General features: G+C 41.4%; 1 protein-coding gene across 4 annotated transcripts; it reads right to left on the minus strand.

The window, feature by feature from the left end:
• Positions 1-35,065: 35,065 nt before the first annotated feature.
• On the minus strand, positions 35,066-114,154 carry zeb1a (zinc finger E-box binding homeobox 1a). 4 transcript variants are annotated; one of them, XM_047589091.1, is made up of 8 exons: positions 114,005-114,154; positions 62,172-62,357; positions 46,140-46,295; positions 45,271-45,476; positions 44,379-44,511; positions 40,516-42,371; positions 39,964-40,144; positions 35,066-38,419 (listed from the first exon to the last, which is right to left on the minus strand). In XM_047589091.1, exons 1-8 carry the CDS (start codon positions 114,060-114,062, stop codon positions 37,794-37,796), a joined length of 3,402 nt encoding a protein of 1,133 aa, XP_047445047.1. In that variant the 5' UTR covers positions 114,063-114,154; the 3' UTR covers positions 35,066-37,793. The 4 variants fall into 4 exon arrangements, with proteins under 4 accessions (XP_047445047.1, XP_047445046.1, XP_047445045.1 ...); XM_047589090.1 differs by having other exon boundaries at positions 39,964-40,141; positions 44,379-44,526; XM_047589089.1 differs by having other exon boundaries at positions 44,379-44,526.
• Between the last annotated feature and the right edge of the window lie 30,025 nt (positions 114,155-144,179).

Below are 144,179 nucleotides of genomic sequence, written 5' to 3' on the forward strand. Positions count from 1 at the left end.
AAACATCACACAAAACCATTTGGTTCCTTATGTTAGAAAGGAGAGAGGTTGGGTGTCTCAGATGGTTAAAACAAATGAATGGAAATTGCTTACAATCCCCCCCCCCTTTTGATTATTGATTCATCACTAAATAGTAAAAAAAAAAAAAATAAAATACATAGTCGCAACTTAATTATCCAACACATTAATTCACATGGATTTTAAAATGTATCATCATGGCAGTTGTTTTAGAAGAGGAAGGAACAAAAGAATTTGAAAGGGGAAAAAAATGTAAAACTAAAAAGAACAAAAAGCAAACAAATAGCAAAAACAAGGCATTCTTAACATTATTTACATTAACCGTAAATTTGATTAACTGTCATCATCAGAGTCATAATCTGAGCTGGGAAAACGATGGGGATCAAAACTGTGAAATGAAGCTGGGTTTTGATTGTTATTAACATTTACATGAACATACGTAGGGGACTGGGTTATCCTTTTGGTGAGTACATCAGAGACATTTTAACACACACGGAATCAAGGTGCTGAGCAAAAAGAAAATGACTACGATTGGGATAATCATTCTTAAGAACCATGATGACCATCCTTGGCTCCAAGACTTTAGCCAAGAGAACCATGAGTCATCTGCTACTGGTGGGGGTTGAATGGCATCTTGCATGTGTTTGATGATGTCCGTGATGTTCTCGTATTCGTCAGGAACATAAAAACAACAAGATACATTAAGTATTTTGCAAATACCTCCTTTTTCAGCTAAAATATCGAGAACAAGTCTGTGTTGGATAACTGCTGTTCTAATTGCAGACATTTCAGTATTCATTAAGGTAAGAGCCATTTCAGTTTTCTTTGCTAATGAAAGAACAGACCAGGCTAGTCCATTAATTTTGTTCAGGGCAGCAGCTGTCCTACCTCCTAGAAACAGGGACCAGCCAATGTTGCCGCTTGGAGAGGTCCAGGGGTTAGCTAGCACATAACCATCATATTTGGAGGGAACACCAATTATGTCTCTGAACTCGAAAATGCGTGGTGGATTGAATATTGTTGTCATGAGCCTTCTTATGGAAGATTTTCGTATCAGTTGTAACAATTGATGGGTGACAACAACCGGACCACTGAAATTGAGGTGGCAAATTATGATAGGCCTTATTACCACAAGACCACATGATTCCTGGCTGGGATGAAAGTTGTTTAAATGGGCAGGCAAATCTTGTCAGAGTATTATTAGGCCATCTGTGAGAACAATTGGTTGCTGTTGTAACATTCACAAATATTCTAGTTTGACAACTTGATTGGCCTAGGTAAGGACCTGATGATGATATTGAACAAACACAAGTCTCTGCATGCTGTAGAGGAACTTCAAATGCCATGTTACTAAAGGTTGAATGGAAATCAATACAGGTAATATTGGGATGTGGAACAACTGAGGCATGGTTCCTGATTTGTTGGCCGGCAATTAGTAACATCATCATTCCCAAAGTTCCCACAGTGCATTTTCCATGATCTTCTCTGCCCCAGGATTCTTTCATATGACCCTGTAACACAATATTTGCCGTCAGGGGTTTTGCTTGCCATTTAGCTGCAAAGGCATGACAAACCCAACAGTCACCAGGAATCTTCAACTCTTGTGTAAAAGAGCTAGGGCACATGCACTGTTGTCGTTGCATTGTCTGAGTGCTTGTTGCACTGTGTCATCTTTGTGATCAGCGATGTGCAACTCGTCGAGGTGATAGTCTATCTCAGGGGTTTTGCTGTTTTTCTAGCTAAAGTAACATGCTCAGAGGCAGTTGATTGTTGCAATTTCCATTGATATTCGTACTGTAGGTCTGGGGTGTGGTGAACAAATGAGTGTGAAAAATTTGGCTCTAGATAGAATAGTCTGACCTTTTACACCTTCTGGGGTTGAGATCAGACAAAGGCCTAATTTGCACATTAAGTCTCTGCCCATCAGGTTAATGGGACAGACTTTTCAGAGCAAAAATCCATGTTTGAAGCTTGTATCTGGCTCATCCACACATTTGAGTGGGACAGTAATGTTTTCTCTAATTGTTTGACCTGATCAACAAACAGAGTACACATAATCTCCACTTATGTTGGGTTTTGGAGTGAGTTCTAGAGCTTTTATCACAGAATGTGTGGCTCCTGAGTCAACTAAGAATACAACATTTTGTTCTGCAATAGTCAATGTATGTTGTGGGAACTTCTTGAAATTATCAGATGTGTACTGAACATATGTTTGAAAATTCAGACAAGAGAGACACAATTGCTCTATGGATTGTGTGTTAATCTGCTCAGTATGTGTGTGAGTGTGGTGCAGTACCTTCTTTTGATCTCACATGTTGGTTATCAGCAGGAGTCCATCCCTCTCCGACAACCCTCATCCATTTTCAGTCCGACTTGTCCACTCTGGTTGATGGGTTATTTGTGGGACAATCGCGTTTCCAATGTCCACGTTGGCCACAGAGGAAGCAAGCATCATGAGGAGGTTTTCTTTCGAACCTGTGTCGCCCACGTCCTCCTCTTCCTCTGTATTCATGATCTGGTCATCCATGTTCTCGGACTGTGTTGTACATAGTAATTGCTGCCAGGTGAAGCTCTTTCTGTGTTGTTTTTTTCTTTTTCTTTGAGAGTATTCGGTCATGGGCATGTATGGCGTGTCTGCGAATTTCGGACATGCGTACGTCAGTCCAACCAATGCAAGAACTTTTAACGGCTGAGGCAATGTCTGGTTTTAGTCCGCTTAAGAAACAGTTACAGAGATGAATTTCCCACATCTCTGGAATGTTGTTTAATCCATCAGGTAGTTGAAAGCCACTGTAGGTGTTGAATACCTCTGTCAGGCGAGTGAGGTATTCGTCAGGGTCTTCATTATCCTTTTGTTTGCAGGCATTAACTTTCTCCATGTTAACTTTTATAGGAAAAGCTTGAGTGAATGCATCACAGAGACGACAGACAACATCTCTATAATGGACATTAGACTCATGTTCCCAGGTGATGTGTTTACAATGGATGTCAGCTTCTGGGAATTTTCCAGCTATTTTTTGCCAGTCTGTGGGTTTAATTTTGGTGATCAAGAGTCTTTTTAGTTCATTCATGGTGGGTTTGAATTCTTGGCAAAATGTGGAGAATTGCTCAGCAAACATTTTACCTGACGTTGCCGGGTTGGGTAGATGTTGTGAGGCTGCTGTGATGTCAGCAGAAGTCCATGGGCGGAAGACCAACATTGCACCTTCTGGTCCGGATACTTCAACCATAGGCATGTTGAAGGCTGCATCTTGATTTGGGTGACGCAGTCTATGTGCTATTGGAGAAGGGGTTGGTGGTAGTGTTCTGTGGTGGAACGGACACCTCAGGGGCACAATGAGTTACTTCTGAACTTGTTTTTTGTTGTGGCATGGTGGAGTCTATTTCCCTTCCTTTGCTGGATGTCACTGTGGTGGCGGAGCTGAAGGATGAGTTGGTGGGTTGCCGTCAAGGTCTGGATCCAGCTTCAAAGCCAACAACTATGAAAACAAAGAAGAATTCTGTGAGTCTGGTGTTCCTTGTGTATCTGAATTTTGTTTTTCAGTTGTTTCAACATTTTCACATGAAAAGGCTAGCTGTTTCTGCATCGATTTTCTATTTCGTGTCTCTGCTTCCTCTTTCCACCTCTGAAAACATTTATTTTGATCTTCCATATTTTCAAATTTTTTTTTTTACAGGAATTTTCTTTTTCCTTCTCATTTCTAGTTCCTTTCCCTTCAGTTTTTCATCTAATATCAATATGTTTTTTAAACTGAGAGACCCCTTTTGGGAATCCAAACTCAGCTGTCCAGACATTTAAGTATTTTATACTTTTATCCCCATATTTCCTTCTCATAACATCCACAATCGGCCCTACCGGAGGTCCAACCTCGACGGAATTTTTACTCCCCATTCCAAATGGAGGTCGTGCACGACTATTACAATACAGACGTCTCTGTAAGGATCACTTCGTTTAAGGAACTAGTAACAAAGACCTGATCGTTTTGTCTGTGCTACAAGTGAAGGAAAAAGCAAATCACTTCGTTTTATGGCTACAAGTGATTTAAAAAAACCTGGTTACTTCGTTTAAGGAACAAGTAACAAAGACCTGGTCGATTGTGAATATGTGAGAAATGGAAATGCTAAGCCAAATTTAAACCCAAATTTTAAAGAAAGGAAAACTTAAATGTCAATATTTCAGTGCTCACCCGATGAATTTCGCTGAATTATGTTCTTGGAAATCCCAGCGGCGACGATCTGGGGCGTTTGCGGTCAGTCCTCCCTTCTCAGAAGAGAATTTTGAGGTTTGAGGCTGAAAAGTTTTTCTTCCAGAATGGTCTGTCACTGTCTGTGTCCCGTCCCAGACGATCGCTCGAGGGATCCCACTTCTGACACCAAATTGTCATGGAAATTTCTTTGGAGGGATGTTGCTCGATCAAAAAATTGGAGGTTGTGACTTCTTGACCCGAGGGCGGGCCTTATATACAAATGTTGGATCCGATCGCATTGTGAGAACAAACAATAGGACCAAATGATCATGTTAATGTGGTTGAACCAAAATAAAAAATTTTGAGGTTTTTTCGGGATGACCAAATTGTTGTAATTCTGCAACACTGGGTCTACCACATCTTCACCAAGGTGGTTTTCCCATTTTAAAGAACTGTCACTACCGGTGTTCAACCTTCCACACTTGCATGGTAACTGAACTGATTCTCCCAAAGCTGCTTCAACACTAGTCTTCATATCGTTTTGGTTTAAGCCTTCTTCTAGCTGGCCTAACTTCTTTGTTCGACTGAGCCTCCCAATTGTCCTGATGCGGCATCACTGCCCTCTGCAATCTCTGGTGTTTTGCCTTCCCTTGTGTTAGGCTCCTCAGTCTCTGGGGCGTGTTGGAAGTCAATATCACTGAATCTTTCTCCTTGTTCATTAACTGAAGAGTCACCTGTGGCATCATCAAAATCATGAACAAGATCAACCTCATCTCTAACCTGAACAACTCCATCTTGCTCTTCTGAATCTTCCACATCTTGATTCTGTGGGGGTGACACTTCTTCTGGTGCTTTAACACAGTGTGATAAATGATACCAAGTTGGAGACCCTTTAACCTGAGCTGCAGTCCCAGTGCTACGAACAACTTCAAATGGTCCTTCACGACATTCGTTATACCATTTCCTTCTAAACACCTTATCTCCAGGTTGAACCGTCCCCCTTTATTGTCCATCAAGTCTCTCCCGTGCCTCTTGACTCTGCCTATCAGAAACATGTGGATATTTTTTTATGGAGAGTAGCCATGTATGTAACGTATGCTCTCATCTTCTAAGAGAGCTACACTTGGTCCCTTTCCACTTGTACACAAACAAGGTGTTGGCATCCGTCTGCCTGTAACCAACTCATGAGGAGTCGTGTGTAAATCACACAACTCACTGGAATGACATACCATCAATGCTAACGGAAGTGCTGCTATCCAATTTAGATGATTTTTCAGGACACCATTCATCTTTTCACAAATCCCCTAACTCTGTGGATGGTATACTGCCCCAAGACGCTGTTTAATGCCCAATTTCTGTAAAATCAATTTCAGTCTTATCCACAAACTCCTTCCTGTTATCCGAAGATATTCGATCAGGAAGTCCCCACCTGCTTATGACCTCCCTGCACAGAAACTTGACAACTGACTGAGCATCCTTTCGCTTAATTGGGCAAGCCTCAGGCCATCGTGAAAATCTATCCACAATGACCAACATGTACCTCTTACCTTCAACTGGTTTAATCATCAACGTCATCTAACATCAACAAAATCCACCACCAACTCAGGCATTGGACCCCTTGGCCTGCTCAAGCAAATATGGTGCCCAAAATCCATACTCCTTCATCATCTTCCTCCTAACTTCCCCCTTGCAACATGGGCCAACCCATGTGCTTCCTGAATCATCAATCTCAACAGGCCTGGAGGTGCCAACGCTGGAGCTTCCTGTAACCTCTGCTGAATCGTTTCAAAGGCTGATAGGATTTTGAGTTATCTTCAAAACATCTGCTTTCATTAATCCTTTAATCTGTGGTTCAATCCCTTGAACGGCCTCTGAAGTTTCCTCCTGTCACATTCACGAGCAAAGTGTCCACATTGTCCAGTTATAACACACTTCTGGGAACTGTTGGAAATTAAAGTTTCCTCTTCCAAAGGTTCCTCGACCTCTTCCTCTCCATATTTGCTGCTGGCCAAAAGTTGGTTGTGTGTTATAAACAACAGAAGCCACTGGGGACGGCTGAGGTGATTGAAACTGAACCTGGTTTGGCTGCAATTGTGGTGATGACTGATTTTGTTCAGGCTGGCTCTGTAAAACTAAAGCCTGCTTCTTCCCCTTCTTATTATCCAATTGTATTTAAGTTTCCAAAGAGTTTCTTGATCTTGCTCCTTCCAATACAGCTCCACTCGATGTGATGCATGATCTGTATATACACCCTTCACCATATTTCCAAGACCAAACACTTCTGCCAATTTGCTCCGCACTGGTAGAGGTAGCCCCTTCTGTATCGTGTCTCACAAAATTGATTGCTCCATTGGCTCTCCTCTGGATCATTTCCTGTGACATTTCTCCATACCTGATAGGCTCTTGACACATAGGCTCTCGGATTTTCTTCCTGTCCCAGTGGCTCAATGAGAATGTTGGTGTATATTTGTTGGACATGTATCTCTCAATGCTCTCCATACTCGACCTCTATTTGCTGCAAACAGCTCTGAATCATTTACAGCAGTTCCCACATAACAGCTCAATCCAGCTCTCTACAGAATCTTCCCATATCTCCTACTGCAGCTTGTGTCCCCACCATGATCTCTTCCAACTTAGAGATCCAAGGGTGTGCTCCATCTTGAATAGTGGGTAACTTCTCAAGCATATCCGACATGTCTGTATTCTGCCAAGGTTATACTCCAGATTCTGACCTCTAACAACTACTGGACACATCAGACTTATTCTGTCCTTGGACGCAGTGCATATTTGTTCAATTTTTGGGAACCTGTTTTCTGCAATTCTTGTAATTGGTCTTTTAATGCTTTCCATCTTTCTGGTGTAGTGCATTTGTCCAAACATAAGGCATCGACCTATGTTTTCTTGAGCTTCTCTTAAAATCTGTCGTCTTCTTCTCTAGGAGCAGATTTTATCTTGGCAAGCTTCAAAAGTGAAGGACTCTCACTTTCCAAATCTTCATCACTATCCTTTCACTTTCATCTCTTAGCTCCTTTCTTCTTCCTGTTTTATCTCTTCTTTCTTCTCTGGCCAGTAGTCATCTGACTGCAGGATCATAGCCTCCCATGGGTTCTTCTTGATCACTCTGACCATCCTCTTAATCCTCGGTGAACCTCTGGTCTCTAAACGTGTCATTTTCTTTACTTCTTATACATTCTTATAGTTGTCTCTGCTTTCCCCACTTCTATAACTTGGTCAGCCTCATTCTTATTGTGGTAATTCCCCTCTTGACTGATTACTGGGAGCTGAGGATAAACTTCCCTGAGCTCCATCTCCTTATACGGTGGAGTTCTCTGTACTGGAACCACATGCGAGAAGGTTGCCTCAATCTGTGATATTCATTAATGCACAGGACGAGATGTTACAATCGCTTGTGCCATGATCTAAGGCAAAACTCCTTTAGAAGCCCAGTCTTCTAAAGAAGTCTTCTAAACCTTTCCTTATCTTTGTGTACCTCCACCAAGTACTCAAGTTTTTGCTTTGGCACCATCAGGCTGCCATTCTTCTCTTTACTAAATAGTTACTTCAAATCTAAATGGATCCCTATAGATAACTAAGCTTTGTCAAAAAGGAAAGTCTTAAGCCTGACCTTAAACGTAGAGACTGTGTCTGCCGCTCGAACCCAAACTGGGAGCTGGTTCCATAGGAGAAGAGCCTGATAGCTGAAGGCTCTACCTCCCATTCTACTTTTAGAAACTGTAGGAACCACAAGTAGACCTGCAATCTGAGATCGTAGTGATCTGTGGGGACAATAGTGTCAAATGCAGCACTGAGATCTAGCAGGACAAGTATGGAGACAAGTCCATTGTCTGAAGCCATGAGGAGATCATTGGTAACTTTAACCAGAGCTGTTTCTGTACTATGATGAGCTCTAAAACCTGACTGAAACTCTTCAAACAAACCATTCCTGTTTAACTGATTGACACTGATTGGCCTGTTTACTGTTGGTTAAAACATCTGGGTCAAGAGTGGGTTTTTTAAGTAATGGTTTAATTACAGCAGTTTTAAAAGACTGGGGCACATATCCTGTTAATAAAGATGAGTTTATCTGATTTAATATGGAAGTATTAATTAATGGAAAAACATCCTTGAGCAATGTAGTCGGGATGGGATCTAGAATACAAGTTGATGGTTTAAATGCTGTAATAACTGAAGTGAGCTCAGGAAGATCAATTGGAGAGAAAGAAGCCAAATATTGACTAGGTCCTACAGAGGTTTCTAATGCCACTGTACTGACGTCTTTGACAGCTGGAAGGGTGCTAAGAATTTTATCTCTAATGCCAACAATTTTATCAGTGAAGAAGCTCATGAAGTCATTACTGCTGAGGGCTAAAGTAAGAGATGGCTCAGAGCTGAAAAGAAACTGGGGTTCTTGTTCTAATCTTACGGAAAGTTTTTTTTCCACAAGTTGTTAAACTATCTTCCCAAGCTATGTGAGCTTCTTCAGAAGTGGAATGCCAGATTCTTTCCAGCTTTCAAACTGCCTGCTTTGAACTACACAACTGACTTGTACCATGGAGCTACCCTCCTCTGATTTATCACTTTTTTCAGAGGAGCAACTAGATTTGGAGTTGCGCCAAGTGATGCTGTTGTGCTGTCAACAAAATAATCTATTTGTGATGGATTTTGATCACTGACATAAGACACTGAGGTAAATACTGAAGGAATTAATTCCTAATATCTAGTTATAGAAACAAGCTTCTCCATGTTGTAAGTAAACTTCAAATAACATATTGCTAGAAGTTGATTCAGGACCAGTACATGTGATGTTGGAAAGCGGGATAACTGCAGTATTTGTGGACACGCTTGTGAGAGTTCATCAACTCTGTTAACCATTCCATTCTGCAGCTCTAATGATGCTATTGTCAGTGGGATCGTCCAGTCTCAAGGTGTGAATGTTGTTGAAACGTCTTGGGGACAGAAGTCAAAACTGAATTGTAAATGGATGGTAATTTAAATCTGAGTCCACCTCCACTGTTTAGAGAAGGTTTTTCCTCTTTGAACCCATCTGTCCCATCTGCCCAGGACTTTGACGTTGGTGTCCTTCAGGTGGAGGTGGACCGCTGAGTCGTTCCCTGAAGAGCTAGCTCTCCTGTGTTGAGCCATGCATTTGTGTATGGGTTGTTTAGTTTCCCCAATATGCAAGTCTGTACATTCCTCACTGCACTGATCATCATACACTACATTACTGTTTTTGTCTGGGTGTTTTGTCTTTGGGGTGGACCAGTTTCTGTCTTAGTGTGTTTCCAGGTTTGAAATAAACTGGGATGCGGTGTTTACCAAAAATTCTCCTCAGTTTCTCCGATACACCAGCTATGTAAGGGATGTTGATGTTCTTCCTTCTGCTGTGCTCCTCTTCCCTGTCCTTTCTGGGATATCTTTTTTTGAGCCTCTAACAAAAGGCCCAGTTGGGACATCCACATGTTTTGAGGGTTTGTTCGATGTGTTGTCCCTCCTTGTCCTTTCCATCCTGTCTTGTGGGTACAGTCTGTGCTCAGTGCTGGAGTGTTCTGATGACTCCTAGTTTGTGTTCCAGAGGGTGGTGTGAATCAAATAACAAGTGTTGGTCTGTGTGCGTGGTTTTTCTGTATACTTCAGTGTTGAGGCGTCAGTCTTCTTCAACATGCACTAAACGGTCCAAAAAGGCCAGGGATGTCCCCACTGATGTCCACCCTGGTGAACTTGATGTTGCTGTTCACTGCATTGATGCATTGTGTGAAGGATTCCACTTCCTCTGTCTTGATTTTAACCCAGGTGTCGTCCACATACCTGTACCAGTGGGTGGGGGTGGAACCTGCAAAGGTGTCCAGGGCTCTGGCCTCCACTTTCTCCATGTAGAGATTGGCCATGATCGGTGACACTGGTGAACCCATCGCACGGCCATGTTTTTGCCTGTAGAAACCTCCATTGAACTGAAAATGGGTGGTGCTCAGGCACAGGTCGAGCTACACGCAGTCTTTCCTGTACTACATTTGTGGCTTCTCTGGTGGGAATGCAGGTGAACAGTGAGGTCACATCATAGGACACGATGGTTTCTTCTGGGTCCAGTGTGACATTCTTGACTTTGTTCACACCATCCCTGAAATTTTCAATGTGGTGTGGGGTGTTGCCTACCAAAGGCGATAGGATGGATGCCAAGTGCTTGGCGATGTTGTATGTGACCGAGTTTATACTGCTGACAATGGGTCTGTGGGGGCTCCTTCTTTGTGTATTTTGGGGAGTCCATAAATACATGGTGTGGCTTTCCCCAGGTACAGACGGTAGTAAAGGAGTCTGTCGATGGCCTTCTCTAGCTGTTGTAAGTAGTTTATTCTTCTGGTTTTGTACGTGTTGGTTGGGTCACATCTTGGCATCTCATGTGTCCTTGTTGTTGAGGAGGTTGCTCATTTTTGTGTAGCAGTCTGCTGTGTTCAACACCACTGCATATCCCCTTGAAAGCTGGAAGGATTGTGAGATGGTGGCATTTTTGCACTGTCAAGGGCTGGTGTAGTTTCCAGTCTAAGTTGTTCAGCTTCTGTATTGGTCAGTTTGTTGTTCTGTATGGCAGATACTGTGGCAGTGATTAGGTCTGCCACTGGAATCTGTTCAGGTGTTACAGCAAAGTTCAGTCCTTTGGCGAAGATCTTTTTTTTTCTGACCGATATGTTACTCCTCACTGGTAGAGGCAGCCCCTTCTATATCTTGGTTCCCAAGATTGATTTCTCCATTTGACTCTCTTCAAGATCATTTCCTGTGTCGTTGAAAATTTCTTCCTATAAGACAGACCACTCATAGAATCAGCCAACATTCATAAGTAGTGCCATGAACTGTAATTCGAAACATCGGAAGATCCTCAGACCTATAATGAAGTGAGACATAACAAATCTGCATCTTCAGAGTCACTTATTTTGAGGTTTCTCACATTCTTCCATCACAAATCCCATCTGGATTCAGAATTTGTGCAAGGAGTCATCTCTGCAGCTGCGTTGACAGCAGTTCCCACATATCGGTTCAATCCAGCTCTCTACAGAATCTTCCCATGGCTGGAACCCCATGGATATTTGCCAACAATCTCCTGATATCTCCTACAGCAGGCTGAGTCCCCACCATGATCTATTCCAACTTAGAGATCCAAGGGTGTGCTCCATCTTAATGTGCCATTAACTCATCTGTTGTCTTCACTTGCCAACTTCAAAGGATTCAAAAACAATCCTACACATATAAAAAGTAAACACTTGGTCCACACACAATCAAAAAATTCCAAACAAAAACTTTATTTGAACAGTCAGTCATTGCCAAGCCTCAAACTGTGACATGTTACATGCAAACAAACACAAATACATTCTTATCCCAAAACTAAAAATGATTGCCAATCACACTGGCCTTAATTGCTGGATTTGGATGCATGTGCTGTCGTCTGCAAGCCTCACGTGAGGTAGACCAGCTGTCCTCCTGTCTGCCTCTTGACACCCCTATCCTTCCTTTTTGAACTCACCCCGTAAGACAATTTAACATTTATAAAACCACTAAACTATTCAATACGTTTTGTATATTGATGTTCTGAAGAAAGTGATCACCGTTTACAAGTCTGATCTGGCATTTTAAAAAAGGTTTATTACAAGAAAGATCAGTGTCAAAAACTCTTGCAGCCAATTGGCAAATCCACTCTCGTTCAGCTCCCACAGTCACCTTTATATATGGTTCTCATCCCCAAGAACCCCCATCAAAGAAAACTTATCTCCTTACATCTAGTTAGTTTCACGAGCCAACATCTGGTAAATAACCTTGACCTTTAAACTTTGTACACACTTCACAAGCCTTCTCAGGCTCGTTTAGGATATCAAATGTCCTTTGAAGGCTCCTAATATTTAGCACGTACTGAATAATTTCCCAACTCTTATTCTCCAACCATTGTTTTATTCAACATAAAGTCTAACGTATTATTTCTTAAAACCAGTTGGCACATCCACACAACAAGGACCCACAGACAATACAAAACATACAAATTTAAAGTGATCACATTTCCAAATAACTTTTAACCAACTCTTTTCCATTTCTGTTGACTTTTATTCATATATTCTTTTCAGGCGATTCTTTCTAGCAGTCCTAGACCTGCCCTAGTAGCCTCAAACCATAGAATTCCTTCTTTATTCTACATCTACTCTATTCCTATAAATATACCTCTGACCAGTTTGAACAGGTATGTTTTGAGGCGTGATTTGAAGGTTGACAGTGATGTTAGAGTCTGGATGTGCTGTGGGAGTCTGTTCCAGAGCCGAGGGGCAGTGCAGCTAAAAGATCTCATTCCCATTGTGGGCAGAATGGGTGAAGAGGAGTGAAGCAGAGGAGGTCCTGAGTGTGCGGGAAGATGTGTAGGTATGGAGGACTTCATCAGAATCACTTTATTGATCCCAGGGGGAAATTACTTTTCGTTATAGCAGCTCCAACTCAAAGTGTAACAGTATTACAAAGAGCAATCAGAATAAGTAGGACACAATAAGGATAAATAAGCAAATGAAAAAAAAAGTATGCAGGCGGGCGATATAAGTGAAGTGAAACCAGTGTTCCTAAGAGATGAGGTGAACATGAGTTATTGCACATAAATAAATAATGGGTTGTACACCCTCAGAGTGAGGAGTTGTACAGGCTAATGGCCACCAGCAGAAATGTGAGGAGCAGGATCTTGAAGTCAATGCAGAGGTGGACCAGATGCCAATGAAGCTGTTTGAGGACAGGAGTGATGTGCTGTGTGGATGGGGTTCTGGAAATGAAACATGCAGCTGAATTTTGGACTAATTGTTGTTTGAGGTATTTCTGTAGCAGATTATTAATAAGTGCATTACAGTAATCAAGATGGGATATGACAAGGGCATTGACCAATGTGAAAGTGCCATTAGGTGCGGAGATGAAAGTATGCAGACCGGGTGATGTTGTTATGGGCAGTGAAGGAGAAGGTGCTATCCAGAATACATGTGTCTTACTAGTTACAGCGGTAAAGGGCCCATCCACTTAACTTTGCAACATTCTCTATCCCCCCCACTTGCCAACACTTTGTAATTTTCTTTAAACACAACCTCGACTATATAGCACCTGCAAGATCAATTCAAGCGTGTTATCCGTCATAATGGACATGTTTGATTACACTAATCAAGAATCTGAAATTCGTTTAGATCTGTATCACTGCTGTGTGCGACAGTGACAGACTTTCTCTCCTTAATTCTAGCTGCACAACATCCCTCTGTCTCATTTTTGTACAGAACACATCATGTTACAGTAAAACATTAGGAGATATTACATCTCTACATGTTACAGGCATTAGGAGAGGGGGAAATTTAAAAAAAAAGGTTGAATTTCAACATTAAAATGGCCCAAGGGCTGCAGGATTTTGTCCGTCACGCCTAAGTGTCCAGTGTTGTATTTAGGACAATCAGCATAGGCTTAATGGGGGGAGGTGAATGATCAGATGGGGAACTGGTAGAAACTCGCCTTATAGCTTCGGTCAAAGTATAATAGAAATAAAAACTTCCAAAACACACTGGAATAAATTCTAAAGGGACAGAGAGCATGAACTGTATGTGCGGTCATTCGTACAGCACCCCTCCCCAAAAACACTTCCTACGCAGGATTTTGCTTTTAATAAAAATAAACTGCCACTCAATCATCTGAGACCTATCTGAGGAGTCTGGTATCTCTGCATAGTCACTGCTCTGAGTGGTTTATGTCACAGTTTTTAGGGCAATTATAAGCAGTAATGTGGTACTGTTGCACAGAAGTTCTGAGCTACATAAAGCTTTTAAAAATCACAACATTTTGCAATTCAAGTAACTTTGCATTAAAGTCGGCACCAGATTCTTTCAAATCTATTCTTTTTTGTGTGTCACTGCTGTTTAGAGAGGACATGACACAATGTTTAAATGTTGGGTCACATTTATGTGAGACAGCAGTGAAAGTACATTAACTAAGCTGTAGACATAGACAGGGTAGGAACGTTTTCATTGACAGAATAAAACACTGAACAGCAAGATGGCTAACATCACTAAAGCTCACAAAACAGAGTGGAACAGGAAGGCTGGAAAGAGCTGGCCTTTTATTCTCTTGGGACTGATGAGGGGAGTGGGAACAGGTGAGCTGATTGGAAACTTGGAGCAGGTGGTGTGGTGGACCAGTGGCCCACAAAGACGCAAATTATCCAAAACCTCATGAAACCAGAAACAGATTTGACACTTTCTTCCATTTATCATCTCACAACCTCCTCAGATTATTTTTTTCAATGAAGGACTTTCAGTCATCCGTTTACTTAAATGTTCTCCGCCATGTTTTGATGTAAAATGTTGAAATAGATTGTGACATAGAGGGTCTGCGTTGGGGTGTCACAGCATTGCGCCACCTAGACGCCACCCACAAGTCCAGTCCTCATCAGATATTCAAACACTGGTACCTAAACATGACAATCGAAACTGAAATGATCAACAGACTCTGTTTTGATGTGGAAATACTCCACAGCTTTAGAAACCCAAAGGGAAAGTCAAGGGGGATAAAACAAAAACCCTCCTAAAAGTGACAACATTTTACTTTTTCTTATCCAAGATAGAAGAGTCACAAACCAGACAAAAGGAAGGCCTGACAGAAGGCACAGGGAAGACAGAAAAAAAAGGAGGGAGGTGAGAGGGCAGGGTGGAGGAGAGGAGGAGGAAGGCTTATGTGGCTTCAGAGACTCGGTTGGAAGTTCATTTATTCTGTCTGTCTGCAGATAGAAACATCACAGCTCTGTCTTCTCTGACTGAAGGCTGCTATCAGCTGTCTGCAGACCGTTGTTACGGGAGACAAAAAGGGATGGATAGTGAAAACCAGAGACGGGCTGAGAATGCCAAATAAAAAGAGTAATCTGTAATGAACTTTAAGCCTGCGAACCCAGAGTTCTCCTGTGTGCGAGTGTGTAATTCCTGAATGAGGAACAATCTGTGCATTGTTACGTACGTTGCATATGAAGTCCCATCAAACCTAGTTATGAGCATTATCACACAATGACTTTGTCTCAAATGGAAAAATATAAATACAAAACGTGCAGTTGGGGGGAAAAAAAACATTTTTGATTTAAAAAATAAATAAATAAAAAAAATGGGAAGACTGTCTTCCAAGACATGGCACATCAAAAATGTGCCATGTTCAGCTTATATCCAGCTGAACTCGTAAAGTGAATGTCAACAGACAAAATAAACAACATTTGTGTCATCTTTTCTTGAAATTGTATATGAGATGGACGTCGTTTGCTGTGGTTCACTGATGCTCTTTCAAATGGAACTCAGCCAGAAAGTTGCCATCGCCAACTTCTAATATTCTCACACGATCAGTGGGTGGAAATCTTTAATAAATATGCATTTTCTGTAAAGTTGCAAAATTGCTACAACATCTGAATGGAAACTTGACTTCAGGGTCACATAAATGGTAGCATACAGTTGGTTACGTGACCATAAATGAATTAAAATAAACTAAATCTATATTCTCTTCAAAGCATGGACCAGGGGTCTTTAATGTTTTTTCAGGCCAAGGACCGCGAACTGATGGAGAGATTAAGTAGGGACCCCCTACCTACCTACTATGTGTTCTATATTAAATCGACCTAGTGCTATTTATAAATATATATTATTACAATTTTGCATTCAATATTAAGTTATCCCATTTATTAAAATATATGGGATTCATGTTAATGTGTATTCAAAGAAATTTAAATTATAAAAATATAGAAAAACGTCTTATCAACCAAAGCTTTTGCCCCGCCCCTGCAGTACCACTTCAGACCCCCTAGGGGTCTCGGACCCCCTGTTGAGGACCTGTGGTGTAGACAATAATTTACGTGGAAATAAAAATGTCTAAGAAGGAAAAACACTTTAAACGCAATGAATGTTTGGCAAATAATAGCATGCATATTAAAATGGCTGCAAACAGAACAGTCCCGTTAAGATACAGACAGTAATTTTGTTTTTAAAAGTACAAAAATGTCAAAACAGGAAGCCTGAGAGAATAAAACAAGAATCGATGTAATACATTTAATTGCACTCGTGATGTTGTCAGGGCTAAGGTTACGGGAATATATGGAAGCAACAATTTGAGAGAAGTGGATGTGGAGATTAGCGGATGAAGGGCTAATGGTGAAAGAGGCACTCAAGGTGAAAAAATGTCACACTGTGTCGAAGCATCTCTGCAGCCATTTCTCTTTCCACATTTCTGATTCCAATTTCCAATTTGTGCAACTTTTGTTTTATGCCCAAGGACGTGCTCAGAAGTTTTGTACCTGCACTTAAGTTTTTTTTTTCTCCCACAACAATAACTCACCTTTCATCTATCCCCCCCTGGCTATTTTCTGTTCTTGTTTCTTCTCTCGTCGTGTCACTCACAGACGTACAGTGTAATCGGGGTAGTTTGCAGAAGCACGAGACATAACCTTAAGACACATAAAATCTCCCCCTCAATGTAAAAGTATGTGAAAGAAGTTTCTGGGATTCTTTCTATTATCAGATATTTTAAAATGCCAATCATAAGGAATTGAACTTAATTACTGTCGTTCCCAACAATAGTGATGGAATAGGATATGCAGCTTTTCTAGTCACAATGAACAGTGGCTATGTCTAATGGCTAAGAGGACTTGAAAGAGGAAATGGATTGCCACAGAGCTGAATGTCTCATCAGAGAACAATAAAACAGATCTCATGTGCGAATAAAATGCACACATGCTGCTAAAGGAAATTAACACTTCCACAAGTAATTTGTGTCGGGTCTCATCTCACTTTAGAGAAGCTCACACACAAACTCTGCTGCTAATTGTGATGTGGTTGTAATATCCATACTGGGATTTCATCGTGAAATTTACATCAGTAAATGCGCAAAAAAAAAAGTGAAGATGAACTGCATCTGAGATCCAAACGACCCTCCTGGAAGCACAAATCAGAAGGACAAACGAGATCTGATTTGGACTCTATGGAGAGACGAATGAATCACAAAGGGGAGGTATCCTGCAGTGACTCCTCTCTGCGTGACCTGCGCTGACACGGGTCAATGGACAAGATTGTTTTTATTTTCTTCTCTCTCTGACCACAAACCAGAGTTTGGAAACTTGAGGCAGACTCTCAGACACCAATTGGTTTTACTGCCTGAGGTTGAAAACAGAGGGACTGGTCTGTTGGGTCCATGGCTGCAGGTGATTGACGGGTAAGACATGGAGCTAAGGCTGAAGCAGGAGTCCGAGCGGAGATTCAGGAGGGTTTGTCTAATGGTCAGGAGGGTGCAGAGGTCTGAAACCGTGGGTACAGGTTGAGTTTGTGATGTGATCAAGGATGGATGATGAAGTGGGTAAACACACAGGAAATTGTCACAGTGGTATTTCTGGTTAAGAGTTCATTCTCTCAGTAAACTCCTCTGTCAGTGACTCAGTCACTGAAAGAATTTATTTAACTTTTTTTCTTGGATCATTTGGTAGAGGAAAAAAAAAACTAAATCCCTTCCATTCTAAAACCAAGAGTAAGGCATGAAGATTGATACCACACATGCTTGTACACAAAATATACAGCTACCATTAGCGGCTAGTTAGCTTAGCTTTAACTTCCTGCGACCTAAGATTTTGTTTGTTGTGCATTTTTAATTTCTCTTTATTTGGGATTAGTAGGACCTAGGCATCGTCTTTGAACAGGAGGTAGTTTTTGGCAAATATTATGTCCTCATGCGTGGACACCGGAATTATTTTTATATCACAAAAATGTTATATCACTATTAAAATAAAGTCCCCAATATTTAATAAAATATAAAACTGTTCATTTTCATGTCTAAACATGGCTGTGCAAGAGCAGAATTGCAAATAATTAAGACCCGATGTCCTCAGTCGAGTACTTGCTAATTAGCGAAGTTATGGCTTGTTACTATTGATGGAATTTGTGTCGTCATATTAAACTAGAGTAAGTAGAATTGAGACCTTGTACCTCGTCCACTTTTGTTACGTGACTGCTATTATGTTTTTACACCAACTAATATCTAGTTATGAGGATAAAAGTTTAAATGAAGCAGCCACAAACCCAAAAGTTAACGTCCCCATATGAGGACGCAGGAGGTTAAACAAACTGGATGATGCAGTTAGCCTGACGATTAAAATCTGTCTACATCAGACACTCTAAATGAAAATTTTGAGATTAAAGGTACTGGTAGTTGGTTTTAGGTACTAACAAGAACAAAGGTAGCTGATTGCAGGCTTTATGCTAAGCTAATGTGTCTGTGCGATTCTCAGATATGAGTAGACTTGGCCTATATCCACTCTTGGTAAGAAGACAAATGGGTGTGTTTCCCAAAATGTCCAACCGTTACAGTGACACCAACAGTGTGGTTTGTTTTTACTTTACTTTTTCCTCTCTCATGAACTTTGCTTCTGCTTTAGGCTGCACATATGTCTGTTTTCTCCAGATCAAAGCCCCATTTCTCATAGCTAGATTGCAGAGAAAATATTATCTCTGTCTCAACCTCTCATAAATCACATGGAAGAGCTCATGGGTGCAGTTTGAACACTCAGGACAAATACTAAGCTTCTCTCAAGAAAACCTGCAAGGAGACGACCAGATCACATTATTGGAGGCATTTTGCGCCGCATCAAATTTCTCTCAGTTTCAAGGCCATTTTATACCAGAGGCTGTCGACGTCCGTCCCTCAGAGGGGCGGCGGGCCCCATAAGTCATGTTCGGGTTGATGACACCGAAGAGTAGTTTCACTGACACTGAGTGAAGAGGGACTGGACAGAGGATTTAGCTGGAGGTGGCACAAAAAGGTCAGGAGACTAATGTGGCCCGAGGCAATTTGATGGAGTCTTAAGAAAACGACACAAAACTTTAAAATCCACTGCACTTGGAAAGACTTGCTAGTGGAACGACCTTCAGCTTGTATGAGGATGTATTTTTTTTTAGCATGTTTGAGCTACATGAAGACTTTGTCCTTCCCTGACTTAAACTAGTAAACTGCCAGTACTTTGTTTCTCCACTTTCTTCATTATTATACCTACTCAAGAAATGGTATTATCGGTTTCTGGGTTCTTATGATTTCTTAGCATGAATGTCAGTCATGATCCCTGATTTTGCCCCAATTTCCTCCATGATGCCAATTAATTTCTGTATTAGTCTTGTCATAATTACAAAAATGACAATTTCTGTTTTGTGAGCACTTCCTGTTTGACAGGACAAGACATTTGAATTGACAGTTTATTTACAAGCACGTGAAAAAATTAATATTGCCTTAATCCGACTTTAGCTGGACAACTTAAGTGCATGTAAACACGTTACTCCGATTAAAATCAGAGTTCTCATTGTCCGATTAAGTCACCCAGACAATGCGATGTGAAGTAGGGTTAGCGAATATTACCTATGAGATTAAAAAGCTGTTATTTGATTTTGTCCACTGAATGTAAACTGGGAGAAGGACTACATCCAGAAAGTCGAATTTTGAGCATAGCTCCATTAAACTGCTGTGGAGTGTTAGTAATTTTCACTTCCTCCTTGTGGTTGTGGCCCCTGATTGTTGGCCCCTCCCTGATGTTTCTCACCTGTGCCTCATTGTTCCACTCGTATTTAGCCTCTTCCAGTTTGTGTTTGTACTGTGTGTCAGAAACGTACCAGCCTGTCACTTAATTATTGTGATCTGTTCCCTGTGATTTTTGGACTTTTTTTTTCTAGAAAAGAATTTTAATCCACCACCTGTGCCTTTGGTTGTGGGGTTGAGTCCTCTTCAGTCACACTATAAATATGAAATAACTGACAATGGTGGCTCTGACCACATGTCATGACTTCATGCGTTTGCTCTCGTTATTATTACTGCAACTAATTGGCTTTGTCTATATATGAAACCAAACTTAAAATCAAGAACATTAAAAGTCTGCATTAAGAATTAAGGAATATATTTTTATATCATGTCTCTTAATGTAAAGAAGCTGATAATCAGGAGGTTTCTGTGGTAGAAAGGCTTCATCTTCTTCTTTTTATCCTGTTTTTATTTTGTTGTTCTTCTGTTTTGAAGATTTGCTGCATCCGCATTGTTTTGAATTGTTTACTGTTGAGTTATTGTGTTGCTTCATGTGCCTGTTTTTGACCATGACGGATGCCTTGCTTTTCAACTGCAAGTTTAACTATGGGTACAAATAAAGGAACCTGAACCTATAAAACCATTTAATTTCACTCGATATCAACTGTCTACTTGTGATCAGGCTGAATAAATTGTATCTATTCCTGTCACGAACAATAAGTCTGCCAAGAAAATGAAAATGACAACATTCCCTCGGAGTGCGATAAGTCAAACAAATTAAGTTAAATCATTGCCACCAACAATCTCCCCATCACTCATTACCTTGCCTCATTTTCAAACATATTTTCTTGTGCGACAAAGGGAAAATTTATAAGATATCTAATTTCACACCAAGCTACATTTGTTGAGTGGCTGTCTGACATTATTTCACCCTTTTAATAAATTTCATTATCACATCTGCTGACTAGAAAAGGAGGAATAACTTGTAGCCATTTATTTCTCTTGCTTGGTGTCAGGGCTCCTGCTCCTTTAGCTGAGCAAAGTTTTAGCATGTGTGAAATCAGATCTGAATTCTGTCTTGGGTCAAAAGGCAGAATAATAATCATCAGATGGTTTGCAACAGAGATGACTGAAATATTTCACTCAGCCTTCGATACGTTATTTTTCTTTAAAGGGACAAGAAATAACTGAGGCACTGGAATTTTATATTCCTCCTTCACCCGACTTCACTCCACTCACAAGCCGGATTGAGACGTCAACTGCTTATTTAACTACACACTCTACAACGTTCCCTCTGGTCATGGGACAAACTGTGACAGCAAACACCGGGAGCAGGGATTATACTGTGATACAGAACTGATGGCTGCAAAATGAAGCTAACTCATTATTATTCTGTAGGAGAAAATAAAAAGGTAAGCGGAAAAGACAGATGAAGAAGATGGAAGGTTATAGCAAAGAGATAGTGGTTTAAAGGAAAGGAGTGCGGATGAAGGACAGAGGAGACTAATGAGCTGGAGCGTCACAGCAGGAAACCAAGTGTCTTTAAAGGCAGACGCTTGAAAAAAGCTTTCTTTTACTGACTCACACTTATTTACTAATGACTTGTACAGAAAAACTGAATTTTACCAACCCTTTAAAATTATTTTGACAAAGTTTAAAGAAGAACAACTTGAGTTTGCTCCAGTTTCAGGGCTTTGGCGTCTTGTAGTCTTTCTTTCTTGGCAACACTTCTCCACAGTGGAAGCAGGAAGGAAGACGAAAAGCATAGACACAAACAGGATGGCAGGTGAGGCACTGTCAGGGAAATAAGTGGCATTTCTCATCATAGCATCTTGTACTTGGTGAGATGCCTTCTTTGAATAGGAACTACACCTGGGACTGATGACATTTCACAAGTCCAAATACCCAGATGTGTACTTTTGCCATCCATTTTTATCAAGGATGCTTTGGGAGCTGACGTGTTGTGGACAGAATGCATTTTGCTGGCATCATCGAGCACATTTGATGTAAAACTATGAATTTGAAAAAAAGTAAACAAAACGACTTCTTCCATAACACCACCTGAATTTGTGTCAAGACTTCTCATTTTGGGACACTTCCTGAAACGACTGATGATGATAACTAAATTTCAACAATACTACTCATTTTAAACGGAACAGAAACATCAGTCTCTTCTGAAATCCAGCATTTTATCAACCCATCCGTCGACCCATCCATCCAACCTCTGTTTTGTCCTGGTTGAGCTGCAGGAAATTCTCTGCCATCCATGACTTAATATCTAAAATGCAGTTTAAAAGGGAATCAATAGGCCCTGTGTCATCAGGAGACACATCGATATACAGCTGTGTATCGTCAGCATAACTATGGAAGCTGATGCCACGTCCCCCAGGGGAAGCATATATAAGTTAAAGACAGTTGGGCCTAAAATTGACCCCTGGGGAACCCCACACTCAATCCCGGACTACAAAGAAGCTTCTATCAGAGAGGTATGAGATGAACCAGTTAAGATCAGTACCATAGAAGGTGACCAGGTGTCTGTTTATTAAAATTCGATGGTCTACTGTATCAGAGGCAGCGGTTAGATCCAGCAGAACCACGACTGAGAGTTTATGGTTATCTAAGTTACACCTGATGCCATTTAAAATCTTTACAAGGGCTGTCTCCGTACTGTGGTTCATCCTGAAACAGACTGATGCAGACATTGTTTTTACTCAAGAAATCATTTACTTGAAGAAAAAACTATTTTCTTTTCTAAAATTTTGCTTAAAAATGGTAAGTTGGATTCTGGACGATTAAAATTGTTTGGATCCAAATTGCTGTTCTTCAGAGGGGGCCTCACCACGACGCCTGTCTGAAGGGAGCAGTTCACCATATGTAACAGCTGGGCTTTACTTGGGAGAAAACTCAATGATCCAGGTCCATCAACAGCGGAAATTTGTTGCGATATAAGACTTGACCTAATGTAATTCTACTGAAATAGATTTTACTTCTGAAGTGGTCTTACACATTTTGGAGGATTTATTAAAATCTGAGTTTAGTGCACGGTCTAATGTTGAGAAGAGGAATTTGAGGTCGTTTTTATTTTCTGTAATTAGTTTTTGAAAGTGTGAAATTCTTGCCTGAGTGTGTTATTGTAAGTTTTGAGGAGTTCCTGTAATATTTCATAATGAACCCTTAGCTTTGTTTTCCTCCATCTCCTCTTAGCACTCCTGCAGTTTCTTTGCAAATGTTTAATCTCTCCATTTCTCCACGGTGGTGTAGGTCTTGTGTTTAAAGTTTTTGTTACCAGCGGAGCCACAGAGTCCAGCGCTGGCTTCAGTTTTGCTGTTGAAATCATTTACAATAAAATCACAGGGCGCTGGTAAAAACTAGCGATGTTAAAAGAAACACACAAAAATGGTCAGACACAGCCATACGTTACGTTACATCGATAACGGCTGGAATTGTCTGGGTTATTTTTGTTTCCCAGTGGGAGACTGAGGGTGGGGTTTCTCATGGTTTTGCTTCTTGTACACTAAATTTATAAATAAATAATTAAAAATCTAAAACCTACAAAAGAACACCACAGGGTGTCAACATTATATGAAATTGATGCAGTCATATTCTCGCAGCTGAATATTTTATTGTTTCAGTGCATGTGAACAACAGCAGCCCTCCCTGGGAGCTAGTATGATGTTCTTTGAGTGGAGTGACCTTGTTTGGCAGGGAGGGCGATGCTACACCTCAGTGAATGGAGGGGGAGGACAAAGATGTGGGAAGATGGACAGAGGAAGGGAGGCAAGTGGTGCAGAAGGGAGTGCAAGGGTAGCAGTTCTCCATTGAGATATAGATATAGATATAGATATATAGATATAGATATAGATATATAGATATATATTTATTCATTCGTCAAGAAGGAGAGGCTGTTTATTCTTCCAGTTAACTGGGGTTGTTTTCTCAGAGATGGTCAGAGCTACAAGAACAGACTGGGACAGATGGTGAGGTAGACTGGTTGTTGTTGTGAGGGGTTAATGGGATTCTGCAGTCCACAGTGAAGGAGTTTTCTGTGTTACCAATGACCAGAAGTGCTGTGCCGGAGAACAGAGCCAGAGAGCGTGGAGATGGGAATCAAATTTGTTTTGAGTGCATCGCGTACATATATCGGATTGGGGAAAATCTCATTCTATGCACCTGGTATTGAGTTGTGTGTATGGAAGTGGGTGATTCCTGCTGAGATGAAGAGGGTTATTTACAAAGTCGGGGTTGTGCCAGATCGGGGAGAACCTACAGGGTTGCAGTTGAGAACCTTTTTTTCCAACAAGCAGAAAGGGTGGAGTCAATGTATTTTATTTTATTTATTTATTTTTAAGCAGCTATGGCACTTGAGGCTGTAATGAACGGGAGGCCAGAGATTCTTATGTTGTTCAAGTCACAAGCTGCAATCTTCCTCTGGGTTTATCCATTTAGTGACATATTGCAGCTGATTTAATTAATCTTCTCCAAAATACCAATTTGAGAGAAGCACAAATTAGTCTTTATTCCTCTTCTACCTTTTGTGTAAAACCGGAGCTGCTCCTGACCCTCTTTCACTGAAGCATTAGACAAAGACCATCATTAAAATCAAACGCTGTTTTCTTTTTGTGTATGTGCATAACAAGAATTCAAGTTTGTGTGCTTTGTTTCAGCCTGACCTGTTTGGTTCTGGTTCTCTTTAGCATCCTCCATCTCCTCTCTTTGCTCTTTTCTCCTGTCTATTTATTTATTTATTTATTTATTTTTAATTGAGTTGTACTGGATGCAGCCTAATCTGTATCTATCTGACATGACTGAAGTCATCAAGTGGTTCAGGATCAATAATTCTATTCTGATTACTGGCAGTCTGGACAAGTGTCTTTTTATTAGGTAGACAATGGACTTGAATTGGTACATCCCTTGCAAAGGACCCCACACTTCGAGTGTCATTTAGTAAATCACAGTAAATATCTACTAATATCAGGCCCTGTCTCTCCAGCATCAAACACCAGGGCTAATTTTTTGTCTCCTTGTTTCACATAATAATACGTTGAGTCGCCTTTAGCTTTGATTACAGCAGCATTCGCTCTGGTGTTGTTTCGATAAGAATTCATTTTTCATTTTTCATCAAGATCTTGTATTGATGATGGGGGAGTCTGACCACTATGTAAAGGCTTCTCCAGAGTCTAGAAGAAGGTTTGATCTTTGTTTTTTTGCATTTATACATACAAATAAATAAATAAATAAATAAAAACAAACAAAAAAAAAATCTGTCAATATGCACTGGAAACTTGAACTAGATGTTAATGATTAGTAGTTTTGAGCTTGTAGATTTGTACTTGTATAGGTTGTAGTTTTTTGTGTTGAAAGTCAACCTTATGTGATGTTAGACCATCTTTTCCTTTTAATTGTTCAAGTAGGTACCAGACAAATATGGTAGGTAGGTACGTACGTGCCCTCCTTAGCTCCTCCTTGTCTCCAGATCTGAAGGCTCCCATTTTCTCGTTCAGTCCTCGGGTCACTGATGATCCATGGTTTGCTGCCAATGTCTTTCACATGAGGCTGACAGAGGGCCTCCCAGACAGTGAACTCACAGCAGGGTCTTCTCGGCCTCCTGCGTCCACCTCCTTACAGTCCTATTGGACACAGGCTGATTGGACCTGCCTAGAGGAGGAGAGCAGTTGTACTGTATGCATTGCGGGCGTTTGCGGGTGTGATAAACCACATGCTAGGTGAAGTCTGAGAGAGTTCTGTCTAGGGTGACATGATTGAAGTCCCCATTGACCACTATAAACGAGTTTGGCTTCTGTGTCTGCAGACGAGAGATAGTGGTGTTGATGACGTCGTTAGCCACCCCAGCATCGGCTGATGGGGGGGATGTAGACGGTGATCACAATGGTGGACGTGAACTCCCTCATTAAATAATAGGGACGCAACTCTACAGCTAGCAGTTCCACGTTTGGGCTACAGAGAGGTTCTTTCACGCAGATGTGTCCAGGATTGCACCACCGCTCATTCATATGCAGCGCAATCCCTCCTCCTTCCTTCTTAGCCCTAGAAGTCTCATCTCTGTCCGCCCACACAGGTAGAAAACCCAGGTGTTGCGATGCTGCGGCCCGAGATGTGCGAGTGCAGCCATGTCTCAGACAATGATTTGACTCTTCACAAACAGACTTTTCCACAACCATGAGATGCGTCTTTGTTTAAGAAATGAGGAGCTACTCATTGCGTCAGTTGGCCAGGCAGTGTATTTAGCATGAACTGTACATTTTGCATGTTTTATTGCATTCCTAAAACTGATTGTTCGTCACTTTGTAAATGGTTAAAATTTCTATCATTCAGAAATGTTCACATAAACATCTGGTTAGGTATTCACAGTACATGCGAGGGGCAAAATGGATCCATTTTTAGTACGTTACCGCAAGTGAAAGTGAGAGCGCACACAGGGTCTGGGGCGAGCACAAAACGGGGGAAGTTTGACCCTGATTAAAGTTTGGCTTTTCATGTATTGGACCTGAGGATGCATGCACAACTTTATCAAGCTATGCACAAAATTCATGTTTCTGAATGTGGTCCTTGTCCTACTTTGATGAAGGCGTATACTTGGCAGAAAAAATCGATTTCCAATCGCATTATCTGTCTTCGTTGGATAAGAAGAACTCTGATATTAGTTTGAGTAACATGCACTTAAGTTGTCCAGTTAGAGTCGGATTAAGGCAATAGTTGTGTTTTTCCCGTGCATGTAAACGTACAGAGTATTTACAAAGAGATGCTAGTTAGTCATGAGCGACTGTGTAAATTCCACCATCATACTGAAACTTAAGCACCAACGTTTATAGCATACAGCATGTACTGTATATATTTATTGTTTAAAATATTTTTTCATATTATTTTTAACATAAAGAGAAATGCTAACTACAAAAGAAGCAGCACAGATGCCAAAGTGAGGGAATCGATCCCTCGCCCTGTAGCTGTCAGGTGGTCCATCGAGATGATGATGATGATGATGATGATAATATGAGCTCGGATCCTGACCTATTCGTAGACGTATATCACACGCTGACTCTGTCAGGTTCCCTTCAATTGGCCGAGAGCCTCTTCAGGCCCCAGAGGAAATCCCAGACACACGCTGCAATATTAGCAGAAGAGAAGCTAACAGTTCAGGGTATATAGGTTGTTTATGTTTGTGCCACCCTACTGTTGCACATGTTTGAAATAAAAAAAAAAAAAAAAAAAAGGAATATTTGGATAGCTAAATGATAATGTATATTTATAAATAGCACTAGGCTGAGTTTTATACAGAGCACATACAGTAGGTAGGGGATCCCTTCTTAATCTCTTTGGGGTCCTTGGACTGAAAAATGACCCCTGAGCTACATGAAAATGTTGTTGAGCTGAGTAATGGGAGTGAATCTTGTGCTATAGAACTAAACCATTGAGCTCAAATCATGTTAAATTAACTGTGAGTGAGGTAATCATGTATTTGTCTGCTAATACATTTGACTTTCACATCATTTGATCGTCTGCTACTAAACTAAACGTATTGATTCATTCATGGGGCTTTAAAAACACCACAGACCTGAATCTCGTGTTTGCAGCTCGAGGAATATTCAGAGAACCCGTCTGCAAATGAGTTTTAATATAGACTGAGTTGCCAGAGAATGATGCATGTAGACTTTAAATGTCTTGAAGGGCTGGGTATAGATATACACTCGCTGACGCATGAGCTTTATTTTCCCAGGCTGAGGTGTGACGATGCAGCTTTTCCACCACCTTCTGCTTTTAATAATGTCTCCACTGAGGACACATGTAGATACAGTAAAAAGCAAAGCTGATATAGAGTCCGTCTGCATTTTTTTTCTCTGCCGTCCTGCTGTTTAATTTTTTCCATTTAAAGTATCGACCATAAAATTCAGCATCACATTATCTCCAGAAACCTTTTTATATTTATGTTTTCATTTTAATATGCTGCACTGCACCCAAATCCACCCAAGAATTTTCTTTTTATTATCCACGTACAGCTTGAGGCAAAGAGGGTATCAGATATGTGCGCCTTATTGAAGGGTTGTCAGATCAGTTGAGAGATTTTCCTAGAATATTTTTATGATCAAGTGCCTGAACAGCTCCTGTGTCTCCTCAGTTTGTCTATAAATGTGTTTTTCCTGCAAAAACTCAGACTTGAATACACTGAAAACGATGCAAACGTCCTATTTGAGACACTGAGTGAGGGGAACAAGCGTTTCTTCTGTCCATGCAGACGATTAATACGGCCCCTGTTGACGTGTTACGTCACATAATAAACAAGAGTTGTTCATGCAGCAGACCGGCATTTCAAACAACAACCAGATGTATGCATGCACTTAAGTTGTCTAGTTAAAGTCGGATTAGGGCAATAATTTTTTATTTTTTTTTTTTTTGTTCAGGTGCATATAAATGTACTATGTGTTAACTCTGTTTACCCTACCTGTAGCCCTATGACACCTGGAATAAGCCCCAGCCTTCTCTGACCCTCCAGACAACAAACACTTAAATGACAAATTAATGAATATTGTTGGAGGAGGCAATAAGTAGAAACAAATGCTCATGAACACTATATTTTGCTCTCGCTACAACATTGCTTCCTGCTTGGAGGTTTACTCAAGACCTTTTGTTTTACTGAGTGGGTCGCTGTGCTTTACATAAGAGCATCGATTAGACACCTGGAGTTAAAAGTAGCGCTGGCGTCTGCAGCAAAGAGCGAGATGAAGTCAAACACAGCCGCAGAGGGACCGGTGACCGACAGTTTGTCCCTGTGCTCGGCTACCTCGGTCAGCAGGACAAACAAATGACAGGGACCGACCTCAGTGGGCGTCCATCATCACACACTAACGCTGCTCCCTGCTAGAAAACCCATAAGCCTGCTGGGGAATGGGAATAAAAGTGCATACGCACAAAAATGGAGGGATTCTTATTTATTTATATATATATATATGTGTGTGTGTATAGGAGGTATCCACTAAGGGAATATAAATCTAAGCTGGATGTCCACGTCTTGTTTTTCCCATCCAATGTCCGGACCTTTTTCTCACTCGGGGGTGAAATTCATCTTTTATGGTTTTATTGGACTGCACGGAGCCTCGAAACTGACAAATCAAAACGGAGTTAGACAGCAGGGATGATGCCACCGTCACTGACAGAGTCTTTCTCTCTCTACCAACTCACAGTGGTGCATTCTTCCTTTTAAAACATAGAAAACACTGAAAAATCTTTCAATTACTGACATGTTGCTCAAACATCCCAGCTGATAAAGAAGTGTGTTAGAAAGGTGAGGGGCAGCAGGTTTAAAGAGATCAATGACAAACTCCTGGTATTTATTTATTTATTTATTTATTTTTAAAGCCGACGCGTGTTTGCTAAAGAAGACCTTGAGATGTGATTGACAGTGCATGAACAGGGGCTGGGAGCAGATACATATTCTCCCTGTGTCTTCTCCAGGTCCTGCCACAGCCAATTTTATATTGGCTGCTGATGTGCATGTTACTGTGAATGGTTTGTCTCTCTGGGCTAGTCCTGTGGTGGTGACCTATCCAGGCTGCACTCCATCTCTTCAGTTCCAGCTCAGGTAGATCCTGAGACTGATTACTTCTGTCTTCACCTGCACGGTGTGAAGTCGATTCATGTGTTTTACCTCTCACTACAGTCTACAGTCAACTACCAATTCCTTTTGTGCTTATTTCTCCCAGGCTGCAAACTCCTGGTCCGAACAATGAAGCCCATGTGGAAGTGCAAAAAACTGCAGTTCATCTAGTGGCCACTTGAGGCTCCAAAATGGAGCAGATCCCCATAGACCCCCATGTTAAAAAGCCCAACTTTACAGCATTATTAAACATGTTTACAGCCTGGTGCAAAAAATTATTTTGGCCTTAATCAGGGACTGGGGTGGTGGTGACGTCACCCAATGGATTCTGAACCCTGAAAATTAAGCCCCAAGTGGGTGGAGCCTGTGGTCGCTATATTGGATGAGCTTTACTCCGCCCACATAATCCAAATATTGAAGTCGGACCTTAATGTCCCCATATGAGGACGCCACGTCTCAGGAGGTTTAAATACTGAATTCACTCGAAACATGACGAAGGTGGAACCACGTTTTCTTTTTACACTTTTTACCTCCATGTTTCTGTCCCTCCTGGAAACTCATCAGCTGATGTTTATCCCACATGCCTGAATGAGGTGGTTAAATAAATCACTTTTATCCTGATATGTGGAATATTAATGCCCAACTCAACACATCAGCTGTTGAGCCGTAAATAATGGCCTCAAATGGTGCAAAATTTAAAAAACAGATATAGAACAACTTAAAACAGAGTCTCAAAGTATGCGAGTAGAGGCTCTAAAGTGCCCACAAGGAGTCTCAAAACTAAAAATGACAGATTTCTGAAGTGAAAATACATAAAACTGATGCAAAACTGCCACATAGAGATATATTTTCACCACTAACTCCACTTCAACACATAAATCTTCCTGTTAGTGGAATCTAAACTTTGCCAGTGGCTGAAATAAATCATTTAAGCTGTTGAGCTTTGAGAGGAGTTCATGTTGTTGCTGTCAGGATTCTGGAAATATAGCGGTCATTAATCCTTCCAACACACTTTGCATCGATTTTTCTTCTTTAATCAGTCGGCCGTTACTTTTTTTTTTGTGGTGTTATTAAATAGAAAAACACGTCCAGCAGCTCCAGCGTCGACGTGGCCGGAGAGGTTACACGACGACTGACAGGTGTGACGTGCTCCTAAGGTTTCCAACTAATTTTGACAAACGGCTCGGTGTGCACAGCATCACGAACCACAGCGGCGTGAAATGAGCTTTAATTACTGCCAGTTATTACAGACACTGACGCAGTCTGTGCTCCGTTGCGCTCCAGCAGATACCGAAACTTGTTTGGTTTGTAGATGAGCTCAATGTGTTGTCGCCAAACATCTGTGAGGGAATAGATGCAGCACCTGGAGCGTGGAGGAACACTCCAAGACACGTCGGACCGGCTCAGATTAGAGCTAAAGTAGTGTCCACTTGTATTTCTAGTGCTGAGTAACACATGGCTCTCCAGGTTCATAGTCATTATCCAATTCACAACGAGTTGATTCCATAGCGTAAATCACCAGGCTTGCATTTCTAAATGCCGCGTGCATGCTCTAAACACCCAGACAGGTGTTCACAGGTGTTTTCATCCGATATGAATGAGATGTCAGTCAAGTTTGGGCCCGCGAGAAGTTGAGAATGCGGCCTCATAAGCAGACATGAGTGGAAACAGCTGTGTGGGCGGACTGTTTTGTGTTCAGAAGAGTTAATTGTGGACAGAAGGATCCATTAAAAGAGTCGCTGTTTGAAATGAGATCAAACCATTTGGCTGAATTTATGGAAAATAGCACCACACGTCATTTTGTTCTTATGGAGCGGATGAAGGAGCAGTAGTAGGGATGGGGACCGTTAAGGTTTTATCCAACACTGGTGCCAACCATCGACTGTATATACTACAGATGTCACTTGAGATTCATCCAGATGTCACCCAGTGGATTCTGAACCTCATAAATGAAGCCTGAAGTTGCCATGTTGGACGAGCTTTACTCTGCCCACACTCGGACATGGGGATTGTGTTGGAGTGGAGCTAAAGCAGCCTGGAGACCTGCCCACCCAACTTTTTATTTTTATTTTTTATTTTTTATCATGTTTAATAATGCATTAAAGTTGGGCTTTTTAACATGGGGGTCTATGGGGATTTGTTCCCTTTTGGAGCCTCAAGTGGCCACTTGATGAACTGCAGTTTTTTGCACTTCATTGTTCAAATCTGGAGATTACCGACTGGTGTCAACCCGCTACTTTATAAACAGTGTCAATGCTTAAACGGTGCCTGAACCGGTGCTTTAAAAAAATGGGAAACATACAAACTTTGTCCAGAAATGGTGTCTTTTAATTTTTAAGGCATTTTGTGACATGCCAGATTGAACAGAATATTAATTTAAATAATAGAAATACAGTAAGACTAAGAAATAAATTAACCTAAATAAAATAAAATTTACAACAATCTGTCATAATTATCCTGATAAAAATAGTGGTGTGGGGTTTCTCAGTCTATCAAAGGTGCTACATTTCTCAGCTTCGTCGTCAGGTGTTTAATCAAGGTCCAGGTGTTACCTCCTCTGTTGCAGGTTGCCCAGTCTGCATCTTCTGAGGTGAAGTGGCATTTTGAAAGTTCACTTTCATCCATGCAGGTGAGAAACTGACGTGATGCATGTGGGACGGGCTGCTGTTGATGACCAACCTATGTCATTACCAAAATGAACTGGAATGACTGTAAACATTCAGTGGCATCGAAATGAAGCACTGAAATCTGTGTTGCTTTAAAGTCTGGTTACTACCATTAGCATCAAGACCGCTACCGCTATGGTACAGTACCCATCTCTTAGAAGCAGCAGTCACCATGTGAAGTGAAACTATTTTAAAGAGACGTAAAACGACTAAAAAGAAAAGCAAGTACCTGGCACAGCATGAGCACAGCATTAGCACAACACGACCACAAGAGATGTAAAATTCAGAAGAAACGACTGCAAGCAAATGCAAAGTCACTACAAACTCATGAAACACCGTAATACAGATGTAAAATATCCACACAGATGTTCAAGAGGACCAAGAATGAGCACAAGGAACCTGTCAAACATGAAACAACCACAAGTCGTCCAAAGAAAAATTCTGCAAAATGATGCAAAAGTCGCCACAAAAACAGACATCCAACCACTTCAAATGGACACTAATTGACCAGAAGAAGACTTTAAACAACCTCCAGCCGCACAAGCTGACAGGAAACTGACGCAAAAGAAGAAACGGCTACAAAACAACATGCAAAACCATCACAAAAGGACATGAAACAATTTAAATGAGATGGAAAACCACCAAGAAACAAACACAGAATGATGCAAATGGAAGAAACGATGCATAACTGCCACCGAGAGACACAGGATTAGTACAAAAACGCACAAATAGAACAACAAGGAGACCCAGAACAGCCACTAAAAGACCAAACCGAACAAATCCAGAATCCTCTGATGCTGCTGTGTTCAGTTTAAACATCTCAGCTGTTGACATGTTGTATCTTTTATGTCTCATGATCATCTCTGAGTGTGTCTCTCTGATAAATACATACGACGTCCAGCCCCCTTCCAGAAAACTCAGGACAGTGAACATAATTACGGTTTTTCCATTCCTTACTTCAGCATCAGCTGCAGGTGTTCTGTGAATATTCATTACACCTGGATCAGGTCCGTTACATCTACTGAGAGCAGCTCATTCTTTTTATCTGCTGTAGTTTTAACTTTTTTCTAAAGCGCGCATTGGAAGTAGAGGCATTTCCATTATCACCAGAGTTTCCTCACATAAACAGCTGCTTCTGTTGTCCTGATTCACCCGAGGAAATACTCACAAATGAGAATTTCTTGTCTGCCAATCTTTGCTGGCTTAGAGAAAACTCTGCTGGCTGCTTTGTGTCCCAATAATAATAACCCCCACCATGTTATCCTATCATTGATTTCTTTTTTTGGTTTGTTTGTTTGTTTCTTCCTCTAATTGCACATAATAGTAACCGGTCATGCGGAAAATCTGTCATTTGCCCACTGGGAGAAGAAATAAATTGTAAGGTTTCATGGATTTATTTACACTCGGATGAAGCTCCGCCTGGATTCTCCTCCTTGTTGCAGAGAGGACTCTGGCTGAAATTAATAGTTGGGGATCATTTATTCATGAAAGAATGGTCCCAGGAGTGAAAACACTTGGTGGTCTTCAGACTTGTGCTCCCTTTGTGGTGTTGGACGGTCTTTTGGTGCCCCCTGGTGTTTATGCAGGAGAACAGTGGCTTTTTTTAAAAATATATATATATATATATATATATATATATGAAACTCTGCAAATTTTTCACATTTCTGCATAAAAATAACACAAAACACAACTCAAACCTACTCAAACAAATGAAACAGACATGTCATACTTGTGTATTTATTTGTTAAATATCTGTCCGACTGTGAATTTGCTGGATTCAACCTCTTTGGAGATGGTTTTGTAACCTGTAACCAGCCCGATGAGCAACAGCAACTGATCCTGAGGACTTCCAAAAGCTCCTTTACCCTGTATTCACACTCTTTAACCTCCTGAGACCTGAGCTTTTATTTGGTATACATTTATAATTCCTCCATGTATAAAAACTACGCATCCTCTTTGAACAGGAAGTAGAAGTTATTGAGAAAAAAAAACAATGTCCTCATATGTGGACACTGATATTATTTCATTATTTATATTAAAAAGAACTCTCCAATGTGTGACAAAATATAAAACTGTTTATTTTAATACCTGAACATGGCTGTGCAAAGACAGACAAAACAATGAAGTCCCAATGTCCACAAGCGAGTACTTGCTAATTAGTTAAATTTGCACAACATATCAAACTAGAAAAGTTAATAAGCCTAAATACATAAATATTAACCTTTTCTTCCACTAGATGTCAGACTAAAGCGTCCACTAATGAGGACAATGGGTTTAAATGAAGCTAGCTGCAGAATAAGCTCCAATAAAACCTAAAAGTTGACGTCCTCATATGAGGACACAGGGTCTCAGGAGGATACGTCAAATTGTGACCAGTTCTTTTTTTTTTTTTTTAGTTTAGTGTTTTTAAAATGAAAAACAAAACATTGCACTGAATGACCTGAGTCTGATAACAGAGACTTGACTCTAATTTGACCCTGAAATCAATTTGTAATACTAGAGATGCACCTCACTGATATGTAATATTGGCTCATTTTTTTTTGAATAACACCAAAAAAGCGTATTTGTTTTTTAATTTATTGTGTTCTTTGTCTACTTTTAGGACTCGTGTGAATGTCTTCTGATGTTTTGAGTCATTTTATGGCGAAAATACAGAAAATTGTGAGGGGTGCAAAAGCAGATAACGTTATTATTTTAACATGTGTATCACCAAATGTATTGGTCTCCTATAGAGGAATTCATTTAAGGCATGTTTTACTTTACTACTTCCTCATGTATGAGTCTGTCTTTAAGGTAGTCGACACCTTCACTTCAGACCTTACATATATTGTAAATCTACCTTATCCCTTCTCCATATTGTAGTTCTATTATTTTGTCTTTATTGTTTTGTGGATATTTGACTGAGAGTCGTGACTTCACAGGTTGTGCTAAATTAAGATCTCACTCACAGACAGAACGTCAGGTCTTAAAAATTTGTCATCCTGTTGAAACAGGACGTGAAGAAGTAAAATCAAGCCACTCAGAGCTACTGTCTTACATTTTATTGTGACGGGGAGTCATAAAAATGGAGCAAACCTAAAATAAAAACAATACAAAAAAAAAAAAAAAAGACAGTGGATTTTACAAAGGGTGTGTGGGGGACAAACATTATGCAGCCTTCAAACAGTACGATGGAACAAGTTGGCACAGGACAGAAAACGGAGCGGGGGGGGGCGCGACGATGCAAATTTGGCTTCAAAATAATAAAATAAAATACAAAAAAAAAAAAAAAAGTAGAGGGAGGAGTAACGTCTTCATAACAAGATCCTTCATTTAAACGGCGACGACTCATGCTTTTTAAAAAAAATCACAGAGTTTTAGAATTCAGTAGCTTTATAACGACGCAGAGAGCGGATGCACATGTAACAGTTTCTATTTCTCACTTCATTCCTGTCTCTTTTCTATTTTTACATTAAAACAATCAAGTTTCAAGAATACACGTGTTATCTTTTTTAATTTTTTTTTTTTTGACTTTTTCCCCCCTCCTTTTTTTTTGTTAAAAACAAACTTCATCCCCCAGAACCACATTTTTGGGATTTTTTTTATTTTGTTTGTCTTGAGATTATTTTTCATACTAAAATATATTACTGTATCAATTCAAACTACAGTAATGTACACTACAATGTGTAATAAATAACCATAAAAGAAAATATAAAAATAAGACACATAAATATAAAAAAGTCTTCTAAAAACTAAACATGTATATTTATTTTATTTTTTTTTTTAATTCTGTGAAAAGGGTTCTAATACTGCCATTGTCGACAAACACATACAGAGAACTCAAAAATAAAATAAAATAGATAAAATAAACACTGTTCGGTAAAACCAAAAGAGACCACATTCACTAACGCTTGTTACCTGAAGTGCGGGACAGCTCGCCACAATTTCTTTTACTTATTTAAATTTGAAATTGGTTTAATTTTCTTTTAGTTTTATTTGTCCTGAGCCAACCTGACGGGGCACATTATCAAGTTTGAAGTTTTGAAACTCTCCCTGCGCGTTCAGGGATGTAAACATTTTATTCAACGTATTAAACGTCAACTCACGGAGAAACTGATTATCTGAAAGTTTCAAGGCATTTTTATATCCACAGGAAAGCTCGGTTTATTTCTCAGACGTCTTCTACACACTCGTATCCACTGAAAACATTTTAAGTTGCAAGTAAAGTTGCAGACTCTTCTTCTTCTTTTTAGTTTTTTTTACAAGGCTGTGACTTCCCCCCTTATCGTGAACATTTTATTTTGTAGAGACGACACAGAGCTGATTAGCTCATCAGTTAGTAAATTGGCAAATCATTCTCTCGTTTATGTTCATTTTTTTTTTTTTTATCATCATTTCCAAACTGACTTTGGGGAATTTTATGGCAATTAAAACATTTATGAGCCCACACGGAGCTCCATTTTCCGCTACTTTGTTTAATTGTTAGTGGAAACGATCAGATTTTCCAGTTTTCATGTGTGTCTGCTTCAAATCCTTAACAACAACAGCAACAATGACAACAACAGAGAAGGTCTAATTCCACAGGGAGTATTTTTCGGTCGGTGTGACATATTTGCTGTTCTGTGCAAGTCAACAAACATTAGTCAACATGGGTCTTGTGTCAGTAACAGAGGGACATAATACTGGCTACATGTGTGAAGAAGAAATAATAACACTGTTCAATGGCACTTTTAACAGCACAAAGGTCTTGCATAAGGCTGGAGGCATTGGGGTGGAGCAGGAAACAGCCCCGATCCTTCACATACAGTATGACTTCATATATATATATATTTATTTATTTATTTATAAGCTAATAATACTGAGGCTGAGAACGAAAGTCGACCAAAATAAGGAAAAGCTCGGTAAGAATGGGGGCGCCCGTGTTTCGGAGCCACAGCCGGAGGAGCCGGGCGTCGTCCGGAGACTCCGCCCGCCCGGGATCCGCCGGGTGGGCGAAACAGAGGCGCCCGATGCTGGCTTTGAGGTTGTGACTCCACCTTCCCTGATAGGACAAATTTGGTTATGGCGTACAGAAGCCGCATCCCGGACTCGCCCCCTCCCCTCCCCCTCTCCCCCTCCTTCCTTCCCTCTCCCCCTCCCTCCCCGAAGAATACTTTGTTTTCCTTAAGGCTAACAGTCAAACTGAAAGGTAATGCTAGCTAGCAAAGATTAACACTAACACAAACAACATGTGGCTAGCTAGTGTACACACATAACACTGAAGGGCATACGATGCATGAGGCATGTATCCATAGGTAAACCAGGAATACTGTAGTGCAGAGGTTTTTGTTCGTAGAACTCAATAAAATACTGATTTAGGAAAAATTCATTGGCAATAAAAAGGTATAGAAATCTTTCTCATCTTTACAGGTTAAAATGTTTTTTTTTTTTCTTGTTGTTTTTAAACGAGAACAGGATTAGTAACACTGACTGGGTGAAAAGAAACAAACAAAACCAAAAAAACAACCTGGGATGTCAGTAACGAGTCGAACAAGCCGATGGGTGAGTCCTACTTTTAAAATCTGTACTTCTATAAACAATTTAAACACTGATATTTTCATTTTCACAAATAAAAAGTCACCTTTTTTCAGTTTTTTTTTTCTTTTTTCTTTTTCAAGTTCAGGCACACCTGGGTTTTTGTACACAGTAGTGGACCGTTAAGATCAGGCAACTGCCGTGACTTTCTTCTGATGGCAAGATGCGGTTTTTAATGTGACTTCATTCACGGATGCGTTCTTATTTGGCGTTTGTCATGTCTTCCTCTGTAAGTTCGCTGCTGTCTGACCAGTCCCTGGAGCTTTTGTCTGTTTTCGCTTCACAGTCTACCACACTCGTGTCTTTTTCTTCGGTTCTCGCCCCCGGCGGGTGGTCCTCCCCCAGCTCCACCTCGACCACATCGCAAGCAAACTCGTCCACCTTCTCTTTTTCTGTCTCTTCCTCCTCCTCGTCTTCCTCGTCCTCCTCCTCCTCCTCCTCGTCGTCGTCGAAGTTGCCCTCGTAGATCTCGCACTCGCCGTCGTCCACCTGCACCACCCGGATGTCGTCCATGCACATGGCCTCGTCGTCCTCGTCTTCGTCCTCCTCGCTCTCCCTCTCGTCTGAGTCCAGCTGGGAGGTCTCGGTCCGGCTGCCGGGCTCCAGCTGGACCCTGCGGGGCCCCGCGCCCGAGTTGGGCCCGTCCTTCTTGCAGTAGGAGTAGCGGTGGTTCATGTGCTGGGAGTACGACCCCGAGTGCGAGAAACGCTTCCCGCACTTGTCGCACTGGTAGGGTTTCTCCCCGGAGTGCAGCCGCGAGTGTTCGATCAGGTGGTGTTTGTGTTTGAAAGCCTTCTTGCAGACGTTGCACTCGTGGGGCCGTTTTCCTGCAGATGAAACGAGATAAAGTCAGAGAAACGCTGATGTCCCTGATTTATAGATGACACATCTACTTTTTTTATAGGTTTTATAAATAAACCAGATTTCCTTTGCAGTTTTTCGTATGTTATCATCATGTGTGAAACTGTATTAATGAGGCAAAGAGACAAAGTGTTAGCGATGGGTTAAAAGAAAGAATTCTGATTCAAACTGATCTTTGATAAAAGCTGTTATCGATTCTCATCCCATAAGACTGTGCGGCAACATCAGTCCACTTACAAGGTCTAACATCTAAAACAGAAGCTTCTACTTTGCACAGTTGGGCCTGAAAGCTGATTAGATTTAAACGAGAGAAGACAAAAGACATATACAAGATGGGTAAATATTGTAGAAATACCACAAATCTCTGGCATCGACCTTTATCTTTGTGAAAATGGAGAAATGAATCCCACAGAGAGTTCAGTAAAGTCTTTCATAACTAAATTGTGTTGAAACTGAAACATCTCTAAATGAATTGAGATGAATCAGGACCTTGTGAAACTGAATTGAATTGACTCAGAGGATCTGGAGCCATAACCAGGCCTTCCAAGTTCACAGCCTCTTATCACGAAAATACAACACTCCAACAAACTAACCTCAGTCTCTTTTCCAAAAGGCTCTGTGACGTATGGTTTAAGGCTCATTTAAGGTTTAGTGGGACTTAGGGTGCAGGGGTCTGTAACAACATCCCCCAAACACTAGGTGGCGCTGCTGTGTTTCTACTTTGTACTTGATGCAGAAGCCTAAACTGCCTAATAGCTTGAACACTTCATTAAATCACAATCCTAAAATCTGCATCTTCCACACGGCACATGTTTAGTCTTCAACATTTGTTTTTTGTTTTTTTGTTTTGCTCAATCCGAAAGTTAAAAAATGCTTTAATCGACCATAATCAGGACAAATCACCGTTCTTCGAACACGGGTCTGTAACAAAGACGTCACCGATCTGATCTTCGAATAGGAAAAGCGTTTTAAAGTTTAGAAATCACAGCACGTGGCCAAGTAACTGCTATTCACTATAAAACCCAATAAACCCCACTGATAATGTGTGGATCTGGTTTTAAAGAGCACTGCAGTTAATCGTTTTAAGAAAGTCCCCTGAAGGATTTGAACTTAAAGCTCATGTGTGGGTACAGTATGGTTTGTGTGTTTTTAGGTGGATGAAATCATGGCTAAACCAACAAACACACACACACACACACACATCTCTGCACAGTAGTACACACAGATAAGTGCTAACAGACTTTAACAGAACCACATTCCAACGTGTCACCAGCCGGAGCTTCAGGGGAAAAAGATCCTTTTTAATTCAGCACACCAGCCTCTATAAATACTGACGGTGCGTTTACAGGCCAGGTGTCACATAAAAAGACGTATAAAATGATGTCACATCTCCGATGCTGGAGCGACCTTTAGGCAGAAACTTTTTTTTTTTTTTTTTTGAATTAAATAAGCAAAACGTCTTTACATTGCGCAAAAAATGTTATTGGCTACTTTCCACCTGAAGGCTCACCTGTGTGTTCGTATTTGTGCCTGAGCAGGGAGCTGCCCTTCTGGAAGACCTTGGAGCAAAGATCACAGGGGTAGATGCAGTTTTCCACCCGCCGCCTCTTTATCACTGCAGGCGAATCACAGTCTCTCTGCTCCTCTGTCGCTGTGACGGCTTCAGAGCTGCTCTCCAAAGGCTTCTCCTGCTGCAAATGGGTAAAAAAATTTAGCAATGTTTACAGATGAAAGAATTTCGTATGGCTAACGTTACTTCTCAGCTCTTAGCATCCAAGCTACATTACTGAAATGACCTAAAACTAACTGAAACTGAGGCTAATCCACTTTTCTATATCCATACTAGTTCATATGGATCATTGTCGAGTCCAATTGTCCATAATTTGATCTGATAATCCACATTTTTCATTGAGTATGCATTGACATGAATGCGTACTCTCTATGGTCTGGGTTGTTGCAACAGTGTCAAACTGATGGGAGTTTAAATACAAACAATCCCAGTTGAGGAACCAAGTCCAACTCTCATAAAACCCAATTCTAGATTGTGTTTATCCAAACCAACCTTATGGCCATTGAGCACGACAGTCTTGGCGCCGGTGGCGTTCCCGGCTGTAGTGGCGTAGGTGTATGTGAGCTGGGGGATGAGGATGGTGCGCTTCGTGGTGGTGTTGATGGCGCTGAGGCAGCCCACCGCTCCCACCGTGCCCTGGCCAGCAATGGCCAACAAGGTGGGTAGCTGCGCGGCGGTGACGATGTTGACGGGTCTCCCGGACTGAGGCGCGGTGACGTAGATAGTTTGACCCTTGAGCTGCTCCTTCCTCAAGCAGGTCAGGTTCAGAGGCTGCTCCTGCTGCTTGACGGGAGGTGTGGTTTTCGCGTCGTTTTCTAATGCTGCTGTGATATGTTTAGGAAGAGAGAGGTCCAGGGGCTCTGCCTGGGAGTCCGGGGCCTCCGGGTCCTCGGGTTCGCTTTTAACAATGACGAGGTCCCCGTTGCTGAGGTTGAGTGATGTGGAGCCTGACGGGGAGGCGCTGCCAGACTCTGATGAGGCTTTGTTGGATACTTCCTGGATGGTTTTATCTTCTTCTTCTACTGATGTGTCCTCTGAGTTTGCGGTTTCAGTCTTTTTGGAAACTGCCGCAGCGCGACAGTGGGATTTCCCCACGCTTTTACCCGAGTTCATCTTGATGAACCACTTTCTGACCACGTCCACCGGAATGCTGACGGACTCCGAGATCTTTGTCAGCTCTTGCTCGCTGGGGTTGGCGTTGGAGGCAAAGTAGGTCTTGAGGAGCGAGAGGAGGTCGTCCACGGGCGGCTCCTCCAGCGTCACCCCGGCCTCGCTTAGCAGAGCGGCAAACGACGGGTCCAGAGCGGCGGAGTCGACGGCCTCGCCGTTGGCCGCTTTGCGATGCTGGAGGAGGTGCAGCGCCTCCAGGTTGTCGGGACAGTCGTCACATAGTAAACATGTACTACTTTGTACTGGTGCACTGCTGCTGCTGCTGCTGCTGGGTTTTGGCATAGGGGCTGATTCTGAACTTTTAACACTTTCTGTCTGTGTGGCTTCCTCTTTCTCTGTATTTTTGATGGGCACAGGTTCTGGCTCAGCCTTAACGATGGTGAGGTCAGCCACCTCTGGGGTTTGGGGTTTGTCTGTTTTGGTCGGGGTAGGGGCTGCAGCGGCCGCGGTAGTCGTGGCGGCGGCCGTGGTCGTGACGGCAGGCGGGGGAGGAGGGTTATTTTTGACGACGAGCGACGTGGGCTGGGTAGTGGCAGTGGAGGCAGCCGTGGGGCCGATGCTGTAGTTGATGATGATCTTTGTGGTTCCATCGTGATCCACGAAGGCCGGTAGACTGATGATCTGTTGCTGTGGCTGCTGCAATACAATCCCCTGCTTCCCCTGCGTCGCCACCCCGTTGGCCGAACCCAACACCTGCCTGAGTACGTTTCCGTCCATCGCCACCTTCAGCACATTCTGCAAGTCATTTATGTTGATGCTGATGGGCAACATCAGGCCGACCGTCGGTACGACCATGGCCACGCCCTGAGGCACGGTCGCAGCGGGGACCACGGCCGGCTGCGTCGTCCCTCCGTTCACCACTCCATTACTGCCAGCGGAAGTCGCTGGTGCTGCCATCACAGGCTTGCACTCATACTCCACAGGTTCTGATTTGATCTGCGTGACGGGCAGCTGCTCCTGGAGGGGTTTACTTTCAGTTTTCTCTTTGAGAATCACACGGGCCGGTGCGATCACAACAGGTCTGCTCTGCGTCGTCGGCGGAGGGGGCTTGATCGATGTTCGGGCGACACCGTTAGGGGGGCCTGCACCCACGCACTTCTTGCTACTGATGTGGGAGCTGTAGGAGCCCGAGTGCGAGAATCGCTTCTTGCAGTTCGAGCATTCGTAGGGCTTCTCACCTAAAAGGGTCAGAGAGAAATGACAAAAACCTAAGTTAAGGACGATAAGTGGAAAAAAAAGCTTTGACATGGTGCACCTTATTGTTTTACCAAACCATTTTGTCACCAGTCAGAATTATGCAAATGTCTACCACATGGAAACACCGTCCACTAAATAACTCTTTGTAATACTGCGCTTGCAGCGTTGAGTGCTGGTATTATCTCTTAAACTGAGAGCGGTGAAGCCAAGAAGAGCTAGCCAGGGCTACACAATTACAATATATTATGATGCAGAGTTGTATGCTTACTTTTTTAAGTTGTAGTGCTGGTGCTAGCAAGCTAAAATTTTATTAGCGCACACAGCAGGTGGACAGTTAGTGAACGTGTTTATTGTCAAAATAAATTTGATACACATCTTGATACGACTTCCAGGACAAGAAAAAAAAGAGACAACAGTCATTGGCTGCGTTCATTAGCTCCTGTGTTTCTGCGTGGTCGCGCAATGCATTGTGGGCTTTGTTTACGTTGGTACTCCATTCACAAATCTGCCACTTCAAGGAGCGCCGGTAACTTTCACGGAGCAGTGTCGTGTCAGTAAGAGCAAAATGTCCCGGGACGTTCGGTTCAAAGTAACACAAACAGCAGCGAGTTTTTCGGTGTCTGTCCCTGTGTGGCCATCGCGCTGGTGCCGGTACCGGAGAAAAAAGCGTTATTTGTGTCGGTTGGACTCAAATAATTTTTTAAAGTTACGTTAAAAAATTAAATATCATTGGACGCAACTGTTTATTGTCTGAGCCGAAGAGAAAAAAAACCTGCTCCTTCAGACTCGCTAACATTAATGTTAACAAAGTGACAACAACAAAACACAACTGCAGCATCACGCGATGTAAACAAGCTTTCCAATTGCCCGCTAAGCCCACAATGCATTGCGCTTTTTGCTCATCACTAGGGATGTTCGATAATATTTTTTCTTTCAATCAAGTAATACCGAGGCTAAGATACCGATATCGATACTTTTAGATCTCTCTGTGTCTGAAAATGAAAATTTGTGAACGTAGTTATGAAAAACGTATTTATACCTCTGTATAAGAGCTAAACAAGCTGCTAAATATCAAACTTCTCTTTAATCAGAGCAATTTAAAAGAATCAGGTACAAATCAACAAGTCAAGTCAAAGTCAAACTAAGAACAGTCGCTCTGACTTGGATATGATTCTTTTTGGACCATATAGAGTCGTCTTCAGGTCACAGAACTTTAACTTTGACAAACAAGGTCTCAGTCTACATCCTCTATCAGTTCCCATTTGTACGTTTTTGTTAAGAAAACCTCCATCATAGAGGTCTGTCTCAGGTGTGGGGGCAGTTTCCTGCGCTCCCTCTCTCTCATGACACAGAGTCTGTAATCAATTCCAAAAAAAAAGCACAAAAAGCATAAGACTTCATATCAATATTTTGATGTGAAGAAATATAAAATGAGCTGCAGCCCACAAGTTGGGAATCACTGAACTAAAGCAATGGATGAGGAGTATCCAACCTAAACACTTATTTGGTACAGTTATCTATACTAAAACTTGTATTCGGACACATAATGACCTCAAGAAAAAAATACAAATGTTTTCCCCAAACAAATCAATTTACCTATAATTAGCTGGTAGAAGATAAAACCAGAACAACCTGTCTTGTAGAGATGTTTCATCCAAGTTCTTCAGTTCTAAACGACTGGTGGGGAGTATAAATGGTACCATTCAATGGTTCTAAACAGATCACAGTCTTTAATTTTCAAGAGGGCAACACCCTCAGATGTTCCTGTTTTATCCCCAACCCTCCACTGGTCTTTTTGAAGACGCTGTAGGAGTTATGTGGATTAAATATCTTTAAGAAACCCTACAAGTCCAGTTGGATTTGTTCCAGCCTTCTGTTATGTGACCTAGATGACTGTCAACCTTCACCTACACAGCTACCAATCAGAAGCAGTGATGTAACAGCCTCTTTTTTTGTGTGTGCGTGTGTGTGTGAATGCAGTATCTCACCGCTGTGAATGCGCAGGTGTTCCTTCAGGTGGTGTTTGTATTTGAAGGCCTTGGAACACTCGGTACACTTGAACTTGCGCGTCCCACCCGATCCTCCTCCCGATCCGCCTGAGCCTCCGGAGCCTGTTTTCAACTGGGACAAGTAATGCTGAGACAAAGAAGGACAACGGTCCGTACATAAATACATAAATAGCCTGCCTGATATTTTTATTTTCTTTGAATATCTGTTTTTTGTTTTGTTTTTGGGATCGACACCCACACCAGGTTTTTCTCCAGAGTTGCCGACATTTAGTGAGACCAGATTATAACAGATGTCTCTTTTGCAGGGACATATGCAGAAGCAACAGCAGAGGGAGAGGGACCTTGAATCCAGGACACTTGAAATGAGAGATACTTGTTTCCAGAGTCTGGGCATTGCTAGTACACGTGCATGAATGAGCCCAGGAAACCTAATGAACCTAGGTCAAGGTTGAGGGAGGTGAAGTTAATTTCGTAGGGCTGAGGCAAATCCTTTGGACACATTTGCAGTGTATTAGTCTGGATTCTTAGATGTGCCACTCTCTTTCTTTCTTTCTTTCTTTCTTTCTGTAATCTAAACTGTTGAATCCGAATGTTGACTTTGTATGAATAATAAATCAAACTGCGTTAAAGGAGATCCCAACATAAAAAGTCTGCACAAAGATTAAACAAACGATAAATTCACTCCTACAGAAACTGAGGTCCAAGAGAAAAGACTAAAATATCTTTTATGTCAGATTTCTTTTAGGAATGAATTGTTTCCTCAAGACTTTTTAAAGACCCTGAAGCCCTAAAGGAACTTGTTACTAAAGTATTAGACCTTGTGCTCCTGCTAAAATATGCGAGTCTGTGCCTCCCAGCTCAGAAATGTTACCTGCTCTCTGTTGAGGACTCTGTGATGGGTCATGTGCCTCTCCAGCTGCGAGCGGTAGGTGAAGGTGTAGCTGCACTGTGAGCAGCTGTAGTTGTCCTCGCTGGTCTCGTGACGATACTTGATGTGCTCCTTCAGCGAGGCGTTGCGCTTGTAGCCCCGGGAGCAGTAGGGGCAAGTGTGCAACTGGGAGAAGGAATCAGGCGTTCCTGTTAAAAAAGAAAAAAGAGGTATGTATAACTATAAATATATACTATAACCTTCCTGTAAGTGTTTTAAATTAAAAGTTCTACTTTATTGTGAAACATTTGGAGACCATGTATCTGTAGAACAACAATATATGATATTTGAAGGATGTCAACACAGAGACAAGATATTACAATAGAGGTTATGTATCGATGTTATGTATTGATGCTTAGGGGAAAAAAAAACATGGTGAAATTTATCAGTAAATACAGGAAAACCGGGGAAAAAGGGGATTATCAGATCAAATTAAGGATAATTGGACTCGACTATGATCCATATGAACTATTAAATAACGAACATTGACGTGTGACCAGAATTAAGTTCTCCTGGTATTTATATGGACATGATTTCAAGACAGGGAAATACTACACTGATACTAAAATATGACCTTTTGGTACTTTATACACCTCAGCTCCAACGGCTTTGTACTAGAGTACCACCTTATTTGGAAAAGTGGATTAGCCTCAGTTCATTTCAGTTATGGCCGTAACCACGGAGATTTCACTTGCTGTGTGGTCACGATCATACCCTCTATTACCATTTAACTTTTGTCTCAGTCTCTGTGAAGCAGTAGTTTGGAGGAGTTCAGTGTGTGTGTGTGTGTTGGATGTGTATATAAACGTTACCGTTTTCATCAGCGCCTCCGGTCTCTGCTGGACTCTGCTCGTCCTCGGGGGCTTCAGGATAGATGATGGCTGTGTCTCCCTGCTGGAGAATCTCTTCTACTAGAGCATCCTTCACAGCTGCCTCCTCTTCCTCTTCGGACACGCACTCTTCCTTCACTAAAAACACAGGATGCACAAAATGTAAGATTATTTTAGCAGCTGGAGCGTTTACAGGCTACTGTCTGGAAGTCGATCCATTAAAAAAAAGGGAAAGAAAAAGGTTATTTTATTGAGAGAATAGATTAAATAAACTTTTAATAGAGCTCCTGTAAAGTTGCTGCTGGTTTGAAGCTTCACCACTAGAGAGCGCCACACGACTTGCTAATAGTCCTCGTGTCTGTTACCATTTATCTCACATTTCTGCAAGGTCTTGAGTTTATATTTCTAAAATTAAACGGTGCACCGTCTTGGCAGCTTCCCCAAATTCAGAATTTTTCGCACGTTCCACATGGCTGATGTTTGCAACTTCCATTTCATGAAATGAGATGCTTACGAGAGGCTGGATGTTGGTCTGAATGCAGCCAAAAGTCAAAAGTACAAAGTGGAAATAAAGGAATCTGAATTCGGTTTCAGAAGTTTTTGACAGCTTGGCCAAACATTTGAAACTGTTCACCTCTAAAATACTAAAAAGGACATTTGATAAATTTGATACAGCTCCACTAACACGACTCCTGTGATATTTTCAGATGGTAAATTGATGATGATTAGGCCAAGGTTGGAAGGACAAAGCCAGTCGTACAGAAATGAGGTAGTCCTGCTTTCCCCAAACAGATATTTAAAGAAATATCCAGCTTATCTGAACTAACTGTCCTGATGAGATCTATTAGTGAAGTGAGTTCACTTGAAACAGCTGGTGTGCCGACAGTCTGCGTTTTCTCCGTAAGCATAATGAGCTTTTCAAAGAATAATAAAAGGCTCTGGGCTTGATTAAGATGTGGCACTTCAGAGGAACGTTACCCAGCAGGGATGCTGGTACTGGTGCTGGTACTGCTCTGACAGTCTGCCTCCTACGCAACACACACACTGTGTCATGAAACCAAAAAACTATTCAAATTAAACTACGAGACGCGGAGCAAAGGAAGTCACTAATTTACCCAGATCAAAATAAATATCTGAAAGCGCTCGTACAGTTTCAAAAGATGAAGTGCTATAGACCCCTTCACGGTTTGTAAACAATGTGGTGTTTTTTGAGGGGCGGGGCTTAGCTGGAGGCAAAACATCTCAAACAGTAGCTTGTTAACGGCGGTTAGCATATTTCAACGGACTGTTTTGACAAGAATGGATGAGGAAAACACATATTTTAGAGAATATACTAATACACTCACTCCCCAAGACGGTGAGTGTTTAGTGTGTTTAAAAAGTTGACTCTGACTGATGGGACTACATTCACCGACCCTTATAGGACGATTTGACCAAAGGACACAGAGGGGACGAAGTCTGGTCTGTCTTTATCAAGTGAAGCCTCTCCTACAAAGATATTACAAGACGTAAGTGGAACCACTGTGGAGGGAAACGTAGTAAATGAAACTTCTGCTTGGACCTGAAACATAAAACTAACATTGCGTTAGCTTGTGGTTCACGTTAGCATTAACATGTAACAAGGATCCCCCAAATGATGATTAACTTCACAATTTAGTCTGACCCATAACGTTATCCAGGCTGAAACTGATGATACATTACATATTAATCTTATCTGATAAGAAGTATGTGCACGTTGTTGATGATTGTCTACAATCCTTTCTTTTAATCACCAAAGCCAAACCAGAGTTGTCTGCGACTGGCAGTGGCTGGTATGTGACAAACCTTCAAGTCAGTGTTTTTGATTTTTCAGTTTTGGCTACAAAAATACAGCTAGACGACATTATCGTGGTTGAAAGTGACGGTGTTCACCTCAAGTTTCCCTCTGTTTTGCCTCCAGTTAACATTGTGACGTCACAATGACGTAGACCATGAAGGCGTCTATTAGCGTCATCAAGCTGCTGTTATGATCAGTTCTCATTCTCAAACTCATTTCAGAATAACGCTGCAAAGGCATCATCAAATAAGAGTGTCAATTCTTTAAACAATCTTTAAACCGACGATAGTCGATTAATGCTTTGTGTGAAACTGAAACCGTGCCAGCCTCTCAATAGAAACTCAAACCAATGAGACAGAAGCGTCAGTATTTGAAGTCAATACAAGTCGTCATTGCGTCTTATTTGTCACCTTTGCCACATTACTGTAATGCACTTTATATGGGGGTTAGTGGGTCTTCCATCAAGTAAATATGACCAAATTTCCCCCATTTTAGCCTCACTCATACATTTTAGGGTCTTTTTAAAATTCTTTTATTTGCTTTTAAATCCCTCAATGGTCTTGCACCATCCTGCCTATCTGAGATGTTGTGTCGATATTCACCCACCCGCTCTCTCAAGTCAGCTGATCGTGAATGTGCCAAAAACTAAATGCAAGCTCAGAGGTGACCATGTTTTCGCTGCGGTAGCCCCTAAAATGTGGAATGATCTGCCTCTGCACATTAGACAGGCTTCTTCTTTGTCTTGTTTTTAAATCTCTTCTTAAAACCCATCTTTTCTCCATGGCCTTTGATACCTGTAAGATGTTGAGTTTATTGTTTTGGTCTTATTGTATAGCTGTTTTTTTTTTTTTTTTTTTGGTAACAGATGTTTTATGTCTTTTTTGTCTAAGTGATTTTATTTGTATTTATAGTTGTTGTTATATCTCTTATTTATTGTCTTTTATTTACTCTTCTGTGCAGCACTTTGGGACCCTGTGGTTTTAAAGTGCTTTATAAATAAAGTGGGATTGGATATTATTCACACAACAACTCAACAAAGACTTGCTAGTTTTAAAAAGGCTGCTTTTTAAACTAGGGGTTGGTATTAACAAGGACTTCACGATAAAATACGTATCACGATACTTGAGTTACGATACGATAAATTATTGGGATATTATCATATTAATTGATTTAAATGCAACTTAAAATACACGTATATATGTACATCAGATGACAATGATAATTCATTGGACAAATTGAGTCAAAAAACAATATTAACTCAAATTATCCATTTCCAATTTATTGCACTTGTACAGATATAGTGGTGGTGGACGTGTGGACGTCGTTCATGTTCGGCCCAAAACATGACTTTTTGTTTTTCTATTCAAGTTAAAATATTAAGAAATTCAAAACCGATAGTGTATCGGAAGAAAAAAATATAGCGATACACTACCATGTCGATATTCCTTCCCACCCCTACTTTAAACTCTAACTCCGTTATCAGCAGAGTATTTGTTGCTCGTGATAACACCTGGAGTTGTGTTAAATACTGATGTCTACACTGGCAACAGCAGACAGAGAAGAAGAAGAGGGGCAGGGAGCTTACTTCTCTCTTGTTGAATAGAAACACTGATAAGAACGAGCGGAGAGGTGAAACCGTGACCGGCGTTGCCATGGTGACCAAGCATTTTTTTTTTTTTTTAAAAAGGGCAGGTGGGACCAGTGCCAAAGGCCACGCCTCTTCCAGCCGAGCCGTGTCGGGGACAGGTGCAGATGTGCAGTTATAGTGGTCACAGAAGAAGAAGAAGAAGAAATAGAAAGGCGTCATTTGTCCTGTGCTGTGTTTGTGTTGTGTGTGTCTTCATAAAGAGGGCGCGTCCAGGCCGGGTCCCGTTAAGCCTCATTTTAAACACTTCCCATGATCTCATCCGAAAAGCTTTCCAAATCTCTCTTTCCCCTGCGAGACGCACTCATCTACCTTTCAAGATTCCTCCTCCACCTCCTCCTCCTCCTCCTCCTACTCTCTTTGCTCGCTCCTTTGTCTCTTGCTGCCTCTTTCTTTCTTCACCTTCTGCCTTATCTCACTCCTTCCCTCCAAGTTATATTTGTACAGCTCAGGACTACGTGTAGCCTCTGACACCCTCGGTTCAGATAGAGGGAAAAAACCAAAACATTTTAACAGGAAAGACTGCAAAGCTCGGTGTAGAACTCTTCTGCTGTTGCACTCATCAGCCGCGGTGGAATCAGGGTTTAATAAATAAATGCGATTTGACAACAGCGGGGGAAACCGTAAACTATTTAGTCCTATTACATAACGACAGAAGTGATCACAGATATCTGGAGAGAACAAGTTTATATGAGCCGAGGCTGACTCACGCTTTACAGTTGGAAATAAATTATTCGCCACTGTGCTACCGACATCAGACGAAAGCCCTGTCGGCACGGGATTAGTTTTACCTGGTGACGTCACGCCCTACGCCTGTGTTTCATGTGGTGCATTGGCTCGGCATAAACACACTCTGTGCTTAACTCAAATCTACTGTGCATAGTTATGTCTCTTCCACTTCATTTTTTGACAGTTTTTGTTAATTCTACTTGATAATAAAAATATATTTTTATCCCTGGGAAGAAATTATGAACCCAGCTTTGTTGACGTACACATCAATGCTTGATTTAATGATTTCATCAGACTTTGCACCTACCATCTGTCCAAACTTGGACTCACAGCACATCCTTCATAACTCTTAAGTGACAAGAGGCAGGAAAAAGGTCATGAATCAAACAACAGTCTTGAAAAAGTAAAATCTCACGGCAAAAATCACAGAGATGCAGATTTGCGCTCGATCAGTTTGATCACAGTAACACTGTGTTACCAGAAATAACCAAGGTAGTTAAGTTTTACTTCACAAATTAAAGACATGGATGATTCGCACAGGAATAACATCCTGAGACCCTGCGTCCTCATATGGGGACATAAAATTTTGAGTTTGTGGCAGCTTGTTCTACTTCACTTAAACCTTTTTCCTCATAAATAGTTAGTGTAAAAACATGACAGCAGTTGAAACTTGCTTATTCGTGTTTATCAAGTTATCTAATTTAATATAACACACAAATTCTTTCAATAGTAACGAGCTATAATTAATTGGGGGTATGTGTGTGACATCACAGCCAGCAAAGTCTCCATGGTTACGGCCACTGTGTGGCAAAAAGTGATAGTTGATCATGGAGATTAGCAGCATTAGTTTGAATCATAGGCTTTAATAGCATCTAAACTGTAGAATGAATTTAATTAATGGTGAACAGCTGTTGACTGACTGAACCAACAGATTTGAAAAGCAGTCAGAGATATATTTTATATTTTTACAGATATCTGCCAAAGAAAAGAGAAGTAAATGGATCGCTGCATTACGAAGAAACATCTGGAACCCAGACACAGAAACCTGGTGTTGTGGTTCACATTTAGTGTCAGGTAATGTTAATTTATGCTGTATGTTTTGATGAAGTCAGACCTTAAGTTACATTCTGGAGGGCTGTCACATAAGTTTGTGGATGTTGTTGTTCAATTCCAAAAATAAATGACAATAAAACAATAAACTGAATATTTGTGATCACTCCTCGTTGTCCTTTTAACGCTACAGTATTGTATGGTTAACGTTACTTCTCAGTAAAGCTCTTAGCGTTAGCGTCTTTCATTTAGCTACATTTATCATAACTGAAATGAACTAAAACTAACTTAAATTGACTGAAACTGAGGCTAATCCACTTTCTACTAGTCCAACAATTGTCCTTAATTTGATCTGATAATCCACATTTTTCCTGGTCTCGCTGTATTTACTGTTTATTATTTCAACATGTTTTTGCCACTCAGGGGGCGTCACCCTCCATTAGCAAGTACAGGATGACGGGACTTGCAATTTGCAATTCTACTTATGCACAGCAATGTTCAGACGTGAAAATTAACATATTTTCCTACATATTGGTGACTTTATTTAGTGAAATAATCCCAGTGTCCACACACGAGGACATATTTTTCATCCAAAAACTACTTCCTGTTCAAAGGCGATGCTCAGTTTTTATAGTTCTTAGGTCCTACTGACCCCAAATAAAGAGAAAATGGGAAATTAAATGCCAAACAAAAGCTCAGGTCGACCTCCTATTCTTTACCAAAGATCAAGTGATTATTAGTCACTGATCAAAACGAAAGTTGACTAAACAGGTTGTGATGCACTGATTTGCCTTTGCAGGAAAACATTTGCGTGTACGCACGTCACCTTCCCCTGTACCCTTCAACCATCGCCTCCCGTCGCTCTCCGTCCTCCTTCCTCCTCTTTGTGTTGAACGGTTACTGTCATCTCCCTCCATCACCCCTTCTCCCAGCCCTCCTCCCCCCTCCTCTCTTGATTCACCTCTCTGCATATTTTCCCACCACACTCAACAATTACACTTAATGCCTCCTAAAAAAAAAAAAGCTGCACATTAATGACAACCAGGACCCTGACACACACACACACATATGCACACATGTGGAATATCAGACTGCAATGAAAACAGGAAATCATGTGGTGCACACACACACACACACACACACACTCTGCACAGACACAAACACCCTGTGCACTGCACTCGTGTACCTTTGCCAGGACCTGTCACTGGGAGTCCGTGGTGAATTTATAAGGCAGGATGGATTGGAGCTGCAGTGCGGCCCAGACTGCAGGGGGAGCAGCCCACACTAATCTCTCACCAGAGGACCAACTCAACACCAGCTGCTCTCGCCTCAGACGGGAGAGGGAAGAAAAGGAGCGAAAGTCAGACAATCCAGAAATATCAAGCGCGGCCTTTGAAGAGTTCCCACCGTGGCTCTGCAGCGCTGCAACATTTCAGGACTTTTTCCACGACTTCCCTCCAACACCAGTCAGAAGCTCCTACACACTCACACACACACTCACACACACGTGAAAACCCCCCTTCCTGGTTTGTTAATGTTTTTCTAAAGGAGTGAACGCAGCGGCTTCCGCTGCAGGTGCAGCTGAAGAACAACAGGTAACGCCATAAACGCCTCACTCAATCCAGTGTGTTACATCACTTCATTTCTTTAATGTCCTCAAGGAACAAACCCGCTTCGGTGACTTCATCACTTCTCTGGGAGGAATAGTATTTGCAGATTGACTAAATTGAGGCTGTAAATGCAGACACAAGTTTACCTTCCTGCATTATTGCCATGAAAGTCACATGACGTTAGCGGTCAAGGGTCAAAAACAGCAGCACAGAAATGCAAAAAATCCTTAAGCTCAACACTGAATATTACACTTTCTGGACAGTTCCCAAAAGAAAACAACTATTTTCTTATTTTACAAATTAAAACAGAGGAAGACATTAATTAATTACAGGAATGGACCCGTAGCTGGTCATTGTCCAAGAGCTGAAGATTTTAATATAAAGCAGAGAAAAGACCACGGCCATGCGAAGAACAACAATTAAAAACACAGCAATTGTTTTCTTTGTCGCAGCCACAACATTAAAACCACTGACAGGAGACGTGAATAACATTTAAACCATCTTGTGACAATTCAGTGTTCTGCTGGGAAACTTTTCAACCTGGCTTTCATTCATGTGGATGATACTTAGACATGTAGCTCCCACCTAGACCAGACCAGACCAGACCCCCCCACCCCATAACAATGACACTCTATGACACTTTGTGGAGCAGCCATCCCCATCAGGATGCAGCCACTGACACAATAACGCAAACAACACAAGGTGTTGACTTGGCTTCCAAATTCACTAGACCTCAAACTGATCAAGTATCTGTGGGATGATCCACAGAGGCCCCTCCCCTCAACCCACAGGACCCAAAGACCCTCCCACTAACACCACAGGACACGCTCAGAAGACCCATGTCCATGTCACAAGGGAGACCTACACAATGTGAGGAAGATGGTCATAATGTTATGCCAGACTGGTGTATAATCATCACTGGTTTGCAGGAATGTGGAAAAACTTTTATTTGTATCAGCGGTTCAGACTGGATGTTTGTGAGAGCCTAGCAGCGATGTGGAAAGTTCATAAAATCTGATGAATTGACGACGAGTGACCTGAGCTGATAGAGGACTTGGAAAGTCTGTGAAAAAAAAAAAAGGTTGGATGACAAGAACAAAAATATTTCCCTGGAAATATTTTTAGGTTGGGCTACTTTCACTCAAAAACTTGAGATGGGGAGACACAAAATACATACATATGAAAGGGTTACCTTGGCAACCAGAGCCTGGAACATCCCCTAGCAACCAAGAAAGACATGGACGACAAGTGTGACGCTCTAAATGTGAATGGACAGTTGGGAGATGATAATTCACAGTTTAATTCATAGGTCTTCAACAGGGGGTCCACAACCCCTAGAGGGTCCGTGGAGGTACTGCAGGGGGGGACACAAAATCTTGAAAAAATTAGAAATTTATATATATATTTGTTTCAAGTTTCCCTTCTTTAAATCCACATTAACATGAATCCAACATATCTTAATAAAGGGACAAATGAAGGCGGGAGGCAACGTCTTTCAGGCAGCGCCACAATATTAGCAAAGGAGAAGGTAACAGCGCAGCTAAGCTCTCAGCTCTCATCAACATCCATTCATCCAAAGTTAGCAAAGTTAGCGTGCTTCTCATCAGGGTCAGACATCTCACTAAACATATCTCAGGTATGTTTAAAGTTGAAACTTGAACCTGTCAACACACACATGCACACACACACACACACACCAGTTAGGCGTGTTTATGTTTGCGGCAGTAGCACGACCACTCTACCGCTGCACATGTTTGAAATAAAAAAAAAAAATATTTGTACATGTGTATTATCTGAGTAGCTTAATACTGAATGCAAAATGATAATAATGATGTATCTTTATAAACAGAACTAGACTGAGTTTAATATAGAACCCCTGGTTTAAGTTACTAGGTTAGGCCTCTAGTTATATGTCTGACAAGTTTACTACGGCCTCCAATAAAAGTTACAACCAGCTCTTTATTTGGTATCAGACGAAGATAACGCACTACGTGCACGGCGTCACCTCCTGGTTCACTTAGAGACAAAGGCTCAACGAGTTAGAAAAGTTTACTTTGTCCCAAAAAGTTGAGCGTGTGACGCTAAAGCTGAGATTTACTGCACAACAACAACAACAAGCTCGGCAAATCTTCCTCGGATAGTTAAAAACCGACCGAAGTCAGAGGAGAGGCTTTTTTACAAAGTATCTGCAGTTGGATACTGAAGACGGAGCAGAGGGAACAAAGACATAAGAAGGGAAAATAAAAAGCTGAAAGCAGAAGAATGAAAGGAGGTGTGAAGGGATCAGTGGCTGCAGAGAAGCAGCGAGTGTGGAGGGGAGAAAAGGCTCGGGCCGAGCGAGGGGAGAGAAACAAAGTGAGCAGCCCTCGCGAGCGCCGCTCTCTCCATGTAAGGCTTTATTCAGCAACAATGAAACCAGCCCAGAGAGCAATATCTCCGAGTGTCACATTCTCGCCGTCTCCATGGTTTTAGTATTTCCTGCTTGGCTGTAACTAGCTGCCGCCGAGATGAAGGCGGACGCCTGCGTAGGCTGAGCTGTTCGCAGGGAATCGAGGATTAAAAGGGCATTGAGTATCGGCGTAAACACGAGCCAATCAACCTCTCCTCTGAATGCACACTCTCGCAGGTTCTGGCTCTGCTTGTTAAATCTTGTGGCACTTTGCTTGTGTTTTTGTTTGCAGGCATAAAGAGTTTTTTTTTTTGTGAACATGTGCAGGAGCTGATCTGGCAAACTTACTTATTTACTTACTTACTTACTGGAGGGTATCTGCTGGAGGTTTATTCTCAAAGAGTTTAGAAATACAACTGAAACAACAAGATGACAACACAGAGCTGAAGAACTTCCTGCAGCTGGAGAAACTTCTGCAACTATTTTAAGTTAAATGCGAGTGAGATACGATGACTAAACTTGTTCCGTGCAGCGCAGAGAAACAAGCAGACACCGTCCCAGCATGTGACTGTCGGAGTCAGCCTCTCCACAACAACGGACGCTGACACTTCCAGATGCAGGACGAGGGAAACCTGCATCTGGAAGGACCCCACCCCCCCAGCACACACACTCTCTGTCCCCCTCCCCTCAGGCAAGAGGCTGTGGAGTATGAAGAGCAGGACCACCAGACTGTTAAATACTGATGGAGCTGTGTGACATGCACAACTCATGCTGCTTTGTTACTGTTTTTATTTATGTTTCTACTTTATTTGTAACTTTGTTGCTTCTGTGTGGTCGCGAATGACAAATAAAAATGAATCCTTGACTCATTTCTCTAATATCTCAGCCAACATGTGTCTGCCTTCATGCAGCACATGGGGGGAAATGTAAAGAGACACAATATCAGAGCTGGAGAAATATAAAATGTAATCTGCAATAATTTGCTACCTACTTAATCGTGTAATTAGTTTGCTCGTGACTAATTCTCGCAGACGAACGTTTTTCTGTCTTATTTAATAAAAGTCTGAATATCAAAAACTAAAATCAGCTTAAGAACATCAATTTGTCTTAAGCCAAATTTAAGTAAAGCTGCTATAGTTATAGTGTTATAGTGTTAATGATTATACGGTTCTATTTCTCCTCATTTCTACGCAAATTCATGCATTTATAAGGCCTTTCTTCACAAACTACCCGTATAACAAACTTACTTTAACGTCATAGGTCTTCAACAGGGGGTCTGCGGCCCCTAGGGACTGCATGGAGGTACTGCAGGGGGTGGGCGGGGTGGTTGCAAAATCTTTGGTTGATTAGACATTTTTTATATTTTTTTTTTTTTGATTTTCCCCCACAAATTTAAATTTCTTTAAATAAACATGAATCCAACATGTTTTAGTAAAGCGATACGGGATAGCTTAATACTGAATACACAAATGAATACATAATGTGTATTTATAAATAGCACTAGGCTGAGTTTAATATAGAACACATATAATAGGTAGGGGGTTCCTACTTTATCTCTGCATCAGTTTGGGGGTCTTTGGCCTGAAAAAAACCCTGTTTTATGTTATTCAGTTACCGCACTCGCGCTCACAATATCCCAAATGTTAGGCAGAGGTAGGAAAGGTTGCCTTTGAGTGTTCCTCTTAATCAGTTCAAACATATTATCACGGATCCATACACTCTGAGTGTACACCTACTTTTTAAATGCCTTCCGATCTATGACGTTGCTTTATGTTTATGTTTATATTGTATGTATTGTATATCAGGGTTTTATTGGAAAAGAGACCTGGCTCTCAATTGGCCCTGAATAAATAAAGATTAAAAAATAAATAAATAATAATAAAACTATTCTGATGTTTTCCAGGTCATGCCACATCCAAAAACACGTTTAAAAAAAAAAAAGCAACTGAACAACTCAACAGCTGCTAAACATTTTCTGGATGGGATATTCTGACATTTTAAGGCCTTACGTTGAACGAAGTCTGAGAAGAGAGACGACAAGAAACGACCAACGTCTCTGTGTTTTATCAGAGAAATATGGAGAGGGGACGGTTCAATTCAGATGCATGAGCCGCAGCCTGTTTGTGTGTACTGTAATTAGATTAGTATTTATGTGGTGTTGTACTGGCAGATCTGAAAGTGAGAGGCAGAAGCAGCAGAACAGCTGGCTGTACAGGAGAGCGGGCGGGCGTTCCCCGGGGCTGAGATGAAGGCGAACTAATCTGATCAAAGAGGGAGCAGGTAGATGAACGCACGCAAAACTACTGTACACGCCGGCCTCTCAGCCATCGGCAATATTACCAGTTCATTACACGAGATGCCGTGAGGTGGATCTAATGAAATCTCCAGTAGAGCACAATTTCAGTTCTTATGTGCCACGGATGGTGGTATCTGATTTAAACGCACATACATAGGACGTGTACAGCAGCTTTGTCGGTGAATATATTTTTTGTTTTCTCACGCCGTTTGATTCATTTCTAAAGACGGACTTTAAAATTAGTCCGTTGTTTGGACTGAAAAACGTAAAATGACAGTAGCAGAGTGTATAGTTGGTCTGCAGACATTACAAACAAACATAAAGTAGACGTACGAAGGTGGAAGTGTGGAGTTGCACAATGACCATCACACTATCTATAATAATACTTAGTTTTATTTATATAACATCACAGAATGGAGAAGCATAGAAAAATTGGGAGAAGAGAAGAAAGAAGCAGGTAAATGAATACATACATGCATCTGGACACAGTATACATGCAGCAAATTTGAGGACATGAAAGATTTCCTGTCAAGCTTTTATTTTGTGATCATGTTTTGGAGTTTCCTGTTTTATTTTGTCAAGTTTCTTAGTTTCCTGCCTGTCGTGTGTCCTTGTGCTTCGTCATGTTTTGTGTTTCCTGTTTTATTTTGTCAAGTTTACGGATTTCCTGCCTTGTGCCTCTTTCAAGTCTCTTGATTGTTTATTGGTCTCACCTGTGTTGATTGTCCTCATGCGTCTCACCTGTGTCTTGTCAGCCCTGAGCCCTCTTGTGTATATATAAAACCCTGCCTTTCCCTTTGTTCCTGGTCATGTCGTCAATGTCTCCACGTCCCTTGTGGCTGTGATTTTTGCCATGTTGTGATTCTTTTGAGTTTTGTATTTTGTATTTACCTGCCGTGCGCAGCGCCTTTTGTTAATTATTAAATACTTTTTGTTTCCTGCCTCATCCATTAGTCCTGCATCTAGGTCCTCACCTCAACATCTTCTATCCTGACATTTACTCGTGTTATCACACTTAAACACAAAATGCTATTAAGGGAAAACAAAATCCAAACCTACATGGCCCTTTGTGAAAAAGTGATGGCCCCCTAAACCGTATCACAAACAACTGATTCCAGTCGTTGCTGCCGCCCGTAAGAGATCAATAATGTCCAAACACAATCCAAAACAGAACAGAAGCTCCGATCCTGCCTGATAGCTTTAAATTTAAAAAGTATGACGGAGACAAAATCAAAGACACATGCAAGACGTGAAGCTAGAGGTAAAATATCATGGGAATACCACAAATCTCTGTAAGCGAAGACAACAATAACCTCCTGAGACCCAGCGTCCTCATAAGGGGACATTACGTTTCAGGTGTTTTGCAGCTTATTCTGCTTCATTTAGACCTGTTGTCCTCATAAGGAGACACTTTTGTCTTGTTTACTTATGCTTATTATCTTTTCTTGTTTGATAGGACATGAAAATTTAACAAATTCACAAGTACTTGTTCGAGGACGTTGGGATTTCATCGTTTCAAGTTTTATATTTTGATGCACAATGGGTTTCAGGAGGTTAAGTTTATTTATTTTTTTTAATAAAAGTGCTTCAAAACTGAAATATCTCTATAGGAGTCAACATTTTATTAACTATAATAAATGACTGAGGAGGTCAGCAGTGATACTCGGCCTCATACTCATAAAGTTACAGCTATAAGATTAAACCAGAGCACGGAGGCTTTTCTTTACTTATTGGCTTCCCTCTGACTTTTTGCGTCGTGGCTCAGTAATCACATCTGAGCACCATCTGTGTGTAGCAGAGCAGGAAAATGCAAATGTTGCCTCTCTCTTACTAAACAAGGGGACTATGAAAGTGAAATGTATATTAAGATGTCAGGAGATCGTCTCTGATGTGAAGTGAAAGGTCGCACCAAAAATGACAAAAGAGGTGCTGGATGGTAGAGACATGGACAATCTGAGCACACGAGGCAGAAGAACAACCTCTGGGCCGAGTGTTGTGTTATTATTTTTATTACTATTATTATTAAAGGACGTGTTTGGGGATTATAAACGTTTGCTGGATGTGAGATTGAAACCTCTGCATGACTTTTTGAAGCGTTTCTCCTCCTCGCTTCTCTCCCTTCTTTCTCTTTCTGTCTCCCTTTCAGTCCACCTCTCATTTTTTCTCGTTTGCATGCTCTACTTCGGAAAGGTCCTTGACCTAATCGCTCTTTACTTCTCTGTTGATCTGAAAATGTCACACCACGCTCGAGCTGTGATCGCGTTCAGCTGACTCACGCCTCCAGTTTCTCTGCGTAGTTTTGTTTGCTGTACGTGCAGCGCGAGTACCTTAGGTCACATGATTCATTTAAGTAGAAATGGAAGCAAAAAGAAAACTGGAGCAGCAGTTGAATTTCGGTTTGTGTTATCACTCGTTTCCACACTGATTTGTTCGGCTGCTCATCTTCCTGATTCACTGAACGTGAATGCGCCGGATTCAAGACGGGAGACACGCTTTCCTGACAGAAATACGGATTAAACAAACCAATCTTAAACAAAACACAACAAAAATAGGTGAAGCTCAAGTAGTGAATTGCTGAAAAAAGCAACATAGGACAAATATTAGGAGGAATTAATGCAGCAGATTGACTGTGATGATGAGTAAATATTGTAGAATAATTCCACACTAGTAGTAAAACAGGTTTGCCCAAATACCGATATATTCGGTATGAACCAGTACATAGCCCAGCCCTAATTAAAGCCATCAAAAACCCCTCTATAATAGACATTATTAGTGCTATCCGGTTATTTACTAATGACGGTACAGTCGACAACCAAGAGCGTTCAAGCCACAGCAGAAGAGGAGACTAAAACGAGTTGGAGTTTACAGAGCACAGAACGGCTAACCTAGTTTCTTTTTTTTAATAAATACAAAAACCACACATTTTAACTGGAAACATAGTCAAGCCTCTTAACCTTGTGCCTCTCAGTGAGGTTTAAAAGCATGTGGTTTTCACTCAGCCAATCACAGGCGATCAAGGAAACACTCTTAGGTCAAATCAGGGTCACATGTGGTCTACAAGGTCCACCTCTGCATTAACACGAGTTTTACAGCTTCATTAGGTTCCACCAAGACCAAGTGTCCTAATGTTGTGTGATGTGATAATGTGTACGTTGAAACCTAGAACACAAACATCTGTGATTTTCCGTTGCTGCTGTCTGATTTGCGTGGGTCCTTTTCAACTTTCAGGCTGCTCGCTGACGTCATCGAAGGTCGGGGTGTTTCCCCGTCCCAGTGCCTGTTTTCAGATGATCATAATAAGTTGAAACTGGATTTTAATGGCCCAGCTCTCATCCTGTCACAGGTTTGGTTCATCTGTTACGCCAACAAGTGAATAAAACGTAACTAAAGGCAGTTTAGCTTAGCCATTGCTAGCTATGCATATTAATTCTTTGACAATATCGCAAACTAAGAGGTCATTTAGTAAAATGCTTATGAATCATTTAGTGGTAATTTCCAAAGGAATTGATTTGGTCATAAACATTTTGACATGTCTCACATGTCCCAGGACCAGGTGGACCAGCATTCAAGTTCCAGGCTCCTTTATTTTATTTCTTTAAGGAGCTATTCCCTAATTTTCTGCAAATTTTACAGCCATGAGCCTCCATGATACATTTTTTTTTTTGTTTTATGTGATGTTTTATAGCTGAAAATGAGAGAAAAGTACTTCAGTTTACCATGTATTGTTGTACTTCAATATACTTCAATATAATATGAGAAGTATTTTTACAGGGTATATTACATCGGGTGAAATATACCAGACACCGGTGATGGCCTTACTAATTATAATGTTAGTGTTGTAGGGCTAAGGACAAGGAGCTATATCTGGTAACTTCACTGACTTTGATTTTCTACATGAGAATGAAAACATTTTGAAAAAAAAAGTCCTTTGATGTGGTACAATAAAACTCTAGGGTTGGAATTTAGAATTTCCAGGTATTTCAATGAGCGCCCTACAAAGGGTTAACAATCTTTTAGCTAAACCATCTCTTCCTGCACCCTTACACACAGTGCTACTGCTCCAAAAAGTTAGAATTACTCATGGAAAATTACAGGCTGCAAAAAAATAAATCAGGTTTCGCAGATGCATCCAATATCACTTGCGTATAGAGCACAGAGCTCTGTGAAAACAAGGCTTTACTACGTTTTACATGTGTGAATAAAGTTTAGGTCACTGGCTCGTATTAAATGTACAGCTAAACTGTATTTACAGCAGACAGCGGTGTGGGCGTTCCTCTCCAATCTGATTATTTTTCTGGTTTAAGTGGTTGTTGACTCAGCTCTGAACTGCTCCTACCAAGGAAGAGCTTGAATATATTCTTCCTGGTTTCTGGGGGGCGTCTCCCAGATGAGACTGTGAACCTGAAAGAGGACACGGCTGAGACATGGCCCTGTCCTAAACGCCGCGATGCTCTCGTTTTCTCGCGGTGGATATCTCACCTCCGTTCCAGGAGCCGTTCTGGGGTAATACTGTCTCGGCGGTGGCGTCATGGCCCTCCTCCTGCGCCGTGGTCCCGTCGCCGTCGGCGACCTCAGGCTCCTGCAGGCTGTCCTCCTCCACAATGTGTAGCTTGTCCTCGTCATCTGAGTCTGAACTGGCCTCCAAGCCATTGTTGAAGTCTGTCACTGCAGGAAAGAACAAAATAGAGGAGAGGAGATTAGAAATGGTGTGATGCATAGCAGCTACACCTTGTAATCCCAGCGGCAGCCTGTCGCTTTAACGAGAGTTGGATTCGGATCTGGGCGCAGAATAACGAGGTGATGTGATTAAAATGTGGGCTGCCTTCATGTGACGTTACATATGTTTCCGATCGGAAGTGGCCAGCTTTGTGCTTGTGTCTTTGACGAGTTGCCGCTGCTGTTTCAGAACCATGAATAGTCCAGTCATAAGACTGGTAAATAATTATTTACCTCCGCTATTTACCTCTGTTAAAACACAACTTAACTGTGGTTTATCACACCTGAGTTCAGTTTCTCCAGCCACACCCAGGCCTGACTACTGCCACACCTGTTCTCAGTCAAGAAATCACTTCAATAGGACCTGTCTGACAAAGTGAAGTAGACAAAAAGATCCTCAAAAGCTACACATCAGGCCGAGATCCAACGAAATTCAGTTAGATCTGTAAGTCTGGAAATTGTTATAATGACGTTATCTACAAATAGTGATGACAAATAGTGGTGAACCTTCCTAGGACCAAAATTACCCCAAGAGCTCAGAGACGAGACGAAAGGTCACAAAAGACCCCTCAACAACATCCAGAGAAGTGGAGGCCTCACTTAGCTCATTTAAGGTCGGAGTCCATGACTCCACCATAAGAAAGAGACTGGGAAAAAATGGCACAGTAAAACCTGACCGTGCTCGTGTGATGGTCTGGGGCCAGTTTGCTGCTTCAGGACCTGGAGGACTTACTGTGATAAATGAACTCATGAATTCTGCTGTCTACCAAAAAAATCCTGAAGGAGAATGTTTGGTCATCTGCTGGTGACCTCAAGCTGAAGAAGAGAACTTCTGCAGAAGGACAATGATTCACAACACACCCACAAGTCCACCTCTGAATGGATGGAGACAAACTACGTGAAGACTTTGGAGTGGCCTATAATCCTACTGAGATGTTGTGGCATGACCTTAAAAAGGAGGATGATGTTGGAAAACCCTCCAATGTGGCTGAATTACAACATTTCTGCAAAGATGAGTGGGTCGATATTCGTCCACAGAGCTGTACAAGACTCACGGAAGTTATCATCAACACTTGATTAGGCAACACATCGGACCAGCTACACATCGAAGCATCCTGGGTGTTTTCACACCTGTACTTGGTAACACTTGAGATCAGGCTGTGCAGGACGGAGGTTAGGAGGTGTGAACTGTTTCAATTTAAAAAATAAATATTAAATATTCTGAACAAAATGCTTGAATAGAGCCGACAATGACTGCACGTGCCAACTTTCAATCACCAGTGTTTATAAAAACTCTTCTAATCTGGATCATTCTGGACCTGGAGAACTTTGCAGATCAGAAAATAACCTGCACCTCAGAAACTATATTTGACAGTATGCAGCTACAAATGTATTCACGCCACATTCGTCCTCCTCTGCTAGAAGCCCCAATTTCTTGTTTCGATTTACTCACAGTGAATCATCTGAAACGGATCCTTAAACCTCATTAATAATTAATTAAAACACACCCAGTGCTCCATCGCACACTAAACCAGCCAGAGATGCAACAATTAGTCGACAGAAACATGATCGCCAATCATTTTGAATAAAGGAATGATCTCATCTGCTCAAATGTGAGGAGGATTTTCCACCTTCTTTGTGGCACATAACTCCTGCTTCATGTTTGACGAAGAAATCCTAGTTGTGGAAGGTTTTAAAAGCGACTGTTTTCATATTTAATTAACTAAATAGTGAAAGAAGAGAATGATTGTTGGCGACATTACTCAGCCTCTTCTTGGGATAGATTTTCTCTTCATGTACACGAAAAGTAAAAGGACAAAATCAGTTGTTTATCAACTTACTGAAAGCGAATCTATTTTACTGCCGTCGGTGAGTTTGTCTGTGGCTCCTTAATGGAGGCTCAGAGTGAAAAATGAAGCAGCTGAACTCGATGAAACCCAAAGAGAGACTGAGTGTGTGTGTGTGTGTGTGTGTGTGTGTGTGTGTGTGTGTGTGTGTGTGTGTGTGTGTTTAGCATAAAAGTTGCAGACGGCAGAGACGTGTTTGTACATAGGTGATGATGAGCATTGCCGTCGTGCAGTAATTGCTCCATCGCTGTCAGCGTGTGTGCACGTACGACTGTGTTCCAGCACAAATAATAAGTAAATTCATAAGTGAAGTGAAGTAAAGTGTGTGTGTGTTTGTGTGTGTACATCTCAGCGGAGTTGCCGAAGACGCGTAATGAGGAGGAAACACCGCTCTGTTTGTTCACAGGTGACAGGTGCACACGCACAAACACGCTCGCAGGTTCCAAACCACAAAACAAGCTCCACATATAGATATATGTATGTGACGTTCAGGTAGCGGCGCTAACCGCTCCCGCCCCGCTGCATGCACAGGCTGCACACCAAATCACACGCACACACACACACACACACACACACACACACACCTTCTCAAATACACTTACAGCTCATGGAGCCTTTGACGCTTTTCTGCAAACACACCCCTCCAAGAGTGATGTGGCGCTTTCTGGGGACGGTTCTGTCACTGCTCCAGACAGCAGGGAAAGCAGAGATGTGTGTGTGTGTGTGTCTGTGTGTGTGTGTGTGTGTGCGTGGGGTGAGGTCGATGCTCGTCTGGATCGATGTAAGAGGCCGGGTGACTCATGGAGTGAGACCAGGAGAAGAGGGTTATTATTTTTATCATTATTATTGTTATTATTATTATTTGCAGTGGCTCAGGTTTAGGATAATCACCCAAAGATGGAGAGAAACTTGACATTTGCGCACACAAAGTCACATTTCTTTCAGGTTAAAATTCCTCCTGACGCGTTCACGTTTAAGAGGCCGCGGCTCATCTTTCACCAGAGCTACCGTTACACACACTCGGTGACAGTAGGACAACAAAATCGTATCCTTCTGTGACAAGAGCCGCGGTCATTCAGCTAACTTGAGTACTGTTGTTATCGATTCAAACGCAGATTTATTATTCGCAGTCTCCCCGGCTCCAAGACGGCGTCCTTAAATCACTTGTTTTGTCCAAAAGCCAAAGACGGAAAGAGGAAGACAAGCTAAAAAAAACAACAAAAAAACAACAAATCTGGATACAACCAAGCAGCAACCTACAGGTCTGAGCGATGAAGCCCGTGCATCAGTGCAAGAAGCTGCAGTTCATCAAGTGGCCACTTGAGGCTCTAAAGGGGAGTGAATCCCCATAGACCCCCATGTTAAAAAGCACAACTTCACAGCATCATTAAACATGTTCACAGCCTGGTACAAAAAACGGCTTTGGTCTCAATAGTTTATTTCACTATTCATGAACTCATTTATTTTTTTTAAGGTTTCTGTTATTGTGTAATTAAGGTGGTAGCCTGAGCTAACAGGTAACAGAGAGTTGGGTGGGTGGGTTTGTCCATAACACATAGAGCCAGTGGATGTAACATGGAAGCTGTAGCCGGGTCATTTGTTTTCCATTTCATTTGAAAATGACTAATAATTGCCTGGTTTTCTATATTTATCTCAGGCCACACATTTCTAAGGGTGAATGTGACTTTCTGCATAGTTGTGGTGCACAACAGTGAAGCTGTGTCTCAGACAAATCTGTTGTCTCACACCACAGACAGGTCATTTCCAAAAGACAAGTGGAGTTTGAGAAGTTTCATCACTCCTCCGAAGTAAGACATCTTAGAACTGAAGACGAGGAGTCACAGTTTAAGTCTTTTATCCACTGTCGTGTCTGAACGCTGAACCAAACTGGCAAATTAATCTGAATCTGTGTGGTATTTATATTGTGTACTGGGTACTTTTTATGCACATAAATATGTGTAGTTCTACAAAGAAAAGAATATTATCGACAGATTGCTGATATAAATTAATAGTTTAGCCCTTTAGTTACTGTTAACAACATCACCTGAGCAAAAAATACTGTGAATTAATCTAAGATGAAGATGAAATCCTACCCGGTAACTAGAGAGAACCACTGGTTTGGCCACAGGCAGGTTAACAGTGTATTAAATAACTCAGTGTAATCGCAGCCGTACTGCAGACACAGTGACTTCCTCAAAACCAAACAGCCTGCGTCTCTCTTCATTCAGACAAAACCAGGCGTTATTAACCAGACAGGCCTGTGGCTCAGATAAACAGCTCCTGTCTGTTCTCCACACCAGAGGCTGCAAACATGGGTGACATATTCTCAACGGTGACTGGCTGGAGGGAGCGGCGACCAGCTGGGCTCCAGATAACACCCGACGCTCGGTGAAGACGTGGGCTTTGTTTATCCTCATCCAGATCTCCTCGTTGATTTTGATGGATGTCCTGGATAAAACAGAGCTCAGTTCACGTACATTTCTAACCACCCACGATGAGCATCATCCGCCCCAACGGAGATACACCAGACTAACCTTTATGGGTGGAGTTTTGTCTGGCTTTCAGCAAAATGAATCGAACTTTAATCATGATTTTGGATGCCATGATTAAATAGATGTACATTTAAAATGCAGGCTCTTGCTGCATGTCTAATCAGGCACTTTTTCTACGAGTAGTCAGCCGACCACCAGGGGGCGAACGTATGATTAAGGCTTCATTAAGCTGCCTAAACAACAAGCGAACACACCTTGGAGCAGTAGCTTCAAGTCACTCTGTGAACTGAGAGAAGAAAGTACAGCAGGTGTTGGAGAAAAGGAGCACGATGGTGAAAGAAAATGTTGATGTTTTTTTTTGACGGTTATTGCTTTTGTTTTCTGTACAAGTTGTAATTGTTTCCAGTTGCACTTTGTGACTGTAATAGTATATTTATTCTGTTAGCCGTTGGTAAATTTATTATTTTTTAAAATATTTTTTAGCATTTATTCTCATTTTGCACTGAAAACTGTTCATATTGTTTGTTTAAAATTAGTGCAGCAAACAAACATAAAACAATCGTATTTACAATACTGATCAAAATAATCGTGATTATCATTTTGACCATGATCAGCTTAGCACGCTGCTGGATGTAAAAACATAATTTAACAATGAAACGTTGCCAGTCAACAGGTTGTAAACGTTCTCTTTAAACTGATGGATTCTGTTTGTCCTCGAATCCACCAGTGACGAAATGTGACAAAACTAAACACACAGACGTATTTTCTTATTTTACATGTTAACTAATCTGAACAATTATTTTTATTTTCACCACAACGCGATCGAGGCCAGCTCTGTACGGCTAACGTCCTAGCATCCAAGCTAACAGCAGCTTTTCTTATTTCCCATCATAAATACAAACTAAATACAGTCTCTCCAGAACTTTTACTGCAGCAAGACTCACAACAGCCTCCATTTAAACATATCCATTTTACCCACACTCTTAATTTGACACTAAGTTTTTGAGTTATTTTCATTTGTTGTTGATGTTGAACCTTGAATAAGCCCAGTTAAGGCTTTTTGTTTTGTTTTATCTTTTTTCTTCTGTGTAATTGTCTCTGTATTATGGTGCAAATAAATAAATTACAAAAATTATTATTATTTTTTTTTTAATGCACATTTTGGCTCAGAAACATCAGGATGTGTCTTTGAAGAAGAGGTGACGTTTGAATCTTTCTTGAGTCTGAGCCAAGTTTGCGCTGGAAAACGTGCATCATGCAGACGATTAAATCTCAAAAATGACAGTGCACCAGGATTTTAAAGGATCTCCCACGATCAGTCTCCCTCACAAAGCGGCGTTGTGCCTTTTCCCAAGCACTCCAGACGCACTAGACATGTCCCCATGTTTGTCCAAAAACATTTTCTTTAAAACAACACAAAGCCGGGCCTAAAACAACAAACACAAACTGTATAAAGCTCACAGGACTTTGTCGTGAGAAAAGCTGAACCTCAACAACATTAGATCTTTCTTCCTCTGTTTTTTTTTTTTTTTCCTCCTTTGAATTTGATTACAGACTGATCGGGTTAGCAGGCAGGAACATGCTGCGTGCGCTTTCATTTCATTAGGCTTCAGGATTTCTGAGCTCTGAAGTCAGACAGTTATCTGGAGAAGCAAACCCGCCGCGGTTCATATATCACAGTATTTCACAATTACCAGCAGACTCTTGATCTGAAGACTCGGCCTTAACAATGGAGGACACAACAAACAACACGAGGGTGGGTGATCAAAACCTGGATCATTTGCCAAATAGTTTCCTTGATCTCTGCTTTCTTTGGGAACGTGTGTTCACCATAGCAACAGGCAGGGGGCAGCACTGGCCAAAGCAGGAGCTAAAAAAGACAATAGGTGAACTAGGGGGAGTTATTGGGTAGGGGAGAAAAAAAAAAAAAAAGGAGAGAGACAGAGAGACCTGTCCACATCACCATGACAATGTGTCAAGTGAACTGTTAATCCTCCATCTGGAGGTCTGCGGAGAGAAGAGGCCGGCTACGAGAGGAAGAGGGAAGTCTAGACAAAAGCATTCCTCCCTTCCTGCCATCCATCTCTCTGATTAAGAATTTGTTTCATAACGGGCCACCTTTTTTTTTTTTTTTTTTTTAACTTCCAACGAATGTTTATTCACACTTTTACTCCGACAGAAAGAAAAACAAATGTTTTTAATACGGATCTCGGAGTTAAATCTCGTTTAATTACTCAACCCACTAAACACTTGGGAGAAAGAGGCCGAAGATAAACTTTATGTAAAATAAATCCACATTTTTAAAACAAAAGAAGCTCAATAAACGTCTCATTCAAACACCGAGCCGAGTCCGAAACATGTTTCAAGTCGTGTACGTGACATTTTTATGTCAAACATTTGTCCCGTCACAATATTTATTCAGCAATAAGAGGCAGAGCACACGCGGCCAAACAATAATAAAACCGAGATAGCATCAGTGCTTTGCTAGCAGAGCATAATTTCTCCTCAATTAAAAACACGGGAAAAACTCCAGCGAGTGTGTGAGAGCAATAAGTGAGAAGATGGATAATATCCTGTTATTTAATGAGGGAGTCCCAGTGAAATTAAAAACGAACCAGCTCAACAAACATAGTGGAAATTAAAAAAAAAAAAAAAACCTCTCAAAGTACAGATGCATGAGTAAAAAGGTGGAGATGTGTAAACACGGGAACAACAAAAACAATCTCTGTATCTACTCCGACAAACTTTTTCTTTTTTTCTTTGGCTTTCAAGGACTGCGACAATAAATAACTTCACCCAACAGTTCCTTTTGGGAAAACGTACAGAAAACAATAGCGGCCGTTCAGTCGGTGAGCAGCGAGCAGTCCGACTTCCTCCCCGCTGGCGTCACACGGCAGAGACTCACATCAAAACACGTGACCCCCGGGGAGGAAATCATGTGTGCCTGACACACCACAACACAAACCCGGACTGGACCACATCGCCTGGAAATCTGGGTCAAAGGTCAGCTGCTGTGCAGTGGCTACAGAGGGGAGGGGGAGGGAGGGGGAGGGAAGGGGAGGGAGGCTGGAAATAGACTGTAGTCAGAGCTGTAGTGGAGTTAAGGGCTGCAGCCACGGCATCACTTAGCTACGTGCTAACGGTGTTGCCACAGTGACCTCAAACAGGTAATCCAATTACTGATTACTGCGTTAAAAAGTCATTTTACTTACAATAAAGTGAATGTAACTTGTAAGTGCATTTTTAAAATATTGCATTTTAAACCGTTTCAACTAAAAATAAAAAATATTTCCTGAAAAAAGAAATCGTCTTCAACAGGGGGTCTGCAACCCCTAGGGGCTCCGCGGAGGTACTGCAGCGGGGTCGCAAAATCTTTGCTTGATTAGACATTTTTCATGTACTTTTTATTTAATTTTTCCCCACAAATTTAAATTTCTTTAAATGCACACTAACATGAATCCAACATATTTTATTAAAGGGATAAATGCACGTTCTCTTTCAGTCAGCACTGATACAGGAGCAGTTCACACAGAGCGCCACACTACACCTGTCAATCCATGCCTCCTGTACACAGTAGGCCCCGCCCCTATCACTGCTGAGCCAATCACAAGGCAGCATATCATACACTGACTCTGTCAGGTTCCTTGTAATTAGCCGAGAGCCTGTTCAGTCCCCAGGTGAAATATTAGCAGAAGAGAAGCTAATAGTGCAGCTCGCTCCCATCAGCCAACTACTGACACCGAAATGTTTCTGTGATTCACTGACTCTACTGTATGTAGCTTTTTTTAAAGTTAAAACTTTAACCTCGAACCTCGATACCGTTCCTTTAATACTGAGTATCAATTGAGCCGATCAGATCTTGAATAAACTAAATTTCTTCCTCTGTAGATTCATAGAGGCTTTTCTTAAAACTCCCTTTTCCAGAGTAAAGTTCTTCCACACAGCAGACATGTTTAGTCACTTTCAACTTCTTCAGTTTGCTGCCATTAAAACAGTAGAAGAAGATGCGACGGGGTCGTGAACTTGGTTTACGTCAGGACTAAAATAAATAACTACGGGATGGGTATCGTAAAGGTTTTATCCGATATGATAAAATTCTTTTCGGTCTGGTTACTTCTGCTTTGAATCGGCACCGGTACAATTATGGTACAGAGCGTCGGTAAAACATCCCTCCATGAGTCTGGGCTTGGCTCCTCTTGGTTAGGATGGTTAGGATGGGAGGGGGCTGGAGTCTATCCCAGCTGACATTCAGCTAGAGGCGAGGGAGGCACACCCTGGATCAGCCGCCCAACATGAATGTCTGCAGAATATCAAGACATTTCTGTAAAACCTCGAATACTTAAACCTCACGGTGAGATTTAACGTCTGGAAACGACCAAGTGTCTCAACAAATATCCACAGCAGTCCACGAAGTAGCTGCGGAAATACTTGATCCTGAACCATCGTTATCTCTATGACAACCATGTTGTTGTTGTTGTTGTTGTAGTAGTTAATCAGCTTGGCATAGTCGTAGGTTCATAGGTGCAAGAACACCAGTAAATTGTGAATAACACATAAAGACCAGCTGAGAAAGGCTCCACTAAACCTGCTTCTTCATTTATGATCAGTTATTGAAAAGTACCAAATAAAGTGAGCAAAAAAAAAACAAAAAATACAGACTGTACGACAAGACCACAGCTAGTTTCCTTGGACTGTGTGTGTGTGTGTGTGTGTTTGCGTGTATTGACCCAGTGCAGCTGTGCAGCACGGGACATCTGCCAAACCCCCTAACAGACAATTACCCCACTGTGTGTGTGTGTGGCAGCCGAACACAAGAGTGTACATCACTGGAGCTGCCTGTCAGCTACTAGATGTGACCAGACTTTAACATGGTGAGCAGCTGCAGAGGGAGTCGGCCCACTTAAAGGAACAGCCGCACATTTTTATTCATCCCGCTCCGAGGAGCCGGCTAATGATGTGGGAGGAATTCAGGCGTTTAAAGGTGACATTTACCTCATAACTGAAATAATAACATCACAGCCAGGTGCATGTTTTTTTTTTCTTCCTCTACTTAATCATTTAATGCACCAGAAATTTAGAAAATGTTCACATTTGAGATGCGTGTAACACTTTCTCATGGGAAGTCTTAAAAGGAAAAGAGAAAAAAGAAACTAAACTTAGGGAACGTTGTGTTTCTGTGAAAGGAATCAGTTTATGGAAAAATCTGAACAAAGAAACCAAAGAATCCGAATCAAAGTGTATCTAAAGGAACAGTTAAAGCCGGTACGTTAAGAAAATATAACGTTAAATGTTAGTTTGATTGTCGTTCCCATTGTGGAGTCACGAAAAGTCGACAAACATTTCATTTTTTTTGTTGTTTTGTTTTGTTTGTTTGATGGAATTTTATCTCGAGAGCTAAAATGACGAGCAGTTAGCAGATACCTATTTTATTTTCATTATTTTGCTGCTTATTGTGTTAAATTTAAGTTCTGTGTAAACTGATTTTTGGTTATTTCATTCAATTTAATCAATGAATGAAATAAAAAAACTAAAGTCTACATAACCAGTCAATAAATCCAGCATCGCTAGTAACATTTATGCTAAGTAATCTTCACAATCTAAGTTTGTAGTAAACAACTAAATTAAATCACTGATACAAACTCATGCAAAAGTCATTTTTCAAGCCAACGTGCTGGATTAACTCTTTTATTTCCTGCTTATGTTTGAGGATAATTCTTTTGTGGACAAAACAGCTGATTAAACAACGAGCAGATTAAAGGATGAAAAGGGAAAAAGTGTTTAACTGTATCTTCTTTCAACTCAAATTACTTCCTTCCCTGAACAGAACGAACACGTCTGAAGCCACTTTGAATCTTTCCATTTTTATCTCATTTTTATCTATTAAGATATCGCTGACATAAATGCAAAGCAACATCGCTACGTGCATCCGAGGTCGCCCCACGTAAAAAGAAAAAGGCTTTTTTTACGGAGAATAAAAACAGACCTCGCTGCACGACTGGAAGTTGTTAACTGTGCAGCTCTGACTCATATTCCTGAGGTGTCTATTAAAAGTGAGCATCATGTGGTAAGGCTGAGGCTGCGTCACCCAAACAGACAGAGGAGGGGTGTGGTCGCTTATTTTGCCTGGCACACCGCGCCGACTTTCCACGTCCACCTTGCTTTAATAAAGCTGCAAACCTCTGGACGGGCACGCGGTGCATTCACGGCCCCGGAGTGAGTCTGTAGCAGGAAAGCCCCGTCTGTTTGAGGCCAGAAATGTAAACCACAGGCGAGGGACCCCCCCCCCACACACACACACAATCCCCTTCTCCCACCCACTCATTCTTCCTCCTGCACCCAAAGAGACGGAGCATCTGCCACGTGTTTATTCACATGCGTGTGTTTGTTACAGACAATCTCCATGTGATTAATAACTGTACAGTGCGTCTCTATAATTCACCCGGGTAAGTCACTGCAGGCTAACCTGTCACACTAACTCTGTGTGTGTGTGTGTCTGTCTAGAGTAATCAGGACTCTCCAGCTGCTTCCTGCTCGGCCCAGGTGCTCAATCAGACCTTTTTCTCTGCGTTCGAAGGGAAGGCCCCTCAGCAACAGCAGAGAAGCTTCTAAACGAGGCCTACGACCTACACAGAGACGGGGCGGGATGGATACGTGTCATAAAGCTTCTACAAATCACCTACATTCTCAAAATCTACTTCACGTTCACGTCACGCGTGCCGTCTCCTGCTAGCAATACCACAAAGATGGCGTTCGCATGACACATCAGACGGCGGCGAAGATACAAAAATGATGAAAAGCTTGTGCTCAGAATCTCAATCTGCTGCTCGCTGCCGAGTTAAATAGAGCCATTTTCCACCTGTATCCAGAGTTTACATTATGTTAGGCTAAGCTAACTAGCTTAGCTCCAGGCTGCTGCATTCAGCTGGAGTTTTAACTTTCTTATCTAACGAGAAAATATTTCCTAAGCTGTGGAGTTATCACCGTACCCGAGCTACAGCAGTTTGGAGCTTCAGCACAAAGGGCAGTTAACTGAAAAACCACAACCAGTAATCAAAACTGCCCAACACAGAGGAGACACGGAGACTTTAAAGTGGATGTAGGTTGTGGCGACACAACAAACCTTGTGAAACTCCTCCGGTTAAACCACAACACAGAACACGAGGCATTTATGAGGAGGAGGACAGAGGAGGAGAGAACAGGGTCAGAACTAAGATGAAAGCTTCCCTTTTATAGTAGTTCTTAATAGTTAGACAATCATTTATTTTAATGGCGTTATTATTTTACTTATTTCTTTTTTTACTCTTTGAAACAGCACATATATTGTGTGACTGTCTCTGTTTGGTTTTTCTGTTGTTGTATTAGCTCGGCTATATAGTAAATGGGGCCACTACCTCAATATACTTCAGAGTTTAACATAAATAAATAAATTGTTGTGATGTCTTGTATTTTTTAAGAAGCTATGATTTGTAATGCACTACTTTTTATAGCTTCACCAGACACATTAGGGGGCATTTGCACAAAATATCGATATCATCGCCTCCCTGGTCCCCAACGTTTCAACAACAACATCAGTGGTGGACTTCAGGCATGTGACGATGCTGCATCAGATACAGACCCTTGTTGGGTGGTTAGGTCCAAGATATGCTGCTGCTTCTTCTCCTTCTTTTTTCTTTGGCTGAGTTCTGTAGCAGAAACAGCGCCACACATAGGCTTGGAATATGTACTACAACCTTTCTGATGTGGTTTTGCAACTGATCGAGAAATTCTAGATGCGACGTCAAGGAAAACCAGAGAAAGAAAGATTTTTTCTTAGAGCGTTAGCTGTTCAACCCCTGGTACGTGGACCATATGACAAAGTGTCCTCAAGCAAGACTTTAAATGTGTGACTGTAAACTGATGTGAGTACTGATAGGTAGAAAGATGTTAGAGACTGTATTTGGGACCAGTCACCAAAATGTGGAGTTTTCCCCATTTAAAAAATATGTAATAACAAGAATCACACAGTGAAGTAAAAGGAAAGAAAACCTTAATCAATACTCAACATTAAAAGTACACGGGTAAACTAAGGAAATAAAAAGGATATGAGTTACTCAAAAACTAAAATGTCATCTTTGTACATTGGAGGATTTTACAAAATGTCTCAAAACCAGCAGCTAAATGATGCATAAACAACAGCGGTGCACGTCCTTGGTATTCCATCCATAATTTACCGTTTCTCTTGGCAGGTTAACAGAAAGGTTCATTTGACAGCGACTACCTGCCCTAACGACGCCGGCTTCCTCAGTAGTGTGAGAGAGTGAGCGATCGTGAATCTAGGTTAGTCCCACTGAGATCCGGTATCCTCTTTACGAGCTAGACCTTTTAGCACAGTGTCACAGTGCGAGCGATTGATTTTAAAAGTTTTAAAAAGGTTTGTGAAATCGGCATCAGGGCCACAGCAGAGGCCTGAAAGGTCTAATGTCACCGTTTCTTGTGGATTTTTTTTAGGGACGATACCGATCAGTGTTAGCCGATGGCCGATAATTAGAACCAATACTGCTTATTCTCCTTCTGTTTACGTGATGAAAATGACACAATGGTAGCAAATGGTAACGTCTCAATTTAACCACAAACATTTATTGAAATTAAAGATTTTTAGGGTCAGAGCCCCTTTAACATCAACACATATTCCTACCAAAAGCTTAACAGCAGCACAACAGCTCCGATCTAAACTGTCGACAGTAGTTGATTGACAACCTGTACTATTAACTTAGCAGAGAGAAGAAAAAAAAATGTCAGCTAGCAAACTGCTACTTAACAACAACAACAACAATAGTAAAAAATGCTAAAAAAAAAATACATGAAATAAAAAATAACCAACTTATTTTTAGGGGTGTTCAATGGGCAACTATGAGTATTTTTACAGATTCCAGCTGCGTGCACTCTGCTAGCGGGGGAGGGGCAATGTATGGGCTGTACGGGTCCTCGGCGTCTCCAGCAGCACAGGGCTGCCTGTGGAGGCGCCTGTCTGTAAATCTTGCCAGGAGAACAAAAAAAACAACACACCCACGTATTGGCTAATACCGATACCGATAAAAAACTGAAATATCGGCCCAACATATAGGCTGAATGTCGCAATAACTGAGTTTGAAAATACATTTTTGTCCACAATAATCATAGAAAGTACATGTGCAAACGCTGAGAGATTTAGATCTGTGTCAAACTAAAAAAAAAAACCCAAGATAAACATTTTAGTAGTTGGTGAAACTGAAGAGGTGAAAGAGTGCAGAGAGAACTGTGCTGGTATAAACAGAGACTACTCTAAATGCTATACCGCAAGATGTGTGGTCAAAATAATAAGCAGCTGGTAACGAGGATGTGCAGAGCTAAACATAACTACTCTGCTTTCATTGTGATCCATCAGCCCGGAGACAAATCTAATTAACATTCACCTGAGATTAAAGCTCCTGGAGAAACAACTGAAGGGGAAACGCTGAGAGTAATAAATCATATCTAATAACAGGAGTCCACACTCCCGTAATATCGGTCAACCCCGACGCGAAACTAGAGAGAGAGACGTGTTTTAAAACGCAATGTCATGTTTGAAAAGGGCTTTAAACTCAAGCACTCAAACAAAATCAAACTTTAATGTTTCATTAAACATACAGGAGGCAGCGACAGGCCAGACGGACGAAATCCCAACGTAACGCGGCTCCTTAAAAAATGATTCATGACGCTGACGGTAACCGCGACACTTTAGCTTTTTCAGTTTCAGCGAGCTGCACGTGATGGAGGCTCCTTCCCCAGGTGACTCTTACATCGTTGTCAAACTTCCCAGATGTTGTCAGGTGGTTTTTTACAGGCGATCGCTGATGTAATTTTCCCCAAAAACTCCGCATCTGTGAGTCATGAACCTGCCCATGACATCACTTTAAGAGATTGTGTGTGAAAGAGAGCGCATTAAGAAAATACTTATTTGTTTTATTTTGAAAATTTTTACACGATACACCGATCAGGCATAACATTATGACCACTAAACGCGGAAGTAGAAGATTGATTTCATACTTTTGTGTGCATTTTCCTGTTACTGTTTACCCTGACACTCTAAATAATAATAATAATTATAATAATAATAACAACCCTAAGCTGCAGCAGACAACAGGAAGTGTGTCAGAAAATGTTCATTACTTACACCGATATAGCGACAAACACGTGGCCGACTTGTTTTCTGAGAGGCTATATCGAGAGTGAAGATATGCATCGGGGTGAAGATGTGCACGCTGCCTTTCAGTGAGAGTGTAATGAGTCATGCTGTACAGGGGGTGGCGGCACACCGGGGCATTACATAACATCCTCAGCTCTGATCTCGTTGGCGTTAACAGCCACGTGGAAAACCCACCGATCTGACTGCACCTCTGCACCGCACCGCACCACCATCCGTCTAATCAAGTGGAGTTCATCAGTGAGCAGCATTAGCACTAATGGCTGATGAGGTATGGATTGAAGCTGCTCTGGGGCACGATTTCTTTTTTTTTTATATATATATATATATATATGAAAAATCCTCCAGTCTCATTAGTCTCCTCCAAGAGCAGCTTCAAGTTGAAGTGGTAATTTGAAATGTTAAGTTTCCTCAAAAGGGAAATTTAAACGGTCTCCCTGACGGCAGTGATACTGAAAGCTGCGCTGTTTACTGAAACCGACGTTAAATCCTTCTCTTCTCTTTCATAGAAAGCTGCTACAGATCAGCCAGAAACAGGAACACGAATGAGAAACCTCCAATCCATGTGCAGTGCGAACGCTGCTCTCCGCAGCCTTAGATGAACTCTTGTAGCTATTTAAAGCATGTTTCAGAAATCACAACCAGTCAGTAAAAAAAAAAAACCCATCCACGAGTACCTGGCAGACAGAGTTAAAGACTGTGGCACACGCTTGAAGAGAAGTAAAAAGACAAAGTGAATTCTAAGAAACGGCTCTTTTCTGTTCACCTGCAGCTTTCTGTTTCTGTTTAACCTTTAGGAGTTCCCTAAACCCCCAGAGTGCTGCTATGTCTCATATCAGCCACCAAGGTGAGCTAAGTTTAAGCTCTGACATCTCCACTTCTGCTTTAGTCTACAGGTTTGAATGAGGTTCCTGTTTTCTGAACACTTAAAGTGCATGTGTGTGTCATGTATGCTACTAAAGTTTTTTTTTATATGTTTCTATTTATTTGTTCTGTTAGAATCGATGCACTTTTAATTTAGTTTCGCATGTGACAATGACATAAAGATCTATTCTGTTCTATGTAGCTCGTTTGTGTTTAACGAACAGGCGTCAGGACGTATAATGAACTACTACTACTACTACTACTAGTACTGCTGGAGGGTCCACACTAAAGACTAAACCTATATATATATATATAAATACATGTTTATGTTGTTGGTTAAATTGAGATTTATCATGTAAATGGAGGGAGAAAAAGCAGTATTGGCTTCAGGTATCGGCTAAGAAAAATCAGCAAAGTCTGATGCAAAAAAAAAAAAAAAATGGTATCGACAATAACACATCCATATCGGTCGACCACTAACACACACAATCTGAGAGAAAATCAGTATCGGCTCCAAATGTCGGCTCAGAAAAATCAGTATCGGCCCTAAAAAAACACACACACACACAATCTCGGAGAAAATCAGTATGGGCTCCAAATATCGGCTCTGAAAAATCAGTATCGGCTCCAAACATCGGCTCAGAAAAATCAGTATCGGCCCTAAAAAAAAAAACACAAACACAATCTGATGTAAAATTCCATATCAATCCCTAATTGGGCCGGTCTCTTGTGGTTAAATGAGGCACTTTTATTCCATGTACAAACATCCATCCATTACATTACTCCCATTAATCCCACTGATAGACAGACGCCTTTAGCTGGATTCACTGGTTGAAAAAGCTCTGTGATAAATTACCACTAGAGGCTTTTTCTAATCAAAGCGTTTCAGATGAAGAGTCCCCCCCCCCGTGTTGCCAGTCTGAAAGAATTTCCCTGCACTCTGACCTCTGACCCTACAAGGGGAGGATGCAAGACAAAAGACGCTGCTTTTGTGAGCGGAGCTCCGCAGTGAAAAGCAAGAGTTGGATTTTGAATCCCCCGCCCCCCCCAAACAAGCTCTGCACTGAGTGAGCCTGCAAGTCGGTAAAAAGCGATGCGCTGACTAAATGCATCTTTGACATTCACCTGCCACGCTGGCTTACCGCTGCCTGCCTAACAAACACAATCCACGGTGTGTGTGAGTGTGTGTGTGACAAATGTACATTCAGCAGGATTTAACTCTCTCCGACAACAACTGGGTCACACGCTAACAAGGTGCTGTTAGGGATTCACTCCCACACGTGCGTTCAGACGTACAGTGTAAACACACAGCTTTGACCTACATATCAGAAATATCCCAGTCTACCCTCGTCACGCACAATGAAACATGTCACTCTCTCCTGGAGTTCGCTGGCGGGAGGTGAGACGAATGTAACCTGAACACAATTACAGTAAAGAGGCGTCCGCATACAGGAAGCGACACACTGGGAAGTGGGGGGGGTTAACGTGATGAGTGGTCACTTCCTGTTTACCTTAGCACCGTCCCTCCTCCTCCTCCTCCTGTCTTTCCTTTTTAAACCCAGTCCTCCGCTCTCGCCTCGGCAAGTTATTACAAACCAGTGAGTTAATGGTAAATGTCACAAATAAGGATGTGAAAGGACGACTTTGACGCCATGAATCGACCGACTAATTCCCGCGTGGCTTAAATGTGAAAGAATGTGTTATGTTATACATCTTATTCACAGACGATGGGGGGAAAAACCAGGTAAACTGGACGCGTGTCACATCATGAACAGATAATGCAGCTTATTTCAGTAACACTTAACTCCAGACAGTGGGAAAAAAACAAACAAACAAGCAAAGCAAGTCACCCTCAGGCTTTGTTGTCCTCCATTTCTACAAGTACTTGACATTGCAGACATATAATGTGCTTATTAAAGTGGCACTGCATCAGTTCAATAAACATTTACACTTACAGCAAACATCAGACAGATATTTTTACATGTGTTTGGTTAGGTTTAAACTCATTCAGTCCCTGGTTTGACCTTTACTCCATCTAATTAAGGCTAAAACTGTGTAAGTGTTTTACTGGCCCCTCTATCGCCCCCAACATCCTCAACCGTGGCTACTATATGTCCCCTAGGGGGCGTTGCCATGGCGAATCACAAGAGGCCGCAAATGACCAATAGGGCTGCTTCTCTTAGGTTTTTATTTACTTGACAGAAACAAATAATTAAAACCTCATCCACTTTATAACAACACTGGTTAACTCATCGGTTTGAAAAGTAAAGAAAAAATAAAATAAAATCTGGTCACAATTAAAATCTTGGATGTCCTGGATATAAATTTAAAATTTTTTCCAACTTGAGACTTTTTCAAATGAAGTTCACGTCATGACACACTTTGTGCAAAGAAAAGTTTTGTAGAAAAATTTGTTTATGAATATCATAGTTAAATTACTAATAACAAAAAGAGAATCTATGTTTTGGTACTTTTCATCTTTTCATCATCACCAAATACTAAAATAAAGACAGGAGTTGTGTTTCCGTTACAGTTTTCACAAAATAAAAGTGATATTTCTGAAATTTTGATGTACGTGTTGAACTTTGAGGAAGATGAACTTCAAATGAACTGGTCACATGACCCCCTGCTTCATCTCCGGTGATGGATAAATGTGAAAAAAAAAGTGTTTCCATTGCAGTTTTTGCGCTAAACTTTTATATCGATACGTCTGAAAAAACACTTCATGAGAGTGTAAAAACATTTTAGCAATATTTGAGTTTTTTTTTCTCGAAATGTAGGTGTTTTCATTACCAGTTTCTTATTGCGATATTTGGGTTTGTACATGGAAACTAGGAGCGAGTATTGGCAAGGGCTTGACTTGAGTCACCATACGATACATTATTGAGATATCACGATATTGCAATATTCTATGTAGTTCACTGAGAAATTTTAAATGCAGCTTAAAATACACATTTTATATATGTACAGGAGATGATAGTGATAGTTGATTGGGCAAATTGAGTAAAAAAACAATATTAATCCAATTGATCAATTTCCAATTTATTGCACATGCACAGAAAAAGCAGTGGTGGAAGTTTACGTTCACAATTTAAGTTTATGCCCAAAACATGACTTTTTCTTTCAATATCGATATTGTATCAGAAGAAAAAGATATATATGTTTCCCACCACTAATGGAAACACAGCAACTGAAACAGAGACAGAAACAGAAAGCTATGAAAAATGGTCTGTTAATATCTTCTGGTTAAATGGACTGATTCCTTTGTCGCCTGCTCGTTTCTGATTCATATCTGGGAAACCACAAGAAAAAGTACATTTGGTAACGGCACCGAGCTGCCGGTGGAAACTCCCTGCTGCCAGTCCGCTTCTTTTAAAACGCACGGGAGGAGAAACAGGAGCGCTCGCTTCAAAAAAACACTGAGCAGCCAGCAGCCCGCAGGCCCTGTGCAAAGACGGAGATGTGGAGAGGGACGAGGCCGGCCGTCGATCGCGCAACCTGCACCGTCATACCCTCAAACCCCCCCTTCCAGCGCACACAGGGCGTTTCCCCCGGCCTCCTTCACCACATCGGCTGCAGAGGAGAGCTTAAATTTAATTTAATACTACAGCGCGTGCATTAATCTGCCGCATCAGGAGGCGCACACACACACACACAGGCTGTAATCTTCTCTGCCAGAAGGCCATCCATACCAGCTCTACACCTGGATTAAATGGTTTTAATCCATCATGGATGATTTATTGCGCACAGATACTGTTTGTACACCGCACTCGTTGGGTTTTACCTCCCGCGCGTCAGTTAAATCGGCGATCAGAGCGGAGCCGCACACAAAAGCCAACAAGGTGACGATTAATGAGACGCATTTACACTTCCTGCATACAGAGGCGTTTACGCTGGATTATTTATTTTCTTCTTTGTTAACCCCTTACGTGCCGCAGCGACATCCCAAGGTATTTAAAGAAAGAGGAGGAAGTCGTCGTGACGACTTCTTTTTGCTAAATGTGTTGCGGTTGCAAGCCTAAGAAGGGTCGATCGTTGAGGGGAAAAAATGCTCACAGGCTGTTCAGTGGAAGCGTGCTGCTGTTACCATATAAAGACGGTGCGTATGTCTGCGGTGAGGCGGCGTTTATTCAGAACAGCGGTGAAAAGCGTGGGCTGAAAGGGCTGAGGTTTCATCTGAGGTGGAGGGAAAAAGTTTTCAAATTTGCTGAAAATGTGCCACTTTACGCTAGTTAAAATGAAAACACTCAAATTTAAAAGTCCCGCTCTAGATCTTAGCTCCACGGCCGTAACGTTGTTCAGGTCATGTTGAAACTGTGTCAAAAAAGGCGGTAATTATACTGCACGATCAGTTTGTCACTGAACCGAGCCCTCTGACTAAAACGGAGCAAATTAGACAAATTCACACGGATTGTGATTCGATATCGACTCATAAAATATACCACCTAACACCATTTCCGGCGCCCCCTTGATATATTGCGAGGCTGGTTTCGCACAACAAATCTTGCGAGACCACACTACTACATCAGGCCACATGTGAGGAAGAGTTAAAACATGACACGAACTCCAACCCCGAGAGCGTCGCCAGGACTGAAAGAGCACTGGATCGATAACTTGCAACAGTGCCGTTCGTGGTTCTGAAACAGCAGCAGGCCGTGACACATTAGAGGACAGCGGCTGTATGCACAACATCCTACACTATTCACACTACTAGCGACAACTCTGTGCGTTTTCTTGACACAGAGAAGAAAACGTGTGACTGGTTAAAAGGTTGAAGCCAGCTCAAACCTGAAGTTGCCTGTTTCACTCACAGACTGCATGAAAAGCGGACGCCATGACAGCTCCTCAGAAGTGGGAAAAACCAGCCGCACAAAAGCGAGAAACTAACAGTAATATTGCAGAAGCCAGTAGTAATTCTACAATATTACTAGAAACTAGTAATATTGCAGATACATTACAAACCTCTGAAACTAATGACATACGACATGTGAAATCCCCTTTTATATTTGAGTAATAACGTTTCAAATATCCCTAATTGACTTCAATCAAACCAGAATCTAATGCTAAAAAAAAAACAGTTGCTCTTATAATATTCATTATCATTCAAATAAACGACAAATACAACATCTCTCATGAAGCTAATATTAAATGCACGACTGTTATATTTGTACACGTGTGCTAATCTACATTATTTATATGCATGTGTTTGTGTGAAGCACAACAGCAAAGCAGCCACTTAATCACTTTACAACAGATGGTGATAAATGTGTCCCTTTAGTCTACCCTTTATGATAATCAATGGAAATTGCCCACATACATTTTTCATAATTTTATACCAAATGATTAGGTAAATGACCAACAGTTTATCCTATGAGGCTAGTAATTGTTAGCTGCAGCCCTGCACATTAGGCCTCACGCCGTGATGCAGCTTCTCTTTGTGTTTAGACGCCATTTCAATTAATAAAATCTAAATCCTCAAGTTTAGGAAGCTGAATCTGCTCGTATCCGGCAGAATGAGTCTCGCTAACAGGACAAAGACGTACTCCAGAGAGGTATATAAACATAATATGCTTAAGTAGGGATGTAGCACAATGATGTGTATAAATCTGGCTCCAAACCCCTAATCGTCCAAATGAGTCAGCCTCCTTGATGCATTATTAATGAGGAATAAAAATTAGTCTCTCTGCCTGGCTCGGTGCGCTGGGCCTTCGTTACAGCGGGAAAAGCACACGTGTGTTACTTAATGACTTTAACACCGCGGCTCTGTCCTATTCAAGACATGACAGGGTGACAATGAGCCACCGGGAAAACTGAAGCAGCCGAGCTTGAACTCAGCCATCGCTCTTTTTATTACTAACACTGGCGCTTTTCTTCCGACATGTCAAAATGTTCCCCCCGTGGAAAAGGCCTTTTGTGAATCGCAAGTGAAAAATGACACATCTAGGAAGAGGCCCTCGCTCCTCTGAAAAGTACATGGCAGAGTTTCTTCTTTTGATATATTCTCATCCTTGAATAAAAGGGCAGATAAATGTTGCAATAAAATGTCCAATGTCGCATATTCACACAGGAATGTATTGATTTCAGACGTTTTCATCAACGAATCAATCGGCTGATGAACAGTTTTATATCTCTAACCAAACAACTACACTGTGAAACATAAAAAGTTTTAAAAAATAAAACACTTTCTGACACTATGAAACTCTTTCTTTGTCAGCATTTCAAGACACAAAGGTTAATATGAGGTTCATACTTCTGGTTTAAGTTGACGCAGCGCTGAAGCTGACGTAAACCTTCCCAGAAATTAAACAACGCGCAACGGCGACGCAGACCTCAAGAGCTGTGATTGGTCCGTTGGTAGTAGCGTGTTTCTGGTTTAGTATTTCCGATAGCTTCTCCATCTCCGCAATTTTCAAATTGGTTGTTTTGGATCAATAAAGAATCAGTTCGTGTTCGGCGACAATCGGACAAAAATTAACCTGACTGTAAAAAAAAAAAGTGTTTGGGTGGTGTTTTTACAGAGTAAGACAGAGTGAGACAGAGTGACGAGCGTCACAAGTATAAACCCGTTATCTCCAACGTTTTCCACCAAACTGACGGAGATTAATTAGGGACCCCCTACCTACTATATGTGTTCTATATTAAACTCGGCCTAGTGCTACTCAAAAATAGCACTTATTATTATCATTTTGCATTCTATATTAAGCTTAATAATACACAGGTCCAAATATAATTTTTTTTATTTCAAACAGTAGAGTGGCCGTGCCAGAAAATTATGGGTGAAAATTAAAAAGAAAAGTATAAAAAATGTCTAATCAACCCCCTGCAGTACCTCCACGAACCACTAGGGGTCACGGACCCCTGTTGAAGACAGGATGTTACAGCATCTAGGTCCCGCACTATTATAAAAGCACCTTAACCTTAACCGAACGGATCACTGGCGTTAAGTTCGTTAAAGCAGTTTTTTAATTACCGTAACTAACAACGGTTTGCGGCATCGTCAAAATTGTGTGGCTGAACGCTGGGAGGTTGTGCTTTTGTTTGGAAGACCTTTGTGACATCTCAAGCGTGTAACTAACTTCATTTTTACCAACAAAATTCTTCAAAAAACTCTCTTCCTGGGTCTCCCTGGTCTCATGTCATCATTACCATAATGGCAGCTTTTTTCCCCCCAGAAAGCACAACTTCTAGTTTGTCCATTGGTGAATTATGGTAATTCAAATAACGCAAGCTTTCATTTATTTATTCTTTTTATCCAGATGTTTAGGTCTAAAAGGGGTTAAGGAAGGACGGGTTCCACACTGAGGACCCACCCACCTCTTTTCATATCCCAGTGCACCTTAAGAATAAAATGAAGGGCTCTCTGCTCGTTTAACATTCCCCCATGAGTAATAGACCATCAGGCTAATCACATGTATGATGCCGTCTGTCTGCCTGTCTGGGGAACAAGAGGCTGACGTTTTTTGTTTTGTTTTTTTCGTGAAGTATCTCTTACAGCTAATAGCTTTCTGAATCCAAAGCCTTAGAAGGAGGACAGGTCCTGAGGTCAGGCAGAAAATAGCTCAAGGAGATACGTGTTTGTGAGTGTGTGTGAGTGTGTGTGTGTGTGTGGGTGTACGCTTGTCTGGAATAAGGGCTTAAGAGCAGCTGAACTGACCCTGTTTTTTAGTCGTCTATGCAGCAGCCTCGTGGGGATAAGAGACTAGTGAGGTTACGTAAGCTTTACTCCCAGAAGACGCTCCACTGTGTATCAACAGTCACTGGCCCAGAGAGACCGACTGACTGCGGAGTTTCCGCACGTGAGATAAACCACAACGACGGAGGAGGGGGGGTGGCGATGGGTCCAGCAGCAACTCACCGGCTTCCTAGGCTCCCAGCTCCGCTGGATCTACTCAACCAGTCAGACCATCCTTAAAACAACAGGCATCAGAGAGGGAGGGCCGACTGTGAGACGGCGAAAAATCAATCAGATAGCTTGAATTTCAATGCCAGGGGCCACACAAGAGCCCGGCCGACTGGGGAGCAACTGATTGAATTTACCTAAGAAGCCCAGCTGTTACCAAGAGAGAGATAGGTGTGTGTGTGTGTGTGTGTGTGTGTGTGTGTGTGTGCGGGGTGGGGGGAAATCTGCTACTCTAGCACTTTCTTCTCTCTTTCTTTTTGTAATTCCATTTTCTGCAGCTCTGCTCTTTGGCAGACATGAGATCCAGGACTAAGACGTTAAATCTTGTTGGCTTGTTAAACGACTGGCCGTGCACATGCTCTTTCACGTTGCTCAGGCCTCTGACAGACTGTACATTATCCATACATCACCTGCATGTGACTCTCTGATTTCATTACGAGCACAAATAGACTGAGGAGCTTGTGCAGCACGACCTGAGCTAAACAGGTTTCTGATAGAAAGCTGCTTCTTGCGGTAATATCACTAAGAGTATTAAGTGGTCGACTTTTTTATTTTAAAGTTTAGACACAGTTAGCTAGTTTATAGCAGCGGTATTTGTAAGGATTAAATCGTTTGTGGCCAGCAGTCCACTGTTTTCGCTTGCTATACAATTTTTTCTTGTCTCATCAGCTCATTAAACAAACCTCAGTGCTTTCCAGAAGAAAGGGCACATCTGTGATCTGATAATTTAATAAAGAAACAAGAATTAACCAGTTAAATTATCCTATGTGAGAGGTATGAAAACACAGAATCAACCTGTGATTATTTAACAATCATGTTGATGTATGCAAAGCAGCCATGTGGAGTTAAGCTACTCATTTCCTCCACCCACAAACAGTGCGGCTGCAACGTTAGATGCTTCAGTTTTGTGCAGGCCTCAGTTCAATTACATTTTATTTATCAACAATAAATTTAAAAAGGTTTATTGGGTGCACAGGCTGCTCCAACAAGAGCACAGGGGCATAAAACGGTCGGTGATAAGAGTCGTTCCATTGCAGGTGAGTAATTTATACTCAAATAACTCAGAACTTGAGCTCTTTCATTCAGCAAGACAGACGTTAAAGCTCATTATGTGCCACAGTTTGTATCCCGTCCTATGTCACATGTAGCAGTGCTGTTCATGGTTCTGAAACAGCAGATACGTTAAATACATTAGAGACAGCGGCTGTTTGCACAATATTCTACTCTTCTACTTGGGTGAAATCACACAACTAGGAAAACAAAGGTACAACTTGGTGTTAACACTGAGTCTCCGTTGGAAGCGTCAATGAAACAAGGGGCATTAATTGCAACGTGGTAACGTATGAAGAAAACGCATGTGATTGGTTAAAAGGCTAAAGCCAGCTCAAACTTCTAGTTGACTTTTAGTAGACTGTAAAAAAAGTGGAACCAAAGCAAGTAGAGCTCCCCCTGGTGGTTGGCTACATTATACCATGTTAGCGGACGGGACTTAGGACGGACTAAAATGCTAACATACAGAGAGAAGTTTTGTTTCAGTTATTTGAATCTATAAAAACAAGATGTGACATCATGACGATTGACCATTGCCATTGACAACGTCTCAGTAACACGATCCTGCAGGAATGTGACAAAGAAAAATAAGTATAATGTATAATCCAACATTTCTTTGTAACTGCTGGAGATAGAGCTGAGACAGTAATAATTAATCATCAAATGAAAAACCTGAGTTTTCTGCTGAGTGAGTCAAGCAGAAAACAGATATCTCTGGGACACTAGTGTCAGTTTGACCAATGGGAGGAAGTGGAGACATGTCGTCTATTTTTCTACAGTCTATGGCAGGGGAGCCCAAACTGTTCCCTGTGGAGAGACAAAATGTAATCCAGGAGGAGCGTCGTGGGTCAAAATGTAAATTTGGGTTTATACAGCATGCATGTGCAAAATACAATAATAACATTAATTTTGAAAAATGCACATTTATGTTCAAAAAATTACTGATCATTGACATGGATCATGGCCTAGACATGGATCATTACTAGGCCTTGGGCCTATATCTTCAAATACAAACACATGTAGTGGCAATGAACAAAGTAACACAGGACAAAACATGCCCCCGTTAATCAGACTTCAATCACACAACATACGCAGCCGTGAAATCGACCCTAGTAAAGAGATAATGCTTTTTTTTTCTTTTCATTTTCATATCTGTGCCACTGTCTAACACGCTTCAACTGCATCCTCTCATTCACTTCTTCACCTCACAGGATTTGAGCTGGCAGGAGCTCAACAGCGCCACCCTGTGATTCTCTGGTCAGGAGGGGAAGTGCACCAATAAATAGTATTCAAAGAGAGCGAGCGCGGTTTCCGAAAAAAAATTATACAGTGGGCAACGACAAAATATTCATGGGCCAATTGGGCAGCCAGGGTCTATGCTTTGCTGTGACACATATCAAGTGTTAGCTTGTCATTTCATATAGCCGCCTTCCACTGAAATGCACTGTAGCTCGTTACTCTCCCACGCTAGCCTGAACGCACCATTATATTACATATAAACTTAGCTTGCTACTTGAAGTATTAAAGGATTTGGAGAAAGAAAGTAGGTGATTACAATGACAGACTGTCTCCAGCGCGAAGCAGCAATGTGACAACTCTGCCTACAAAGTGCGACTCTCCGAAATGCACATCGCAAGCCATGACGGATCTACACTGAGACACCGTGTTACAGATGAATCCTGACACAACTGCAGAATCAGACGTCAGTCAGCGCAGCATTTCCGTGCCCCACGGTGTGCAGTCAGTCTCCAGACTCCACCAGCGCTCTTGTTCCTCCACGCGTTTAACTGAAAACACGGTTTCCGAGCTGAGGCTAATTATGCTTCAGAGCTGATGAGATCTGGCAGCCGGAGCACGAGAAGGTCAGGGAATACAGAGTGGAGCAAAACCAAGTGGCACCGCGCTGCCGTCCACCATTACTCTACGCTGCTTGCACAGCTCTCTTCAGACTGTACAGGAGCATTAATTAAAGATATGGACTATTAGGAACGGAGATTTCTTTGTGTGTAGCGAAGCAGGAATTTAAACCCACTTTTCTTTGCTCTCGTATGTTTTACGCCAGAGCCAGTAACATCGGATCAATATGTGTGATTAATGAGGTCAGACCTGCTCATTTCTATTCTGTTTGGTGCATTTTCAAGAACATCTTTTTAGGTAATGAGGTCAAATCCTTTTCCAGCGAAGGCTTTGTTTACAGCAACACACGGCGTAAATAGATGCTACGCAGAAACCCAGATTTCTTCTGGAATTAGTTCCAGAGTCTGTCTTGTTTTTAACGTCTTCATTTCAATTCAGGTTTTTTTTACGCCTCAGAAATTCATGATAATAATAAATCAAATTATTCACTCACTTCTCATGCTATCTAGGTGGGTGTTATCATTTTTATTATGGCAGGAAGCTACCAGCATAAACAGCCATTAATGTATTCAACCTGCAAACATTTGACTAATAGTGAGTTCCCACCGTGACATATGGCTTGAAGTTAAGTGCTAATAACGCACATTAAAGCCGACTCTCGGTGAACCTGAAGTACAGATGGTTACCAATGGGTCTGCCACCCCCCAGCGAGCAGCCATGTTTCGGTGTTAGAGTGCAGCCGAGCCAGGAGCCCCGCAGCACCAATCAGCTCTAAAGAGGTCGGAAAGGTCGCTGCCCGTGCACTGGAGCCCACTGACTGGGACCGAGAGCAGAGACCACCTCATAAAGGAAGGAGGAGGAGTGAGGAGGAGGAGGAGGAGGAGGAGGAGGAGGAGGAGGAGTGAGGGGAGAAGCTCGGAGCACATGGTCTTTAGCCACATGACACGCTCAGGAAGGAAGAAAGAAAGAAAAGGCAGGGCGGCTAGCATGTGAACGGAGCCGCTCCTGAATCCATTCAATCCTACGCTGAGTCAAACAGAACAGACGTAGTTTAACACTCTAGTTTTACATGAGGTTTTGTATTCAAGCCTTACACGTATTAAACAGGGGTTGTCCAAAAAAAGGGACATTCGTAGCAGGGACGGAGACAGCAGCACTTCCTACATGTACCCACCCACTGAGATATAGAGCTTCAAAACAAAGCAAAAGCAGTAAAAGTGGGATGTAACGGACTCAGATCCAGTCTGTAAGACACGTCGTCTCACAGCCACCAGTTCATTCCTGATCCGTGCGACCAGGCTCAAGGACGCAGTGAGACCCCATTGTCACAGAGAGGAAGGAGATGTGATAAGATTTCTATCTGAAGCGCACAGTTTCAGACGTCCACTTCCACAAAGACGAGGCTGGAGGTAAGAAATTAAAAGAGAGAGAGAGAGAGAGCTGACAAGAGAAGTTCATCCTCTCTGTACTCTGTGCTGCCGGCCAGTTGTGGTGTGAAGTGAGTACAAATGTTAACCCGCTGGTTTCATGAATGACACAAATCCCCCTTAATTCAATCTTGGAAAAGTGTGCAGAGAGCGACCGTCCGACTCAACAATCTAATAACTGTCTGAAACAAAAATGCCAAAACTCACTCATGTTCATGTTTCTCAAACTGGAGATTTACTCTGATACAGACGACACGTCTGATACATTTGTGGAAATTTAATATGATTGTTATTCAAAATTATTTATTGGCTTTTGTTTTCCTAAAGCCTAAGATGTTGTAATTCCATTATTTATGTTGCTAATATCATCAAAATCAATAAGAAACTGGAGAATTTTAGTTTCCACAAAGATCAAGATTCAAGATTAAAGATCATTTTATTGATCCACTCAGGGAAACTGTTTTCTCCAAGAGTCTCAGGGTAACAAAGCAGACATAGACATAGGAATGAGAGTCAAAATGAAAGTAAAATAAAAATAAAATAATCTTTAAAAAAAAATACAAAAAGAATGAGGTATTAAGAATTACAGAAGAAATATAAGATAAGCTAAGATAAGAAAAGCCTTTATTCATCCCACGATGGGAAAATTCTCATTGTTAACAGCAGCAGAGACATATACAGATACAGTTCAACCTACAGTCCTATTTACCTGGAATATGCAGCATTTACGCACAGATGTGACACATAGAGACATTTTAAAGTGTCTCAGTCCCAAAGAATCAAATCACTAAGACTTAAGAATAAAACTAGAATTGTTTTATGACTGAAATATGTTCAGTTAAATAAGCTGAATATGTCATAAGATCAAATGACGGACTCAAAATAGTTTGTGGCCATTTTATTTTGAAAAAATAAGCTTTTTAATCATGACCTGCCTTGGTTAAGTTTCCAAAAGAAAACCTCTACTGATCCGGGCTACACACTGTCTATCTACAGCAAACTACAGTATTCTGCTCTTTAACCTTAACTTGTATCACTCTGGTTACAAGTGTTATCTAAATGCTTCAAATGACACCGTAAAAACACTCTACGCTGCTCTGGAGCACATGTGGATTCAGTCTCCAGACCAGGGACCAGCTGAAAACTACCTACGCAACACATTCCCAGCCGCACAAACGCAGCGCGATCGACCAAAACAACAACAAGCGCGTACGTGACGACGCTTTCAGAACGCGGGGAAGGTGCTGGGGATTTGTTCTGTCAGAGCACAAATCTGGGTCACGGCTGTTTGTCGGAGGCTGAGCGTTTATATTTGAAGCAAGCAGCTTCACAGCACGGAGGTTTTTCCCATATTTCGTAACTGAGCCTCAACTCTGCTTTCACACCGGCCGATGACTCGTGGCTCATATCAGGTGAGTCAGGTGAAACTACCCGGCAACAGGTAATCACATTCCTCTGCTACAACCACGGAGATTACATTCAAAAGAAGAATATTTAGAGAGTTGTTCATGACTGGGGTGGACGGTAATATCTCCCCTCCGGTTATAATAAGTCATCAAAGCTGGGAAATGACCGAATGAACATTTCCTATGAAATAAAGGATTTTCCTGCTAAAAACGAAACACTTTCTGGGCCTGATTTTGAGAGAGGAAAAACTTCCCAGGTTCTCAGGGAGCAGAGAAAAGAAAGTGGACTGTGGCTCCGCTGGTCTGAATGCGTCCGTCTGTGTGGACGAATGAATGAACTGAGCTGCAGCTGCTGAGCCTGTGTGCTGAGTAAACTTTCTTTGGATTAAAGGAAGTCCAGTGTTGAACAATGTCTTATAATAACTGGAACAGATGGGAAAACTAAACCAGAACAACTGGATGGTGTGATTAGATGGAGAATACTTTGTGACTGTCATCAGTGGGGCTTAACCTAAATCGATTCCATTCACAACCATCAGCTCATTTAGAGATACACCGATCAACCATAACATTATGACTACCTTCCTAATATTGTGCAGGTCTCCTTTGTGTGGGCGGCAGTAGTGTAGTAGTAGGGAGCAGGTAGAGCTGTCGTCTGATGACCAGTCCTTGTGTGACGACTGAGGCAAGAGACTGTGTGAGCGAATGAATAATGCATTCAATTGTAAGCGATTTTAGCTCCTAAAAATGGAAAAGCGTTAAATAAAACCAATGAGGATGATTAAAGTCATTTACATTCCTGTCAGTGGTCACAGTGTTGTAGCTGATTTTTACTTTCAGTTTCCACCACAAAGAAAAATGCTTCAGAATATGTTTGGGACCAAACTTTTGGGTAAAACCAGGCGCACACCTGCCCAAACAAACCGAACCAGAGGTCAAAATCATTAAGCTTCATTCAAACTGATTCAAACTGGTTCAAACTGATTCAAACTGCAGGGCTGCTAGAGTTTTTGTGGCTCCTTTGAATGTCCAGCAGGGGCAAATAATGCACCTCATTCCTTGACAGGAAATCGAGTGACTGTTCTGCGGCTGATCTGTGACCTCCGTGTACAGGAGGAGGAATTCATACATACACACAAAAGCAAAGTAATGCATGTACTGTTCCTGCACAACTGCTTTATGACCTCTACTACACGGTCCAACCTCCTTCTATCTCTCATGTCCTTCTACGCTGAACGCGGGGGCTGATCAACCTCTGATAAATGCAACGTGGTTAATATCCTCTCGACAAACCCTCCTTCATCTGAGGGTCCTGACAGAAGAAGCTCTTAATCAGATAGGAAGGGAAAAGCTACGACTTCTTTCGACACGTGAAAACACAAAGTATGTATAACGAGACGCTCTACATGTTAATGCCGTCTCCACTGACCTTTCCTTTCAAGGCTGTTGGGGTTATCCCGCTGAGACTGTCATTCACATTCCCCTATTAAGTCTTTAATCACCTTTACCACTCATCTTCCTACCGCCCCCCCCCCAGCACTGAAAACATCCATAATGTAATGATTATCATAAATTATCACAGGACAAAATGGAGCCACTCACATGATTGCGTGTGAGACTCTGTTACCTCCAACACGCCTCACGTCTTGATTTTAATATGAGTCTGGGCTTATTCCTTATGTCATATATAGTGAAGCCTGCAGAGAATCAGGTGATGCCTGATCAATACACTCCACCATTTGTCACCTCGTTGGTCCCGATGGAGACTGAAATGCAAATTCTAAAGTAGGAAACCGCTTCTTAGATGGTTGACAAGCTCCTATCTTTGCCTGACGTGACGCTGCAAAGCCCCTGTTACTAATGCACAAAAAGATTTTTCCAAAAATATATACATGTGTGTGTGTGAAACTCTGTTTTCAAGACCTGCTCTGAGTATTAACAAGAAAAAAAAAAAAACACTTCCACCTTATCAATAATAATATCTGAGGGCTTGATTTATGCCCCAGCAGGTAGCGGCAGCAGCAGCACGACCGTGGTCATAATTTCATACCTGCCTCCAGCCTCTGTACATTTCCCCCCCTATTCCTACCTGCTCAATATTCAAATCACGCTCCCTCTCTGGCAGAAAACTCCTTGGGAAATAGGTCGGGGAAGTGCGGAGTTACAAAGGGCTGCTTAGCATCAGCAAAAGCCGAGCGTTGTGATGTGCAAAACATGACATCTGTGTGTTTAGCTGCGTCTCTACGAGAGCTAGCCGTGGGGCTGAGTGTGTATAGCCCTGAGCAGTTTCTCTATCCGTGCTGTGCTTCGCTAAGCTAAGCTTGGCTAAACTGAGCGCTGAGTTTAACAGTCAGCTAGGCAGGATTCATGTGGGGGTCGTCCCAGGCTATAAGGTAAACACACACACACACGCTCACTGGCTTTTGCTGTCATGTCAAAAATGCTCTTGGGTAACGCTGCTGACCTCAGCCGCCTGGGCAAACGGAGGTCAACTGTAAAGGTAACGTCAGTCAAAATATTTGGTTTGGAGTTAAAACACAGAGTCTCCTCTGTTCCTTCTGTTCTTTTGTCTTTTTGAGAGTTAATTTTACATCTGACTCATCTGTAAAATGCTAAGAAAGTAATAAGATAAGTGATATGCAAATATATATATTTATTTTTTGCAAATAGTTTTGACAAGAATGGACAAGCAAAAAGCAGATTTAAGAGAATGTACTAATACACAATCCCTGAGACTGTGAGTGTTGTTTTAAAAAGCTGACTCTGACTGATGGGACAACATTCACCTACTCCTTCACTTTGACTCACTGGATGATGGACAATTTGACCAAAGAAGGACACAGAGGGGACAAAGTCTGGTCTGTCTTTATCAAGTAACAAAGATATTACAAGAAGTAAGTGGAACCACTGTGGAGGGTAACGTAGTGAATGCAACTTCTGCTTGAACACCCCTGAAACATACAGCTAATGTTGAGTTAGCTAGCAGTTAGCATTAGCATGTATCAAGAATTAACATAATTTCAGTCACAATTTATTCTTACCCATAACGTTTTCCAGGCTGAAAGTGATGATGCATAACATATTAATCTTATCTGATTAGAAGTGTGCACATTGTTGATTGTTTCACTCCGATCTTTTATTTTAATCACCAAAGACAAACCAAAGTTGGCTACGACTGGCTGCTATGTGACAACTTCAAGTTGGTGTTTTTGTTTTTCCAAAAAATACAACAAGACGTCATTTTCACGGTTGAAAGTGACAGTTTTCGCCTCCAGTTTCCCTCTGTTTTGCCTCCAGCTAACGTTGTGATATCACAGTTACGTAGACGATGAAGGCGTCTATTCGTACAAAAAAAGTTGCATTTTTGGAAACTGTATAAAAAAAATGATACATTTCCTTAAATTAAATGCCTCCAGTTATGTAACACAACACTTGAGAAGTTCTCAGTCCAGTGTGAGTTATTTATTTTCCTCTCCTCCTCAGCCTTTTCATACAGCAGGTATGAGCGCGGCGCTGTTTAAGCTCTCTATTGTCGTCATCCTCCAGAGACTCCGCGCTCACTGAGTCACGCTCTCTTCCGAGCAATCGAATCAAATCTCCTAACTATTTCAAGTTCATGTCATAATTACTACCTGCTGCTGTTTTTTTCGGGAATATGTCACATTACAGAGGAAGATAAAGAGCATTTGTTTCCAAAGTAAAAAGACATTAATCAGTCCGTGTTATTAAGCCGTCATGAATGAAGCAGCCTAATTTCATCATCGGGAAACAGATGGGGAACGGACAGTATTCCACATGCAGAGGGCTGCTTTAAACCATCCACCACCGCCGTCTTACATCATATTACTTAATCAGACCAGAGTATTCCTGGCACCGCCGGCACAATACCTCCCATCTACTGTATGTCAGGAGTTGGCAGCAGCCACGGCGAGCCCTGCAGGCAGCGCTCTGGCACGTAGCCTTGGCTGGCACGCCGGTTGTGTCCTCACTAAATGAAGACCATCCTTCACCGTCTGGATGCCGCGACCACTAGCTAGCGAGCTCACTGTCTGAGCGTCAAGCTGGGAGACGAGTCCGCGGCCGGGCCAACGCAGAGCTGTGGGGGACGAGGGCTTCACGTCAGAGGAACACAAGAGAGGAATGATCTCCATATGCTTCCAGCCGTTACATTTAAAGTTCAGCTGGGGCCTCTGGGGGAGGGTGGAGGGTGGAGGGTGGAGGCGGCGCAGCTACAGGCGCGATATCAAAGTACTTTCCTCTCCGCTCCACAACAACGCGTTCAAAGAGCTTGGTACACAAAGTCTCTTCCAGGATCATGCGTGTGTGTTTGCATGCATGTTAATAGATTAAAGAGTGGTGCACTGAAACGCTCGCTCTAAGTTTGGAGACATAATGAGATGATGTACCCTACTTTTCTTTTACAGGTGAGCTCGGGGAAAAAAAAACAACAGAAATAAACAAACCAGGGCTTTTACTGTGAGAGGCAGGCATTAAAGACAAAGGTATAATCCTAAGCTCGCAGCTGCACAAAGCAGAACTCCCCAGATGTAGAGGTATGATGTGTGTGTGTGTGCGTGTGTGTCGACCTGTTTACCCGGTCGCACAATGCAGGGAGGAGGCGAAGGGAAACACGGGGACAGGCAGGACCTTCCGAACGCAGTTTAACAAAATGTCAAGCACGTTGAGATCGGCAGTCGACTGAAATGTCATCCATACAAAGGTAGCAAAGAGGCTAACACTGCAGAGAGACGTATCTGCACACAGTGAATGCCAGACAAATATTGATAATCACCTGGACGCGTCCTGGCTGCTAATGTGCTCAATTTGCCAGGACGGATGAAGGAGGTATTAAAACTCCGGCACGCTTCATGTCGGTTTTCCTATTAAACACCTTTAAAACGTGGAGACACGCTCTGAAAATTGATGCGTTAAAGTGGCTGTGTAAGTGTCAAATTAAGACGCCACAGCTCAAGAAAATACGTTTCGTACTTTTAATACAGAAGCGAAAACGGCTCACATCTGAGTTCATAAGACGCAGCTTGAGATAAAGTATGTGTGCTCAGACCGGGCCGCTCTGTTAAGAGGTGCCGGGCAGGGGTGCAGCTTTCCTCCCCTGAAGTGTGGTCTAATGTAATTGTGCTGAGGGGCCGCACTCCACGGGAGGAGAGTTTTATACCGGAGCCTGCCTGCTGGAGCGGTGTCAGGTGGTATTTATGAGACTTGTAATGGCGCTGAAGCCCGGGCACACCTGCTACGCGCACACACACACACACACAAACACACACACGAACACACACGTTTGGTCACAGCATAACGTCTAAGCTTGTTTGAAGGCGAGAAGCAGCAGAAAAAGCACCGTTTCTTCATTCACCTGTCTTCTATCAGATTAGTTTAAAAAAGGAGTTCATTTCGCTGCACTTTGTCTGCGTTGCGCCTCTAATTTACTCGTAAATTCTCACAAAATCTTTGATTGATTAGACATTTTTTAATTTTTTTTTTTTTTTTAATTTTCCCCCACAAATTTAAATTTATACAATTAATACACAACACAAATCCAACATATTTTAGTAAAGGGATAAAAGGGAGTAGAACGTTACTGCCACATTACTGTTGCACATGTTTTAAACGAATATTTGAACCTGTATATTATTTGAATAACTTAATATTGAATGCAAAATGATAGTAATAATGTATATTTATAAATAACACTAGGCTGAGTTTAATATAAACACATATAGTAGGTAGGGAGTATTAACCTCTCCATCAGTTTGGGGTCATTGGCCTGAAAAATGTTGAAGACTTCTGCTATAGAGGGTCATCGTTCATGCTAACGTTAACCTAGCATCGTTAACCAGCTCGTTGCAGCTCCGCTAACAACCTCCATCCTCTTAAGTCACATGTAATTGATTTGTGGAGTGACCAATTAAGCAATTAACATGACGTGGCCTTTGGTTCAGAATGAAAACGAGTTCACCCTCTACTGAATACTCACTGATGATGTGAAGCCGGGCGTCTGCTGCCTCTTCGGGCTTTTAGACGCAACGCAACTGGGGACTAATGAGCCTCTACACAGGCTCACTGCAGGTCGGTGAGATTAACTCAAAGCATCTTCGAGCTCGCGTTTAGACGCCTGCAGCATGGGTCGAGAGAGCAAAACAAAAGGCTGCTGATGAAACCCAGTCGAGATGTTTAAAAAAAAAAAAAAAAAAAAAGCTGCAGCCCCTGAGTTGCACCTGTGCCAAGTCTCTTAGGACGATAACCCAAAAAGGAAAACTGCAGCTCGGCCTCAGCTTCTGCTCAAGTTTCATTCTTGATGAGGCGATGAGGAAGTCTCTGCAGAAGTCAACAGACACCACGGTTTTTAAGCCATTACCTACGAAGTTACTAAAGACTAGATGCTGTTACTTACAAACATCTACAGACGGTTCTGATAAACTGTGGCTGGTTTATGTGGTTTCACATCTGACGTTTATTCTTCACACTGCAAAGTGAAGATGGCGCTTCACCTCGGCAGGTGTAAAGGTTACAGTTTACCACCACGTGAACTGAGCAGAAGTGCACCGAGTACAAAAACACTGCGACGTTAATGCTGCAAGATTATTCATGTTTCGGATGGAAACGCACAAACAGGAGGGTCGACACCGCAACGACTCCAACTGCTACTACGGCAGCTCTGTGACAGAGATAAGGCTGGAAGGACACGCAATCACACAGTCACATAAGTGTTGTGGTTAATAAATGCAGTATCGAGTATTATTCACAGGACTGTGCTCCGGCCTCCAGCCTCCAATCACACAGGGTTTCCCTTAGCGATGACAGAGCGAAGCAAATGTAACAGCAGCAGCAGCAAAGAAAAAAGGAAAAATAATAAATAATAATAAAAGCGAGAAAACCTCCACTGTTGCTGCTCCACATCTGCTGACACCTCAGCAATCACACTGCGGAGGAGGAGGAGGAGGAGGAGGAGGAGGAGGAGGCAACGGCGAAGCCAAAAAACTGCTTTGATCAACCAAAAATCTAAGTGGATGAGAGCGGTGGCAGCGGAGGAGACGGCGCGTCCCACATCCTGAACAACTCGACGGCGAAGAGGAAAAAGCAAACTAGATAATGATTACAAAGGTGCAGTGAAAAGGGCAGAAGAACATCTAATACATACACTGCACATAAAAAAAAAAGAGTTTCAAGAAAGAAAAGAGACACGAACTTACTTTAAGATTTTTTGTCCGGCCACAAAAAGCTAAAAATACAAGATGATTCGATTGAATATGAGAATATTTTGCTGTTTTTGAAGCGTAGCTACATGACTTGGTTCACAACCAATAAAACAACATTAGGGCTTCAACTAATCAATTCAAAATTGATGAATCTCTGTTTGTTTTATCAATCTGCTTATTGTGCTGCTTGACTGACAGTCCATAGTAACAATTATACTCAGTGTACTAATGCGTGTAATACACCTAAAATGAACCAAAGAACACCGTGCACATTGAGCTACACAAAGTCACACATATCAAGCATTAAACTGTTTACAGTATACTTTACATGAATAACAGACCAAGCCCTCATGAAAAAAAACTCATGAAAACTCCTGTTTCCCTACTTAACTGTAACTGAAACGCCGATAAATCAGGTGTGACGTCCTCCGTCGTAAATGGGACGCACCGTCTCTGTTGGAAACTGATCTTATAATAATGCATATGAAGCTTTATCATAGATACTCAGAGACGCTTTACATCGGTTAAACAGCTGATCCACGCCTACGGCCTCACACACTCACACACACCAGTGGTTCACAATGGGAGCTAAGCTAAGTTAAGCTAAGTGTCTTGCTCAAGGACACAACGGACAGACCAGGGACGCGGCGGAATCCACATCATCTTTAACTAATGTTCAGTGTTTGTTTTTGTTTTTTTTGTAGACGCTGAATCAGGACGTTAGTATTGAATGATGAGCTCCGACAACCACTTTGCACAATTTACAAATTACTATGTGACTTGGCTCCATTTTCCACTCAGTCTCGTCTCTTCTTCTTCCACTTTTTTTGCAGCCTTGTCGCTAGTCAACTGCCTTTAAAACAGGAGAAGAAGAAGAAGAAGAAGAAGAAGCTTCAGGGGTCATATTCTTCGATCCTTGGACGAGCCACTACTCTAGGGTGAATCAGTGACAGTAGAAGTCAGATGAAGAGCTTGTAGGGGCGTGGCTTTCAGGTCCTGCCGACAGGCTGCCGAGCGCTACGGTGGCGTGTTGATGCGGTTATTGTCACAGCTTGGGTACAAACATGTTGCCTCATGCCTACAGCTCATCAAAACCCCAGCACTCATCTCACTCAGCGAGCCACCCTCAATTACAGCAGCACCGGCTCCGTCGTCCCTCCATCCATCCATCCCTTCTATCATCCACCCATCCATCCAGACCGGGGGTAATTCATCAGGGCCGGGTGGCCTCCATTAGTGCTCCTCCGCGGGGACAGGACGGCCTCTAAAGCACAGCACTCAGGGAGTGCACTGGGGCCCCGCACTTTACCCTAACAGCTTCATCTAGCCTGCATCCCCGGAGCCTGACACACCAAACACACACACACACATAATCTCTGGAGGGCCCAATTAGCAGCCATCACCTGTAATTCAATAACAACACTCCCTTTCTTTCACCCACTCCACCCCTCTCTCTCTCTCTCTCTCTCACCCGGCCGTGCATTCGCTTGCATGATTCAGAAAAGGTACAGGGCTTAATGTTCTCCTGCATCAACAAACAAATCTAAAGCTCCGCTGACAGCTTAAGGGATTTGAATGAACCTGCATATTTTGTTTGCAAAGCAAAGGTGTCTTCCGCCTCCTCCTCCTCCTCCTCCCACCGTTTTCCCTTCGGCTGTTCACTTGTGCGGGCGTCATATATCAAACCCTCCGCCGGCTCCGCCGACTGCAAATCAAGCCCACAGGACGCAGGATGGATGGATGGATGGATGGATGGATGGACGGATGTATGGGAGAATCCACACCGCACGTCTCTACCCTGCTTCTAATCGAATCCTCCGTTCCATCCCGACATACTCGGACTCTGCTGCGCGGTGGGAGAGGAGGCGAAAGCGGGGCGACGCCTCCGCCTACAAAAACATCACGATAAATAAAGACGAAGAAAGACATCGAGAACAGACACACACAGACCGTCATCATCTGGCTTCTTCACAACGTTTGAAGTGATCCATCGGCTACTCACATTACACAAGATAAAAGCTGAAATTAGCTCCAATTATTGGGATTTGAACCATAAATACATTAGTCATCACTAATAAAAGACTAAAAAAAAACTTTTGTTTCGTTTATATTTCTTTCCCAATTTAGCAGCATCCACTGCAGGCTGATTTTTAAATTTTCCTTTACAGTTTTGTGTCTTTTGTTAATTTTCTTAGCTGTTTCCTTAAGAGCTGCATCATAACACATGTCATGTGTCCATGCCTGAACAAGAGATTCATGAGAATATCAATCAGCCACAACATTATGACCACTGACTAGAGAAGTAAATAACGTCTAAAACCATCTTGTGTCAATGTTCTGCTGGGAAACTCTTGGACCTGACATTCATTCTTGTGGATGCTGCTTAGTTACAGATGTAGGACCCACCTAGACCAGACTAGACACCCCCACCCCACAGCAACGACACTCCTGAGTGGCAGCAGCCTGACACAAACACAGAAACACACTCAAAAACATGAAGAACAGCACAAGGTGTTGACCTGGCCTCCAAATTCAATAGATATCAAACTGATCAAGTATCTGTGGGATGATCCACAGAGAGAGGACCCTCCCCTCAACATAGAGGACCTAAAGGACCCCACCACAGGACACCCTCAGTAGGTCCATTCACCCATGATTCACAGCTGTTTTGGAGGCACAGAGAGAGACCTACAAAATATCAGGAAGGTGGTCATAATGTTACGGCTGATCAGTGTCTATAACCAGCATGGACTCACCACCTGCTATTATTCAGTGTTAATCCGCTCTAACCCGTACATGAAACAGGACACGATTCTATAAAAGGGAAAACACAAAACAGGCTCTGGTGTAAAAAAGAGAAGAAGAAGAAAAACACAACAACACCTGGAGCAGATCAGCTTTGACTTCGTTAAATACAACCTCCAATTATCTGATCACCTCCATGGTTGGAGGAGTAAATAAAGCAAAAAAAAAAAAAAAAAGAAAGAAGGAAAGAAAATGGCTCCTTTAATTGTGTGCTACAAAGACAAAGAAACTATAAAATGATCGTGTAAACGTGGAGAGTGAATCAGTGTACGGTGCCTCTCTAATGTAATCCTCTCTCTTCCTCTCCCACCTGTCCTGCTGCTGCTCTACGTCTCCGGTCTCTGGGGTGTCTTTAGTGAGTCAGGCCCCTCCTAACACACCTGTCCACCGCTCATGATTTATGTCTCCTGGGAGCAGAGAGGCTGCTGGGAGGTCTCCGCCCTGCTCCAACCACAGGTTTTACTTACGTTTCAGTTTTACGCATCGTTCAGTCACGAATAAGTGAAAAAATATTCACGACATTAAGTCATTTTAGTTGTAAAATAAATAAATAAATAAAGGTAAAATCTGAATAAATAACTCACTAAATTCCTTATTTAATGACATTTGTGCATGAAAAACCCCGAACCAAGGACATGCAATGGCACGTTTTTATAAACTGTATTCATCTGTAAAATCTACAGTGTTAAAATAGAAATAAAAATAAAAATGGAGCTTTTCTAAGTCAAGAAAGCGCGGAGACGTTTCACCAAAAAAACAGATTAAACATTAAAGCCTCAATAATTATGGTGAATTGTTAATCAGCAATAATACAAATAATCTATTACCCATTTTACTAAAGTCTTATGAAAGCAAAGTTATTTTCTACAAGGAATCAACTCTTCTTTAGTCTATAAAATGTGTTCAACTATAAAAAATCTAAAAAAAAAGACTAACATTATAAATAATTGCATTCAGTCCGGACCCTTTGTTTTAAGTGCCAATATTTTAGTCTGAGATCAGCAGCACTAAAACTAATTTATGTTGTTTTATTTTGTAGATTAGAGGAAACTGTGCTGGAAATGATTGCAGCTCCTTTTCCTTTGCAGTTTGTTTTTTCCTTTGTTAACTTGATACGCAGTAAATAACTTCACCCGGGCCGAACTTGGTCGCGACACGTCACACATCCGAACGCGAACAAGGCCGACATCTCACCACATCAGCAGGACTCAGCTTAAAAGCCTCAATCGTCGATAATTATGACCAACTGTAAAGTGTTTCTAGCAGCTGGACTTTGCCTTTTATGGTTCTCTGTCGTCTCTTTGAAGCACTAATAATACGAGTTATATATATTCCCCACTCAGATCTGGAACCTTATTACAGCGACTGTGTGTTTTTAAGAGGAAGTTGCTAAATGAATCAAAAGAGACGAGGAGAGAGATAATGAATCAGCTGCACAACTCAACAAGATGTTTTGTGGTGATTATGTTTGTGCCGGTCAGTTAATCAGTTATACAGATGATGGTTTCCTATAATCGCTATAAACATTTACAAATTACTATGCGACTCGACTTCATTTTCCAGCATTAAGTTAAGTTAGTTATGCGATTTAACATCTTCTTCTTCTTCCATTTTTGGCATTGTTGTCGCTAGTCGACTTCTTAGTAAACAGCAGCAGAAGAAGAAGAAGAAGAAGAAGAAGGTCAGGGACTAGGAGTCGGAAAAAACATCGGAATAGCAACACATCGTGATACCTTTTCTTCCGATACAATATCGTTTTTTGAATGTCTTCATATTGAAGAACAATCTGTACAATCAAGTGCAATAAACTGGAAATGGATTATTTGGATTAATTCTGTTTTTTGACTGAATTTGAATATTCACTGTTATATTATGTGTATTTTAAGCTGCATTTATAATTTCTCAGTGAACTTTGTAGTCTAACAGTCTTCAATTTTCAACAAATCAAACAAATTAAAATTTCTTTAAATGCACATTAACATGAATCCAACGTATTTTAATAAATAGATAAGGGATAGTTTAATACTGGATGCAGAATAGTTTATATTCATAAATAGAACTAGGTTGAATTTAATATAGAACACATATAGTAGATTATAGGTTCCTATAGGTACATATAGGTTCCTACTTATTCTCTCCATCAGTTTGGGGTCCTTGGTCTGGAAAATGTTAAAGGCACTAATGTATCATATCGTGAAGTCCTTGCCAATACCCACCCCTAATATATATGTACACACACACATTACATACACATATTACACACACACAACACTGCGTAAAACGACCAGAGTCCGGTTGCTTCCTCACACGGAGCCGTTGTCGAGTCTCTAGACGTACAAACGTCCTCCTCCTCACCCTGCCCGTGGAGCAGGACAAACGAAGAACTGAAAGTTTTGCTGTTTTTAATCCCATCACTCTGCTTTTTACTCTGAGCTCCGTGTTTCTCTTAGCATCCTTTAGCTCCGCTACACCTGTTTCATTCGGTTTACCTCCGAGATGTGTCCTAATTTTAAATGGAAGCGAATCAAAGCGAGTGGCCTATCACATGCGGCCAGGACTCACACACACACACACACACACACACACACACACACACACACACACACAGGATTACGGCTCGACTCGGTCTCTACTGTACAGCAGCCTGGACTCTGGCTCGTTGTTGCGCCTGGAGGCCGCCAGCAGCAGCAGCAGCAGCAGCAGCAGCAGCAGCAGCAGCAGCAGCAGCACCTTTGGGTCGAGTTTTCACCGATTTCCTCGGCCTCTGTTCTGCTTCTCAGGCGGCGAGAGGGGAGAGAAGAGAATGGAGGATGGCAGGATATGCAAATTGTGGCACCACCAAAGGAGAAGGAGAAGAGTTTCCCACCGGCAGAGTGTGAAAGAGCGCTCCCCCCCCCCCCCTCCCACTCACACTCACACACCACTTTGAATAGGACTCTTTCTTTTGACTGGCCTGCACGGACACATGACCCACACAATCGCACAAATGAGACGTGTTTGTTCGTTTAACACTTGCGCTGCAAACGCTGCGAAGTTTTGAGCCGATGCAGATTAAAGTTTCAGCTGTCCTGACTGCATGAATATTCAGGTGGTGGTGTGAGGACAGTGGAAGGCAACAGCAAAGCAGGTTACTCGGGGAAATAGGTTAAGGCCACCTTTACCTTTATGAAAATACAAGTCTGGCAGTTCCTCTGAGATTTGTCGCACTGGAGGTGTATTTCAGTTCTGGTTCCACATTTGGCTTTGTGCACAGCGTAGGAGGCAGCAAGCAAACTTTGTTTTCATAACATCAGTGTTTAATGTTTAAGTTTAGAGCAGGATTTTGCTCAAGTATAATCTTATTTTAAATTAACACGGCTCGCTGCACAGTACAAACGCTACTGCTTTTCTTTTAAATTATCCCAAAATAATGGAGCATTTTATTCTTGATTTCTTAAGTATATCTATTAAATCTAAAGGGGGACAGCCTCTCAATTAAAGTTTTGTGCTGCTTGGACACAAAATTAGTTGTAACGCCAGATAAATCAGATTCATTTTAAAAAGGTACAGACACATTACACTAATAGACTGGGACATCACCTGATTAACACCTGTGTCCGGACCAAAAAAGGTTGCCCTTGAACACACCGCAATGAAGGCAGCCAAATGGTGCGTTCCATTTTTACTCAGAAGTGGGAATTTCAGAGGTCCAAAGTCGGATTCTCTACTCAGAAAGTCGTATAATCTTCACTACGCCCGAGTTAAGTTTCCAAGATGGCCGCCCTGTATGTAATATTCTGTTTATTAGCACTTCTGACTGGTTTTTGTTGCATTAAATCAGTCATACAGACAGTATTTATCCACATACATGTGTTGAAATGATGTCATAGTATAATTTAAGTTTTTCATGTGTTATATGGGAACTGCAAGTCCCTGTTACACTAACTACGGCTAAAAACCACAGCCTGGTAAAACCAAAACAGTGTGAAACACCATCAAATCAAACTGTGGTTACTACATTTACATAAAACAATTAAATGTTTTGAATATTTTTATAGATTTCTGCCTGGGGTGGTCTTTTAGATTTCATCACTGTAAATAATCTGTCAATTTACAATTTGTGTATCTTAAAAAGCCTAAATTTATCTTAAAATTATAGTAATAATATTAGTTAATATCTTTTTTTTTAATTTAATTTCACTCTTCATTCAGTAAATATAAATACTGAACACACTAAGTTACATTCGGACCAGAGCTTTCATGGACACGTTCATCTAGTTTTCCGACCTAACGTTGTTCTCAGGTCTGTATTTCACCCTCTGGGGTAAATGGAACCAGCTGTTCTGCACCTACATGAAAAGCAATGACTCTCCACACCTGCAGGTGGCAGTAGTCTGTATTCGTCATTGACAAGAGGGAACTGGAGGAGCTACAAACTGTCACTGTCAGTGGGGACCCATCGCAAAAAACTCAAGATGAGCACGGACCGGCACTAAAGATGAAAATCTACAGAAAAAAACTGTTTCCATTCTGACCAATAATCTGATATATAAACAGCTGACTGAGGTAGATTGTGCACCTTTGTGTAATCTTCATCATAATCTAAACAGCCACAGTTTCTAAACACATGCACCTCATGTGCACAGCTGCAGGACTGCTCCACTGACCTCTGACCTCCACGGCGGCTCGTCTTTTATTTAGACGCCTCTGTGCCCTGCAGCCCGACTGACACAATTAGTTGCTCTCAGTTTCGTATTCAATCGGAGGGCGGCGCACCATTTCCCTTTCACTCTGACTAAAAATAAGTCTCGCGTTGAGTGTTCGTGAGTTGCAAGCGGCACATCACACCTGCATGACAACACGCCCGTCTGTGCCGGGGTAATGTTTTCAGTCATGTGTCGCTCGATCGAGACACGCTTTCAGGATGTGGAGCTCGGTAAGTAAAGAGACTCTGATTCCAGCTGCTCCGGTTACAGACTGTCACTGCTCAGATTAGGGCTGGGTTTAATAAAACAACAAAAAAAAAACAATTCCTTTGAGTCCCTGAACTACTTTTTAAAATATATGCTATTTCCTGCATATTTTTTGTTAGAAATCACCCTCACAGGACAGATCTGTCATGACTAGGCAGTGAGATAAGTGCACGTGAAGGAGATCCGAAACACAACTACAGTTACAACTCATAAAAAAAAAAACGTTACCAATCAACACTAAGAAAAGATATGAAAAAAGAGAAAGCAAGTGGAACTTAAGAGAAATGGAGAGCTTTAAAAAAAAAACTCTATTTATTGGAATTAATACAGTCACACGGTGCACATGTGATCTATGACAGGTCTTCAACAGCGGGGGGGGGGGGTCACAAAATCTTTGGTTGATTAGACATGTTTTATATATATATTTTTTTAGTTTTTCATTTCCTTCCACAAATTTAAACTGATTTAAAAACACATTAACATGAATCCAACATACTTTAATAAAGGGATAAATGGAAGCAGACAATGCAAAATGATAATAATAATGTATATTTATAAATAGCACTAGTTTAATATAGATATAGTAGGTAGGGGGTCTCTACAGTTTGGGGGTCCAGGTCCTTGCCCTGAAGACCGCTGATGTAGGAGAATACAAGCAGGATAAGAAAAGTCTTTACGTTTTGTTTATTTAAGCTCAGATATTAAATTGTTAATATCAGATCAGGGGGGGAAACACCTTGTACATCCCCAGGAGAGAGTGACTCTTTCTTCACCTCCCATGACAGACTAAAACTGCTCTGTAGTGCCTGAAATACTCTTCCCCGTTTGCTTTGCCTGCAGAAACACGGACAGCGGAGGCGTATGCCGCTCGAGTCCATTTCAACCTGCTGCATGTGTCTTTATTAGGCCGTATTGAGTCATCTTGCCATGACTCTGTCTAGGTGCCTTTATCAGAAACCATCACGTAATGGAAACGCAACGACATCAGTGGGAGCCACGGATTCTGCCCCTCGCAGGCATCGTGCTAATGCATGTAAATCCACACAAGCAGGGCCGTGTTGTTATGCAAAGCCTGCAGGAAAGTAGCAGTTTCCCACCTTGATGCTAACACACACACACACACACACACAAACACTGCTCAATTAGTCACAGCGGTAGCACCAGTAGCCCTGATGCACCTCCCCCTCTGGACCATAAAAGGCGAAGGGGAGGGGTTAATGCTGACTTGCTAAAGACATCCTGTAGTGCTTTGTCATTCCACAGGCTCATTTAAAGCGCACACACACAGCCCCGGGCTTTTAGCACGAGGAGAAAGTAACATGAATGATCGCTGGTCACGTATCAGTTAACGCTTGCTGTTGACCACAGCCACAACAAAACACCGTTCAGACCAGTCCTACCTCACAGAAAGCTGCAACATTAAACGAAATGCTGCTACTCCTTGTACAACAATAGCTCTGGGTGCAAACAGACGTGCGCGCGCTAGTGCTACAAAAACAAGTTGGATTTTGTGTAATTGCATTTTTCTAAATGAATTACTTGAAATCAGACAGATCTAATGAGCGTAGCCCCGGTGAGCCCAGCCTGTGGCGAGTCGTGCAAGCAAACGCTCGGTATTACCGCAGAGGGAGGACGCTCACATGACTCCTCCACCACCGTCGACTCTGGAAGACTGCTGCAACTGGAGCACCTTAGGGTGACCGCAACAAAATGCTTTATTCATACTCAAGGAGGCCTATTAAACATGCTGCAGCTTTAAACATTAACTCCTTCTTACCTTTTTGGCTTTGAGCTTTGCGTACCATCGAATTTAGAAACTGTGCAGAAGTGATGTATCAATAGAAGATCAAATCAAGACATGAGCTTAAAGCTCTCAGGTGATTAAAATCCAATCAATACTGACATTAACGGAAAAGAGTCATTAACCTTCCGTAGACCCAAAGTTTTGTTGGCAACGCATTTTTTATTTACATATTTAGGTTATTTAGGATTAGTAGAACCTAAGAAGTATGAAAACATATCTTTAACCTCCTGAGACCAGAGCTTTTATTTGGTATGCAATTTTTCTTTTTCTTTTTGGGATCAGTAGGACCTAAAAAAGAAAAAACATCATCTTTGAACAGGAAGTAGTAGTTTTTTATAAAAAACAATGTCCTCATATGTGGACACTGGTATTATTTCATTATTTATATTATAAAGAAGTTACCAATGTGTGACAAAATATAAAACTGCTTATTTTAATATCTGAACATGGCTGAGCAAAGACAAAACAATGACGTCCCAAAGTCTTCAAACGAGCACTTGCTAATTACGACGGTGTAGCTCGTTGCTATTTGATAAAATACCAGAAACGTTAATGAGCACAAATAAATTAAGTTTTAATCTTTTCTACTACTGGATGTCAGACTAAAACGTCCACTAATGAGGACAATGGGTTTAAATAAAGCAGAATAAGCTGCAATAAGACCTAAAACTTAATGTCCCCATGTGAGGACACTGGATCTCAGGAGGTTAAACAGGAAGTAGCTTTTGGAAAGGAAAAAGATTAAGTCCTAAGATTATTTCATTGTGTAATACAATAAAGTCACCAATACAAACAATGAAGTCCCAGTGTCATCAAACGAGTACTTGCTCATTAGTGACGTTGAAGCTCGTTATTGGGAGAATTTGCATAAACACCCAAGTTTCAACCATAAAACATGGTGAGGTTTTGTACCTTGTCCACTTTTGTCCCTTTGCTACCACTAGATTTCAGACAAAAGTGTCTGCTTATGAGGACAACAGGTCTCAATGAAGAACAATAAGCTGCCACAAACCTAAAACGTAACGTCCCCATATGAGGACGCAGGGTCTCAGGAGGTTAAAAGATCTTAATTAAACATGCTGCGACTTCTGCATTTAGCTCATTCTTGCCTTGTGTGCAGTTCCGATCCTCGCATCCTCACATTAAAATTTGAGCCTTACAGAACTGAGAGATTAATAAAAGATCAAATCGAGACCCAAGCAGCACATTAAAGCTGCAGCGTCTACAGAGGAAAGTGGAATAAACACAACGAAAAAGCCCCTCAGCTGATCATAAATCTATTAAAGGAGCAGAATATTTATTTACAACAGTACTAAGCACTTTAATACCGACACCCTGACCTGATATAAGTGATATTTAACAGCAGTGACTGACATGAGACAGATAACACCAGCCTGAGTTAACAATAACTCTCAGCCCAAACGGTCTCTGTGACCTATTTTTGTCCTTTTTACAGATTCTTTGCACAATAATCTGCTTTTTTTGCACTACCTATCTTGAGCATTAATTACCTCAATGTCCAAGTCCACTGATCCTAGCAATTATATTATATTACAATTTATTTTGAGCTTTTTTGCCCACGCTGTATATACTGACTGTCAGAGTGCTGTATATTCTTGTATATTTTGTACATATTTTCCAATTTGATACTGTCTTTTATTGTTTTTTTTTGTATATACATGGGATAAATAAACATTTCCTTATGTCTTATAAACTAAACACTTGTGTCTCAACGTAGAAGTTGGGAATTTAAAACATCTGACGGTTCAATAAAAGCCAAGGATTATTATAAAATATGAAACCACACAGCAAACAGAACCATAACTTTGACCGAAAAGGGAACCTAAGCAACAACAACACCCACTCCCACTTGGGTGCCATTTTCACTTCCAGAGGAGAGTCGGTCCCGGCTGGCCTCGTACTGTTAAGTGTGAGCCTGGGAGTAGGCCGCTGTGTTTATCCTGTCAAGGTATGTTAACACCAGGCTGCATTCCTGTAGTCCCTAAATTGCAGTGTTAAATTACAGTGCAGCTGAGAGAGCATTCGTACTCATGCACATACACACACACGCAGAAAAAAAACACGGAGCGCTTTAAAGGAGGCCGGATGACGAAGCTGTGACCGAAGCGGCGGCAGCAACAGGCAGAGCGCAGGGAGGGCCAAGCACCTGCCATTTACAAGGAGCTGCAGACAATTAGCATGAGGCGGAGCTCCCTCCTCTGCTCTTTTTGCTGCAGGACATCAGTAACGGTCCTGTGCATCCTCTCACTGTTCCATAGAGGGTAAATATTTTATTAAAGAGGGAAAAGCCGGTCCCTAGAAAGGCCAGGTCTCTATCATGTGTTTGTTCAGATACCTTATTAACTTCCCATCAGGGCTCCAAAAAATAATCCAGCTCTAGACAAACTGAGATCAAATACCGAATTACATAAACTAACACCCACTTCCTTAATGATATCATACAGATAAACTTCCCGGAAGGCAATAAATAAAATCCAGTTTGACATCTGGCTATGACAACAAACACTATTTCGAACAAGAGTGAGAAACAGAGTCACAGTGAAATGGGACTCATCAAGGGCAAGTAACTTATCTTCATCTCAAAGTTCACTGGTGGACGTGCCAGCCTCCGCTTGGTATATTTCCTGTATATTACCCTAATATTCAAAATAAATACCATAAAAAAAACCCTTATACTCTTAAAAAAGAAATACCGTCATAAATCTCACTAGTACATCACGAGGTATGTTTTGGGTCCTCCTCCTCACAGATGGGCAAATCTTGTTCAGACCCACCTTGAGGAAAGTGTATCGTTACTAGCAAGTCCATGCGTAACACGGCAGGTAATTTTAGTATCGGTTTATTTTAGGATGCTGGCGGGCGGGCGGGCGGGCGGGCAGGGGGATGTGAAGGCCAACGATCTTTCTGAGTAGTTCTTAAAGCGTTTTTGGGGATCTGAGGATGGCTGCTGCCATCAAGGAGTGTCATTGCTATGGGGTGGGTGGGAGAGGGTGCGGGGGGTGCCTGGTCTGGTCTGGTCTGGTCCAGGTGGGTGCTACATGTCTACATGTCTAGGTAACACCCACGTGAATGAATGAATGCCAGGTCCAAAAGTTTCCCAGCAGAACACTGGCTTGTCACGAGATGGTCATAATGTTGTGGCTGATCGGTGCGTGTCTCTTCTTCACGGTATCCACCCAGTAATAGTCACATGTTAACACATGTTTCATTTGTAAAAGTTATATAGTGATATAAGGTGAAGCCTTTTGCATCAGCATCCTCATCACGGTGAGGTCTGGCTACCTGGAGGTCACGGTGCATTAGCACATGCTAATATCTGCCTCATCACCTTTTGTGGAATTCATGCATTCACTGAGTAAATTTACATTGAAACTAATAATAATTCTAATAATAAAAACATGGATGACTGAAAGTGAAGGGAGAGGCAGGCTGAGATTGAGGTTGAGGAGCTGCGCACTGAATCGCAACACCTTTTGCCATCTTGATTGTGCGCACCCCCACCACGTTACAAGGACCACGATCCATGCGCTCATTTCACGTGATAGGCTCAATTAATGCTCCATCTGTGGGGAAATCACCGACACTTTTACAGAAATGCTGCGCTGCGTTGAGAAAACTGGAGGCGATGGGCGTTTAAAATACACCTTTAAAAGGTGTTGCATCACCTTGCGTACCTGGCTGTCTCCGGACCGGAGGAAAAAAAAGGCAGCTACCCCGCCTTCACTGCAGTAATGGTACTGACCGCCATTCTCCCCCCTCTCGTTTTCCGCACACCGCTCGGGAAATTGCATGAGGAATTATCGCTACACAATAGATGGAGAGGTTTTTCTTTTTTGTTTTTTTTTTTTTTTTAAACGGGGCACACAGTGGGGGGATAACGGAGGAATAAGCGCCTCTCGTTTCCTCCAGAGCTGCGGGGTGCACTCGACCAACCGAGCTCCACGCACAAAAACAAACACACACACAAAAGCGGAGATAAACCATGCACAAGTGGGTCAGAAATACGTGTCTATTAGATAAATCCCGCGAGAGTAAAAAAAAAAATAAAATAAAATAAAAAAAGGAGGCGAGCATCCATTTCACACGGTTAAAACTAACCCACCTAACCACAAAAAAAAAAAAAAAAAAAAAAAAAAAAATAGCAACGTCTACCTGCACAAGTTGACATTTGGAGCGGTTTTTTTTTTTCCTGGCTCCTCACGACGCACCGAGCCTTTAGGGACACGACGAGCAGGATCCTGTTCCGTCAACGCTATAGAGAGCCGCAGGTGTTTATTTGGGTTTATTTCTAGGCCATTTGTCAGCCCCGTTATCCGCGTTCAGGTAAACATGATGATGATGGTGATGATAATGATGGCTCCTGTACAGACGCACAGAGTCACCGTCGTGGCGTCAGCACAGGAGGAAGGAGGGAGGAAAAAAAGAAAGGTGCTTTCCAGCCCCTCGACTCACACCCGTGAAGCCTCACAACAATATATTATAAATATATTTATACGTTTACCTTGTTTTTATTGGCTGACACAAAAGGAAGAAGGGGGAGAGCACAGGTAAGAAGCTGACCAATGAGGGGCTGCCTCCTCCAAAAGAGGATGGCTAAATTTAAAGTTACTGCACCCACCTACATGTACAAACAAAAATAATCCAGCTCTAGATAAACTGAGATCAAATACCGAACAACCAATACCACTCAACGTATAAATACCAGAAAGTAGACCAACCAAAACAAACCCGAAAAGTATGCTTAATTATAAAGCATTAAAATCCATAAATATGTCCAGCTTTGCTAAATAAACACAAACCCGAATTTAAGTGTAAGTCGTTAATGTGTAATAAAAGCAGTTTTCAACACGATCGACAACAAATCTCCGGCGATTATTAAAAAATGACATATTAATAAACGCGAACTGGTGCGGCCAATCAGGAAATGCGTGCACGCACGAAAATAAAACTCTCCCAAGTCCACTTTTTTACGGCGTCAAAAAGGTGTCATTTCCACTCTTACCTTCGCTAAGGAGCATGTGTCGCTGCGGTGCACATCACATAAACATCCCATCAACCCGGAGAAGCAGCAGCAGCAGCAGTGAACGGGACCAGAGCCGATGAAAAATAAAGTAAAATAAAAAAAAAATCCCAATACAACCGCACGGTTCAGCCATCCGGCCATCACAACAAACATAAAGTTTTTTGAACCGGAGCGAGGATCAGCTCCGTTCGGGGGCTGAGTCTGCAGCAAGTTAGCAAAAAAAAAAAAAAAGAAAGAAAGAAAGAAAGAAAGAAAAAGCAAACCCCCTCGCTACAAACCTCGCCCTGAAAATGTCATGCAGTAAAAAACTACAAACTCAGCGGCCACGTTGTTATGAGAAAAGCCCCGCAACCTGCCGCCAAGTGTTGCAAGTGTCGCTGGAAGAAAGTCAAAAAAAAAAAAAAAGTGCATAAACAAGAAAAAAAGGTACGAAACGTGGAGGAAAACAAGTGAGCATGAAGCGCTCCTCGGGGTTATTCTAGCAGCCGGATAGCGGTTCACTCAGCCGGGCGGCCCCCGAGCACCGCTAGGCGGAGGGAGAGTCGCCAGGTATAACGGTACACCACCACCACACTGGGATATGAGCGCACTAATACGCCCCAAAAAAAAAAACTCCCCGAAATGTGCTCCAACTCGCTCCCAAAAGTCTCCAAGAGGAGTTTACCGAGTGAAAAGCTCCCGGGCGGCCACGCCGGGTTCGCCCGGCGGTGGTTCCGGAGGAGTTGGTACTTACCGCTGCTCCTCTTCGGGTTCGCCTGTTTTCTGCGCTTACACCTGGGGCCATCCGCCATGATCCTCTCGCTGCGTCTGAAACGCAGCCGTTCGCGAGGTACCTCCTCCCTCCACCTCCTCCTCCTGTCTCTCCCTCCTCCTCACCCCTCCCATCCCCTTTACGCACCACCTTCCACCCCCCCACCCCCACCTCTACGCACCACCTTCCCCCCGTAGAGAGAGAGAGAGAGAAAAAAAAAACACCTGATTTGCGACAACCTCGTCGCGTTTACGGCATCACCTTCTGGAACACCTCAGCGGTGCACGGCCCCTCCTACTGGCCGCACATGGACCAATGTTGTCGGGGAAGCTGAAGCTGCTCTACCCGGATCTGACCACACGGCCTCCTCCGCTCCTCCTCCTCCTCCTCCACCTCCACCTCCACCTCCCCCTCCTCACCGCTGAATAATAAAAAAAAAAAAAAATACAGCGATCTCCATCCTCATCCTAAATAATCCTCATTAAAATATTTTTGCATATTTTTAGTTGAGTGATGAAGCAATAATTATAATAATAATAATCTAAATCTGAATGAATGCATGCTGTATTACACTGCAGATTTTTAGTTGATTAACCCAAGCATTTGTTTGGAATTTATTTAAGATAAGATTAAGATCTTCAGGTATTTGGGATTAGTAGGACCTAAGAAGTATTAAAAAAAATAAGCATCATCTTTTAAATGGAAGTTGTTTTTTGGGGGGAAAAAATTGATTATTTCACTGTATATTACAATTTAAAATATAAACCTGTTCACTTTAAAGCAAAAGCAGAAGTGGAAACGATGAAATCCCAACGTCCTCAAAAGTGTACATGTGAATTTCTGAAATTTTAAATTAGAAAAGTTAATAAGCATAAATTAAAAAAAAATAATAAAAAAATGTCCCCTTATGAGGACAACAGGTGTAAATGAAGCAGAATGATCTGCAAAAACCTAAAATAGAATGACCCCATATGAGGACGCCAGGTCTCCGGAGGTCAAATATCCAGGACTCAAACTGAGCCTAAATGCATCCCTATGAAATACATTTGTCATGAAGTATCCCCCTAACACAAAAGCTTGTTTGATGTGGGTAAGTAGTGGAGCTTACATGCAGGTATACTTTAAGAAAGGAAAACAATCATTTATAGCGCACAATACGCCGACGACCTAAAGACCAAAGATCAGGTTTTTGTCCTCCGCTGGGACACAAGTTCAAAGGAGCGGCCTCTAAGGCCCAAATGAGCTATTCTTGTACCTGCCGATGATCAGGTTTCCAGTTCCATGAGGCGTAAATCTACAGGTGGAAATGCAGAGACAATCAAATTTGCACAGTAATATGTGCAGAATATTGCACAGGTTTAGTGACATTAAGTAGCTACTGCTTGTTATTTATGCACCGTTAGATGCAGCTGTATTGTTTATCTCCTAATTTATCTTTTGCTACTTCCTTTATTCTCAATGATGTTGTAGTTCCTGTAACTTTAGATTATTTTCAACTTTATTGTTGTTGAGCAAGAAAATGCAGTTTAGCATTTAACCAGAGTGCAGTAAGCAGTAAAGTATGTATGTAAAATAAACAGTATTATACACTATGATACTATATATATATATATATATATATATATATATATATATGGGCATATAGACAATATTTATACAGGTGAGACCATATATGTTATGTTTATAGTCTTCTTACATTTAACATACAAATCCATCTGTATAATATGTTCATATTATCTCAGTCAATCATTTTGTATATTTTGCTTATTCACCTATATATATATATATATGTTTACATATTGTCCATATGCCCATATTAAAGGTGAGGAAACTGCTATAAGAGGTATCATACATCTCATTATATTTGCATTTGGATAAATGTTGTCTTTTTTTTTTATTTAATGTTCGGTCAGACAGGTGTGAGTCGTAGCACAGGTGTCGTTTTTGTTCGCAGTGTGTGTCATGGTGTCCGTTTTCACCTGCATCTGGACGCTGAAGACAAAAAATAACGTGTCCCCAAGAGAAACCAATGTGTTACCTGTTATCACAGACTGGAAGACATATCGTAAAATCTAGTCTTATGTTGAATTTTTTTTAACTGAGTGATGAACTTAAAATCAAAACTTGAATGAATCACTGCAGATGTTGCAGTCGATTACATATCTCCGACTCAAACTAAGCTCGAATGCATCTCTTTGAAATACATGTGTTTTGAAATATCCTCCTCGAGAAAATGCGCAGACACACAAAAGCTTGTTTGATGTGGGTAAGCAGCGAAGCTTACATGCAGGTATACTTTAAGGAAGGAAAACAGTCATTTATAGCATTTCTAGTACAATGCGTGAGAAGATCTGAGATCAGACAAATATGCCTCCCGGGTTTTTTTGTCCTCGGGTGGGACACAAGTTCAATGACAGTTCACGGCAGGTCAGAGGAGTGGCCTTTAAGGCCCACTCGAGCTATTCTTGTACCTGCCGATGATCAGGTTTCCAGTTCAGACATACCAGGTGCTGCTGCTGCTGCTGCTGCTGCTGCCGAACACCACGAGACTCCTCCTCTGGATGTCCTGACTCGGTGTTGGAGGACATGCATGGTGAGGTGTGGGGGGGGTGAAATTAGACTGCAGAGGCTTAACAGGGCGACAGAAAGCTTCAGATTATAGCCATTGTTCAAAAGGTGCTTCACGGTCGGTGTGCTGCAATCAGCTGCCTGACGCAGCAGTGAATACATTGAAACTGGATTAAACAGGTTTTATAGGAGAGGAAAACACGAGGAGCTAAACTTCTTTATCGCTGATACGCCGCTGCAGAGGGCCACTTAACTCTCAGCAGCTCAGACCTTCACTGTTGTCTGGGTCTTCTGTTAAATGTCTGAGTCTTTAAAGTGTGCTGAAACATTGTTTTTTTTTTTTTTTTATGTAATGTAAAAAGGTTGCCTATTTTTGTTTTATTATTCTGAGGATGTTTTTATCATCATCAGCCATGTGAATATAATGGAGGCCCAGGAGCACAGTACAGTTTCATCCTGCAGGTAATACCAAAAGATATGAACCCTGGGATGTTAAGAAAAGGTCACAGTCTTGACCAGAACTTAAAATAAAGTTGTTTTTGTTCATTTCACACATGTATTGTGCTCTGAATAGTATTAGCACAAGGCTTTAATGAGACTTTCCACATCAACACATCTGAGTTATCCAGTAAACTACAGGTGTATCTCAATAAATAAAAATACTGAAAATTTCATTTATGTCAGTGATTCAATGAAAACAATTAAACTCATATATTATATAGATTAATTACACACAGAGCCATAAATAACACTAAAACCACTGACAGGAGTAAATAACGTTGGACGTCTTCGATTCAATGTTTTGCTCGATGGAAACTTTTAGACCTGGTTTTCATTCATGCGGATGTTCCTTAGACATGTAGCACCAACCTCAACCAGACCAGACCTACAAAATACTAGGAAGGTGGTCATAATGTTATGCCGTCACGAACCGTGAACATGCACACTGATGCTGACGGGTTAAAGAGACACCGGTGAAACTAATGAGAGGAACAGCCCCTAAAAATGGGCAAAAAAGGTGGAGCTGATGCTGAGGAGGTGGATGACGCAGACACGAATTATGCATCAGTTTAAGTATTGCCATCATTTAAACCTGTGAGTTATAATGAGAATGAGAAAATTAACTATAGGGACCAACTATAGGTTTTAATGTGTTTATTTGTGCTGTAAAGTTGGACATTTTAACATGGGGATCCATTTTTTTGGTGCCAGTCTCTAGTGGACATTTGTGTTATGCTCTTTCTTTCTTTCTTTCTTTCTTTATTTATTTATTTATTTATTTAAGCAAAGTTGTAACAAAGTTGCATTATGGGAAGTGTAGGATTTTTTCTCTGTCATTTCAGATGTCTTCGTTTCCTCCTTGTGATTGTTAGCCCCACCCTGATGTGTCTCCTCTGGGCCTCACTGTCCCACTTGTCTTTAGTCTCTGAGCTCCCTTCCCATATTGCATAGTTTGACTTTGTGGTAGAAACTTATTTTGATCTGTTCTTTGTGACTTTTAGTTGGTCATGTTATGTTTCTATCCACCATCTGTGGCTTTAAGTTGTGCTTTTGATTTCTCTTCAACCAGTTCCCTGTTTCAGGATCAGTTTTTTGGGGATTTTTTTTAACTAAAAGTTTTTAATCTGTCTTTTGCAAACCTACGAACTATAAAAGGTGTAACACAGAATTATTTGAGTGTGTAAATAACACTAAAACGCAGGAGTTAATTATTTAAAAGCCCTGAAATAACTGATACGTAAACCTTTAAACTGACTATTTGTCTGCTGCATTATTAATACGGAGCTAGTGTGTGTTACAGTTTCTAACCTCAGTACCTGCTCATGTCGCTTTTGTTTTTAAAGCTGATCAGCGATAAGTTTGAGCTGAGATCCCAACCTTGCAGCCGACCCCTGTTCACCACCACATCATCGAGGCTTTAACAGAATCCCCCGCTGGCAGGACAGGAGGCGTCCGCTGGGAGTCACGGCACAATCTCTCTACAGGCCGCCGCTGTCCTGTCCTGCAGTGAGAGAGGAAATGGATGCCATTATTCAATGCTAATTTGGTATTGACATGGATATTGGGCTCAGACCTTTAGGGCCCTTTTTATTCTCGCTTTTGGAGATTCATTTGTATTTCCGCTTCCCAGTCAGAAGTCAGCCAGCACTCTGTGTGAGCATTGTTCTGCTGAAGAGGTGAACCTTCAGGCTAAATGCCTCCTGATCCCTTCCTCAGCAGTTAGCCTTGTCAAACGTCAGGTAAGTTTTTACAAAGCTGCGGCTCTGACTGGGACGTTCGGTGAGTTGAACCCCTAAACCTGTTACTGTGCTCACCTGGCAGGGAATCACGCTGAAACAAGAGTGTAAATGCAATGAAGTGGATGTAATATGGTTTAAAAAAAGAAAAAAGAAAAATCAAGAACGGGAATAGATGCCAATGTTGTGGCAAACTCTACATGAAAATAAAAACTGTGCCAATACTTTACATCATAAGTCTTCAACATGGGGGTCGCAAAATATTCAGTAAATTAGACATTTTTATAGATATATATTTTATATATATTAATAATTATTAAATACAAATTAACATGAATCCAACATATTTTAGTAAAGAGATAAATTGAGGCCTTTTCACTGAGGCCACCTGTCAATCAAAGCTTCCCGTACACCATAGGCCCCGCCCCTATTGCTGTGGAGCCAATCACGAGGTTCAAAGAATATTTTAATCTGTGTATTATCTGAATAGCTTAATATTCAATGCAAAAATGTTAACGATGTATATTTATAAGCACTAGGCTGAGTTTAACATAGAACACATATAAGGATTGTTTTCCAAAACTGGATGCATCTTCATGCCATGATTAGTGGCTAATGCCTTTCCGTGCCATTAGTTGATTTTGAGCGTGTGTGAAGTCGTCAGACCAAACGTTGGAACCAACAAGTTCCTAATTGGGCCCTGAACGCCCGCGAGCACGTAGCAGCTCCCTGACGCTGGAGGCTGCACTTGTACAGTTTAATTAGTTATTGACGGAGCGGCCGTTGAGCTAAATGCTAAACATCCAACACAGTGGAAACGTGCGTCCAGCAGGTCGTATTTAAAATGCGCCACTCAAGCTCAGCTTAACCGGCTAAACGTAAAGCTGAGATTGGTGGACAATGAGATTTATGTAACGACTAAAACAAAATTTACTGCTAACGTTTGTCTTAGGAAGAGACTAAATAAGTTGATTTCTTCTTTTTATGATCCTCGTGTTTCATTTTAGTTTAGCTCGGGTCATTTTGTTTCCATGACAGCAGGAACATACAAAGAGCAGACAGGTCGATGGTGATGAGGATGATGGAGACTTTGTGACTATAAGAAATAAGAGCTGCTTCATTTATTGTTTCTGCCTGGAGAATACAAAATAAAATAAAATAAATCAACTGTACATGTGCAAAAAACAAGCATCCAGTTTAGTTTTCTGACCCACGCACAGGCTGTTTGGTGGCTATAAATACCACAATGGTTGCATGTGGATTTCCGGACATACATGGATCAGGCATAACATTATGACCACCTTCCTAATATTGTGTAGGTCTCGCTTGTGCCTCCAAAACAGTTGTGATCGTCAGAGAATGGACATGGACCTTCTGAGGGTGGTGGAGGTGATGGAGGCTGGTCTAAGTGGGAGCTACATGTCTAAGTAACATCCACATGAATGAATACCAGGTCTAAAAGTTTCCCAACAGAACACTGAATTATAACCAGATGTCTCCAGTCAGTGGTTTTAATGTTATGGCTGGTCAGCGTATGTGTGTGTAAAAGGAGAAATTAAAGCAGCTATTATTGTTCTCTATTTGTTGATCCTCCTGACCTCAATGTGCTCACGGTGGCTGCTGATGTGAGTAATGACAGATCACGAGATGAGGGCAAAGGTCACGAGACACTTTAAAAATGTTAAACCAACAACACTCGTGTTTAACACCGTGATAAACTCACCTCCGGGGCCTTTTGATGTCGGATCGTTTCCGCTCTAACGTGATTTCATTTTAATGTTTCTGTTTGAACGCATGTTAGAGGTTAGCATGATGCTAGCTTAGCTCCGGCTTTGATATGTTAATCTGGAAAGAAGAGGGGGGGATCAATCAGTTTTCTCCATCTCCTCTTCGGTCTAGTCCAGCACTTTATCTGACGTCACCGAGTGTCAGGATGAGAAACGTGGGCTCTGATCACCTGTCGAGGGGCGAGCGGCCGGGGAGACGATAACGGCGACTCACACTTGAGTTTATATGGCAGGAGGAGATATGAAGACCATTCCTCCTCTACCTCTCTCTGCTGTGATGTGATGTGTGGTAGAGGATGTGTGGCTGCACCACGTTATGAATGAAGAGCAGGACCTGAATGAGCCTGGAACAGAGGAACGCTTCAGCCGAGCGACGTCAACTTCGCGATTAGGTTAATTCGTTTCGAAGCCTCCGTTTGAACCTCGCGTGTAAATGTCTTTAAGTTCTATGAGTTCTTTCAAAGCGATGCACTCATCCTGTTAAAATAAAGACTTAATACCTGGTTTCCTATCATGCAAACATTTTATTGATCTCTCATTGACTGAGACGGTTCTGATCGAGTTTTTCATTTTAGGATCCTGTTACCTGAGATAAGAGCTGTGTTTGACAGGTCAAAGTCTGAGGGGTGTTTTTTTTTGTTTGTCTGTAGACAGGTAAATCAGGGTCATTTTCTGACTGCTCTCCAGGTGCATTTATGTTGAACATCGATTAAACATCACAGGAAAGCAGGTGAAGGTGCTTCAACACAGACAAAACCAAGGCTAATAAACAATCCGCTTCAATCAACCACTAGATTTAGAGCATTTAAACCTATTTCAACTCTGACTTTGATGTGAAAGCCTTTATTTTTACTGTACACTTCAGTTTTAGCCATTCGCATCAGGGATTTGTGGTAAAATAGTTTGAATAATACATTTTGAGTCATACAGACTGTAATTATAGGGAGCATCGATTTACAACACAGTCTGAACATCTGTCTCCCACCATTCACACCACGACACCACTGGATATTAATTGGTCTTTAAAGTATCATTCATTAGGAGAAAGAAACGAGGAACAACAAACCAGATTCCTCCAGTTACAAGTAAATAGAATATAACAGAATAGATGTCACAGCGAGCCAAGTCTCCACGGTAACGGCCACTGAGCGGCAAAAAGTGACAGTTGAACATGAAGATTAGCAGCATTAGTTTGAATCGTACATTTTAATAGCGTATAAACTGTAAAATTACTTTTAAAAAAAAAGTGGAGAGCTGTTGCGTGACTGACTGAACCAAGCTCTTAGCGTTAGCATCTTTTATTTAGCTACATGTATCATAACTGAAATGAACTAAAAACCAATTTAAACTGAAACTGAGGCTAATCCACTTTTCTAAATTCATACTAGCTCATATGGATCATTGCTGAGTCCTATTGTCCTTAATTTGATCCAATAATCCACATTTTTCATGGTCTCTCTGTATTTACTGATACATTTCACCATGTTTTTGCCACTCAGTGGGCGTGGCCTCCATAGGCTTTATTGTCATTGTACATCTCAGCATACAACAAAACTGGAGAGTGTGTGTGTGTGTATAATATATTGCACTTGGATGAATCAAAGGTATTGTATAATACATAGTATATTGCACTTGATTGTGGCAACAACAACAACAACAAAAAATGTAGAAACATGTTGAGTAATTGAATATTGCACTTCTTGGTTGCACAGTGAATACAAAACAACAAGCACAGTGGGAGTAGGTGAAGCTGCTGTGCAGTTATTGTCTTGAATTTGGATGTGGTTGATTTAAATATGGTTAATATTTGTCTGTCTCTTTTTCTTGTACATTTGTTCATATGCTAATTATGTTCTTTTGTTTTTCATTGTTATATTATTTTTCTTTTTACTTGTGTTTCTCTTACGTGCAACTAAGCTACTGTGACCAACTACTTGCCCTTGTGGATCATTAAAGTCTAACTGTTGCTTAGGGTCCCAGTGGACTCTAGAATATCCTCGGTGTAGGTCTGTGTCTTGTCGTCTTGCTTGTTTTGGTGTTTTTTCTGCCCTCTGATCTTGAAAACTGGATTAAGGCTGCTCAGAGCATCCAAACACGCACAATAGGTCAACACCCTTCTTGCAAAACATTCATTTCCTGTGCAGCGGCCATCAGCCTCCTCGCATCACGCTGCTGATCAATAGACTCCACTCAAGGTGATGCAGCGATAGGCCGGCCCTGGCTTCTCCCTCTCAGCAGAGATAATGGCGACCCTTTTAGCAGCCACAGTAATGAGTCACATGCAGAAACAGGAGCGACTGATGTCATTTTGCATCACCTCATCTTCTTCGGGGCCAGACGCCGTGTGTTTGCGCCGGCGTGCGTGAAGCAGCGCTCGTCCTCAGGCCAGCGCTGCCTGCTGCTCGGGCTCCATACCTGGAGGCTGACCTCATTTGTTGCAACACTGCTGCTCCGGACACATGGAAGTCACATGACTGAAACCTCGTCGGCTCCATATGGAGCAACAGCCTACTGCTGCAGACCCTATTGACCTTATTATCACAGTGGACTTTATGCTAGGACCCTCTACTTCCTCTAGGCTTTCTCCTTACGGCTCCTCCTCGTGTGACCCTTCGTCACACGTTACATGTGCAGTGTTAGTCTTTTAATCCTTCCTCTATTAAGCCTTTCAGCACAGACACCACTCATTATATCATTATGTACTGATTTTATTGATCTTAATGTGCACAGATTTTGTGATGTGTGTGGGATGCATGTGGAAAAACTGCAAATTAACTGCTCTGTTGGGATAAATACATTTCTCTGTATCTGAATGTTATTATCTGAAAAGTTGCTCTGAAAAAATACAACTCAAAGGGAAAATAATACATATATATATATGTATGTATTTTGCACAGGATGTTTTTAATGGACTTAAAGCTTTTTGTGATTTCATCTTATCTACTCTTTAATATGCATCAGCACCTTGTGGAGCCAGGAAAGCCTTCCCCAAACTAGCTGAATGATCGACTGAACTTCAAAAAGGAAACAAACCTAGAAACAAAATAGAAAGAAAGAAAGGAATATAAAGAAGAAGGAAATATAATGGGCTAAAATGGACCCCCTAGGGGTTGCGGACCCCCTGTTGAACACCTATGGTATAATGTATATGGAAGTGGCATTAATTAACATTTTAAGCCATTATCAGAGCATCTTATTACCAAAAGCTTAAAATATTAAAATGATATCGTAACACAAATTCAAGTGTGCAGATTCTTTTTCCCTCGTTTGGATCCTTGACTGTTTCAGGATCTCGACCAGGTTGAGCGGTAGGCCTCCTACAGATATCATAAACTAATTAACAAATGTGAAAATTAAATTTATTTTAAATGTTATATTTATATTTATCACCCTATTATTTACCAGATTTATTCTGTAAAAGTAGGAAAAAGTTATCACAAGACACAAAACAACAAAAAGAACGTTTCATTTATTTATTTGTGGCTCCCATAATTAATTTATTAATTTATTATTATTGTTATTGACAGACCTCAGCCCTTTTGGTCTGAGGTGCATGTGATGTAACCAGAAAAATCTAAGCTGAGAGTTTTTGCACCAAATTTAATTTCCCCTTAAGTGTGTGCTTCTTAATAAAGATCAAAAGGTCCAAAAGAGTCATGAATTATTCAAACTGGAACACGTTGAACATCATCATTTAAAAAAATCTTCACCTCAACGAGTTTCGTTTTTGACCGGGCTTCTATTTTCCAACTGTATTGCAGACAAAACCCAAGCGTTTCTGAGGCTTTTCAGCCTCGTTGATATTACCACAGGATTGTCAGCGCTTGGCTAATGTGACTTCCAGTTCTATTGTGAACTCTTTACCCAGACCAAATGCATGATGTGCCATGACCACAAACAGCATTTCAATTACACCCAGAGGTGCAGATTTTGCTGCAGACTCACTACAGTAATGCGTGCCACCTTTTTGAGTCGAGGCTCACGGGCGTTTGCGTGGGAGGATGAAATACTCTTTGCACCCGACCGTGGAAATTATATCGAATTAAACCACCTGCTAAATGTATGCACATCAATGTAATTTCCATGCGAAGGAATTATGGGTTTATAGCACTTAACAGCTGTGACATCTTCACTAGTTCACTTTCAGAGATGCATTTCTGTGCATGAGCTTGTTTACTCCTGCAGTTAAATCCTTCCCTCATTTTTATTTATTTATTTTAATCTGAGGATTCAAGCAGGTTAATGTGATCTTATGCTGAATCCACCCCTCTGGGTCTCAGCAGTGATCTCACTCTGCCTCAACTCGAGTGCACGATGGGGTAGAGAGCGGTGTCTGGGCAGAGTCAGAGTCCAGACGTACCCGTGACTCATCCCGGTTGACATTATTTAAGATGAAAGTCAGACGTGCCTCTCGTCGTGCTTTCACTAATAACTGGAGGGAAAGGGTTCAAAGGAAGAATGAAAATATTCATACATTATTAATGCTGTTAGCAGAAAATACAATTACAGGCTGACATCAGCGGTGTAAACATACTTGTTGCAAGATGAATGAACATCATGCATTTGTAATTTTGCACAGATGTCTTTTTATTCATAAATCTAATGCAGATTACACAGCACTTAGATCAAAAGTTTCATTTTCTCAGCAAATCCAGCTTGGACAACAACCATCTAGTCTTAAAGGGAGTACATAGAGAGAGGGAGACTACCAGAGACTGATATACAGTAGTCTATTGATATATACCTACACAGAGCTCTCCAAACATTTAACTAGTGCTAACACTTTGGTTCCTACCACCATAAATTCACCATGCTAGAGCATCGCCGATGAACCCAGAAAGATGTTAATGGCGGCATTTTCATTTTAAATAAAGAACATTCATTATATTCTGTTTCTTTCATTGAGAAAATTTTAGGATAGAAAATGCAGAAGAGGGTTACCAAGGCAACCAGAGCCTGGAACTCGCAACCAACTGTCACCTGCAAAGAGATGGATGGTGAAAAAATAACTGTGTTTTAGTGCATTTACCACCCAGGCCTTCAGTGACCTCCAACTTCATTCAAAACGCCTCTAAATACGGTTGTTATGACATCGCTGCTGTTGAAACCATCAACCTCATACGGACACGCAATAAAATAGGACGTTACATCATAGACAGGTATCTCATATAGTGAGATGAATGCCATTACTAAGAACACTTAAAAAAAAAAAAAACTCTTCTCACTCACTGCAGCCACCAGCAAATCCAGCAGTAGCATCAATGTCCACCCAATAAAATGGAAAAGTTGTAAATATAATTAACTTTACTCAGCAGAACTTGAGAAACAATTTAGAGTTCTCCTTGTAGAGCTCATAGTTGCTGACCTGAGCTAGGTCAGGCTAGCCAGCTAGCTCCAGGGTGGCCTTTCCTAACAATATACAGCTTTTCCTTCAAAGTCCACCGTGAAAATGTCTTTCTAAGAAGATCTGCAACCAAATCCATAGCTTCTCTTCCTTCTGCCACAGTGAGTTCAAAAATAGCTACTATACCTGGGATGAGTTTGCAAAAAGAAAGAAATGAACATGAATTGCTAGCTTGGCTTAAACTGACGTTACTGTTGGCCACAGAGAAGGCCTAAGAATACAAGCCATAAAATAAATAGGCTACTAGGAATACTTTAACAAGATTACAATACCAAAGGACTCAGAGGTCATGCTAATCATGCTAGCAGCTGTGAGCTTTCACTGAAGTTCTTCCACATACTTCAAAGTGTTCCCTGTGTTCACTATAATTGTGAAGCTAATGAACTACAACAGCTCAGTATTGTTTTAAATCAAACACGGCAAGTTGTGCACTCAGCAGAAATTATGAACAACCCTTACCTGACCTATCTGCCGAGCTAAAGCTAGCTGCTGCGTTTTTCATTACCAAATCATTAAAACCTTGTAAATGTTTGCTGACATTTAAAAAAAAATGGTGGATGTTTTATTTTGTTTTGTTTTGTTTTCTTGATATCCCCTACAGCTTCATCCTTTCATTATGCCATTATTTCCTCTGTTGCTTTTACACAGAAACAGTTGCCTAGCAGCAGTGTTGTCATCAATTACTTCTGGCGCCGCCACTTGAGCAGCGAGCATATTGTGTGCACACCTTCCTATGTTGTAAGATGAGCTAATAAGCCTCTTTGAAGGAAGCATTAGCTTATTACAGCCAAATATCAACACAATTGCTGCGTATTTCACATATTGCAATAAAAAAAAATGATAATAGAAGAATTTAGGAGAATTATTGGGGGACAGGAGGAGTCATAGGTCTGACCTAAGTATAATGATTATGTGTTTAAAATAATGTCTAATCTATTTTATATTGTAACTTGTATATTTTATGTGTATTGTCTCATTTATTTTTAGGAACTATGTCGATTAACATCTGGCAGGGGGACTGCCGATGTAAATCAGCTGCAATTGGGTGTATCTACATTTCCTCTCTTGTTTCTTGAAAGGAATCTTCATTGATGTACACTGTCCCTGCTTAAATGAATTAATTGAAATTGAAATAGCTCATTTTCAAAACACATTTTAATGGAAAGGCCTACTTTAGCGAAATTTCTGAAATATCGCTTTTTTTTGTTAAATAGCATAATGAAAATGCAGCTAATGACAGTACAAGAAAAGCTTTAAAACATCACACTGACATTTACTGGAAGTGTATAATTGTTTCTCTGTAACTTAATGTTAATATAGAGCTTCAATTTTTGAGGTAATTCAGCTTCAAAATGGTCTGACTTGAATGAATGTGTGGCTTTGAGTTCACTCACCTCAAATAAAGCGAAACATCGTCAGTGTATTATCAGACTTCCTGGAATTGCATTTTTCACTCAGTTTCTAGGAGGAAATAACACAGATATCACAGTTCCGGGCCAAACTCTTGGACTGACCACTTTACTGAGAGGCTGAATCTTTTATCCACAGACTCATGCCGCTATCATGGCAAAGGGTGACACATAAAATTATATATTGCCAAAGAAAAACGCACAAATTGTGTGAGACTGTTATTTGGAAAAATGTACCTCTGTGTCAGAACTTTTTATATCTGTCACTAAAAACGGAAAAAAAAACGAAAGCTTGCTTTGAAATTTCTGTCAACAGGAAGCCCGATCAGGTCATCCCCATTATCTCTACCCATTAGCTTTTGATAGGTACCTGTACATACACACAAACACACTTAAATGGTTTTATTCCGATCCACTGAACAGCATTCATCACGGCACAGGTAACACTCCCTCTCAGCCTCACCCTGTCATCATCCTCGCATCAGCAGAAACCATCCTCCTTCCGCTCCTCACTGTTTTGACACTAATTGCACTTTGTCGAGATCAAACCGCCTTGCAGTGTTTTCTCCGCTAACCTCGAAATTCACTCTGACACTTGACAGTCACTGAAAGGGGCTTCACATCTCACACATCAGACAGGTATGTAGTTCGCCGTGATAAAAGCCAAATTTAATATTCAAACCTCTTCTTTCTTTCCGACCCCGTCATCCTCAACCTGGTCGACTCTTCTCAGAACTTCACACTTTAATCTTCAGAGTCTTGTTCAAAGTGGGGAAGTTACTGTCTGCTGTGCCTGATGTACTCTAACCGCTGCTGCATGTTGTACGTGATTACAGGTGAAGATTTCTCCTACACAGACACGAGTCTGCAAAACTAAAATAAAGAGGAAACGGGCTATAGAATGTGACAGTCACAAAATGCTTATGTTGCATGAAAGTGTGAAAGAAAAAAAAGAATTTGCAGGTCAACCAGCTGATTTAGAGCACATGTTATGGCTGGATCCGACTCTTTCTACAGTTTGGACAAGTATCTTTAAAGCCTTTAGTGAGATGTTTGGAACCCATGTTGGTCCTGATCCGCCCTGTTTGGTTTATCATTTGAAGATCTCCGTGCTTCTTTACCACCTAAAGCGCATGTTGTCATTGATTTCTCCTTGCAAGATGTTTGATTCTTTTCAAATGGAAACATTGGGTTAAAGATTTTATGTATTTCTTGAAGCTAGAAAAGTACACTCAAATAGGCATCCTCCCATTCATTTTTCAAGATATGGAGGCCATTTTTTTTATTCCCACAAGTCCCCTTGATAATGAGTAAGATGGGACCTAGGTAAAGCCACTGACTGTAAATACTATGGACAAATCCATCATGACATCATCCGCTGGATTCTGAAAATGAAGCCCAAAGTGGGCGGAGCCTGAGGAGCCATGATGGATGATCTTTACTCCGCCCACACTCGGATACTCCAAATATGGCCACGGGGGTTGTGTCAGACACTGAGACCCGCCCACCCAACTCTTTGCTACCTGTTAGCTCAGGCTACCACCTGTCATTCAAAGCGGGAACGGCCTTAATTATACAGACTTTTAAACCTTAATAAAAAAACAAACGAATGAAAAATTAATTTTTTTGGTACAGTCCGAAGCACCAAATTTTAATACTTTTGATGAAAGGTCAAGATGCAAGTATAATAGTAGTATAGTATAATATAGTAGAATAGTATAATATCCAACCCTGCCATTCAACCTGCTCACCTTTTTTCACCTTCAGAGTCACACTTTAATCCTCCAAGTCTTGTTCAAAGCGGGAAAAATGTCTGCATTGCTTGATGTTGAGCATGATTACTGGTGAAGATTTCCCCTCCGCAAAAACAAATCTGTAAATCTACAATACAGTATGCACACATGCACTTTCTTCCTTTCCTTCCTGGGTCAGACAGCGGCTCCATTCTCGACCCATATGTAAACAACACTAGAATAACGGCAACCGCTTTAACCGATGATCGGCCCACATTGCAGGAAGCCTGCAGCCCGCTTCTCTCTGCCGACGTCACCAGGAGCGCTGGAAACACCTCGAACAGGGGAAGTGCATAAAGGATTAAATTATGAATGAGGATGCAGAGAGGCAGAAGGAATGGCGGCGATAATAGCATGACAGCATATTTAATTTGCAGATAATTGCACTTCGGGGGCTTTTAAGAGGCTCGTCTCACACTGGCATTTTTAATGAAATGGGCAAATCATGGATGTTGTCACCGTACAGCCACTAAAAAAAAAAAAGTAACACAAGGGAGATTTTTCAGAAAGGAAAAGAAAAGTGACTGAATGGACTGTGTCAGCCATTTTAATGTTTCAGGCTGTGGTTTGAAAATGGAAACCGGCTTATGCACTGCTTATAATGTGCTCTGACTTCAGCGTTGTGAGAGGTAGGGTTGAGTGTGAAAGAAAAATTTAATGTAAATTTTTTAACTCTCTTCAGACTAATTTAGGCGGACACTTCGTATTATTATATTATGAAAATAATTCAATTTTTCTTTCTTTTAAATATTTCAAAAATACCCACAGATATCGCTTCACCGGAGAGGACCACTCAAAAACCTCCAGCTCGTGTTTCCTCGAAAATTTATTTTTTAGGTCGGCCTTGGGTCATTTCTGTGGAAGCAAGCATGCTTTCACTTTTTCCTGAGACATTTTTGTTCAAAATTTAAAGATTTTTAGCAGAATCCATTCCTCCATTTATTCGTGCAGTGTTTCCTGCTGCAGAATATTTCCTTGACACTTAGCAAGCTTTCCTTTTCATCAAACTCTGCTGCTTTTAACCTTTTATTCTTTGGAGGTTGTGGCAGAAAAAAAAAAAAAGCCTCAGAGGCTGCCTTTTGAGATGAGTCTTCTTCTAATGAATCTTCAATGTTTGTGCGTCAACGCTGCACAATAAAATAGCACAGCACCATCACCCCTGATTCAGAAAAACTGTCCTGCAACTCTGTTCTGCTTTATCCTGCACTTTGCTCGGACAGTTTTTCCAACTCTTCACCTTCGCTCCGCTTCACCTCTTAACATCCATTTCTTAATGGCCAACGGTGGAAACAGCGAGCTGGAGGCACTTTGTTATCATTCCCTCATCCCCCTGATGAGTTCAGCCTTGACTTCACTAGTTTACGATGGCCGAGCATTTGTACATGCCACAAACAAAACTGTTTATTTTACATGAAAATGAAGTATTTAGCGTGCCTCATGCCTCATATTATTCTGAGATTCTGCAAAACATCTCTTTTTTTTAGTAAATTAAATTGGATAAACAAGTGTGGCCCTCACATTAACACTGTCAGGTGGTGAGCTTTGGTCTTGCAGTTCTGTAGATGGCCAATGGAGCCACTGCTCATACTTACATGTTTTTAACTAGGGCTGCAACGACTCGTTGTCGTTATCTGTGCCAACGGCTACTGTGACATATTTTAACTCTTAATGCAACTTTATTCTCTGTTATTGCCACTTCTCTATGGATGAATATTGGTTAGATGTAACACGTGACCTGCTCAGAACCAGTCAGCATAGAGGGATAGCTCGGATGGTCCATTCCCTAGTTTAGTGTAGTAGCTCAGAGCTGCTGAATATTAGGACTATTACAGTGAATTTAGTCTGATGGTTAGCGAGACTCGAGACTAGCGTGGTGAGGCTGCTTTCCAATGCATTCACAAGTTGTAAACAGTTTGTTTCTGCACATAAAAACGTATAAAAAAAAAAAACAACATAAGTTTAAACCATAACACTCTACGTGGGCTGTAGCAACCTTTAGTGTTGCATCACAGGATGAAGGTTGGGGGTTCTAGCCTGGTGGCCAGATGAGATCCTTATGCCTGTGTCTGCTTTATTTCCCCCTCACGTAGACGTATATGTTAGAATAATGCATGAATGGTGATCCTCTACAGGACAGTAAAGATGCATTTCCAATTACAGTCAGCACCAGACAACGGTGATAAATCACACTCAACACTTAAATATGCTAATTCTTGACTGAACGTTTGTATCTAAGGTGAAAAAAAAGAAAAAAAAAATCATCATTATGTTTGGAGAACATTATTAGGAAAGGATCTGTTATATTTTCGAAGTTGACCAAAGGATTAATCAATCACTGAACCGTTCCAATATTTGTAAAAACTGTGACAGAGACGCTGACGTAGATTCACCGGATACCTTCAAATATGATTATCCAGCCTCTGTAATATCATACTTGCTACAATGATGGTGTTCCCTGAAAATAGATGTAACCTGATATCCGTGCACTCAGGGATGAAACCAAGCACTCATCCACCGTCTCCATCACTCGTCAGCAGCAAGCAACACCTTTCCTCCGCTGGCTGGTCGAAGGCTTTGATTCATGTGAACAGAGGAGTGTGTGCATCTCAGCGCACACACTAGACGGATCACAAGGGCTGAAGCACATTTTGCCGTTTAATGAGGTGATTCATGCAAACGCTCTGGTTTCTTATCAGCGCACTGAAACGAAGCGAGCAGCCCACTTCACTGCTACACTCCTGTCTTCCGCCTCACTCTGATTTTAAATTAATACTAAGAGGCGGCCGTGACCTCCTGAAAGGTGTGTGTTGATGTGTGTATGCTGCCGCCAGCTGTTTCATTCAGCCATCTGTGGCATCAGGTGTTTGTAAGATTTTCAACCTGGCGTCATGAGCATATGAAGTGCACATTTTGCACATTCGTACATTAGGTGCACACACACACGTGGGCTTGGAATTACATAACTGGCACGGCAGCGATGACAAAATAAATTTTGATGAAACAACAACTGAACCACAAAAAAGTTTCACTCGTGTAAAAAATGTTTTCAGGAGTAAAATTGCTCCGTTTGAAGAGCGAGGTCTTAAAAAATGTAGAAATAAGGTTTCATAAAAGCAAAGTACAAATTAATTAGACATTTTTCACATGAGGGAATTTTCTTGTCAAAGAGACTGTCTCCCACGAGTGCACTCACTTAATAATTAGATGCATAAAATGTGTTGCCGTGCCATTCAGTTGCTTATTTTCCTTCATGCCATAGTGAGTGGTCCCGCCCTCTGAACCCCCGATGGCTTTGAAGTAGAAGTGCAAGAGTCTTTGGGTGATGCAAGGAGTTTCGTTAACTGTTCACACCTGGAGGAAAAAAAAGTCTTGCAGTAACTTTCCCTCATTTGTTTCTGAGGCCCACTGTCTTCTTATTTTACTGTTGACTTTGGCCCCGTTCTCACCTTCGATTCATGAGTGTCTCCGTTCTGTTTTTTCCTCAAACAAAGACGAGTATAATGTCAGTCGAAAATCTGTCTGTTATGTGAAGATACAGCATAAAGCACATCACAATCAGGTGTTGATGCTAAATTATGCAATAAGACTTTAATTATTAATGGTTGTCTGAAAATGTTAATGCGTTTTTGTTTGTTTTGCATTTATATGGCTCCTTTGAATATTGTTTACAATTGTTCTGTCATCTACCAGAAGTAATTAGGGGCTGGTGTGTAAGAGCAATAATTTATGTTTCGCGCAATACTCCTCCGAGCCACAGGAGGGCAGCCAGGCGGTGTTTGCACTGGAGGCTGAGGGTCGCGACTGGGGTTTTAAGTTGATTGATTATTGTGGCAAGGACACTGTATGCGAATCTACGCTGTTTTTGATGGTTAATTGTTATTTTTGGCAAATTTATTGGAAGTAACTTATTATTATCTTATTATTTAATGAATCGTTTATTGATTTGTTTGTTCGCTACATATCCAAACAATGGGCCCATCTTATCTGCACCATATGTAGCACACACATAACATACGAGATTAAAAAAGCTGAACTATTATCCATCTGGTTGTTGTTTGAAATGTCGGCCTGCCACAGAGACATATCGCCCCCTAGTGTTGGGGAGGACGATGACATGTTCCCGTGAGTTATTTAGTTTTCTCTGTTGCTTGTAAACTGGGACAAGGAATATCACATTCTGAAAGTCGAAATTCAAGCATAGCTCAATTAAGCTGTGCATATAAACGCACTGATTCAGTAACATTTATTGTCCAGGAGCCATGTCAATAGAAGTCTTGGACTATAACTACTGCATGTAATGTCTGTGTTGTAGTTTCACTCTCTGAGCAGGTCATGTCTGTAATTTATGACACCCTGAGATGAATCAATCGGAAAAGTTAGACTTTAACCTCCAGCTGCTTCAGTGAACGGGCAGAAGAAGAAGATGTTTTACTGGCACATGGGGATCTGGATGAACGTTAAACAGGATAAATACAGGTTTTATAAAATAAAAATCTGTTGTCTCTCTGCAGGACTCCATCTCATCATCATGTCGAGAAAAAAAAAAAAAAAAAGGCTCCATAAAGAAATGTGTTTCCTTTCAGCGGATCATCCAGACGATAAGAGCGTATGCCAGGACGCTGTAAAGAGTTACAGAGCTGATTTCAGAGCTCGGAGCCGGTGAGATCCTTCCATGTACCTGTCAGCCTGAAATGATGGCTGACTTCCTGTGGGCCTGAGGAGCACTAATCGTCTCCAGCTGGACAGACAGAAATCTTCACCGTGTGTGTGTGTGTATAAGAGAGAGAGAGAGCTTTTTGCTCCTAACAGCGGGAAACTTTACACCTATGTTAGGTCAGACGATGACTTAAACACATGTGAATTTCTGTGTTCACCTGGTGCGGTACTTTCCTGGCAGAAGAAACAGATCAGTTTAGAGCCCGGAGGTGACTTCACGAACGCTGCACTGTCTCACACGCTGGGAATTACTCTCCTGGCGTCAGGCAGACGACGCAGTGGAAGTCAGGCAACGCCGTATCTGATTATACTACTTTTATAGAGCTAAAGTGTGAAAATAATGGACAGATGCACTGTGTATCAGCCAAGACAGAAAAATACCTGTTCGTGTGGGTGGTGTAGAAAATGTACAAACCAGTCATACATTATTCTGTTCTATGTATTAATATGACTCTCTCGTTTAAAAGTGCCCTATAATATCATTTTTATTGTGTTACACATTACATATTTTCAGTTCTCTTTAATCTTTGAGAGTTTTTGTCACACACACAGGTTGTTGTGTTGAATCCAGGGACGTTTATACCTCAGGTCGGTTCATTTGTTCTGGTGTGGACTAGGGTTTACACACGTTTAGATTTTTTTCAAAGTCGAATCAGAATCAGAATCAGAATTACTTTATTGATCGCAAGGGGGAAATTACTTTTCGTTACAGCAGCTCCTACGCAAAGTGTATGATTGTTCAGAACAAAGAGCAATTAGAATAAGAATACATGCGTCAATGTAAAAAAATATATATAAAAATATGTACAAGTATAAGTGAACATGTGTTCCGAGTTGTTGCTCCATAATAACATTGAATGGGTATTGCACAGCGGGAAATTGTTGCACATGGTGACTATAAAGTAAATGAAAAGAAAGTGAACACAGTAGAAACGATCTATATTCTATGTGCTGGGAACAGACAGCTATTGAGCTACACACTGGATGTGGATTTAAGTGCTACTGCAATGCACACCCATCTGAAAAGACAACAATCATTAGCTGTAGGCAATTAATTTATTCTATTCTATAGTATTTTTTTAATATATATATATTTTTTAACCTTATTATTTATATTTTACACAGTCTGCTCTTTATTCTTGTTACTTTTCTGCCGCTATGTATGCTGTTGCAAACTGCAGTTTCTTCCTCGTGGAACAAATAAAGGTTTTCTAATTCTGATTCTCACTCTAAACATGACGTCACCGGAAGCGAAGTCTCCATGGTTACGTAAAAAGTCACAGTTGAGCATTGAGATTAGCAGCATTAGCTTGAATCGTAGGCATTTCACCTTAAGTTCCTTCTTAAGTTACGTTCTGGAGGGCTGACAGGTAAGTTTATCGATGTTGTTGTTGTAGTTACCGCCGACAGTAACTATTTCAGTTCCAACAATAAATAACAATAAACTCCTCGTCATTCTTCTAACGTCCGGTCAGACGCTACAGTATTGTATGGCTAACGTTACTTCTCAGTAAAGCTCGTTAGCATCTTTTATTTAGCTACAGTTATCATAATGAAATCAACTAAAACTGACTGAAACTGAGGCTAAATCCATACTAGTTCGTATGGAGCATTGTTGAGTCCACATTTTATTTACTGATAAATTTAACTGTGCTTTTGCCACTCAGGGGGCGTGGCCCCAGGCGGCAGTGACGTCATGTATACCCCCCTCTCTATAGATGCATGCATATACAGATATATGTACATATATACAAGTGTGCTTAAATGTCTACGTAAATACACACATATACTTTTTTATATGTAAATAATATCTAAGTAACTAATATTTAGCTAAGGAAAAAAATATATGTTCAACAACAATGAATACTCAGTGACAATCTATAACCATCATCCCTATATCTTATTAAAAACATTTAAAAAATCGAAAAACTCGTGCAAGCCTTGTGACCACCACAACCAACTTCTCTGGCAGTATAATCAGTAATGCACCTTTAATAGTGCTGGTGCTTCAGCTCACATGCTAAAGGACCCAAGTTTAACTGAACACACTTCAAAGACACGTATGAATGTCTCAGCATACACGTTGTACTTCAATTGTTTTTTCTACTGATGACATCAAATTCATCTGGCAGAAAGTCATCCTCAGCAGTTTCATTTCAGTTGGAAGACTCTCAGAGACAGGAAGACAGATTTATGAGGTAAGACGTGCTGTAAAAGTTAAATGCAGGTTGTTCTTGTTATATGAGGACAATCCACACTCGCTTGCGGTCACAGCGACCTTTTCTTAATGGCGTCCTACAATCATAACAGTCTCTCAGACTTGGAGCGCTTTTATACCCCAACGTCTACTCATCAAACTGTGGTTCATTTGAGTTTCCGGCTCATTCTCTGCAAACCCTGAACCGCTGCGTGACGTGGAATTCGATGGAAATTGCGCAAATTTACGAGGAGGCGTGTATCCTTACTTTGCAATTACAGAAAATGGACAACTATTTGGAATGGAAACCTCTGTAAAATACACAAACTTTAAATGATTTAGCTTGAGCTAATATTTTCCTCGGCTTGCTCCGCATCTGGCCCAGATCTCATAAAAATTTCTCTCTACTCAAGCAAGGACTACCTCTTGTAATCCTGTCATGTATGTTTCATGGACATCCACTCAGTCCTGTCGTATCTAAATTCGCAGCTCGGTTGCTTTGATCTGACGGGGAAGAAAAGTGCTCTCTGGGGAAAGAGACGAGAGTTCCTCACCGGCCTCTGACGTGAATCCAGAGTTTCCTTTGGAAGATAAACAACCAACACTTCAAAGAAGGGTTGGAAATAATTCCCTTGCATTCATTTTAAAAGTGTGTATCCTTAGCTTGAACATGGATTTACATTTTTCTGCTTTGGCTTTTTTGTTGTATACCTTTCTAACTCTCGGTGCAAAGATTTAACCCCGGTCAGATGTACATGTTGAAACCATTACTGAACCTGCATGCTTTTGGCTGCGTTTCTAGGCGTCTTGCAGGTACGAAGTTAAAGTGAAACCACAGTGCATACTTGAGATATCTGGCTTGAGGAATGTGTGTGTGTGTGTGTGTGTTTGTGTGTGTGTGTGCACCATGCTGCTTTCCACCCTGAGGTGTGTTTTCAAGGTCTCCAGGCTGCATGGAGGTCTCTGCCCCGGGCCGGCTCCACATTAAAGCCACATGTCCGTGTTTTTCTTTCCTGCAGGCGTGTCGTACCTGCAGCTCTCACACCGGCACACGTGCGCAACCCGGTCGTAAGGCGCGGGATTTTTACTCAACGTGAAAGATTAATTGGTTCACTGAGGGTTTATAAACATTTATATGTACATGAAACCTTTTTGAAACGTATATGATGACTCAGAGGAAGGGTGAGGTAACTGTGTAATTGAAGGGAAAAACTGACTGGCCTATTGCATGTAGTTATTCGGGAAAATACCGTGAAACACCTGGTGAGACAACTTCACCAGAGCCAATACTAGCTAATACGGCTAAAATACTTTAAAGGTCCCATATTATACATTTTTTCAACAATTTCTTATAGGTGTCAGAGGTCAACATCATTGTTTTCAAAGTGTATTTCCCCAAATTCAGCCTCAGTCCTGAATTTAACACTCAAAAACTCACTCTAGTGAACTCTACTGTGTCTGTACCTTTAAATGCTAATGAGCTGTGTGTGTCCACGCCCCCCTCCACACCACAAGGAGGCAGCAAAGACACAAAATGAAGCTTTTTAACGCAGATGCTATAAATCTGGTGGATGTCACGATCAGGATTTTCCCCCCGATCTGATCCCAATCTTTTAATGAAGAATGTTGCGTCCCGATCTGGTCCGTAATAAACAAAATTTCCTCCCCTAGAGGCTGATTGAGGCTTTTCTTATCTTACTCCAATTCTCCTACATCATGGGTCTTCAACAGGGGGCGCATAAACCCTAGGGGTTCTGCAGAGGTACTGTAGGAGGGGTCGCAAAATCTTTGGTTGATTAGACATGTTTTATATATTTATTTTAATTTTCCCCCACAAATTTAAATTTCTTTAACACATTAAGATGAACACATTTTCAACATAGGGGATAAGGGATAGCTTAATATTAAATATATTAAATGCAAAATGATAATAATAATGTATATTTATAAACAGCACTAGGCTGAGTTTAATGTAGAACACATATGGTAGGTAGGGGGTTCCTACTTAGTCTCTCCATCAGTTTGGGGTCCTTGGCCTGGAAAACGTTGAAGACCTCTGCCCTAGATCACATGTTCACCGTGCAACTGCATAAGGTCCAATAAAACGCTGTCAAAGTTGAGGAGGTAGCTTTGATGTTAGCCAGCCGGTATTAAAACAAAAGGAGGAAGACATTTTGACTCTACAGGGGAGTGGTTGTGGTTTATAGCAGACCTCAACCAAGTAACTACAAAGGATCGCACTTGGCTGACCTGATCTGATTATGGTCAGGACATCCCTAGGTTAGAGAGCAATATTAGCGTAGCCCAAATGGAAAAACCCAATGTGAAAACATTTTCTATAGAGATATGCACTGACGTCACTTCCACCTGGGGCCACGCCCCCTCAGTGGCAAAAACATGGTGAAATGTATCTGTGAATACAGAGAGACCAGGAAAAATAGTGGGACTATCAAATCAAACTAAGGACAATTGGACTCAACAATGATCCATACGAGCTACCAAATAACAAATGGTCCATGAACATTGACTTGTGACCAGATATCAGTTCTCCTGATATTTATATGGACATGATTTCAACACCGGGAAATACTGTACTGATACTAAAGTATGACCTTTTGGTTTGACGGCTTTGTACTAGAGTAAAAGTGGATTAGCCTCAGTTTCAGTTAGTTTTAGATCATTTCAGTTATGATAAATGTAGCTAAATAAAAGATGCTAACGCTAAGAGCTTTACTTAGAAGTAACGTTAGCCATACAATACTGTAGCGTTAAAGGACAACGAAGAGTGATGACAAATATTCAGTTTATTGTCATTTATTGTTGGAACTGAAATAGTTACTCTCGGCCGTAACTACAACAAAACAATATCGACAAACTTATCTGACTTATCCCTCCAGAACGTAACTTAAGAAGTAATTTAAGGTATGGTTCATCACAAAACACTGTTTCTTAGTAATGCAGCGACCCATTTACTTCTTTTTTCTTTGGCAGATATCTGTAAAAATATATCTCTGACTGCTTTTCACATCTGTTGGTTCAGTCAATCAACAGCTCTTCACCATTTTTTTTAACTAATGTTACAGTTTAGATGGTATTAAAGCCTATGATTCAAGCTAATGCTGCTAATCTCCATGTTCAACTGTCACTTTTTGCCAGTCAGTGGCCGTAACCATGGAAACTTCGCTTTGTGATGTCACGTACATACCCTCTTTTGTAATAATAACTTTTACTTCAATCCAAAACCTTAATAATGATAAGTGAGCAAAGGTGAGCAACATTTTTTCCCCAATTTAATTAGCATTAATTTATTCATGCGCTCACACTGAGCTTTTTTTTTTTTTTTTCAAAGCAGGCTCTAAATTCCCCTCTCAGCACTAAGCTGCTTCACATGAGTGTGTTTCCACACACATTTGTATAAGTGCGATGTGATATAATCTCTCTCTCTGTTTCTCCTACACACTCTTTCTCTCTCTTTCTCAAAGCTGGACAGGAAGGGGTTGAGTTTCATGTTTCCTGTGCTCTATTCCCTGGGCTATTGGTGGATGTCTTGATGTGAAACGCTCCCAGTTTCCTTGCTGATCCCAGGTGAGTGTGTGGCTGCACACATGTGTTTTTAACTGGGAAATCCAAAATTTCCTCCTTTCTTCCACCTCCTTTCCAGCAGTCGACACCAGCTATAATAAATCCATTCTTTCTGGACACGTTTGCCTCCATGTGGCTTTAAAGTTTCTTAGAGCAAATAAGGTCAAGTTTAATCTGAACAATAGTGATGTGTGGATCGATACTGAAATTTCGATACTTCCGATACCAGGTATTTATGCTCTAAAATCGATTCTCCAATCAAAATATCTATTTTTTTGTGTGTTTGAAACTGCATTTTTATATATTTTGTATGATTGTGTCTCTGTTTGTTTGTTTTGTTGTTGTGTTAGTTCGGCTACATAGTAAATGAGGCCACTACCTCAATACACTTCAGAGTTTAAAATAAATAAATAAATCACTCTGATATCATTTATTAACTATCATTTGAAAGGTTTACCAGACACATTAGGGTGTAGTTACACACAAGTATCAGTATCGTATCGGTATCGGAGGTATCGAACATCACTACTGACCAAATAAATTACTTTATTTAACTAAACTTATTTTTCCCCCACTTCTCCTACTGTTAATTATCTCGCACCCCTGTATATCCTCTCTCTCTGTTCCTCCCATCGCGTCCTCGTTCTTTCTGTTTCGTTATTTATCAGCCGCTGAGGTGGAGTCGACTGTCTTTACGATGTGCTGCTTTCCTCGGGGCACGCCATCTCCTCCACTCAAACCTGACGTGCTTTGCTGAGCGCAATACCTGATGGCACTGCAACACTTGAAACACCTGCAAACTGCTTCAAACCCAACCAGAGTTGCGTAGGATTATGTAGAAAAGAAAGAGCCACAGAGCATAGCTACACTGGGTGCAGGATGGAAGAACAACTAGGCTGGAAATGTAGCAAAATAAACTTTATAGTCTCTGTTACAGCAGAGGCCTCAACACCACAAAGCTTTATTTACGGTGTCAATATTCAGCGAGGCAGCTTCAGAGCTCTTTACTGAGGGTTTAATGTGTGGGAGAGAAAACTCAGTGGGGTTGAGAGCTGAGAGCTGCAGTTCAATATGATGCTTTTAAATTGGAAGTGAGAAAACAGAGGCCTTATTCTTTTACTGGTACTGTAACCTACTGCTAATACATTATTATAATTAATACTTTTAGTAATTCTATGATTATACAACACAACAGCAGTTACTACGATGACTACCTGCGTGATCAATAATAATACAACCACTGCAGCTTCATTTTTTGTTCCATTTCATCTCATTTATTTGTTTTTAAAAATAAGACAAAACATATTAATGAACATTTACAATGTAAATGTGTATGGGGTTGTAGCCTGGTGGCTAATTGCCCCATAGTCCAGTGCTTCTTCTCGATACTACTACTATTACAACTACAAATACTAGTAGTATTACCACTATCAGTACAGTCAATAATAATAATACTACTAATAATATAATCATTTGATCTTGTATTACCACTACCTGTACAGTTGGTACTATAGAACCACTCCATCTTCTGCTTGAACTACTACTACTACTACTACTACTACGTGCACAAACCATAAAGTTTCACCCATTCCATCTTCTGCTACTGCTGCTAACCTCAGTACTACTACTACTACTGCTATTATCAATATTACCTGTTCAGTAAATAATTTTACAACCATACCATATTCTGCTAGTGCTGCTAACACTACTACTACTAGTACTAGTATTAATACTACTATTACTGCTATAATTCTTAACAGTTCTTTTCATAGGTTTCCCGGTAGTTGTGCTGCATCTTAACATGTATTTTCATATAAAAGGTCTTATCCAATCGCATTTCAGCCATGATTTGTTGCTAGGGTCAAATAAATCTGCCTGGAGTCCTTCAGAATCAGTTCTACAGGTCCTGCAGCATGAAATAACTGTATATACATTTTCCTTATGCCTTTGATTGGATAGTCAGGGAGTGTGAGGGTGGTTGTATAAAGATGGAGGGCACTAAAGGCCTAGGTGGAAATTGCACGACCCGCCACTGGTATTACTACTACTAGTACAACAATTGCTACTACCAACACGACTGCTACTATTAGAAGAAATACTACTACTACTACCTGTGCGATCAATAATATCACAACCATTCCGCCTTATATAAATACTACTGGTGCAAATACTACCTATACAACTACTACTACTACAAATACTATTGGTACTACAACTACTACCTGTACAATTAATTCTATTGCTACTATTCTGTCTTATAAAAATGCTATTACCACTACTACCACTTTCTTCCTACTGCTGCTGCTACTAGTTTTTATTACTTATTCATCAATAATACTTCCAGTTGCGAGTAATTCTACTACTTCCATTACTAGCCACTAGTACTATTAATACTTCGTCTTCCACTGTGTTTTAGTGAACAAATAAAGAAATTAAACGACTTCTAAGCATAAAAGCAGATCTACTACTTTTCCTGAGAGCCTCAAAATTAGCCTTTTGGAAAATGTATAAAAAAAGGTACGACTGTACACGCAGGGGAGGGAAAAAAGTCACCTTAACAGCTACAAAGGAGGTGACCTGGCTCTGAAAGGAGGTGACCTGCCTCTGAATACCTCTGTCAGCTAAATATAGCTAAGAGATGCATGTCTGCCAGCCTCCCCCCTTCATCCTTCCCTCCCTTCACCCTTCCCTCCAGCCCTTATCTTAATTATTTCCAGACCTCTCAGCCCACATACAAACACTCACAAATACACACAAACACGGCGGGTAAAAAATACCAGTGTCGTGTTTACGGGCCTTCCTGCTGATCTTAAAGCCAGGGGAGCCAGGAGTGAGGGTGTGACCGAATGTTGTGTAAGCTTGTGTTTTAGTGAACGTGTGTGTGTCCAATAGGGCTGCGCGATTCTGGGAAAAGATCACGATTCCTTGGCACAATTTTTTTATATATATACAAAATGTTTATTGCACTGATGAAGTCTGGCAAAACAAAACAAAACAAAACAAAACAAAACAGAAGTAAATTCAAGTAGAGTATCAAACATTGAGATTTCCTTAAAATGTGGAGCATACGTTTGAACAACAGACTTGTTAGCTTGTTAGCCATCCATTTTACTCTCTTTACTGATGACTTCTCTCCATCACTGTTTCCACACACTCAACTGCAGGCGGGCTTCCTGCATTGACGGAATCGGGTGTTGTAAAGACGCTTTACTATAGGTCAAGGGAGGAGTCAGTGGCAGTGCTGCCTTTAGGGGCGCTTGAAAAAATTGGGGAAGAAGTGGGAGCATTTGTTTGTGATGCCGCTCGTGAAATAAAATACTTACGAATCTTGAGATCATGTGTATGTGTGAATCGAGATTGCGATTTTTTAACGATTTATCGTGCAGCCCTTTTGTCCAATATAGATTCTCATCACAAAATGACTGAGAAAAAGGAGATAATTGGAGATTTAAAGGACTGCTTTAAACTGGAAAACATGTCATACTGTACTTACTGCGCTGGTTCTATTTCTATTGTTTTCCTCCACCTTCCAGAAAGGTAGTGGTTTAGACATTAACATTTAATTAGCATCATCTTGAAACTTGCTAAAGCTGAGTAATAGTAAATTATAATTGGTGTACACCAATTGACCGTTATTTTACACTATTCTTTTTACATAGTGGTTATTCATAAAAAGGTACATGACATTAAAAAGTTTGAAATTTTTGCATCAAGATTTTTTTTTACAAGCGGAATTTGCGGTTGTTTTTATCGCACACATGCTTCTCTCTTGACCAAACCTCCTACATTGCCCAAAATGCAACTTGACCCCCTCATTGTACTGTAGCAGATTCTAATTTACATACTAGCTTCTAGCTGTTACTCCAATTAACAAAATTGGTCAATAAAATTGGTGTGATGCAAATTATAAACAATACGGTTCATAATAAAAACCTGTTGTTTCGCAAAAGTGTCTCATGGAGTGCTGATCCGAAATAAATATCTTCTTTATCTACTGTGGCTCCAGGGTGACCAGAGAGTGTGTGGATGTGTTTTGTGTTATTAGTGGTGATTAGATTAAGTCCATCCTCTCTGCATTTGTGTGTGAGATCCACTTACAGAGGCCGACTCTTCAAAACACCTGAGGAAACACTCTCCCACGCACAAACGCTGCTGTGCAGACGTTGTTATCGCTGCTGCTGGATCCAAAACTGGTGTCGGTAATGTGGAGAGATACTCAGCCTTTAACCAAAGTGCCTTCCAGCAGCGGGGGTGCAAACACAGGATCGCAATTTCCCGTAATTGTCTACTCGTGTCTTCTGAATGCATGTCGATTTTTGAAATTATAAAAAGCATTTAAATAGCTGTCAGGACTCAAGACTGTGTGCGCGTCTTCAATTCGACGAATAACACACAAAGAAACTTTAATGAGCTCAGTGGGGAAATTAGGTTGCTGGACTAAAATGGAACAAAAGCAGAAAATAA

The sequence above is a fragment of the Mugil cephalus genome, chromosome 7 (genome assembly GCF_022458985.1).
Source record: "Mugil cephalus isolate CIBA_MC_2020 chromosome 7, CIBA_Mcephalus_1.1, whole genome shotgun sequence".
NCBI lineage: Eukaryota > Metazoa > Chordata > Actinopteri > Mugiliformes > Mugilidae > Mugil > Mugil cephalus.

Excerpts from the sequence above, each read along its gene's own strand:
- zeb1a (XM_047589089.1), bottom strand. The coding sequence starts at position 114,062 with ATGGCGGATGGCCCCAGGTGTAAGCGCAGAAAACAGGCGAACCCGAAG. Across the intron at positions 62,358-114,004 it reads GAACCCGAAGAGGAGCAGCG|TGACAGACTTCAACAATGGC; the intron begins GTAAGTACCAAC and ends TCTTTCCTGCAG. Across the intron at positions 44,527-45,270 it reads GAGTCCTCAACAGAGAGCAG|CATTACTTGTCCCAGTTGAA; the intron begins GTAACATTTCTG and ends TCTTTGTCTCAG.